The 118264-nt window shown below is 42.4% G+C and overlaps 6 protein-coding genes and 2 long non-coding RNA genes across 54 annotated transcripts in view; 3 read left to right on the top strand and 5 right to left on the bottom strand.

The window, feature by feature from the left end:
• Positions 1 to 981: 981 nt before the first annotated feature.
• Positions 982 to 27372, top strand: LOC133482789 (sodium- and chloride-dependent GABA transporter 3-like). Of its 4 annotated transcripts, XM_061783325.1 has the most exons (15): positions 983 to 1110; positions 2785 to 2962; positions 3032 to 3166; positions 7628 to 7768; positions 8297 to 8372; positions 8472 to 8604; positions 8687 to 8821; positions 8901 to 9004; positions 12371 to 12495; positions 14835 to 14947; positions 15877 to 16014; positions 17749 to 17851; positions 20887 to 20987; positions 24429 to 24599; positions 26892 to 27372. In XM_061783325.1, the coding sequence occupies exons 2-15, from the start codon at positions 2815 to 2817 to the stop codon at positions 26988 to 26990; spliced, it is 1722 nt and encodes a 573-aa protein (XP_061639309.1). In that variant the 5' UTR covers positions 983 to 1110; positions 2785 to 2814; the 3' UTR covers positions 26991 to 27372. The 4 variants fall into 4 exon arrangements, with proteins under 4 accessions (XP_061639312.1, XP_061639309.1, XP_061639310.1 ...); XM_061783326.1 differs by lacking the exon at positions 15877 to 16014; XM_061783328.1 differs by lacking the exons at positions 20887 to 20987; positions 26892 to 27372 and having other exon boundaries at positions 982 to 1110; positions 24429 to 24592.
• LOC133482798 (uncharacterized) lies at positions 14873 to 19757 on the bottom strand. Its single transcript, XR_009789954.1, has 3 exons — positions 19618 to 19757; positions 18932 to 19039; positions 14873 to 14996 (listed from the first exon to the last, which is right to left on the bottom strand). It is a non-coding gene; the product is annotated as an uncharacterized LOC133482798 (long non-coding RNA).
• Positions 27373 to 27527: 155 nt separating the features above from the next.
• Positions 27528 to 54914, bottom strand: LOC133482795 (uncharacterized). 6 transcript variants are annotated; one of them, XR_009789949.1, is made up of 10 exons: positions 54806 to 54914; positions 53278 to 54616; positions 51847 to 51895; positions 46285 to 46415; positions 36192 to 36871; positions 35917 to 36082; positions 35759 to 35834; positions 35072 to 35224; positions 30710 to 30902; positions 27528 to 27801 (listed from the first exon to the last, which is right to left on the bottom strand). It is a non-coding gene; the product is annotated as an uncharacterized LOC133482795 (long non-coding RNA). The 6 variants fall into 6 exon arrangements; XR_009789947.1 differs by lacking the exon at positions 54806 to 54914 and having other exon boundaries at positions 53278 to 54798; XR_009789952.1 differs by lacking the exon at positions 54806 to 54914 and having other exon boundaries at positions 35072 to 35221; positions 53278 to 54798.
• On the top strand, positions 30501 to 46916 carry LOC133482786 (sodium- and chloride-dependent GABA transporter 2-like). 3 transcript variants are annotated; one of them, XM_061783319.1, is made up of 14 exons: positions 30501 to 30660; positions 30733 to 30867; positions 35095 to 35235; positions 35774 to 35840; positions 35926 to 36058; positions 36162 to 36296; positions 36367 to 36470; positions 36720 to 36844; positions 39659 to 39771; positions 40618 to 40755; positions 45266 to 45368; positions 45718 to 45818; positions 46217 to 46387; positions 46531 to 46916. In XM_061783319.1, exons 1-14 carry the CDS (start codon positions 30501 to 30503, stop codon positions 46627 to 46629), a joined length of 1725 nt encoding a protein of 574 aa, XP_061639303.1. In that variant the 3' UTR covers positions 46630 to 46916. The 3 variants fall into 3 exon arrangements, with proteins under 3 accessions (XP_061639303.1, XP_061639302.1, XP_061639301.1); XM_061783318.1 differs by lacking the exons at positions 39659 to 39771; positions 40618 to 40755; positions 45266 to 45368; ... (1 more) ...; positions 46217 to 46387; positions 46531 to 46916 and adding an exon at positions 37091 to 39652 and having other exon boundaries at positions 30532 to 30660; XM_061783317.1 differs by lacking the exons at positions 30501 to 30660; positions 39659 to 39771; positions 40618 to 40755; ... (2 more) ...; positions 46217 to 46387; positions 46531 to 46916 and adding exons at positions 32826 to 33032; positions 37091 to 39652 and having other exon boundaries at positions 30731 to 30867.
• LOC133482788 (sodium- and chloride-dependent GABA transporter 2-like) lies at positions 52651 to 76215 on the top strand. 4 transcript variants are annotated; one of them, XM_061783321.1, is made up of 17 exons: positions 52651 to 52668; positions 54817 to 54922; positions 55084 to 55195; positions 56027 to 56201; positions 56271 to 56405; positions 61286 to 61426; positions 61984 to 62059; positions 62158 to 62290; positions 62373 to 62507; positions 62587 to 62690; positions 65019 to 65143; positions 67041 to 67153; positions 67637 to 67774; positions 70003 to 70105; positions 71857 to 71957; positions 73945 to 74115; positions 75666 to 76215. In XM_061783321.1, exons 4-17 carry the CDS (start codon positions 56054 to 56056, stop codon positions 75762 to 75764), a joined length of 1722 nt encoding a protein of 573 aa, XP_061639305.1. In that variant the 5' UTR covers positions 52651 to 52668; positions 54817 to 54922; positions 55084 to 55195; positions 56027 to 56053; the 3' UTR covers positions 75765 to 76215. The 4 variants fall into 4 exon arrangements, with proteins under 4 accessions (XP_061639305.1, XP_061639304.1, XP_061639306.1 ...); XM_061783320.1 differs by having other exon boundaries at positions 56023 to 56201; XM_061783322.1 differs by lacking the exons at positions 52651 to 52668; positions 55084 to 55195 and having other exon boundaries at positions 56023 to 56201.
• A 3417-nt stretch (positions 76216 to 79632) lies between these two features.
• On the bottom strand, positions 79633 to 102431 carry si:ch211-132b12.7 (uncharacterized protein LOC564531 homolog). 19 transcript variants are annotated; one of them, XR_009789939.1, is made up of 10 exons: positions 102213 to 102431; positions 95838 to 96020; positions 95442 to 95635; positions 90728 to 94001; positions 90067 to 90185; positions 88675 to 88788; positions 85380 to 85454; positions 82481 to 83547; positions 81610 to 82406; positions 79633 to 80331 (listed from the first exon to the last, which is right to left on the bottom strand). XR_009789939.1 is itself a non-coding variant. In XM_061783331.1 (5 exons), exons 2-5 carry the CDS (start codon positions 96010 to 96012, stop codon positions 90178 to 90180), a joined length of 1281 nt encoding a protein of 426 aa, XP_061639315.1. In that variant the 5' UTR covers positions 96013 to 96020; positions 102213 to 102431; the 3' UTR covers positions 88580 to 90177. The 19 variants fall into 19 exon arrangements, 1 of the variants encoding a protein (XP_061639315.1); XR_009789940.1 differs by having other exon boundaries at positions 90808 to 94001; XR_009789938.1 differs by having other exon boundaries at positions 88675 to 90185; positions 90808 to 90857; positions 91232 to 94001.
• Positions 102432 to 104242: 1811 nt separating this feature from the next.
• ccnp (cyclin P) lies at positions 104243 to 110849 on the bottom strand. Of its 15 annotated transcripts, none has more exons than XM_061783334.1 (9): positions 110694 to 110849; positions 109615 to 109772; positions 108931 to 109022; positions 108663 to 108835; positions 108196 to 108294; positions 106257 to 106412; positions 106020 to 106178; positions 104732 to 104910; positions 104243 to 104661 (listed from the first exon to the last, which is right to left on the bottom strand). In XM_061783334.1, the coding sequence occupies exons 1-9, from the start codon at positions 110742 to 110744 to the stop codon at positions 104493 to 104495; spliced, it is 1236 nt and encodes a 411-aa protein (XP_061639318.1). In that variant the 5' UTR covers positions 110745 to 110849; the 3' UTR covers positions 104243 to 104492. The 15 variants fall into 15 exon arrangements, with proteins under 15 accessions (XP_061639318.1, XP_061639320.1, XP_061639317.1 ...); XM_061783336.1 differs by having other exon boundaries at positions 108663 to 108832; XM_061783333.1 differs by having other exon boundaries at positions 108931 to 109027; positions 109620 to 109772.
• A 2849-nt stretch (positions 110850 to 113698) lies between these two features.
• The window catches only part of akt2 (v-akt murine thymoma viral oncogene homolog 2), a 35375-nt gene continuing 30809 nt past the window's right edge, over positions 113699 to 118264 (bottom strand). For both annotated transcript variants that reach the window (XM_061783329.1, XM_061783330.1), the window contains exon 14: positions 113699 to 117978. In XM_061783329.1, coding sequence (XP_061639313.1) covers positions 117899 to 117978 — 80 coding nt within the window. In that variant the 3' untranslated portion in view covers positions 113699 to 117898. The remainder of the gene's footprint in view (positions 117979 to 118264) is intronic.

The following is a 118264-nucleotide window of genomic DNA, read 5'->3' as shown; positions in this document are numbered from 1 at the left end:
GGCAATGTTTTAATGTTTGCAGGTTTTAATGTTTTACGTGATGTGTCTAATTTTAATTAGTTTTGACTAGAAATAAAATATTCTTGGTAAGATTTTGAGTTTCTGTAGGCCACGTGATTTTTTTTCTGCCCTAAACTCCAAATAATATAAAAATACCTCCCCAAAAACAAACAAACGAACAAAAAAAAAACAAACACACCATGTATGAGCACGCCCTATCTTGGTATAAGATACTTCACGGAGACATTTCATATCGCATCAGATACACTGGGCAAAAATTATTTGCTGTTCAATTAGCTAGCGATAACTCCAAGTGCCTAATTACCTTATTAGCTAATAACTACGCTACAATTACAAGCCTGTCCCAAGTCAGTGCCGACACAAAACAGAGCAATTCAAGAGGAGACATTGAACTCAACATTCAACTGTCATTTCAACTGTCATTTCATAGGTTGTGTCAGGGTTGTAAATCGGTCCGTGTCTCTTTAGGTAATTGGATATAACGTTTGGAGACAGATATTAAAAATAGAAAAACGACAAAAACATTCAAATACAGCTTGATTTTCTTACATTTTGTCTGGAACGAGTAAGGAAAAGTTGAATAACGGTTTGAGTTTTCAATTTTCATTTCTAGAACGAAAACAAAATATAGCACGGGACACACATCGAAAAATCGGCCTGTATATTTGTTTTGGATTGGCGGACGTTTTCACCGACAGCAACAGTATAGAGTGACAGAGTGGTGCCTACACATGCCAACTGTTGGAAAACACAGACGAAGAACGAGGGGGCACAATTACTAGCCTGCAGTTGTGGGAGAAAGCAAATTAGTGGTTCACAGTCAGCACTTTTGAGATGGAGATGGAACATTATATTGTCTTCATTTGACTTCCCTCCTTCCCACACCTCCAGCCTACGAATCTTATGAATTGCGCCTCCTCCTTCTTCGTCCCACTTACCCTGGAGTGTTTATAAATGCTAATTGCCACGCACCTTGTTTGCAGCATTCACCTGGGTTGCCACAAAGAGAGCAAGTCAGGTTGGGCAGATAACCTAAATGCAGTTTGGTTTGTCTTCCTTTCACCACTTCATACTGCAGGAGGAAATCAGGTAAGGAATGAAGTGAGGCAAGTGGACTTTGAAAAAATGGCATGTGTTTTTGTTTAGTTTTATATATGATGAGAAATATTTTTATGGTTGACTGTCAAAAAGTGTTGTAAAGGAAATGTAAGCTATGTATTGAAGTAAAATGTCATAATTTTTAGTAAGTGCAAATGTTGATATTTTAGTTTTGTGTTTTAGTTTTCAGTGCTGGACGATGGAATAAAATGTTGCACCAGTTCAACTCTACATTGTTACATTGATGCCAAGGGCTGTAACACTAAGGAAGACAAACTCAGTAATTTCCCCAAGTAGTGGGCTTCATTCTGTTCGATGTTCTTTCTCAATTATTGCTGTAGTTTCCATAGAAGTAGCAACATCCATCCATCCATCCATTTTCTGAGCCGCTTCTCCTCACTAGGGTCGCGGGCGTGCTGGAGCCTATCCCAGCTGTCATCGGGCAGGAGGCGGGGTACACCCTGAACTGGTTGCCAGCCAATCGCAGGGCACATACAAACAAACAACCATTCGCACTCACAGTCATGCCTACGGGCAATTTAGAGTCTCCAATTCATGCATGTTTTTGGGATGTGGGAGGAAACCGGAGTGCCCGGAGAAAACACACGCGGGCACGGGGAGAACATGCAAACTCCACACAGGCGGGGCCGGGGATTGAACCCGGGTCCTCAGAAATGTGAGGCTGACGCTCTAACCAGTCGTCCACCGTGCCGCCACAATAAAAACATTCAAAATCTAAACGCTCTGTCTACTTGAGCGAAGAGTCACTAAGTTCATGGTCTAATGTTCTTTATCCATTCAATTATTATGAAGAGATAGAAATACAAATTCAATATATAGAACTTTTGTAGTTCCCAGTTCGCTAACACTCAGAGGTGGTGCCTGAAAAAAAAAATTACTTGTATGTATGGATGTTACAATATTCAAAATATCACAATATTGCGCTATTACAAGTGCCTCGATATCACATGACAAAAACAATTGATTGCTAAGGTACATGACCTATTCAACCCCCCATACTGCTCTTATCACCAATAATGTTCCATTTGTGCTAATTAAGTCAAGTTTTTAGGTCAAGTGAAGCCGTTTGTAATGTCAAGGTAATTTTGACGCATCGTCTCCGAATTTTGGCATGTATAAGCAACTGGTGGATATTTTTAACTGAAACAGAAACTTTCAGAGAAGGGGTTACTGAGTAGGAGACAAAATGAGACGACCAAGGACATACGTTGAGAAATAATTTGGTTTTACTGTTTTATTCTTATTTAAAGTTTAAAGCTTAAGCTTAAGTTTTTTGACCAGATTTTCTTGAGGGAAAAAAAATCATACAAAAACATTCCCTTAAAAGGCCAGTGTTTCCGACAAAAAGACCTCTCCAGAACCCATCGTTCGATTTTCAAAATTCTTGCTGCGTTTTACTTAAGTTGACGTGGCCGTTCCAACCAGACTATTTTGACAGATTGTCATTTTTGGCAAATCTTGTCATGTTGCGAAAAGGAGGATTTTTTTAGCTGGATTCAAATGAATTTCATGCTGTGGAGATCAAATAAATTTCCCCTCCAAAATGATTAACTACTCTGCCAATTGCCTGTGATGTGATTTTAAGTGTGTGTGTGTGTGTGTGTGTGTGTGTGTGCGTGTGTGTGTTTGTGTGTGGCTGAAAAGAAGGTCAGCTTCACGTTGAACTTTTAGGAAATGTGGAGGAAAAAACACAGCCAACATGTGCTTAAGGAGCGAGGACACTGGGGCAGCAAGGTAGAGTTTCTTCTGGCTACTGCCGGGAACATTGTGGGCCTGGGCAATGTGTGGAGGTTTCCGTACTTGTGCTACAAAAACGGCGGCGGTAAGCAAATGTGGCGGTCAGCACTATTTCCAAACATTTTACATATTACAAAGTAAGTGTTACATTCAGGTGCATTCCTGGTGCCATATCTGGTGTTTATTGTCACGTGTGGTGTACCGCTCTTCCTTTTGGAGACCACCATTGGGCAGTACACCCAAGAGGGGGCCGTCACCTGCTGGAGGAAGATGTGCCCACTGGCTCAAGGTGCGAAACACTCCATCATGTACAAGACTGCCATTCTGAAACAAAAAACTTGAAAGAGCTCGTTCTTTCAAAAAAAGCCCACTTGTACCTCGATCCATCAGGTAGGACAGTTCAATAATTCCGTGGTCACAAAACTGTGTGTGTCACATATTACACACTGACTGAAACATAAACATAAATGTGATGTCATGTCATTGTAAGTGGGAGGCAAACATTAACAGCACGAACTCTCGAAGCCTCAATTCATCCATTTTCTTTACAGTTTATCCTCACTAGGGTCGCGGGCTGCTGGAACGAACCAGTCGGCCACCGTGCCGGGCCTCAATTCAAACAGACAAACAAACAAACAATAAATAAATCAAGTGTATTTACGGAAATATACTTTCATGGCGTAAAGCGTCAGCCTCACAGTTCTGAGGACCGGGGTTCAATCCCCAGCCCCGCCTGTGTGGAGTTTGCATGTTCTCCCCGTGCCTGCTTGGGTTTTCTCCGGGCACTGGGGTTTCTTCCCATATCCTAAAAACAAGCATGGTAGGTTAATTGACAACTCTAAATTGCCCGTAGGTGTGAATGTGAGTGCGAATGGTTGTTTGTTTGTATGTGCCCTGCGATTGGCTGGCAACCAGTTAAGGGTGTACCCTGCCTCCTGCCCGATGATAGCTGGGATAGGCTCCAGCATGCCTGCGACCCGAGTGAGGATAAGCGGCTCAGAAAATGGATGGATGGATGGATACTTTCATGGCAGTCGTGGTGGTGGGACAAAATATATTGTTAGAGCGTATTGTTATCTCTTATGATACAGTTGATAGGGGGACCACAACCCCAGTCTGCCAATCCAGAGGCACTGTCCCCGATGTCCATGCGATGTTGCAGAGGCGTGTTGGACCAGGACAGCTCCACAACATCCAGAGCCTTTAGGAACTCCGGGCAAATCTCATCCAGGAGCTTTTTAACCACCTCAGTGACCTCAACCCCAGAGATAGGAGAGCCCGCCTCAGAGACCCCAGACTCTGCTTCCTCATGGGAAGGCGTGTTGGTGGAATTGAGGAGGTTTTAGAAGTATTCTCCCCACCGCCTCATAACATCCCGCATTCCGCTTGGCCAGCTGGTACCCATGAGCTGCCTCGGGAGTCCCACAGGCCAAAAAGGCCCAATAGGACTCCTTCAGCTTGACGGCATCCCTCACCGCTGGTGTCCACCAACGGGTTCGGGGGTTGCTGCCACGACAGGCACCGACTACCTTACGGCCACAGCTCTGGTCGGACGCCTCGGCAATGGAGGCGCGGAACATGGTCCACTCGGACCCAATGTCCCCGCCTCCTCCGAAACGTGGGTGAATTTCTGCCGGAGGTGGGAGTTGAAACTCCTTCGGACAGGGGATTATGACAGACGTTCCCAGCAGATCCTCAATACGTTTCGGCCTGCCACGTCGGACCGGCATCTTCCCCCACCATTGGAGCCAACTCACCACCAGGTGGTGATCAGTTGACAGCTCCGCCCCTCTCTTCACCCGAGTGTTCAAGACATGCAGCCGCAAGTCCAATGACATGACCACAAAGTCGATCGTCGAACTGCGACCTAGAGTGTCTTGGTGCCAAGTGCACGTGTGGACACCTTTATGCTTGAACATGGTGTTCGTTATGGACAATCCGTGATGAGCACAGAAGTCCAATAACAGAACACCGCTCGGGTTCTGATCGGGCGGGGGTTGTTCCTCCCAATCACACCGTTCCAAGTCTCAATGTCATTGCTCACGTGAGCATTGAAGTCCCCCAGCAGAATTATGGAGTCCCCAGCAGGAGCGCTCTCCAGCATGCCCTCCAAGGACTCCAAAAAAGGTGGGTACTCTGAACTGCTGTTGGGTGCATAGGCACAAACAACAGTTAGGACCCATACCCCCCGCCCGAAGTTGGAGGGAGGCTACCCTCTCGTCCACCGGTGTGAACCCCAATGTGCAGGTGCCGAGCCAGGGGGCAATAAGTATACCCACACCTGCTCTGCGGCTCTCACCGTGGGCAACTCCAGAGTGAAAGAGAGTCCAACCCCTCTCAAGAGGACTGGTACCAGAACCCAAGCAGTGTGTGGAGGCGAGCCCGACCATATCTTGTCGGAACTTCTCGACCTCACACACCAGCTCAGGCTCCTTCTCTGCCAGAGAGGTGACATTCCAGGTCAAGTTTCTGTAGCCAGGGATCGAATCGGCAAGGTCCCCGCCTTCGGCCACCGCCTGGCTCACAGTGCACCTGACCCCTATGGCCCCTCCCACAAGTGGTGAGCCTACGGGAAGGGGTACCCATGTTACCCTTTCGGGGCCCCACCAGGCGCTTGCCTTTGAGTCCCACCTCCAGGCCTGGCTCCAGAGGGGGGCCCCGTTGACCCGTATCCGGGCAAGGGAAACCTATGTTCATTTATTTTGTTCGTCATAGGGGTTTTTGGAGCCGTGCTTTGTCTGGTCCCTCAACTAGGACCTTTTTGCCATGGGTGACCCTACCAGGGGCGTGACGCCTCAGACAACTTAGCTCCTAGGATCATTGGGACACACAAACCCCTCCACCACGATAAGGTGACGGCTCAAGGAGGGGTGACAATAACTGAAAATAGTCATTTATGACTTTGCAGCATTAGGAGGTCATATTTACTGACATCAAAAGCTATTTCAATTAAAAACATCATATGTCAAGTTACATTTTGACATAGGACCCCTAATTTGATAGCAGCTTCACAATTGTTACCTTCATTAAACTTGTGACTTTCTGGATAATTTCTTCTTGAATTTCTTTTGAGATGGTGCATTGTCATGCTTGAAGATGATTTTGTTAATGAAAGTACAGTTCTTCTTTTGGTAACATGGTAGAAAGTGGTCAGTCAGAAAGTCCACATACTTTTCAGAGGTCATTTTCATACCTTCAGGGACCCTAAAGGGGCCGACAAGCTCTCTCTTCAGAATGTTTTCGGCCAAATACGTGACTCCACCAGTCCGCCACCTCCTTGCTGATGTCACAGGCTTGTTGGAACATGGTGGCCTTCAACCAACCATCCAGTACTCCATCCATCTGGACCATCCAGGGTTGCATGGCACTCATCAGTGGACAATCTCATGCTTCAAGTTACAGCATACCTCTGCATCCTTTACTGCAAGGGGCATTAAAGGAGAGAGAGTCATGTTGAGGGCCCCTTTCTCCCCTGACTTCAACCATATTGAGAAGTTCAATGGATGTTCAATGATGACACAATTTAAAATATAAAATAGATCATGGCGGCACATCTGCCTCCCAATTCTGAGGACCCGGGTTCAAATCTGGCCTTCTCTGTGTGGAGTTTGCATGTTCTTCCCGTGCCTGCGTGAGTTTTCTCCGGGTCCTCCGGTTTCCTTCCACATCCCAAAAACTTGCATGGTAGGTTCATTGAAGACTCTAAATTCCTTGTCGGTGTGAATGGTTGTTGTTTATATGTTCCCTGCGATTGGCTGGCGACCAGTTTGGGATGTACCCTTCCTCTCGCCCCAAGATAGCTGGGATATTCTCCAGCACGCCTGCGACCCTCATGAGGATAAGCGGTACAGACAATGGATTACTATATCATTTCATTTCTGTCCCTCTTTATTTCTTCCCTGTGTTTTGGACACTTTTGGTCGTTTTGACATTTCCATTCATGAATGCTGTCACGCCTATTAAAACTAAGACAATCTTGAGGTGACCAAGAACAATGTGGAGGAGCACAATGATGGTAAAGAAAGCAGAAAAACTAAAAACTCATTAGAGAAAAACTAAACTCCAAATTTACTATGACCTCTACAGACAAAGTCTTTGTCATTTTAACCGTTAGTCAGGGTTAGACAACAACACTTTTCTGAAATCGTCAGTAAGAACGTCAACAATACTCACACTCTGTTTTGATTGTGAACTTGTCAATCCCCCTCCCCGAGAATCAGATCGCTCCAGAACTCCTAACAGCAGATAAATGCAATGAATTTGTTTATTTATCAGGTTCAATATTGGCACAAATCAGCAAAAGGATAAAAGGATACTACATCTGAAGCCACTCATGAAAAACTCTATTACCATGTCATAATTTGATAGTTGACCAAAAAACTGTAGAGAAAACGCTTCAGCCGCTGAAACCGTCAACGAGTTGTCTTGATTCAATACCATCTGACTTTTTCAAAGCTATTGCGAACTCTGTGCAAGCTGATTTGCAGGAAATAATCAATTGCTCACTTTTGTCAGGCGAGTTTCCAAAAGCTCTTAAAGTAGCTGCCGGTAAGCCTCTTCTAAAAAATAGTACGCTGGACGCTTCCAAGTTCGCAAGCAATAGACCCATCTCAAATCTACCTTTCATGGCCAAGTAGTCATTGTGATACTGGATATCGCATGTAACGACACAGTATTGGGAAGTCAGCATGATATCAACATTTTGATATACAGTATTGTTATGTCTTGAACCTTGAACCTCATGTGTCAGGTATCGGCTATGGCGAGCAGCTGATCCAGCTGTACAACTGCATGACCTACATCATTATTCTGTCCTGGGCCCTCTTCTACCTGGTGTTCTCCTTCAACTCCACGCTGCCCTGGAGCACCTGCGACAACTACTGGAACACAGGTGAGGTCTAGCAAACAACATAGGCGTCAGTGTTCTTTTTCTGGGCAAGGAACCCTCACCCCTCAATTTTTTTGGTAAAAATTGTATATATTTTCATGGGACAACGCTGGAATGACATTTTGCTGTACAACTTGTATGACATTGTAATTGTCCATTAATGTCTAAACCGCTGGCAAAAAAGGTGAGTACACCCCTCAGTTAAAACAGGTTAAAATATATATGTATCATCTATCCATCCGTTCATGCATATTCTATACCACTTATCCTGTTCAGGGTCACTAGCTAACTTTGGAAAAAAGGTGTACTGCACCCTGGACTGAGCGACAGTCAGTCACAGGGAACATTTAAAGACAGACAATTATTAATTCTCACATTCACACTGTCAGTGTGTGGGAACTAAACCCACGCTGTCTGCATCAAAGGCCAGCAAATATACCACTACACCATTAGTGACCTTGTATGTGTATAATATTAAATGCAAACGTATGTACTTCAGTGTGCCTCAGTGTGAACCTGTCATTCTTTTAGCAAATTGTGTTGATGTTACAATAAGGAACCACACCAACCACACCAAAGGAACCGCAGCAGCAACGGAGTTCTGGGAGTAAGGACGATATTACATTAAAATAGCATTTTTAAAAACATTCTACATTACATAAAATATGTCGTTTTTTTTGTTTGTTTGTTTTTTTACCCTGTCCAGACGTCGAGTGCTGAATATCTCAGGGGGTATTGAGGAGATTGGCAGCATCAGGTGGGAGGTGCTTCTGTGCCTCCTGGCTATGTGGGTCATTTGTTACTTCAGCATATGGAAAGGGGTCAAATCAACTGGAAAGGTGAAGTCATCAAACTGCACCAAATATATACAAAAACAAAATTTAAACACACTGACAGTCTTGTGACCCTCCTCTTGAGCAGGTGGTGTATTTTACTGCCACTTTCCCTTATGTGATGCTGCTCATCCTTTTGATCCGAGGAGTCACTCTTCCGGGAGCCAGACAAGGAGTGGAGTTCTACCTTCTGCCCGAGCTGTCGCGACTTACAGACCCTCAAGTAGGACTGTGTTACATTATACTGTACATGCACTGTACTGGAGGGCAAATACACTCAATGGCAGTGTCTTTTTAAACAGGTTTGGATGGAGGCCTGCTCACAAATCTTCTTCTCGTACAGCCTCGGTGTGGGCACCTTGACTGTACTGGGAAGTTACAACACCCACAGCAACAATTGCTACAAGTTAGAATACCCACTTTAAATCACGCACACTCACACACATTACATGTACACACATTACAAGTTAGTTACATACTCAACTGCAAACAGTGCATTGATCAAGTTGGTATTATACCTTAAATTGCAATCATATACGGTTGTGCACTCACGAGACAACGCCACCAAAATCATTTCAATCACTATTTCGACATGCTAAAAACTAGCTAATTTATTACGCTGTCGTTAATTCAAATAGTAGGTAGAATAGGGCTTGGGAACCGCTTTGCATTGTGGGTTGTGGTGGATATGTTGGATGCTAGGAGAACGTAAACAAAGGCTTTGCCATCGCTGTGTCGTAGTTGCGACGTGAAAGACATTTAAAATGCGAGAAAGACAAGGGAAGATACATAGGAAAAATTAGATCACAAAGCTGAAGATCGATATCTAGCAAAAATAAACTTTATAAATGGTTTGGATTGGTACTAAATCTTTAATATAGAGCGGAGCACCGGACCTCCAGCCTCCGTTGTGTAGGCTACGGAAGATATTTTTGTTTACATTGTGTGTCGTGTGAGTCCCAACATTTTAGAGAATTTCTTAAATGAGAAGGCTTTTGTCTCTTTTGTGCAGTTTAATGTAATTAAATTGTAAGAAGCACACTCGTCGTTCTTCTCGTTTAACAGCTGACAGCCAAGTCATTCGGCATCTCTGTGAGCTCTTAAGCAATGCTTCCCTCTTTCTTCCGCCAAGCAGGATGCATGTAAAAACTTAGTCGGTTGTTTCTTTGTGATTGTGTGAGGAGGTGCTGCACCCCCTAACACAGAAATGTCTCAACATGTTTAAATTTGGCTGGCAAAATATGACATTAAACAGAGGGAACACTGCAAAAGGGCACGTCTTGTGTTGTAAACACAAAGCACTCAATATGTCGTATATGCCCACGATAACAAAACTTTCCCAAAGCCCTATATTGATCTTTTTATATCTCACTTATCGCCAGCCGACCGCATCAAACTCTGCACTTACGCCGACCCCTTCAACCAGACAAAAAACCTTTAATACTTCACAAAAGCAAACAACTTGTTCGCAAGCTACTTTCGACACTTAAAAGTGGTTTATAATTTGTAAAAATATCAGAACACATGGCACTGACCAAAAATATCGTTTTGTGAACAAACATGAAATTGACCATATTGAGACATGAAGTTTCTACCCGACAGCAACGATACTCCTAATAAGTAAATGCCTTTTTCAGTGTTCAGACAAACTAAAAATTACATTTAATTCATTTTTTCCTCTTCTACTATTAATCAACAAATGTCAATTCCTGATCAAATGATCATGTTTATGGGCAGGGGTGCACATAAGTGGTGTGTAGGTATGTGTGTGCAAACTGAAACTATTAAAAACGCAACAAATTCAAATGTGCCATTGCGCATTTGCCGACAAAGCATTTTGCTTTTATTTTTTGGGGGGGAACAGAGAGTTAGACAGGGCTAGAGTCTTGTAGTCATTTGCAAATGACTGTTCAAACAAACAAATATTTTGCGTGAAGGTACTGTAACCAATCACTTCATGAAGTGATTTTTTTGTTCCTTTCTCAGTTCAGCTGTGCTTAACCGCAATCATGTACCCCATAAACAGCGACAGTTGCGGGCGGCGACAGTGACTGAGTGCGCAGGAGGCAGCTCTGTAGTTGGTTTACCCCAGAGGGCTGTTATTACTGTGAAACCATAAACAATTTTAATCGTTTTATCATATTACATTCTTACAAAAACACATCAAATTGATGGATAGCTAGTTTTTAAATTAGAAGTCAAGGATAATCGTTTGTTCAACTATTGTTCAAGTTACTGTCAAAAGGAGTTTAGTAAAACAAAACAAAAATGCTTTCAATATCTCAATGTTATTTTTTATTACATATGAACATTGGAAAATTTGGTACAGATTTAAGCAAGAATCATGAAAGTTGCCACACATGACTGATTGATGAACACGATTGCTTTTGCGGGCCACATAAAATGATGTGGCAGAGCAGATCTGGTCCCTGAGGCAGAAGAAGCATAATGTTGCTGAATGTCTGAAAACTGTAATCAATCGTCACCGAAATTTATATGGACATCTCTACTTATATCCACTTCAACCTCTGAAGATATCAGATTGCTAGCCCCTATATTATGGATTTTGTGCACGTCAAGCCTTTTCCTCGCCATAGGCGCTCACTATAGAGAAAAAGCTCAAAGGTCCCATACCGTACTGTTCTAGGCATAACATAGGTCAAAATGAGTCTTTGACCTGGCTAATTTTTAACATCTCTGCAGTTTGTCAATTGAATGCAAACACCAAACCTCTTGCAAAGACAGGATTTGAAATTGCCGACATTGTGACATAGTTTCGCAAATTATTATTCAAATACCTGCCCACTTCGTGGTTGCTAAACGCCCACTCATCTCAGTAAAAATGGCGAATTGACAACGCGTCTTGTGCAAAGCTTAAACTTTACAGTTTAAGAGGTTGCAGTCAAGTGAGTAGCTTTATGATATATGTTCTTATAATTAGGAAATAAAAACTGTAAAAAAAAATTACTATCATTCACATTAAAATGACATATCTACACATTAATGTTACCTATCTACACATATTGACATTACATCACTATTTCATAAACATTAACAAAAAAACATCTCTATAGTGTCCATAATTTTTTCTACATCACATGCTGACATTATGAACACAAACCACTAACTCATATTATCCGTTCTTAGTCAGGACTCCCAAATCCTTACTGGGGCAAATTCCTCTCTTCCCCAACCGTGCAGAAAATAAGAATGTCGCAAACATGAAGACCACAGCTAGCATTGACACGATTCTTTTTTTTTTTTTAATCAATAAAAAGCAGCTAGAATGGTCAGAAAAGTCACTAAATACAGCGGCAATATCTTTAAGTTGGCAACACTGACGACAAGTCGTCGCTCTTGTTAAAATAAAAGCAGCCCGTACGTTACATTCTATTTTGACTTCATAAAGGCTGCGAGAGCCGGTCAGAGTGAGGACAGGTCGGATTGGCCCATGCACCGTACTTAAAATGATAATTCTTTCGGTTGCTTGACGCCAATTAGTAAACTATAAACCAGGAATTAAATAAAAACTGCAACCCAAAATAGAACCCAATAAATATGTCATTGTGTTATGGTCCAAATTCTACATGTGTAATTCTTATTTAGCTTTATATGTGGGTCAAAAATGATCACTTTGGACAAATTTATTGAGGGCTTCGCTCAGCATGCCTCCACCTGACATTGCACTCATTCCATCTGTAGTGCAAAACTACACCCTCACACTAGTTTAAACCAGAATTGCTCAGAAAATAAGAGTGTTTGTGTGTTGCAGGGACTGTTTGTTGCTGTGTTTGCTGAACAGTTGTACCAGTGTGGTAGCTGGCTTTGCTGTCTTCTCGGTGCTGGGATTCATGGCTCACGAGCAAGGTGTCCCGGTCTCAGAAGTGGCTGAGTCAGGTAAACTTGAAATCCTCTCAAGTCTGACATTATGAAAAAGAAGAGAAAAGGTTAAAAAATGGCATCTCCTAATTAGCAACTAGCTATGTCACCCACTGAAGACAAACGCTGCCTCAAATAGACACCTCCCAAAAATGGATGCAAAGTATAATTATCTCAGTTAATAGATTGTATCATTCACAGACATTAAATTGTTAACTGCTGAACTCATTTGAACTCTTTGGCTCCCTGAGCCATGACCTTATCGTGGTGGAGGGATTTGTGTCCCACTGATCTTGGGAGCTAAGTTGTCCGGGGCTTTATGTGCTTATCAGGGTCACCCAGGGCAAACACGTCATAAGTGAGGGACTGAGACTGACACTAAGTCGTGTGTTAGTTCTTGCGCTGTGCAAGTTCTCAAGAGTGGGTAGCGGGGTACCAATGATTCTCTTGGCAGTCCTAACTGTCTGTTACAGGTTGATTTTGTCCTTCTTAGTAGCAGCACCAAACCAGACTGTGATGGATGAACACAGAATTGATTCAATGACTGCGGTATGCAGGTAGACCTCAACAGTTGATGTGGCAGGCCGTGCTTCCTCAGCAGCTGCAGGAAGTATATCCTCTGCTTTTTGAGGATGGAATTGATGTTGGCCTCCTAGATCAAGTCCTGAGAGGATATAATTCCAGGAACTTGAAGGTCTCGACGGTTGACGCAGGGCAGTTGGACGGCATGATGGGCAGCTGTGACGAAGGATGTTTCTGAAGTCCACGATCATCTCTATGGTCTTGAGCGTGTTGACCTCCAGGTTGTGTCAGCCGCACCGGAGCACCAGCCGCTCCACTTCCTGTCGATATGCAGACTTGTCGTATGTGGTACTAATAGCTTTGTGTGCAGCTGAGAGGCCTAACTCGCAATTGCGCCAGTTAACCACTGATGCAAACGAAGGGCGCTTGTTTTTAGCCAGTGGGGGAGCCATAAGTCATCCGACTTATGGCTCCAATTCATCATTGGGCTATGTTTAAGCCACACCAAAAAATCCAGAAAATTTAAGTGGTGCAAAACTGAGTAGCCTACAACATTGTACTCAGACTTTGCATACATTTTCAGCAATGATCTTCAAACGTGGATTATGTATTTAGAAACAAATCACCAAATTCACTTTAGCATATTCCAAACCCAGCTCTGCTTCTCCACCAAACCCAACGCCACTCTTCCTCCTACCTCCCTTACTGACGGCATCTCTGAACTCAAACACTGGTTCTCGTCCAACTTTCTACAACTCAAAAGTGGAATATCCCACTCATAGGCACCAAGTCCCACTCTTAGGTACCAAGTCCATGCTAGCCAAAACCTCTGAGGTTAAGGGTCTGAGTGTCATCCTCGACAACACACCCTCCTTCCAAGTACACATAAACAACATCACCCGGTCTGCATACTTTCACTTACGAAACATCAATCGCCTCTGTCCATCCCTCATCCCTCACACTGCTGTTGTCCTTATTCATAGCCTCGTCCCTTCCGACTTAGATTTTTGCTACTCTCTCCTGTTTGGTCTCCCCCACGTCGCTACAAAAACCACAGCTTCACCGGAACTGTACCACCCATATTATCACAAGGAGATCCTCTACTCACATCACTCCAGTCCAGCAACAACTACACTGGCTCCCTGTCCAATACGGCATCCATTCTAAAATACTGATCTGCACCTTCGAAGCCATCAATAACCTTGCCACGCCATATTTTGTTTGCTTGCACACATTTTCAGTAATTCTCTTCAAACATGTATAATGCATTTAGAAACATCCATCCATTTTCAACACCGCTTATCCTGCTTAGGTTCGTGGGGCTCTGGAGCCTATCCCAGCTGACTTCGGGCGAAAGGCGGACGACACCCTGAACTAGTCGCCAGTTAGTCGCAGGGCACATATAGACATAGACAACCATTCGCACCCACATTCACACTGTCACTGAGTGGGAACTGAACCCACACTGCCTGCACCAAAGTCAGGCCAAGTGTACCACTACACAATCAGTGACTGCATTCAGAAGCAAATCACCAAATTCACTTTACAGGATCTTTAGCATATTCCAAACATTAATAAATACCCATGTCTACTATTTGGAGAAATATGGTTAAAAAAACCCAAAAACATTTAAATTAATAACAAAGCAGTAAAATAGGTCTTCTTGTTGTTTGCTAGTTCATATGTATAGATACACTGGATAACATTTGAAGTGGTGGAATTACGTCATCATTGTGTGACAAGATGACGGTCCTGTCTTGGATTCATGGACTTTGATCCACTTTAGGTTATTTGAATGTTACATGTTGAAGGTGTATGTAAAATTTTGTTTCCAGGTCCAGGCTTGGCATTCGTCGCGTACCCTCAGGCGGTGGCCATGATGCCGCTGCCTCAAGTGTGGGCCGTCTGCTTCTTCCTCATGATCATCCTCTTGGGCCTGGACTCACATGTTAGACCAATAATTCCCAATCACTGTGCTGTGAGAGATCATCGGGGTGCTGTGGGATAGTATACAGTGTTACTTATTTGGTCCAATAATTATTATTTATTTCCAACAAATCATGTAGTTTTGTGCATCTATTTATAGCAGTGACAGTGACAGGCAGAACAATGAAATATCTTTTCGCAAGAAGGTAGAATTAACCTGTGTATCCACCTCTTGCCATTCATACAACAGAATAATAGCTTTGTGTTCAGCTAAACAGGCATTTCACATTAAGTACATTTGTGAGTAAATTGAGATACGGTCTGGTCATTATTTCAGTAAATTGTATTCCCCCGCTATTTGCGGGGATAGGGACCGAGCCATGCTGGGAATAGTGAAAATCTGTAATTGACGTCCCACTGCCTCCCACCCCCAAAAGGTTCATAAATGCCTATAGATGCCACAAGATGGTGGTAAAGCACAACCTTTCATTAAATGAAACTCCTCAACTAACTTCAACATATCAACATAGATCGTCGGCATCAAAATGCCAAAAGATGGCGGCCAAGCACTATTTCTGTCTAAACACAGCTCCTCACCTCACTTCAACATAATTCTTTGACACCAAGATGGCGCCAAATTATTACTTTGATAGCTATGGCCAGAGGAAACAAAAAAAACAACAACAATGAATAGGTTCACTTTTCAGCAAATAACGGAGGAAAATTCTCCCCCCAAAACCCTGCAATTAGGTAAATTTGCAAATGCAAGACCCTAAATATGCAGTTCACTGCTTATACTTTTTGTGACCTTTTTATTTGCTGGTGCGCCATGAGATTTTTCAAATTTAAAATGTGCTTTGACTCAACAAAGGTTGGTAAGCATTGTTCTAGGCATCTCTCTTTGCTTTAATTTTTCCTGGAAATGAATAAGTGGTTCTGCTCTCTCTGCAGTTTGTTGGCATTGAGGAGGTGATGACGTCTGTCTCAGACATGTTTCCCACAGTGATGCGTCGAGCGGGCCGGCGGGAATTTTTCCTTCTGCTCTTTTGCCTCACGTGTTTCTCCTTGCAGCTCGTCATGATTACTGAGGTTGAAATATTGTCTCGCGGTTGATATGAATCAGTTTGTGCTGTCAAAAGACAATTCATTTAAAGGCCATAAGTACGCTGATAGCTTATCACCACCTTTCAAAAGGTCAGGCTACCTCCCATGTACAGTATCTCACAAGAGTTAACACCTCACATTTTTGTAAATTTTTTTTATTATATCTTTTCATGGGTCACAATTGAAGGAATGACACTTTTATAAAATGTGAATTCATCATTGTACAGCTTGTATAAAGTGTAAAATAATTTCATTAATGTCTAAACCACGAGCAGCAAAACTGAGAGCAGTCATAAGTGCAAATGTCTAAATTGTGCCCACTTAGCCTTTTTCCCTCTCCAGTGTCATGTGACTGGAATTTTCCCAGGTTTCGAGGACAAATGGGGAGCAGGAGTGTTAAATTTGGTATTATGACTCTTACACTTTCATAGTGATCTCTCGAAGTTCAACCTCAAATAACTTTCTGAGGATCTGAAAAAAAAGAATTGTTGCTCGATATAAAGATGTCCCGCCCTAGGCTAGAAAAAGATTGACCCCCAGACTTCAGGCCCAATTTAGACATGTTCACTTATGCCTGGATCAGACTATAGAATTTTAGCCCGTTATTGGCCTGATTTGCTATTTTGGGGGATTTCCCAGATTGGGCCCAACATATTTAGTTAGGAACAACAAAAACTCCTCGTTTTCTGACATAATACACGACCAATGATTTGGCCATACGACTCCAAAATGAAAAGTCGAGCATGTTGGATTTTTTGGATGCCTTCCGTGGAGTGTGACATTTCAACGAGAACCCTCCGACAGTGCACCTTGACATCAACCAGTAGGATTGCGCCTTGAAACGGCGCATCGCCTCCCTTGCTCGACAATGTCAACAGCATGCACAAACAGATATTTATTGAAACTTTAGAACATGAACTGAGAACGCCGGCATAATGTTTACATTCAAATGTTAGTGCTAGCACTAACGAGCTACAAAGTGTTATGGTGCCTGCTTGCTCGCGGCATTAATAGTACATGAACATTACCTCAAGCTAACCTTGAAGAATGGACATCCCAAACCGTTTTCTCTGGAGCACCCAGGGATGACACCACACACACTATTTTTTCAAAGTTCTTTTCTCTTTTTCAACACAATACATTGCCGCAATCGGTGTTGCTGCCATTGTAACCGTTGTATCTGGTAGTGTTGACACGTTTTCCGGTGCAACCTCCCCCGACAGTGCTTGCTTTGACAGGATAAGCCCAATGATCGTGAAATACAGGATACGCTGATAATGTAATATAAGTTGTGTACTGTTGCCAATATCTGACCAAGACACAGCAAAATTTTATGGCAGTATTCTGACATAGTGCCATCGTGAGAGACCAAATTTGTCTTGTAGTCTAATCCATGCATGAGGGGTGTACTCCCTTTTGTTCCCAGAAGTTTAGCAGTTAAATGGCTGTGTGCTATTTTGAGGAGACAGTAAATTTGCATTCTTATAAAAGCTGTACACTGACTACAAAATAATTTTCAAAATGTGAGGGGTATACTGTATCGTCACTTTTGTGAGTTACAGTATATTGAGTAAAAAAAATACATTGGAAACATTATTAAGCATAACTGCACAAGTTTAGGAGATACAAAGTGTAGCTATTACAATACATTGTACTGTTTTGTCTAATATTGTGGCTAGTGAGTACAAATAATGTAATTCTCCCTGATGTCGTCCTCAGGGAGGGATGTACATCTTCCAGATTTTTGACTACTACGCTTGCAGTGGAGCCTGCATCCTCTTTCTCTGTGTGTTTGAAAGCTTGACAGTGGGCTGGATATTTGGTAGGTTGATGTGTCATGTCTTTGTCATTTTTTTGTTTTTTGCTTCATTGTGCAGTACTTGATGACTTATTGGCAAAAATAATTACAGATCTGGTCAATGATTTAATTTGATGTGTGAGTTGATCTGGTTTGTAGATAACTGAGTTTTACCTTGTTACGAGCAGTGAACATAGTGGATTTTGGCCATAGGGATGCCCCCTTATGGTCAAAGTAAATCACTGGCAAAAACTAATCAAATGAACTATGATGCAACATTTTTTTTTCTACCTTTGTGGTTTGTGTATTAATGGCTTGTGTATTAATGGTATTATACAAACCCCAATTCCAATGACGTTGGGACGTTGTGTAAAACGTTAATTAAAAACACAATACAATGATTTGCAAATACTTTTCAACCAATAGTCAATTGAATACACTACAAAGTCAAGATATTGAATGTTCAAACTGATAAACATGATCTTATATTTTTTGCAAATATTCACTCATTTTGAACTTGATGCCGTCAACATGTTCTAAAAGCTGGGACAGGGCATCTTTAGCACGCTGTTACATCACCTTTCCTATTAACAACACTCAATAACTGTTTGGAAACTGAGGATACTAAATGCTGAAGCTTTTGATGTGGAATTCTTTCCCAATCTTGCAACTTCAGTTGCTCAACAGTCTGGGGTCTTCATTGTCATATTTTGTGCTTCATAATGCACCACACATTTTCAATGGAAGACACGTCTGGACTGATGGCACGCCAGTCTAATACTCGCACTCTTTCACGACAAAGTCACGCTGGTTCAACACGTGCAAAATGTTGCTTGGCATTGTCTTTCTAAAATACGCAGGGATGTCCCTGAAAAAGACGTTACTTGGATGGATATGTTACACAATTTTCCACTTTGCGTCAGCCCATCTCAGATGAGCTCGGGCCAAAATAAACTGTGCAATTGTATATTGAGATATGTTCTTAAACTATTGGATAATATGCTCGCACGATTGGTCACAAAATGGTGAACCTCGTCCCATCCTTACTTGTGAACAACTGAACATTTCGTGAAAACTCCTTTCATACCCAATCATGACACTCACCTGTTTCCAATTAACCTGTTCAGAATCAGACTCAGAATCAGAACCATCCTTATTTGCCAAGTATGTCAAAAACCCACAAGGAATTTGTCTCCAGTAGTTGGAACCGATCTAGTAGGACAACAGACAGTCAATTGACAGAGAATACTTTTGAGACATATTGACATTTTTAAAAAACTAAACAAAAAAAACAGTCACTGAGCAATAAAAGGTTGCCAGTAATGTGGTAATGCCGGTACATTATTATTATTTTGTTTGTGTGCAAAAAGATGCAGAGTCCTCTAGCAATTCGAGCAGTTTGAAATGACTAATAGAACAATAGTCCGCTGCAATGACCATTGTGCAAAGGATGCCGAGACTTCAAGAAATGTATGCAGCTTAAAATGACTAGTAGTGCGATAATCTAGGACAATGTCGATTGTGCAAATGTTGCAGAGTCTACTCAGGCACATGACTCATTGTTGGTCAACAACAGATATGCAAATAGTGCAGCATGGTGAGACTACTGCAGTGAGTGCATGAGTAATGTATAATTGGCCTGACAGAAATGTGACAACAAACTGAAGACAAAAAAATGACAGCATGTTGCAATGGAATTGTAAGTTAACTGTTTAAGAAGTTAATGGGAAGAGGGAAGAAGCTGGTGGAGTATCTGCTTGTTTTAGTTTGGATTGTTCGGTAGCGCCTACCTGAGGGAAGAAGCTGGAAGAGCTGGTGACCGGGATGTGGAGGGTCCAAGAGGATTTTCTTAGTTCTGGCAGCGTGCAAGTCCTCAAGTGGGTAGGGGTGTACCGACAATCCTTTCAGCTGTTTTGATTGTCAGTTGCAGTTGTAGTTTGTCCTTTTTTGTAGCAGCTCCAAACTAGACTGTGATGGAAGAACACAGGACTGATTTGATGACTGCTGTGTAGAACTGCCTCAGCAGCTCCTGTGGGAGGCTGTGCTTCCTCAGAAGCTGCAGGAAGTACATCCTCTGCTGGGCCTTTTTGAGGATGGAGTTGATGTTGATCTCTGACTTCAGGTTCTGAGAGACTGTAATTCCCAGGAACCTGAAGGTCTCGACGGTTGACAGAGGGCAGTTGGACAGCATGAGGGGCAGCTGTGGCGAAGGATGCCTCCTGAAGTCCACGATCATCTCTACAGTCTTGAGCGTGTTCAGCTCCAGGTTGTGTCGACCGCACCACAGCTCCAGCCACTCCACTTCCTGTCGATACGCAGACTCGTCACCGTCTTTGATGAGGCTGATGACTATGGTGTCGTCTGCAAACCTGTGAAATATTCTCAACAGGTGTTTAGGTTACTCCTCAACTTTCCCAGTCTTTTTTTGTTCCTGTCCCAGTTTTTGGGGAATGTGTTGCAGGCATAAAATTTGAAATATTTGCAACAACAAAAACAAAAAATAAAGTTAATCAGTTTGAACATTTAATATATTTTCATTGTAGTGTATTCGGCGGCACGGTGGAAACTGGTTAGAGCGTCTGCCTCACAGTTCTGAGGACCGGGGTTCAATCCCCGGCCCCGCCTGTGTGGAGTTTGCATGTTCTCCCCGTGCCTGCATGGGTTTTCTCCGGGCACTCTGGTTTCCTCCCACATCCCAAAAACATGCATTAATTGGAGACTCTAAATTGCCCGTAGGCATGACTGTGAGTGCGAATGGTTGTTTGTTTCTATGTGCCCTGCGATTGGCTGGCAACCAGTTCAGGGTGTACCCCGCCTCCTGCCCGATGACACCTGGGATAGGCTCCAGCACGCCCGCGACCCTCGTGAGGAGAAGTGGCTCAGAAAATGGATGGATGGATGGATGCAGCGTATTCAATTGTATATAGGTTGAAATTGATTTGAAAATCATTGTATTGTTTTTAATTATGTTTTACACAATGTCCCAACCTCATTGGAATTGGAGTTTGTAGTTATTCCAATATAGGCTCATTATTATGTGCTGTTGAACATAATTGAAGGAGCTGAGCGGCTGTACGGCATCATCGCAGACATGACAGGCGAGCGTGTCAACCCGTTCTTCAAAATCTGCTGGCTCTTCGTGACGCCTTTGATTTCAGTGGTGAGTGGGAATTCTCAGTCTTGAGGTTTGAGCTGCACTACACTCATCAAACATTTCATAAGGTACACTTGAAGTCTTGAACCCATCCAATGGGTGAGTAAACCTTTGCTTTCAAGGGCCATTTTAATTTTACAACGAACAAATAGGCCAGATAATTTTTAGACGGAGGGGGGTTAAAATCCCTATGTAAAATATATAAAAGAGATTATTTTAATAACAAGTAATCATTTTCAGGATTCATTTTATTGTTACATTTTTAAAAATAATAATGTAACAATTATGTAGTGTTCTTTTAAACAATAAATGTATTTGTAAAACTGTATATTTTACAAATAGTTTTTATCTTATCTACAATAAATAAATTAACCAATTATCTAATGAGATAAATGTATACAAAATAAATATTTGATCACAAACGGATGAAAAGTAAGGGTGGGACTTGATTAAAACATTTAATCAAATGAATTAGAGGCTTTGTAATTAATGAATCTCAATGAATCACAATGTAATTGTCCTAAAAATCATCCATCCATCCATCCATTTTCTGAGCCGCTTCTCCTCACTAGGGTCGCGGGCATGCTGGAGCCTATCCCAGCTGTCATCGGGCAGGAGGCGGGGTACACCCTGAACTGGTTGCCAGCCAATCGCAGGGCACATAGAAACAAACAACCATTCGCACTCACAGTCATGCCTAGGGGCAATTTAGAGTCTCCAATTAATGCATGTTTTTGGGATGTGGGAGGAAACCGGAGTGCCCGGAGAAAACCCACGCAGGCACGGGGAGAACATGCAGGATTGAACCCCGCACCTCAGAACTGTGAGGCTGACGCTCTAACCAGTCGTCCACCGTGCCGCCTCCTAAAAATCAACATCGTTTAATTTTAAATTGATTTTTGGATGACTGAATCAAATAATTGACACAGATAGGAATATTTAGAACTCTGGAAAAAGGCATTTTATTTCATTTCAATACAAAAGAGTAGAACAACTCATAGAAAATATCTCTGGTCAAAATTAAACAGACCAGTTAAAATACCTTTTTTTTTTTTTAAAGAACAGTATTACCTTTAAATGGCTTCTGGGTGGCAATTGAAAAGCTGGATCACAGTTTTTTTTGTTTTTTAATGAAATTTGCCTTCCATCAGTCCTTGCAACGTTGTTTCATGCAATTTTCCCAGATTGGTAGCCAAGCTCTGATGTGTGCGTCAGTGTAATCGGTGGACCAGGATGTCGTGCACTGACAAAGCTTATGAGTTGTTTGGAACACAAAATGCAATTAAAATGTGTTAATTTTGTTAATTAATTAACTGGTTTTTAATTAATTAATTGCAATTAATGCATAAAGTTGGGACGTTTTGTTAAACATACATAAAAACAGAATACAATGATTTGCAAATCATGTTCAACCTATATTTAATTGAATACACTACAAAGACAAGATATTTAATGTTCAAACTGATAAACTTTATTGTTTTTATCAAATAATCATTAACTTACAATTTTATGGCTGCAACACGTTCCAAAAAAGCTGGGGCAGGTGGCAAAAAGGACTGAGAAAGTTGAGGAATGCTCATCAAACACCTGTTTGGAACATCCCACAGGTGAACAGGCTAATTAGGAACAGGTGGGTGCCGTGATTGGGTATAAAAGGAGCTTCCCTGAATTGCTCAGTCATTCACAAGCAAAGATGGGGCGAGGTTCACCTCTTTGTGAACAAGTGCGTGAGAAAATAGTCGAACAGTTTAAGGACAATGTTCCTCAACGAACAATTGCAAGGAATTTAGGTATTTCATCATCTACGGTCCATAATATCATCAAAAGGTTCAGAGAATCTAGAGAAATCACTGCATGTAAGAGACAAGGCCGAAAACCAACATTGAATGCATGTGACCTTCGATCCCTCAGGCGGCACTGTATCAAAAACCGACATCAATGTGTAAAGGATATCACCACATGGGGTCAGGAACACTTCAGAAAACCAATGTCAGTAAATACAATTCGGCGCTACATCCGTAAAACTTGAAACTCTACTTTGCAAAGCAAAAGCCATTTATCAACAACACCCAGAAACGCCGCTGGCTTCTCTGGGCCCGAGCTCATCTAAGATGGACTGATGCAAAGTGGAAAAGTGTTCTGTGGTCTGACGAGTCCACATTTCAAATTGGTTTTGGAAATTGTGGATGTCGTGTCCTCCGGCCCAAAGAGGAAAAGAACCATCCGGACTGTTATGGACGCAAAGTTCAAAAGCCAGCATCTGTGATGGTATGGGGCTGTGTTAGTGCCAATGGCATGGGTAACTTACACATCTGTGAAGGCACCATTAATGCTGCAAGGTACATACAGGTTTTGGAGAAACATATGCTGCCATCCAAGCAACATTTTTTTCATGAACGCACCTGCTTATTTCAGCAAGACAATGCCAAACCACATTCTGCACATGTTCCAACAGCGTGGCTTCATAGTAAAAGAGTCCGGGTACTAGACTGGCCTGCCTGCAGTCCAGACCTGTCTCACATTGAAAATGTGTGGCGCATTATGAAGCGTAAAATACGACAACGGAGACCCCGGACTGTTGAACAGCTGATGCTGTACATCAAGCAAGAATGGGAAAGAATTCCACCCACAAAGCTTCAACAATTAGTGTCCTCAGTTCCCAAACGTTTATTGAATGTTGTTAAAAGAAAAGGTGATGTAACACAGTGGCAAACATGACCCTGTCCCAGCTTTTTTGGAACGTGTTGCAGCCATAAAATTCTAAGTTCATGATTATTTGCTAAAAACAATAACGTTTCAGTTTGAACATTAAATATCTTGTCTTTGTAGTGTATTCAATTAAATATAGGTTGAACATGATTTTCAAATCATTGTATTCTGTTTTTATTTATATTTAACACAACATCCCAACTTCATTGGAATTGGGGTTGTCAATCCATGTATTCTAAAAAATAAGTTTAAAACATTACACACACTAGCTAGTAAATATTCAGCAACGACAAGCTAACCATCGGCTCTATTGGGCGGAATCCTGGCTGACTCACAACGGCTGTTCTTGCATCATTCAAGTTGGTATACTATCTTATCTTGCCATCATATACTGTTGCCACCAACATCAACACAACACCATCTCGAAATCATATTCAAATCAACCCCGCCGCACTTGTGACTGAATATGTGACCTTTTGAGATTAAAAACCATACATGGGTAAAGACATTTCAGGTTGACAATAGCATAATGTTAAACAGAACTGCACAGTGTAACATTGAGTTTATAACAGTTGTACGAATTATCAAAAATCAATACTTATCGGCAGTAACAGAGGGCCCCGAAATCCAATTTTGCTTTGGGGCCTATGGAGGTGTAGACCGGTTCTGCACACACAAACATCTGCGCAGGGGATGATCATATAGTATACGTAAATGGTATTTTTCCCTTTTTTCCAGGGTTCTTTTATATATTCTCTAGTTGAATACAAGCCACTGACATTCAACCGATTTTACGTGTACCCCACCTGGGCATACGTGTGGGGCTGGGCGATGGCCGTCTCCTCCATCATGCAGGTACCGGGCTGGGCCTTGTACAAGCTAAGCACCACCACCGGAACCCTCAGTCAGGTGAGGCGAGTCTATGGGCTGAAATATGTGCCACCAGGAAGTGAATTTGAATCTTTTATATTTGAATTTGAAGTGGTTGAATAATTGCATTAAAAACCCAATTTGAATAACATAATTTGAATTTGTATAGTTTAATTTGAAACATTGCATTGAAAAACTGAATCTGAATACCAGAGGTGGGAGTAAGTCACATACAGTATGTGCAAGTCACAAGCAAGTCTCAAATCATAAGCCTCAATTCTCAAGCAAGTCCCAAGCCACTGTGGGGGAAAAAAAAAAATCAAGTCAAGTCGAGTCGCCACCATATTTCAAGCAAGTCGAGTCAACTCATTACTTGATTTAAGCAAGTCGTAAGTCAAACAGTCTTGCTCCAGTCGCTCCAGTGTATTGGAGTGGTCTTAAAATATTTTTTCACAAATCATAACTTTAAAAAAGTATTCACACCTTATAAAAGTTAAATGAACAACAACTGAGATTATGATTGATTGAATTTATTGCACTGAATTGTTTTAAAGTCGTATTTCCAACTCAATTTAACTCAATCTTATTTCTGAACAAACTATGCTGTGTACTTTGTGGTGACAGCCTTGAAACTCTTACGGTTCTTAAGAGAACACAATTAAACAAAAGCCAAGACTGTTTACTGTTGGTCAAACATAATTAGATGTGTACGTAATGGGCTAAAGAAGAACAAAAGAGATTCGTAATTAAAGGTTTAATATTTGACATAAAAATGTTGCCACCCTTCAAAAAAAATACAAAATAAAAGTAATGTGAACAAAATCTGCATTGCTCCTGTGTCCTCTACTTCAATTCAATTACTCAGTCAGGTTAGTTAATTTAGAAGCACTGACTCTGGACAATTGATAAGTGTCATTAGATTAAAACTTATGTTTCATATACTGTGGTCTCAATTTTTTTAAATGCTGTGCAGACAGCTTTATCACAGAGCCAACACAACAGATGACAATTTAATGGTGACACTTCAATAAACATGTTTAGCAGTATCCATCCATCCATTTCCAACACCGCTTATCCTAGTTAGGGTCGCGGGATGCTGGAGCGTATCCCAGCTGACTCCGTGCGAAAGGCGGACTACACCCTGAACTGGTCGCCAGTCAGTCACAGGGCATGTTTAGCAGTATGAAAATTATATTCATATGTGCAGTACATGCTCACCATTTGGACTGAACTTACTAATGGTGGAACACACTTTTGTCCATGAGTTTTTTATCGTCGTGATCGTAATGCAATGTGATCCGATACAGCAGAACTATAACGGACCTGGCATCTTCGTTCCCCCCAAACATCTACAAACCTTTTTTAATCTCCACAACTGACCGCTACCAACGCTGCTTCACTTCTTCTCCATTCAGCGGTTGGCATGATATTGTCGGTGCTACTTTCCGCTCTCGCGTGCACATCGTTTTGCCTTATTATTAAATGAGAGAGAGGAACAAAAGTTTTGTCCGGTGCAATGACCATTGTGCAAAAGGCGCCGAGACTTCAAGGAGTGTATGCAGTTTAAAGTGGCTAGTAGCGCGATAATCTGGGACAATGTTGATTGTGCAAATGTTGCAGATACTCCTCAGTCAGTGTGCAAGTGGGGCTGATGCTACTCTGGCATGAGTGGCCAGTATTGGTCAACAACAGATATGCAAATAGGCAGCGTGGCGAGACTACTACAGTAAGTGCACGAGTATGTTTAATTGGCCCGACAGAAATGTGACAACAAACTCAAGACCAAAAAATGTCTCTCTATGTCTCTCCTAAATATAGTCGTATAATTTGTCCAATAAACGCGAAAGTGTTCCGCAATGAAAATTAAAAATCTATAAATTTTCACATTTAGTTGTATCATTTCAGATTCAGTTTGATAAATTCTATTACAAATTAGCTGTGACAGACATTCGGGTAATTCAGGAATAGCAATCGGAGATACAGCACACAGATCTCCTCTTTGGCCAATCAGAGCTTTCGTTTTTGACATAGGGCCTCTGAAAAATCAAACCTTCTAACCAGTCTGAACCTTTATACCACCTTTCCATAACATTTGTGTAATGTGTAATAGGAACATAGGAATGGACAGTGTATTGTAGGAATGTAAATGATTCATCTTCAGTTCCTGGTGGCACATATTTCAGCCCATACGAGTCCACAAGTGACAATACACTGAAAGAAGGAATATGTTTTCTATGAATCAAAAAGCTAATACTTGTAATTTCCTTAATGGCTTTATATAAAATGTTGGCACACTTTAATACAACAGTTTTGTTTATATCCATTTGTTAGCGTCTCCATCGCCTGTGCTGGCCCGAGCCACCTGACCGCTCGCAGACCCTAACGAGAGAGACGATGCTGCCACAGACCATTGAGGAGAATGATGCATGATTCTAACATTGCAAAGAAACACAGATGAACAGATTCAAAACTCCCATATAGAAGCAGCTCTGTACATGATTCGAAAACTACAAAGTATCCCATGTCATCAGTGTTTCCTAATCTTCATGGATCAGTTTTCTTTTGTGTGTGTGTCACGGTGCTAAAATGCTGAACAGATCATCATGCAGGAACACATTGCCCTAGCAATGGGTGTGTTTATTGTAGTAAATGAATCTCCTGAGTTATTTCTCCTTTACTCGATAAAAATACACAGAACTAGAAAAAAAGACCCACCTATAACTCCACCGTTGGAGCATTTAAATTAAATGTAGGACAAATACATGTTATAAACACACTAAGATGGTGGCCTGTGTTCTTCACTAATAAAATATATTTCCACGATATAAAGAAGACTATTGTTTTCTGTACTACACTGGATAGTTTTGCTTTCGGCACCACATTAAAAATATTTTTTTGTACAAAATACACTGACAATCGCCGTTTTACCTTACATTTATTAAAATGTCATTGCATACACAATACAGTGTAGTGCAGACAAAGCTGAAAGTAAAAGTGTGTGTGCATAAAAAGAACAAAAGGACCTTTACAATGTTTAAATTAAGACAACGAGGCAATTAGGAGTCGTGCTGAATGAATGAAATTGAGGCTCATGACGCCACGGTACCTTGTTCAAAGGCGCAGTAGTCTTTTTTTCTTTCACTGTCTATGTGCAATTTGACAGATCGCGAACAATTCTCTGAATGAGAGGGAAATCGCACTTGCTTCAAGCTGTTCGTCACTCCCAGTTGTAGTTAGTTTACTGTAAAAAAACAAAAAACAAAAAAAAAAGAATTAAATAATGAACTTCAACTACCTTCATGGTAACATACAGCAACGTGAAAAGCCAACACGTGCTAACGGAAATTAGCACCATCGTTACGGTAATTATGAGCGTTTGAACAACACAAATGGAGCAGCCTGGAGTGTTATAAGTATTAATCAGGACACTGGAAACAGTTGCATGCCTACAAGTAATTTACTGATCGTGAGAATGCACCAAATGCAACTGATTATTACATTGAGGGGGGGGGGGGGGGGGGGGGGGGCAATGGCTTTTTTCCATCCATCCATTCTCAATACTGCTTATCCTGTTCTGGGTCACTGGGTGCTGGAGCCCATCCCAGCTGACTTCGGGCGAAAGGGTGACGACACCCTGAACTGGTCGCCAGTCAATCGTAGGGCACATATGGACACAGACAACCATTTCCACTCACATTCACACCGTTACTAAGTGGGAACTGTTCCGACCCACACTGCCTGCAGCCAAATCAGTGACTTATCAACGGCTATTTTGAAGACAACCCCAAGCTGTACACAAAAACGTGTGGCACGTAAACTAATGCACTCAAATATAGAATGAGTATTATGTTAAAACATATATGTAAAATAACTCAGTGATGAAAAACAAACGAGTGGTGTTAGGAATGTGCTAATTACAAGTCTACTACAGTATAACTGGGCATGAAAACCCCAAATTATTTTAACCTGCGCAATACTACAGTGCATTTAAATACAGGCAGACCTCAGTATACCTCTGAAATCTTACAAGTATTCCAGATGGTGTCACGAAAAAACTGGAAGCATACAGCACTTTATCATCTGAAATTTGTGACCTTGTAAATAAATGTTGAAGTGTCTTTCAACGATTGGCTTCAGAAGGAGAGCATAAGGATTCTGCTGAATAAAAAAAAAAATAAAAAAAAGTAACACAGAAACGGTGGTTTCAGTCTCTTAAAGGATCTGATGATCAAGTAAGCTTCATCTCCAGGTCTGAAAGAAAACGAGCTGAGGATGAACTTGAGGAAAAGTGGGACAATGAAAAGCTATCCAAATGCTGCATGCTCTACAAGCAAATCTGGACAAACTTGAGAGACTGAATGGAAAATGAAGCAAACACAGATGCTGGAAGAAATCAAACAAAAAAGAAATTAAAAACTGATGAGGAAAAATATAAGTTCCAGCAGCTGCAAGCTGACATTGAAGTCAAAATTGTAAAGGCTCATGTGAGAGCATATACTGTAACAATTTTGATGCGTCTGGATACTGTGATGAAGCGAGTGTTACAGAGGTTCTCCTGACAGCGTTGAAAGTGTATCCAAACATTTTATTTATTTATTTTTTTTTCTAAATACATTTAGAAACATGTTTGAAGATAAGTAATGAAACAATGTGCAAAGACTGAGAACAATATGGTAATGAATTGCTGAGATAGGCCTTAAAACCTTTTCACCTTCTAAATTTTCCTGATTGTTATTTTTTATTTTTTGTTAAGAACTAGCCCCACTATATAAACACCAAGCCCCCTATACCATACAGTGGCCGTTCGGTGGAATTGCACGTCCTTGTTCCTAAATAACTTCACCCAGTTCTACCAGTAAAGTGTGCAATTGGCAATGAAACTATGGCCACAACTTGAAGAGAAAAAAAAATGCATCTTCCCTCAAGGGTAATGTGTTTTGTGTTATTTGGGCTACGTGTCTTGCCATCTGGCAGCACGCACATTGTGTTGCAAGTCAGGCTGTGAGAGCATATGCAATCTCCAGTGTTGGCAAAATTCGTTTTCTACGTAAACCAGTTCAAAGTTCAGTTCACTGTTCCAAAAATGAACAAGTTCACGTCATAGTTCAAAGGAAAGGACATTAATAACTTTGGATTCCTTGCAGCTCTGGCTGACTATATGAAGAAAATATTATATTTCATCATTTCTTATATTACAAAACAAAATACATTCAATATTGTGACAGTGTGATCATACAGTTTGAACTAAAGCATTCTGATACAAATAATAATTTTCAATCCACCCGTCCATTCTCAAACTGCTTATTCTGTTCAGGGTCACGGGGTGCTGACTTGGGGCAAAAGGGAGACTACAACTTGAAGTGGTTGCCAGTCACAGGGCACATATTGACACAGACATTCACATTCACCGTCTTGTCATTGAATCAACCGAAACCCAAAATAATGAATGAGACAGGATTTGATGCACCAAACGGGGGTCGGAACCTTTGATGTTACACCAGCAACCTCCGTTTATGGCTCGATTCTTTGTTTACCCAGAAGACATATTTTCCTGTAAACTGCAGGGGGGAGAAGCAGGCAACACTTCTGCAGGCATCCTGCTATACTGTAAAAATGTACCTCTTCAAGTTCGTATTAAAAATACACTACAGGTACAACACTGGCAATCTCTGTCACTGGAAAGGACCCGTGAGAGAAGGAAGTACAGCAAGTACCAGCTCAAAAAATACAGTACTTACAGTAGCTCTCTAAGTCACACCATCAAAACCAACATTAAAATTCAGTTGCATAGTAGGCTGCTGGAGATAATTGACCCTTCTACTCGGAACTGATTAACTGCTTGTCCAGTTGCTCATTACGTGACATGGAATTAAAACCGGACGGCCAGTGTGGTGTGTGTGTGGCCGAAAGGAAGAAAGATTTGCCTCGTGGTTTGAAGGAATGAGGAGCAAAAATTGTGGCTTAAAGCCAGGCCAAAATGCGCTTGAGGAGCGAGGACACTGGGGAAGCAAGGCGGAGTTTCTTCTGGCTGTTGCTGGGAACATTGTGGGCCTGGGCAATGTGTGGAGGTTTCCGTATTTGTGCTACAGAAACGGTGGAGGTGAGCAAACGTGCAGATCAAAGCTTGTCCCAAAAGTTGGACATATCACCATAGAGTATGTGTAACATTCAGGTGCATTCCTGGTGCCATATCTGGTGTTTCTGGTGACGTGTGGTGTTCCGCTCTTCCTTTTGGAGACCAGCATGGGCCAGCACACCCAAGAGGGGGGGATCAGCTGCTGGAGGAAGATTTGCCCCCTGGCTGAAGGTGGGCAACAATCCATCATGTATAAGCTTGCCATTCTGAAACACAAAACGGGAAGGAGCTAGAGTCCTGTCAAAAAGGAGCCACTTGCAGCTTACCTTTTTTTCCATCAGTTTGGACAGTTCAATGTTTCATTGAGGTCACACCACTGAGAGGAGTTAATGCAAGTGAAACATCACTCATTGACAAACACAAAAACATAAACACAAATGCTTTGTCATGGTTATCAGAGTAAGAAAACAATTAACATCACAAGCGCTTCCTTCAGTTTAAACAAAAAAGGAAGAGTTAACTAAATATACTGTACTTTCACGACCGAGTGGTGGTGGGGGAAAATATTGATATTTTGATTTATCATATTGTCATCTGTTATGATAGAGTACTGAGACATTAGCATCAAATATCAATATTGTGATATATTGTATTGTTATTTATTCTGCAAAAAAGTTTTATTACATCTGTATCAAAATCAATATTGTGATACATCGCATCGTTATCTGGTAAGCTACAGTATCGACAGATACGAATATTGATATTGCATAATATCGGATCACTATGTGTTATTTTACATTATCACTATAACAGCATCAAATATCAATGCTCTTTGGTCATATGTCATAAAGTTGCAATGCAGTATCAATACGTCCACTTAAAATATTGACATTTTGATTCATTATCTCATTATCTGTTTTGATACGGTACCGATTCACCAGCATCAAATATTGATAATATGATATATAGTTGGAGTGTTCTCTCTTATGATACAGTGCTGATACAAAAGCATAGAATTGCAATATTGTAATATCGGATCTTTATCTGTTATGTGGTAGGATTGATACATCTGTGTCAAATATCAATAGTGAGATATTGCATTGTTACATGTTATTATTTGGTATCAATACATCAGGCACCAAACATGATATTTCTCATAACAGTTCTCTGTTATGATGAAGCGTCTATACATCAGCATCACATGTGAATATTGTGATATGTCCTACAATTATCTGTTATGATTGTGATATGGTATTGCCACCTCACCATCAAGTCTCAGTATTGTGATATAGTGTAGCCTGAACTGTTATAATCCAATACTAACAAATCAACATCAATATCAATATTGTGATATAGCGTATTTTAGGATACACAATCAAATAGTATTAGTAACCCTCCTTCGGATCAAGAGTAGAAAGCACTGGAACATTTTATGGCCTGATCTTAAATTTGGGGGGGGGGGGGGGGGGGGGAATGTACGCAATGTTGTCATCAACATTAAAATGGAGTGTTGCATTTGACACATTTTGACAGCGATTTTTCACACACCGTTGTGAAGAGATATAATATCTGAGCATACACGATCATATCTAACCCACTGCGACCGACTGCTTAGATAGTTAGATAGTTCTGAGAGATCAGAAGTCTTACATTTTAAAACATGGTCAACAAACCAATAAAAAGTGTAGCACAGTTTTGTTTCTTGTCAAGTGCTACAGAAAGGTCGTTTACCACTTTTAGCGCAGCTAGGACAATGCTATGCCCTTTTCTGAAACCTGATTGATAAGATAGGCCTGGGTGATTATATGATCGCGTTTAGTGTGTCAGGTTGAAAGAGTCCCAAACAGATTTAAAATCATCAGATACTGGCTTGAGCCAGTTCCAGTTCAGATCACCTATTAAAACAGCTTTGTTATAATTTAGTCCAGATAGACGTTGCATCAAAGAATGCAACATACCAGTCACAGCAGATGGAAGCCTGTAGCAACCAATAACAGTTAAACTGAAATCTTGGCAAATGTCTACATTCACAGACAGTAATTCCTGCTGTTTGGGAATCGATTTAGACAAACTTAACCAAGCAATACAATCAAAAATCTCCTGCCAAGATTATATGAAGAGCCCTTCAACATCTCAACAAACTCTCATTGTATGCACACAAAAAAACATGCATTGATGAATATCCGTAGAGCATGTGCTGAGGGTGGCAAAGGCCCAGGCTTCAGCAGCAGGAAGTTCAAGCTGAGGCCAACAGAAGTCCAGGCTACAGTGGATGGAAGGCTCGGCCCAGGCTGCAGTGGTCCAGGCCAGGCTGAGGCCAGCAACGGACCAGGCTGTAGCCAGTGGAAGGCCAAGCCAGGCCAATAGAGGCTCAGGCTGTACCAGGTGGAAAGCCAGTAAGTTTTTAATTCCAAAAAAATAAACTGTTTGGAAGCTCCTTTTTAGGATTTGAGAGTAAGCCTTAGTGACCGTAATTTCTCGTGTATAATGCACCCCCCCAAAAAATAGTCAAACGTCAATAGTGCGCATTATGCATAGGTATAGGGGCAAATAGAAAAAAACTTTCACATTTTATAAATGTATGCCGCTATTTAGTGGTTATGAAAAAGCTGTACACTTTCATTCTAATATGCCACCGCCACCTAGTGGTTATAAAAAAAGGTGTAGCCTCCACTTTCATTCCAATATGACAGGGGTACATATGACTGCATATATGTACAATTGTGCTCATAAGTTTACATACCCTGGCAGAATTTGTAAAATATAGTTGTTGTTGTTTTTTTAAATATTACTGATGACTGAACAACAACCATCGTTAATTTCTTTATGGTTATGTTTTGTTTAATGATAATGCTTTACTGGAATGCTTGACCGTTTAATTTGAACCCCATTTAAATAAAATATAATAAAAGTGTTTCGCCTGGTCCTTCTTGTTTTCTTTAAAGAATTGTACCCATCTTACAAATTCTGCCTGGGTATTCAAACATATGAGTGCAACTTTGTGTTTTCTAATATACTAAATAAAAGTAGGGCTGTGAATTTCAAAATAAGAGCAAGTAAATTAAAACAAAGTTTTACATGTTTAAATAAAGTGCTTAACTTCAGAACAATTCTTTGAAAAAAAACTAACAAAATAAAGATAATACTTCATGTTTTGATCATATGGGTACAAGCAAAATCATGCATTGTAAAAATGCATTATACATAGGTAGAAGGGTTTTCCAGAATTTTGAAGTCAACTTTAGGGGTGCGTATTATACACGGGTGTGCATTATACATGAGAAATTATGTTAACTATTCACCTTCAGGCAAATTAAAAAAACAAACAACAACACACTAAATTAGCTGTTAATTCAGAGCACACTGACAAGCAGACAAACAAAGGACAGTGCTGACAGCCATCTTGAATTTTATGTCCAATTTGATATACAGTATTGTTATTCTACGACACATCAGCATATCAACATCACTGCACACAAATGCAGGTTTCCACCACAATAATAAATAAGTTGTTAAAGTAATATTATTAACTTTGTAAATGCAGTTTACTTTACCATATCTTGTATTTTATTGAGGTTGTACAGTTGTACCGAATGTTGTGGTCATATGTTGAGTATTTTATTTGCCTCACTCCCATGTTGCATTCATGTGGTGCACTTTGTTCAGCCTAACAACAAACATACATTATGTTCAACACCACAATGTACTGAACCGTGAGTATGAACTGTTAAATTGTGGCTGAAGATACAAGGTACTATTTTGCAAATGAAACAAATATTATCCATCCATTTACCTTACCGCTTACGCGGCTTGTGGGTGTGCCGGAGCCCAGCTATCTTCGGGCGAGAGGCTGGGTACACTGTGAACTGGTTGCCAGCCAATTGTAGGGCACATATAAACAAACAACAATTTGCACTCATATTCACACCTATGGACAATTTAGAGTCTTCAATTTACCTACCATGCATGTTTTGGGGATGTGAGAGGAAACCAGAGTACCCAGAGAAAAAACACACAGGCACAGGGAGAACATGCAAACTCCACACAGGTGAGGTTGGATTTGAACTCGGGTCCACAGAAATGTGAGGCAGATGTGCTAACCAGTCGTCCACCATGCGATATGATACAGTATCGATAGATCAGTATCAAATATCAATATTGTTCAATATTGTATAACGTGCTCAGTGGTCGTTCACCACGCCGCCCGAAACAGATGATAAAAAAAACAACAACTAATGTATTCCTCGTCAATTAAGCAAACAACCAAAAGACGCGACTATGAAATATGGATGGGTAGTGTGAAAAGTTGAATTGCACTAATGGGATGTGGTAATTATTTAATGTTAATGTATGATTGTTTGTTTTCAACGATGCAGCTGTCCCTCGCTGCAAGACAAATTCCTCCTTGCAGAGATGAATAAAGAAAACCTTGAACCTGAAATGTGTGATGTCCGTCAGGTATTGGCTACGGCGGGCAGCTCATCCTGTTGTACAGCTGCACGACCTACATCATTATTCTGTCCTGGGCTCTCTTCTACCTGGTGTTCTCCTTCAACTCCACGCTGCCCTGGAGCACCTGCGACAACTACTGGAATACAGGTGAAGTCCAGAACACAACATAGGCGTCAGTGCTTTTTTTGGGCAAGGACTCCTGACCCCTCACATTTCTGTAAATATTTTTTTTATGCCTTTTCATGGGATGTCACTGATGGAATGACATTTTGCTACAATTTTGCTTGTATAACAGTGTAAATTTACGGTTCCCTCAAAATAACTCAAGCTACAACCACCACTGGCAACAAAAGTGAGTACACCCCTGAGTGAAAACATAAATGTATAGTCCATCCATCCATTTTCTATAAAGTACCACTTATTATGTTCAAAGTCATGGGGAGTTGGAGCGTACCCCAGGTAACGTTTAGGCCAAAATACGGAATACACGCCAGTCAGTCACAGGGCACATAGAGAGACAGACAACCATTAACTCTCGCATTCACACTGTCAGTGAGTGGGAACTGAAACCACACTATCTGCATCAAAGTCAGGCGAATGTACCAATACGCCATTAGCCATCATGTACTGTACACACTGTATATACTTCAATGTGCCTTAGTGTGAATACCTTTTATTCTTTCAGTTGATTGTGTCGATGTTACAATAAGGAACCACAGCAAAGGAACCTCAGCAGCAACAGAATTCTGGGAGTAAGGACGATAAAACACTAAAATTGCATCTTTAAAAACTACATAAACATGATTTTTTTTGTGTGGTGTTTTTCACCCTTTCCAGACGTCGAGTGTTGAAAATCTCTGGAGGTATTGAGGAGATTGGCAGCATCAGGTGGGAGGTGCTTCTGTGCCTCCTGGCTGTGTGGGTCATTTGTTACTTCTGCATCTGGAAAGGGGTCAAATCAACTGGAAAGGTGAAGTCCATTAAACAGCACCAACTACAAAACAAAACAAACAAACAAACAAACAGAACTAGTTTAAAGGCCCTGACGATCTCGGGACCTTCCTCCCATCCAGGTGGTGTATTTTACTGCTACTTTCCCTTACGTGATGCTCCTCGTCCTTTTGATCCGGGGACTCACTCTTCCGGGAGCCAGACAAGGAGTGGAGTTCTACCTTCTGCCCGAGCTGTCGCGACTCACAGACTCTCAAGTAGGAATGTGTTGCGTGCATTGTGATGGAAGGCAAACGTACTAATGACAGCAGGTGTCTTTTTACACAGGTGTGGATGGACGCCATCTCGCAGCTCTTCTTCTCATACAGCATCGGTGTGGGCACCCTGGCTGTACTGGGTAGCTACAACACCCACAGCAACAATTGCTACAAGTAAGCGTCACAACACAGTACTACCAATATGTTACTCGAATAAATGTAACGCTTCCCAGAATGTTATAGTCCAAATTCTACTTGTGTAATTATCTGGGTTACAAATGGTCCCTTTGGACAAATTTAAGGAGGGCTTTGGTCAGCATATGCCACTAGCTGACATTGCACTCATTCCAACTGTTGCGAAGAGCTACAGCCTTTCAATAATTGGAACCCATTGCTCAGAAAATACTTGTTTGTGTGTTGCAGGGACTGCTTTTGGCTGTGTTTGCTCAACAGTTGCACCAGTGTGGTAGCTGGCTTTGCTGTCTTCTCGGTGCTGGGATTCATGGCTCATGAGCATGGCGTTACTATCGCAGATGTGGCTGAGTCAGGTAAACTTGAAATCCTCTTGAGTCTCACTGTATGAAAAAGAAGAGAAAGGATAAAAATGATGGGTGGTTATGCGCAAGCACCATTCATTTGAATTCTGACCATGGAGGGGTGTTCTGCAGATAGCACCACAAAAAGTCGCCAGATTGGTTGCTCGTTACTTTTATAGTTGCTTGAGGGTAGGGCTACACGATTATGGGCAAAATAATAGTCACGATTATTTTGATCAATATTGTAATCACGATTAGAACTCATGTGCGAAGTTCCATCCTGCTTCAAACGCTCCACCATCATCCCCAAGAAACCTGCAATTTCGGGTCTGAATGACTACAGGCCTGTCGCTTTGACATCTGTGGTCATGAAGTCCTTTGAACGTCTTGTGCTGGACCACCTCAAGAGTGTCACAGGTCCCCTGCTGGACCCCCTGCAGTTTGCCTACCAAGCGAACAGATCTGCGGATGATGCAGTCAACATGGGACTGCACTTCATCCTAGAACACCTCGACAGTGCAGGGACCTACGCGAGGATCCTGTTCGTGGACTTCAGCTCAGCGTTCAACACCATCATCCCTGAACTCCTTTCATCCAAGCTTCTCCAGCTCAGCGTCTCACCTGCCATCTGCCAGTGGATTTACAGCTTTCTGACGGGCAGGACACAGCAGGTCAGGCTGGGGGAGGCCACCTCATCCACACGCAGCATCAGCACTGGGGCGCCCCAAGGTTGTGTCCTCTCTCCGCTGCTCTTCTCTCTCTACACGAACGACTGCACCTCAGCGAACCCGACTGTCAAACTCCTGAAGTTTGCAGATGACACCACTGTCATCGGCCTCATCAAGGACGGTGACGAGTCTGCATATCGACAGGAAGCGGAGCGGCTGGAGCTGTGGTGCGGCCGACACAACCTGGAGCTGAACACGCTCAAGACTGTAGAGATGATCGTGGACTTCAGGAGGCATCCTTCGCCACAGCTGCCCCTCACGCTGTCCAGCTGCCTTGTGTCAACCGTCGAGACCTTCAAGTTCCTGGGAATTACAATCTCCCAGGACCTGAAGTGGGCGACCAACATCAACTCCGTCCTCAAAAAGGCCCAGCAGAGGATGTACTTCCTGCGGCTTCTGAGAAAGCATGGCCTGCCACCGGAGCTGCTGAGACAGTTCTACACAGCGGTCATCGAATCAGTCCTGTGTTCTTCCATCACAGTCTGGTTTGGTGCTGCTACAAAAAAGGACAAACTCCGACTGCAACGGACAATCAAAACTGCTGAAAGGATTGTCGGTACCCCCCTACCCACCCTTGAGGACTTGCACGCTGCCAGAACTAAGACAAGGGTGTGCAAAATCCTCTCGGACCCTCCCCACCCTGGTCACCAGCTCTTCCAGCTCCTTCCCTCAGGTAGGCGCTACTGATCAATGCAAACTAGAACTAGTAGACATTCCAACAGCTTCTTCCCTCTTGCAATCAACTTCTTGAACAGCTAACTTACAATTCCATTACAACAAGCTGGCAATTTTTTGACTTGAGTTCGTTGTCACATTTCTGTATTATGTATTACTCGTGCACTCACTGTAGTTGTCTCGCCGTGCTGCACTATTTGCATATAGTGGCCACTCATGCCAGAGTAGCATCTGCTCCATTTGCACACTGATTGAGGAGTATCTGTAACATTTGCACAACCATTGTCCCAGATTATCGCAGTACTCGTCACTTTAAACCGCATACACTCCTTGAAGTCTCAGTGCCCTTTGCACAATGGTCATTGCACCGGACTATTGCGATATTAGCCATTCGAACTGAGGACTCTGCATCTTTTTGCACAATTGTTGTTTGTTGTTGTTTTTTGTCAATGTCTTTATGTCTCCAAAGTGTTCTGTAAATTGACTGTCTGTTGTACTAGAGCGGCTCCAACTACCGGAGACAAATTCCTTGTGTGTTTTGGACATACTTGGCAAATAAAGATGATTCTGATTCTGATTCTGATTCTGATTCTGATGGCAGGGAAAAATATTTATTTTAATTGCACTACTTTTTAACAAACAATATGTAACTGTTTTCAGTTCAAAACAAATTTTTAGATCAGGATAAATGATAGACAATCATTTTAAAAAAAATAATGTACAACAAAAAAATTATATTTCAGCAAGGGCTAACTGAATAAATGTGCTATGACAAAGTCCTGCCAACTTAATGGAAGCAAATACTGTTAATGCATAGAAGGCAGTAACATTAGACTGTAAGCGCTCTTTTCATTTTAAAATCCTCGTCTATATAGTGAATTGCCAAGAATGGGTATGTCTCGGGCTGGCACGTTGACTGACTGGTTAGCACATCTGCCTCACAGTTCTGAAGACCGGGATTCAAATCCCGGCCTCGCCTGTGTGGAGTTTGCATGTTCTTAACAATGATTTTACTAGATTGTTGGACTTTGATCCATCCATCCATCCATCCATTTTCCATAATGCTTGTCCTCATGAAGGTTGCGTATGAGCTGGAGCCTATCTCTTCGGGTGAGAGACTCTCTGGACTGGTCGCCAGTCAATCCCAGGCCACATGAAGACAAACATCCATTCATGCTCACATTCAATCACACCTACTGTATGGGTAATTTAAAGATTTGATTAACCTAACATGCAAGATTTTAGAGTGTGGAATGTAGCCGGAGTACCCGGCAAACATGCAAACTTGCAAAGATTTTAAACCGGAAATTCAGAACTGTGAGGCAGACATGCTAACCACTACGCTACTATGTTGCCCAGACTATTGCCCGCTTCAGATAATTTGAATGGTAAATGTTGGGGGTGCATGCGGGTGTTGTTTCAGGTCCAGGCTTGGTGTTCATCGCCTACCCTCAGGCAGTGGCCATGATGCCGCTGCCTCAAGTGTGGTCAATCTGCTTCTTCGTCATGATCATCCTCCTGGGCTTGGACACACAGGTTAGAGCAGTGATTTCCAACTACTGCTGTGAGAGATCATTGGAATGCTGCGGGAAATTATCCAGTGCCACTTAATTTGGCCCAAAACTATTCATCCACTATGAATAATGTATCTTTGTTATCTATTAATGCCAGTGTCCTATTGAGGCAGGCAGAACAATTAAATGCTCTTCCACCAGATGGCAGAAGGTACAATTAATTTGTGTAGCCACCTCTTACAGAATAACAGCTTTGTTTTTTCAACTAAACAGGCCCGGATTTCACACTAAGTATATTTGTGAGTAAATTGAGAAGGGGATTATTTCATTATACAGTGTCAGTGTTTATATCGTGTTCCCATCGCTAATTGTGGGGAATAGGGTCAGAATAAATGACACCAACCCAAACAGGTTTACATTTGCATAGCGATGCCACAATTTTGGCACTACCTTTGACTAAATGAAATTCCTCAACTCACTTCACCAAAGTTCCTTGGCAGCAAAATGCCAGTAAAGCCCAATTCTGTCTAATGGAGCTCCTCAACTCACTTAAACATAGTTCCTAGCCACTAAGATGCCACAAGATGGTGTCAGAGTAATACTTTACTTTGGTCAACGCAATACAAAAAGTGTGAATAGGTGAGTTTTTGAGTAAATAATAGAGGATCGGCTCCCTCCCCATAAATCTGCAACTCGATAAATTTGCAAATGTCGAACCATTTGCGGGGCTTCACTGTATATACTTTTTGTGACCTTTTTTTAATGTATAATGCGTCTTGGCTCAACAAATGTAAGGACATATTGAGTTGGATGTTTGCTTCGCAATCCTTTTTTCCTGGATGTGACCTTATGACTCTTTACTCTGCAGTTTGTCATCATGGAGGTGGTAATGACGTCCTTCTCAGACATATTTCCCACAGTGATGCGTCGCGTGGGCAGGCGAGAAGCTTTGCTCCTGCTCTTCTGCCTCACGTGTTTCTTCTCGCAGCTCGTCATGATCACCGAGGTCGGAATATTAGCTCACACTCACGATGAAGCCATCTGTGCTGTTGAAAAACACTTCATTTAAAGGCCATAAGCATTTTTGAGAGCTTGTACAGCAGTGTAAATTAATGTCATTAATGTCTACACCACGTGCAACAAAAGTAAGTACGCCCCTAAGTGAAAATGTCCAAATTGGACCCAATTAGCCATTTTCCCTTCTCAGTGTCATGTGACTCATTAGTTTTCCCAGGTGTCAGGTATAAATAGGGAGCAGTTGTGTTAAATTTGGTGTTATCACTCGCACTCTCATACTGGAAGTTCAAGCTCATGGGGGGAAAAAAATCTCTGAGGATCTGAAAAAAGAATTGTTGCTGTACATAAAGATGGCCTGCTCTAGGCGAGAAGAAGACTGGCCCCACACTTTGGGCTCAATTTTGACATTTTCACTTTTGGGTGTATTCACTTTTGTTGCAGGCAGTTTAGGCATCATTGGTGTGTTCAGTTATTTTGAGGGGACGGTAAATTTGCCCTGTTATACAAGCTATACACTGATTACTATACACTGTAACAAAGCATCATTTCTTCAGTGCTGTCCCATGAAAATATACAATCAAATATTTACCAAAATGTGAGGGTTGTATCGTCACGGTTATGAGATTCTGTATATTGAGTGAAATAAATATAGTACACACATTGGACACTTTACTAGGCATACCTGCACAGGTTTACGAGATGCAAGCCATAAATTAATGAATTAATTATTTTTTTTAATTATAATTTTGAATTCAGGGTAACGATTGTCCTGGAATTCATAATTTGTAATTATATATTTGTATATTTTTATTCATCCATTTACATCCTTATCCTCACGAGTGTCACGGGCGAGCTGGAGCCAATCCGAGCTATCTTCGGGCGAGAGGTGGGGTACACCTTGAACCGGTCGCCACCCAATCGCAGGGCACATAGAAACAAACAACCATTCGCACTCACATTCACACCTCCGGACAATTTAGAGTCGTCAATCAACCTACCCTGCATGTTTTTGGAATGTGGGACGAAACCGGAGTGCCTGGAGAAAACCCACGCAGGCACGGTGCGAACATGCAAACTCCACACAGGTGGGGCCGGGATTTGAACCCCGGTCTCCAGAACTGTGAGGCAGATGTGCTAACCAGTCGTCCACCGTGCTGGCTATTTTTAGTCATATTTATATTAATTAATTATGACTATTACTCAAAGACCCCTAATGATGACGACAAACAATGGACTTCGTTTTCCCTTGCCCGGACGCGGGCCACCGGGGCCACCGGGGCCCCCCACTGGAGCCAGGCCTGGTGGTGGGGCTCGAAGGCGAGCGCCTGGTTGCCGGGCTTGCACCCATGGGGCCCGGCCGGGCACAGCCCGAAAGGGTAACGTGGGTCCCCCTTCCCATTGGCTCACCACCTGTGGGAGGGGCCATAGGGGTCGGGTGCAGTGTGAGCTGGGCGGTGGCCGAAGGCGGGGACCTTGGCGATCCGATCCCCGGCTACAGAAGCTGGCTCTAGGGACGTGGAATGTCACCTCTCTGGCAGGGAAGGAGCCCGAGCTGGTGTGTGAGGTCGAGAAGTTCCGACTCGATATAGTCGGACTCGCCTCCACACACACCTGGGGCTCTGGTACCAGTCCTCTCGAGAGGGGTTGGACTCTCTTCCACTCTGGAGTTGCCCATGGTGAGAGGCGCCGAGCAGGTGTGGGTATACTTATTGCCCCCCGGCTCGGCGCCTGTACGTTGGGGTTCACCCCGGTGGACGAGAGGGTAGCCTCCCTCCGCCTTCGGGTGGGGGGACGGGTCCTGACTGTTGTTTGTGCCTATGCACCAAACAGCAGTTCAGAGTACCCACCCTTTTTGGAGTCCTTGGAGGGGGTGCTGGAGAGCGCTCCCGCTGGGGACTCCATTGTTCTGTTGGGGGACTTCAATGCTCACGTGGGCAATGACAGTGAGACCTGGAAGGGCGCGATTGGGAGGAACGGCCCCCCCGATCAGAACCCAAGCGGTGTTCTGTTATTGGACTTCTGTGCTCGTCACGGATTGTCCATAACGAACACCATGTTCAAGCATAAGGGTGTCCACACGTGCACTTGGCACCAGGACACCCTAGGTCGCAGTTCGATGATCGACTTTGTGGTCGTGTCATCGGACTTGCGGCCGCATGTCTTGGACACTCGGGTGAAGAGAGCGGCGGAGCTGTCAACTGATCACCACCTGGTGGTGAGTTGGCTCCGATGGTGGGGGAAGATGCCGGTCCGACGTGGCAGGCCCAAACGTATTGTGAGGGTCTGCTGGGAACGTCTGGCAGAATCCCCTGTCAGAAGGAGTTTCAACTCCCACCTCCGACAGAACTTTGCTCATGTTCCGGGGGAGGCGGGGGACATCGAGTCCGAGTGGACCATGTTCCGCGCCTCCATTGCTGAGGCGGCCGACCGGAGCTGTGGCCGTAAGGTGGTCGGTGCCTGTCGTGGCGGCAATCCCCGAACCCGTTGGTGGACACCAACGGTGAGGGATGCCGTCAAGCTGAAGAAGGAGTCCTATCGGGCCTTTTTGGCCTGTGGGACTCCTGAGGCAGCTGATGGGTACCGGCTGGCCAAGCGGAATGCAGCTCTGGTGGTCGCTGAAGCAAAAACCCGGGCATGGGAGGAGTTCGGTGAGGCCATGGAGAAAGACTTCCGGACGGCTTCGAGGAAATTCTGGTCCACCATCCGACGTCTCAGGAGAGGAAAGCAGTGCACCACCAACACTGTGTATAGTGGGGATGGGGCGCTGCTGACCTCGACTCGGGACGTTGTGAGTCGGTGGGGAGAATACTTCGAAGACCTCCTCAATTCCACCGACATGCCTTCCCATGGGGAAGCAGAGTGTGGGTTCTCTGAGGCGGGCTCTCCTATCTCTGGGTTTGAGGTCACCGAGGTAGTTAAAAAGCTCCTCGGTGGCAGGGCCCCGGGGGTGGATGAGATTTGCCCGGAGTTCCTAAAGGCTCTGGATGTTGTGGGGCTGTCCTGGTTGACACGCCTCTGCAACATCGCGTGGACATCGGGGACAGTGCCTCTGGATTGGCAGACTGGGGTGGTGGTCCCCCTTTTTAAGAAGGGGGACCGGAGGGTGTGTTCCAACTACAGGGGGATCACACTGCTCAGCCTCCCTGGTAAGGTCTATTCAGGGGTGCTGGAGAGGAGGGTCCGTCGGGAAGTCGAATCTCAGATTCAGGAGGAGCAGTGTGGTTTTCGTCCTGGCCGTGGAACAGTGGACCAGCTCTACACCCTCGGCAGGGTCCTCGAGGGTGCATGGGAGTTCGCCCAACCAGTCTACATGTGTTTTGTGGACTTGGAGAAGGCGTTCGACCGTGTCCCTCGGGGAGTCCTGTGGAGAGTGCTTCGGGAGTATGGGGTACCGAACCCCCTGATACGGGCTGTTTGGTCCCTGTACGACCGGAGTCAGAGTTTGGTCCGCATATCCGGCAGTAAGTTGGACTCGTTCCCGGTGAGGGTTGGATTCCGCCAAGGCTGCCCTTTGTCGCCGATTCTGTTCATAACTTTTATGGACAGAATTTCTAGGCGCAGCCGAGGCGTAGAGGGGGTCCGGTTTGGTGGCCTCAGTATTGCATCTCTGCTTTTTGCAGATGATGTGGTTCTGTTGGCTTCATCAAGCCGTGACCTCCAACTCTCATTGGAGCAGTTCGCAGCCGAGTGTGAAGCGGCTGGGATGAGAATCAGCACCTCCAAATCTGAGACCATGGTCCTCAGTCGGGAAAGGGTGGCATGCCATCTCCAGGTCGGGGATAAGATCCTGCCCCAAGTGGAGGAATTCAAGTATCTTGGGGTCTTGTTCACGAGTGAGGGAAGAATGGAACGGGAGATCGACAGGCGGATCGGTGCAGCGTCTGCAGTGATGCGGACTTTGTATCGGTCCGTTGTGGTAAAGAAAGAGCTAAGCCGAAAGGCGAAGCTCTCAATTTACCGGTCGATCTTCGTTCCTACCCTCACCTATGGTCATGAGCTGTGGGTCGTGACCGAAAGAACAAGATCCTGGATACAAGCGGCCGAAATGAGTTTCCTCCGCAGGGTGTCCGGGCTCTCCCTTAGAGATAGGGTGAGAAGCTCGGTCATCCGGGAGGATCTCAGAGTAGAGCCGCTACTCCTCCGCATTGAGAGGAGCCAGATGAGGTGGCTGGGGCATCTGATTCGGATGCCTCCCGGACGCCTCCCTGGTGAGGTGTTCCGGGCATGTCCCAGCGGGAGGAGACCCCGGGGACGACCCAGGACGCGCTGGAGAGACTACATCCTTCGGCTGGCCTGGGAACGCCTCGGGATCCCCCCGGAAGAGCTGGATGAAGTGGCTGGGGAGAGGGTAGTCTGGGCGTCCCTGCTGAAGCTACTGCCCCCGCGACCCGACCCGGATAAGCGGTAGAGAATGGATGGATGGATGGATATTACTCTACATTGTACAGGAGAACCTAATACAGTGGTCATTGAATACAAATAATTGATGTCGTCCTCAGGGAGGAATGTACATCTTCCAGATTTTTGACTACTATGCTTGCAATGGAACCTGCATCCTCTTTCTCTGTGTGTTTGAAAGCTTGGCAGTGGGCTGGATATTTGGTAAGTTGGTGGGTCTTCTGTATTTTTGCCTCATTCTGTGAGCATTTATGACTTATCGACAAAAAGGATGACAGATCTGGCAAGCTTTCATCAAGGATTTTAATTTGGCGCTTGAGTCGATGTGGTTTTTAAATAACAGATTTTTTTTGCCTTGTTACGAGCAGTGAACATTGACCTTTGATCAGAGCAACTCCATCTGATGGTCAAAGTAAATCATTACTAATAACTAATCAAGTAAACACCTATCATTCACCTTCGTTCTAGGTCTGGTTCTGCTTGTTATTACTAATGGCTTGACAAGAAATATGGGCTCATTATTATGTGCTGTTGTACGTACTTGTCTGTAAAGGAGCAGAGCGGCTGCGCGGCATCATAGCGGACATGACAGGCGAGCGGGCAAGTCCGTTCTTCAAAATCTGCTGGCTTTACCTGACCCCCTTGATTTCACTGGTGAGTGGGACTTTTTGGTTTTAGCTGGATTACGCTCAGACATTTCATTAGGTACACCTGCAAAATGTAATGCAGGGGTTGGCAAACTATTTTTCTGAAGGGTCATTTGATTTTTTTTAAATAAACAAATGGGCCAGTTAATTCGTAGATAAAGGGGAGGGGGGGTTGACAAGAGGATAATGTAAACAACATTACCAAAGCTGCACAGCTGCAGAAGTGTAACACTGAGGGTATAGCGGGTATACGAACAGTCAATAATCAATATTATCGGCAGAAATCGAATTAAAAAAAAAAAATCTAATTTAGCTTAGGGTGCCATGATGGGTCCCGGCTCTGCACACACACAAACTGTGCAGGTGATAATGATATATAAATTGTATTTCTTTCTTTTTGTCCAGGGCTCCTTTATATATTCTCTAGTTGAATACCAGCCACTGACATTCAACCGCCGGTACGTGTACCCCACCTGGGCCTACTTGTTGGGCTGGATGATGGTTCTCTCCTCCATCCTGCTGGTACCGGGCTGGGCGCTGTACAAGCTGAGCACCACCACAGGAAATCTCAGTCAGGTGGGCCGAGTCCACTGCTGACACTGCACTGTGAAAGAATGACATGTTTTCTCTAAATCAAAAAGCGAATAATTTCCTCAATGGCTTTATATAAAATGTTGGCACATTTCAATACAACAGTTTTGTTTGTATCCATTTATTAGCGTCTCCATCGCCTGTGCTGGCCCACGCCGCCTGACTGCTCGCTGACCCTAAAGACAGAGACAGCGCTGCAACACATCACTGAAGGGGCTCTTGAATGATTCTCATTATGTTTCTTAACATTGAACGTATGACAATAACGTCATAAACAACTAATGTGAACTTAGAGTAAAATGGTGGCCAGTGTTCTTCACATTAATGAAAATATATTCCCACTGTATCAAGGACACAATTGTTTTCAGTCCTGTACTGGATATTTTTGCTTTATTATGATCATTTTCCTACACAGTAAACTAGCAATGGCTCTTTTACTTTACATTTATTGAAATGAAATCGTGTACACAATGCAATGTTGGCAGCACAGAAATAAAGCATATTTATGTATGGATCATGAAAATGAAAAACTGCAAACAAAAGCTGCTGCAAGACACGAAAAATTTGGGTGCTGAACTTGTGTGGTGTGATGCTGGGAGAGTGTTTTTAAAGCATCGCTGAAATTATACATGGTGTCAATTCGACAAAATCCATTATTAGCTGCAAAAGTGAAAAGGCCATTCGTAAACCACTGACTCTGAACTGTAGCAATCATCCCCCCCTTTAGACATATGGTCTAACCCACGTGTCAACCCATGTGTGTCACGATCGGCAATGCCGTAAGGGCAGATCCCAAAAAATAGACTCTAGGTCAGAGGTCCGAACAATTTTAATTAAATGGCAGAGCAGGTGATGGCGAGACATACGAAACTAAAGGAACTCACAACCAGAGAGAATCAAAAACAGATAACGCAGGGAGACACGACAAACGGTCCGTGTGGTATAATCGTATTGAGCCTAAATTTGGACAGCGGTCAGAACGGCGGCAAACACGGGGCAAAAACGAGTGAATATTCCGACGCCCACACACTGTCACGGTGCCCCCTAAAAAGGCTGATGATTACAATGCATGACAGGTGCGTCACCAATGTCCACGCCCACCCAGACACTGCAACACAAAGAAAAACAACTTGAAACACAGGGCCATGACAGTATCCCCCCCTCAAAGGACGCCTCCTGGCGGACCACCCGGCTTCTGCGGGTGGAGAGAGTGGAAGGCCCGGAGAAGGGACGGATCTAGGATCCAAGAGCGGGGAACCCAAGAACGCTCCTCAGGGCCGTAACCCTCCCAGTCGACCAAATACTGCACACCCCTGCCCCTTCTTCTGGAATCCAATAGTTCACCCACCGTGTACACTGGCTCACCATCAACCATCTGCGGAGGAGGAGGTGGAGGAGGCACCGCTGGAGGACACAGGGGGCTGGAGGAAACCGGTTTGAGCAAGGAGACATGGAATACCGGGTGAACTTTCATGGTGGGAGGGAGCCGAAGTTTAACTGCCACCGGGTTAACAACAGAGTCAATTTCGAACAGCCTGGACGTCCCTCCCCGCCTCCTCCACCTTCTTCTCAACCTCCCACTGAAGCGCTCCCACCATCCGGGTCCTAGGTAGAATGGTCTCCACAACAGGCTGAACAGCAGCCGGGCCATGCAGCCTAGACAAGGCGTCATAATGAAGTCGAAACGGGTAAGGAACAGGGCCCAACGTGCTTGACGGGGGTTGAGTCTTTTAGCAGTCCGGAGGTAAGACAGGTTCTTGTGGTCGGTGAAAACTTGATAATGTTTTCACCATAAGTGTGTAAATGAATGTCTGGTTGTGACTGTAAATTAAATAACTAGCCTAAGCGAACCAATGTTATCAGTGCCTAGTGCAGCTTCATTGCAATAAAATAAGCAAAAGAAATAGCAATGTTGAATGCAGTATGTGTGTCTGAATATCACCAGTTAAGCGTTGGTCTGACTCTGGGGCCGCCGGAAGTCAGCAAGAGGTCGGATGAACTGGGTCCCCCAGCATCGATCGCCACCATGAGAACAAAAGTTTTCTTCTTCTTCGGACAGTCTCTGATCCAATGTCTATCCAATGTCCCTTCTTTCCTCAACGGAAGCATCTTCTACACCTTCCACGTCCCCTCCCCTGTTCAACGTCTGGCCTCAACCTCCTCAAATCCGGTTCCGCGATGCTTTGTTGTCCACGAGGCCGTCGTCGAATGCATTCTACAATGTTTTTGTTCTCTCTCAAACAACTGCCTTTTTCCTTCAACCTATTTTTTAGTTGTTGTAGCTGTGTTGTACTCCGGCTCCCTGTTGCTGGGAAACCCCATTCATTTATCCACATCCCCACGCATTCCACAGACTTCCTCTCCATATTTTTCTCCCATACGAGACATAATAGGTGACCTGGACACTAATAGAAGTCATATGTGGTATATATGAAACTAATTTTCCAACTCAGCTCCCCTCTTTTGTCTCTGTTTGGCACTGCATTTGTCCACTATTCACAACTGACCTCTGATGAGCCACTGACAACGTCCCCCGCTACTGGCTGGTGTTTTGCTAAACTTTCCTCTCAATGAGTCATATTCCTCAGTCTAACTTCATTGCATGACTGACTTACAAATCCGCTTATGAAGGATTTTCTGAAACCTAAGATGTGAATTTCTAGATAATTATGAGGTTGTTTTTGTAAATATGTTATGCTGTTATATCGTTTTGATTGTTCCATTCTATTTTAGTAATTTTTGGTTACTTAGTGATTAGTAATGTTGAGTAATTTTTCTTTTATATGTGATTAATAGCAGATTGTCTTATATTATCAAAAGGGGGGAGCTGAGTTGGAAAATGTGTTTCATATATGCCACATATTACTTCTATACAAGTTTTATACAACCTTCACATATATTATTGTTCCATAGCTCTTAGTCAGCCATGTTGTGACAACGAGCTGTTTTTCGGCCATGTTATGACTGCTAGCTGTTTTTCTCAGTCTTGTTGTTTCTTTACTTGCTCTTCAGTAAGGGGTCCTCTCTTTGCAAAATATTTCTTCTTTCTTTGTAATAAAACCCCACCAAGACAAGATTGCTTCCTTACTTATTCTGTCAGAAAAGGATTTGCCAAAACATGAGCAATTCATTAAATTCCTTCTTAAAAATAATGAAAACAGCATCTCCTTAACGTTAGAACTTTCTGAGGGAGATTTATTCAGCTTTTCATCATTTGTAGGCTCAAGGTTAGACTCAGTTCCATGGTTTGGTTTAGTTTAGAACTGGTGTATTTGATAAAACATGACTCACAGATTTGACAAAATAGTCATTAAAACTACTATACATTGGCTGAAATAAGTATTTAACACGTCACCATTTTTCTCACTACACATATTTCCAAATGTGTTACTGACAGGAACATTCCACCAGATGTTGGGAACAACCCAAGTAATCCAAACATACGAAGAAGGTAGAACAAATAAGGTCATAAATTGTGTGTAATAATGTGAAATGACAGGGAAAAAGTATTGAACACTTGAAAAAGGGAGGTCCACCAATGTTGACTCAAGCAATGCCAAATGCCTTTGCTTGAAGCTGTTTATTCAGTTAAATCTGGAAGATGCTAGTGTTGCTCATGAAGCCTTAACTCAAGTGATGCCAAATGTCTTTGCTTTAAGCTGTTTATTCAGTCAAATAAACAGAACCTGTTATTCAAAACTATTGACTCTGTTTGCACAGTCATCCCCTGTGAAGTAGCTTCCTGTACTTTTTCTTTTTTTTCCACCCCATAATGTTTATTGATATTTTCAGATAGCGCCAATAAACATTACAGGAACAAGATGTAAATCTGAATAATGCTCATGATCACCACTAATTCTGACAATTATATGTGAATAACAACAAAATACTAAGGTGCGTGCACTCACACACACATACATAAATATACTGTATATACGGTATATACAGTGGGATGGTGGGAGAGTGGTTAGCACACCTGCCTCACAGTTCAAATCTTCCTGTGTGCAAGTTTTCTCCGTGCATGCGTGGGTTTTCTCAGAGTACTCCGGTTCCCTCCCACATTCCACAAACATGCATGGTGGGTTCATTGAAGACTCTAAATTGTCCGTAGTTAAAATTGAGTTAAAATTTGCTAAGAGAGAGTCAAGAGAGGTTAGTTGGGCAGCCGTGGCCTAATGGTTAAGATCATTGCCTGCCACAGTGGATGACCTGGGTTCAAGACCCCAACTGAACCATCCGCCAACATGCCCCGGACTCACGGCTGTGGTGTCCTTGAGCAAGACACTGATACCCTGAACTGCTCACCGGGCGCTTCAGCTGCCCCTTGTTCCAGTGTGTTCCACTAACAAGTGTGTGTGTTCATGGTGATGGGTCAAATGCAGAGAAAAAAATGTATGTTCATGACAATAAAGGTGATCATTCTTCTTCCTGTCTCGGAAGAAGAAACGCACAGTTAAACTAAAATGGGAGAGAGATGAGGAAAGAAGAAAGACAGATCTATTCATACAGTTATCTTGTCATTGAGAGAAAATGGAGGTTGCTCCAACCACCGAGACAGGATGACACAAGGGAAGGGAACATTCAAATGGCAACAGATTCTGCTTTAATAAATTTAATAAATTAATAAATAAATAGACTGCAACAACGTCAAACTCCCAAGACTTCAAAAGTCTTAAATGCCATAAATGCTTCAAGAACCCAATAATCGCATCCACCTTAACGGTTTGGTGGCAACGTTTAGAATCTACAGGATCTCAATTAGCTCCCAGTATGCTCGCCCCAATCTGTCATAATCCAGATTTCGAAATTAATAATATACCCCTTCATTTTAGTACGTGGGGAAAACATGGAATTAACCACCTACAACAACTATTTAACAACAATGTTTTTAGGACACATGATGAATTGTTCCAAGAATTCCAAATAACAGGCAGAAACTTTCTTCAAAACTTTCTTCTGGAGTCCCAACACTCCAGAGCAACTTCAAACTCCCGGAGTTTCACAATCAAATAGTGAAGCTTCTGCCGCAAAGTGAAGGAAATCTCTCAATATCCATCCATCCATTTTCTGAGCCACTTCTCCTCACTCGGGTCGCGGGCGTGCTGGAGCCTAGCCCAACTATCTTCGGGTGACAGGTGGGGTACACCATGAACTGGTTGCCAGCCAATCGCAGGGCACATACAAACAAACAACCATTCGGACTCACACTCATGCCTACGGGCAATTTAGAGTCTCCAATTAATGCATGTTTTTGGGATGTGGGAGGAAACCGGAGTGTCCGGAGAAAACCCACGCAGGCACGGGGAGAACATGCAAACTCCACACAGGCGGGGCTGGGGATTGAACCCGGGTCCTCAGAACTGTGAGGCTGATGCTCTAACCAGTCGTCCACCGTGCCGCGAAATCTCTCAATAGTTTATAAATTACTAAATCAATGCACTTACCAATAACCAAATGGGAAGAAGACCTTTCCATGTCCGCTGAACGTAGCTGCTGGATACAGATTTGTAATGTTTAGAATGAAAAAAAAAAATGAAAAAATCTGCATCTTATACATTATAAAGTGCTCCGTAGAACACAGTTTAGTCAGTACACTATGAAATTTTTTTTACACTATGCAAAAAACTTTGATCCATCTAATATATGCATGCAATGCACCAAAAATACCCCAGATACCTATTTTCATGGTATATGGGAATGCACACCAATTCAATCTTCTGTTTCACAAAAACTCTTACATTTGGAATTTCAGGATTCCACTTTCCCCAAAATTGTGCATACTTGGCGAATTAAAGGTCAGATGACAAAGATGTTATGGGGTCAGTTAAAATTCATATTTGCATTGTTTATATGTTATGTAATACATGCACGTAACTTCCAGTAAGTTTTCAACCACAGTTTATCTTAAAATGAGGTTTTATGACGGATATTGAGTCCTCCCCGAACATGCCCGAAGCACAAGACGGTTACTACCGCACCCTTGCGGACAGAGTAACCGCAAGGGTGCGGTTACTCTATCCACCGCAAGGGCTACCAGAAGTGACGTTGCAATTGACAAACACAGCGCGCTACACAGTATATGCAATGGCGAGCAACGTGTTGCGATATGTGGAGGAGGAGGATTTCGACGTACAGGACCACCCAACTGAACTTGTCATCGTCAAAGCGTACATGTTTGAGCCGATCAGACAGTGACGACGACGAGCAGCCAAGTAGCAGCTGTAACAGCAACAGAAAAAGAGAGTGGCCACTGGCTCAATGTGACGGTACGTCAAAAGCATGTTTTTTTTATACACTCATGGCTTGACATAATGCCACCCCAGGGTGAACATTTAAAAATCTTTGTCCTCTGACCTTTAAGCATAATTGACCTCCCTAATAAATATACACAATCATTACTTGTGGCGTTAGCTACCGCTAAGAAAACAATTCTATTAAATTGGACAACAAGCTATTAACATCAATCAGTGGCTAAATCTCATCATAGAATATATTGCGTTAGAAAAAATATCAGCATAACGAAAAAGTCAATTACATATATACGTAGATAGCTGGCCACCTTTTCTCAACATGCCAAATCTAGACTCTTGATTCCTTTGCCTGGGTAGGGTGCCATTTGACAACAACAAGACTATCTTCTTAAGTGTGAAAGTAAACTTTAGAATGTTGTATTATTTGTTGTCGAGGTTGTTGTTGTTATTTTATTATAATTCTATTTTTTATTTAATTCCCACACATTTTAGATCGCATGGTGAGAGGACACGTGCACCCCGGTGGGGTGGACGAGAGGGTAGCCTCCCTCCGCCTTCGGGTGGCAGGACGGGTCCTGACTGTTGTTTGTGCCGATGCACCAAACAGCAGTTCAGAATACCTACCTTATTTGGAGTCCTTGGAGGGGGTGCTGAAGAGCGCACCCGCTGCGGACTCCATCGTTCTGCAGGGGTACTCCAATGCTCACGTGGGCAATGTCAGTGAGACCTGAAAGGGCCTGATTGGGAGGAATGCCCCCTGATCACAACCCGAGTGGTGTTCTGTTATTGGATTTCTGTGCTCATGATGGATTGTCCATAACGAACACCATGTTCAAGCATAAGTGTGTCCACACGTGCACTTTGTACCAGGAGACCCTAGGTTGCAGTTCGATGATCGACTTTGTGGTTGTGTCATCGGACTTGCGGCCGCATGTCTTGGACACTCGGGGAAAGAGAGGGGCGGAGCTGTCAACTGATCAGCACTTGGTGGCGAGTTGGCGCCGATGGTGGGCGAAGATGCCGATCCGACCTGGCAGGCCCAAACATATTGTGAGGGTCTTCTGGGAACGTCTGAACGTTTGGGGCTGTCCTGGTTGACACGCCTCTGCAACATTGCATGGACATCGGGGACAGTGCCTCTGAATTGGCAGACTGGGGTGGTGGTCCCCCTTTATAAGACAGGGTACTGGGGGGTGTGTTCCAACTACAGGAGGATCACACTCCTCAGCCACCCTGGTAAGGTCTATTCAAGGGTGCTGGAGAGGAGGGTCCGCCGGGAAGTCGAATCTCAGATTCAGGAGGAGCAGTGTGCTTTTCGTCCTGGCTGTGGAACAGTGGACCAGCTCTACACTCTCGGCAGGGTCCTTGGTGATGCATGGGAGTATGTGGTACCGAACCCCCTGATACGGGCAGTTTGGTCCCTGTATGACCAGTGTCAGAGTTTGGTCCACATTGCTGGTAGTAAGTTGGACTCGTTTCCGGTGAGGGTTGGACTCTGCCATGGCTTCCCTTTGTCACCGATTCTGATCATTACTTTTATGGACAGAATTTCAAGGCGCAATCGAGGCGTAGAGGGGGTCCGGTTTGGTCGTCGAAGTATCTGCTTTTTGCAGATGATGTGGTTCTGTTGGCTTCATCAAGTCGTGATCTCCAACACTCACTGGAGCGGTTCGCAGCAGAGTGTGAAGTGGCTGGGATGAAAATCAGCACCTCCAAATCTGAGCCCATGGTCCTCAGTCGGAAAAGGGTGAAGTGCCCTCTCCAGATCGGGGATGAGACCCTGCCCCAAGGCGTCTTGTTCACGAGTGAGGGAAGAATGGAACAGGAGATCGACAGGCGGATCGGTGCAGTCACCGAAGTTTCACTTGCTTCAAGCTGTTTTTTGACACCATTTTGTCAGGGGAGCATTTTTTTTCCAGTTCACTGGCAATTTTTCATTTTTCAAGGGGGTGCAATTAATAGCCTGCAGTTGTGGGAGAAAGGAAATTAGTGGTTCACAGTCAGCACTTTTGAGATGGAGATGGAACATTATATTGTCTTCATTTGACTTCCCTCCTTCCCACACCTCCAGCCTACGAATCTTATGAATTGCGCCTCCTCCTTCTTCCTCCCACTTACCCTGGAGTGTTTATAAATGCTAATTGCCACGCACCTTGTTTGCAGCATTCACCTGGGTTTCCACGAAGAGAGCAAGTCAGGTTGGGCAGATGACCAAAATGCTGTTTGGTTTGTCTTCCTTTCACCACTTCATACTGCATGAGGAAATCAGGTGAGGAATGAAGAAAACAATGGCATGTGTTTATGTTTATATGACGTGAAATATTGGAGTTTTATGGTTGACTGTGTCAAGGAAATGTAAGCTATGTATTGAATTAAAATGTAGTCATTTTTAATAAGCGCAAATGTTTATATTTTTGTTTTGTGTTTTAGTTTTTAGTGTGGGACGATGGAATAAAATGTTGCACCAGTTCAACTCTACGATGTTACATTGATGCCAAGGGCTGTAACACTAAGGAAGACAAACCCATCAAAGACAAACTCAGTAATTTCCCCAAGTAGTGGGCTTCATTCTGTTCAATGTTCTTTCTCAATTATTGCTGTAGTTTCCATAGAAGTAGCAACATGACAAGTGGCCCCCAACTTTGTGGAAATTTCTAAAAAACTTCCAAAATTCTCCATATCAAATAAATTCACGAAAAAAACAATTGATTACTAAGGTACATGACCTGTTCAACCTCCCACAATGCTTTTATCACCAATAATGTTCCATATGTCAAGTGACGCCGTTTGAAATGTCAAGGTAATTTTGAAGCATCGACGTCTCGGAATTTTGGCATGTATAAGCAACTTGTGGATATTTTTAACTGAAACTTGTCAGCCTTTCTGAGAAGGGGTTACTGAGTAGCAGACGAAATGAGACGATCAAGGACATACGTTGAGAAATAATTTGGTTTTACTGTTTTAATTTTATTTAAAGTTAAAGCTAAAGTTTTTTGACTTTATACAAAATCATACAAAAGCATTCCCTCAAAAGGCCAGTGTTTCTGACACAAAGACCTCTACAGAACCCATCATCAGATTTTCTAAATTCTTGCTGCGTTTTACTTAAGATGACGTGGCTGTTCCAACCAGACTATTTTGACAGATTGTCATTTTTGGCAAATTTTGTCATGTTGCGAAAAGAATGTTTATTTTGCTGGATTTAAATATAACTCTCAAGAGATGAAGCTATGACTTACATGTTGCGGATATCAAATAAATTTCCCCTCCAAAATGATTAACTGCTCTGCCAGTTGCGTGTGATGTGACTTTAAGTGTGTGTGTGTGTGTGTGTGCGCGCGTGCATGTGTGTGTGTGTGTGGCTGAAAGGAAGGTCAGCTTCACGTTGAACTTTTAGGAAATGTCGAGGAAAAAACAAAGCCAACATGTGCTTAAGGAGCGAGGACACTGGGGCAGCAAGGTGGAGTTTCTCCTGGCTGTTGCCGGGAACATTGTGGGCCTGGGCAATGTGTGGAGGTTTCCGTACTTGTGCTACAAAAACGGCGGCGGTAAGCAAATGTGGCACTCAGCGCTATTTCCAAAAAATGTACATATTACAAAGTAAGTGTTACATTCAGGTGCATTCCTGGTGCCATATCTGGTGTTTATGCTCACGTGTGGTGTACCGCTCTTCCTTTTGGAGACCACCATTGGCCAGTACACCCAAGAGGGGGCCGTCACCTGCTGGAGGAAGATGTGCCCACTGGCTGAAGGTGCGAAACACTCCATCATGTACAAGACTGTCATTCTAAAACAAAAAACTTGAAAGCGCTAGTTCTTTCAAAAAGAGCCCACTTGTACCTTGAGCCATCAGGTAGGACAGTTCAATGCTTCCGTGAGGTCACAAAACTGTGTGTGTTGTGATATACCCATGTGACTGAAACATAAATGCGATGTCATGTCATTGTAAGTGTGAGGCAAACAACAGCACAAACAATTCAAATAAAACAAAAACATACAACAAATAAAACATATTTACGGAAAAATACTTTTATGGAAGTAGTGGTGGTGGGACAAAATATATTGTTAGATCGTTTTGTTATCTGTTATGATACAGTTGATATTGATATTGACGTTGTATTCACTGTTCAGATAAAATTCTGATATCAGTGACATGTGACATGATTGGTGAGGCACTGACTACATCACGTCAGTCACAACTCAAGATGATTTTGTTCATGAAAGCATAGAACCATGCTTTCTTTTGATACCATGGTAGAAAGTGGTCAGTCAGAAAGTCCACATACTTTTCGGACATCATTTTCATACCTTCAGGGACCCTAAAGGGGCCGACAAGCTCTCTCTCCAGAATGTTTTCGGCCAAATACGTGACTCCGCCAGTCCGCCACCTCCTTGCTGATGTCACAGCCTTGTTGGAACATGGTGGCCTTCAAGCAACCATCCAGTACTCCAGTTTTGTGGCGTTTGGCTTCATCCATTGAAGGGGAACGGAGGGGGGACGCTGGTGCTGTGTGGGGTTGCTTTTCGTATCAGGGTGCTGGGTTCCGGTGCGTGCCCTTCAGGGTGGGGGGCTGTGGGCTTGGAGCAGGGGCTCGGGTTGAGGCTTGCGCGGGTGGACCATTTGGTGTGGTGGGGCGGTCCCGGGTGACTGTACTGGTGATGCTGTATTTGGCTTTTAGCTGGGACATTGATGGATGGGGGTTGGGTTGGTTGGTTGTTTTGCCTTTTGGCTTGTGGGTTTGATGTTGGTGCTGGTTGTGGGAACCCCCGGGTTGAATGTTCATTTTGGTCAGTACTGCGGGTTGCTGGGGGGTGGATGTTCGTAGTTTAGGCACCCTTTATTTGATCCGTGCGGGGTATTTTCTTTTATTTTTTTGGCCCAGCCTCCTTTGGGAGTTGGGGTCGGGGTGGGGGTCTGGGGTCGGGGCTGAGGTCGCTCGGATTTGGGCGATGCCCGGCCCTACTTCCCCCCTCTTCTCTGTGGTCTGCCGACCGGTCGGGCCAGACCGGACCCGCAGGAGTCTAGCCTCTTACTTCACACACTCTGCACATTTTTTTGAATACCCACACTGTACATACTCTGTACATTGGGCACACTCATTTCTCGTTCAGAGTCCCCTGGGGGACTGGCACCAGTTATGGTGGGGCGGGCGCTGGCCCGGGTGCTGACACATCTGTGCTGGTTTACGGTCTGATTGCGATTTCTGATTGCCGGTCCTCCAGTTTTTAATGCGGTATACACCCGTCTGTGGGGGAGGGCTGGGGTCGGGCAGGGGAGGACACTTGTCCCGGCACTCCAGCCTGCTCTGTGGCCCACCATGCTTCTCTCCCACAGATTTTTAATGCACTACACACATTCCCATATAAACTTGGGCAGCTGGTCGGCCTGGGTAGGGGTGACGGTGGCGGGTCATTATTGCACTGTGACCATCTCGCCTCACCCCCACCAGTCTCTCCAATTTTAATGCACTACACCCCACCATACACAATCACGGTACAGGGATTATGGTTACCAGTCAGGGACGTGGTAACCGTAATAATAGGGTGGGTGGTGGGTCTTCACTTTTCTCTTGGTTGGACATTTGGGGCCCGCACCCCAGGGTCACAATTTCTTACAGGTGTTTAGACACTAAAAAAGAATCCCACCGCACCACTCGACAGTAGCACTGCCTTCCTCATTTTCCCACATTCTGTCCTATCCCTTTTCTGTCCTCTCTAACCTGGTTCTCTTGGTTAGTTATTGCATGTCCTCGGCAGGTGTCCCTCATCCAACCCTCCCGCCCCAACCCCAACCCCAATCTGCAAATAACTGTTGTAATGTTACTTGTGTTTAAATATCTAGACTGTCTCACTATTGTTCTGCTGTGGTTCTCACCCCTAGTCTCCTTGTCCACTCTGTCCCCCTGTCTGTCTCCTAAAACCCTTTTCTGTCCGGCTGCATTTTCAATAAATATCAGACTAATTTAAAAAAATGGGAGTATTTCAAACTCCCCTGTTGCACAGCAAAACTGTTCCAGCACAAAGACATCCAGCTCCATCATTTTTAAAGGCCAAGCAGCTGAACGGGACAGGTTTAAAAAAAATTAATAAATTGCCTGTAGGTGTGAATGTGAGTGGGAATGGTTGTTGTTTATATGTGCCCTGCGATTGGCTGGTGACCAGTTCGGGGTGTACCCTGCCTCTCGCCCAAAGATAGCTGGGATAGGCTCCAGCACGCCCACGATCCTAGTGAGGATAAGCGGTACAGAAAATGGATGGATGGAAATTGGATGGAACATTTCCTTCATTTCATTACCGCATCATTTCATTTTCATCCCTCTTTATTTCTTCCCTGTGTTCTGGACTGTGTTAAAATGTGTCCTGTATAGCTGAGAATTCTTTAGATTTTTTTCCATGTTATTGTCAACATGAATGTTAAATTCTCCCGTTATGACAAAATAGTTGTTGTCAGTACAAATAACTGACAGCAGTTCTGAAAAATCCTCCATAAATTTTCCATTGTATCTTGGAGGTCTTATCAAAGTGCAAAATGATATAAGGTTGAATACTGACTCGGGAAAGGTGTCAATTCTGGTCTTGTTGGATCTCAGTGCGGCTTTTGATACGGTAGATTATAATATACTGCTGAACAGGCTGGAAACATGGTTAGGACTAAATGGAACAGTCCTTAAATGGTTCAGGGCCTACCTGGAGGAAAGGAGTTATTTTGTAACCATTGGAAGTGTTCCATCTGATCGAATGGCAATGACCTATGAGGTCCCTCAAGGGTCAGTTCTTGGACCCCCCCTGTTCAGCCTGTATGCGCTACCCTTGGGTAAAATGTATCAGAACTTTAATGTTGACTGCCATAGCTATGCAAATGACACTCAGTTATATCTAGCAGTGTACCCAAATGACTACAGTTCAATTGAGATGTTGTGTCACTGTCTAAAACAGATAAATAACTGGATGAGCCAAAATGTTCTTCAATTAATCCACAACAAAACTGAGATAATTGTTTTTGGCAATAAAGAAAAGAGGATTGCTGTTAGTAAATACCTGGAGTCACTCTCTTTAAAAGCCAAAGACCAAGTCCAAAACCTTGGTGTACTTATAGATCCCGCCTTGACTTTCAACAGTCATATCAAACTAATTACTAAAACTGCCATCTACCATCGAAAGAACATATCCAGAGTCAAGGCTTGCATGTGCCAAGCAGACCAGGAGAAACCCGTCCATGCTTTTATCTCAAGTAGCCTTGACTATTGTAATGGTCTTCTGACTGGACTCCCCCAAAAGCGCATAAAACAGGTGCAGCTCATTCAGAATGCTGCAGCTCGGGTACTGACAAGAACAAAGATGTCAGAGCGTATTACTCCAATTCTAAAGTCTCTACAATGGCCCCCAGTCAGCTTTAGAACATATTTTATAGTTTTGCTACTGGTCTATAAATCACAAAATGGTTTAGGTCCTGAACATATGAAAGAAATGTTCATGGAATATAAACACAGTAGGGCTCTGAGATTTACAGACTCAGGTCAAATAGTGGAGCACAGAGTCCAAAGCAAACATGGTGAAGAAACATTGAGCGACTATGCTCCACACAAATGGAATAAGTTGCCAATAGAAGTGACGTCAGCCCTAAGTATGAATGTTTTTAAGTCCAGATTAAAAATTCTTCTTTTTTGTCATACTTTTGAGACCATTTTCACTTTTAAATGATATTACTGGGACTGTACGTTGTTTTAATTGTACTTTTAGTTTTCTCTTTGTTTTAAATGTTTATACGCAGTTTTTTTCCTTTGTTTTTAAATGGTTCTAATCATGTAAAGCAGATTGAGTTACCTTGTGTCTGAAATGCGCTATATAAATACATTTGCTTTGCTTTGTTAATCACTCATACTTATCATGTTATATGTACATTACACATCTAACAGATGTCACCTTTCCAGTGTCCCTATGGATACAAGCCTCCTCTTTTACTCGCTTTGAAAGAGGTCTCCTGCTCGTCTGCCCAGGCCTTTGCCCGCTGCCTGCCGCTGACCTTGTGATAGGTCATATAATTATCGGTTATGTTACGGTATTGCTACATAGCATCAAATATCAATCTTGTGATATAATGTAGCTTTAAATGTTGCAATCTAGTATTGATACATTAGCATAAATATCAATATTTTGATAAAGTATGTTACTATGAAGTGTCGATGAATCAGCATTAAATATCGGCTGTGGCTTGGTAAGTAGAGTAAGTCGTCCAGTGACCGAAGGGTCGCTGGTTCGAATCCTGGCTTCGACTGTCCGCAGGTCGAAGTGTCCTTGGTGTGTGTGAATGGGTTAATGTGAGGCTTTTTAAAGCACTTTGGGCACTGTGATAGTGTACATAAAGCACCATATACACTGTAAGTGCAGTCCATTTACCATCAATATCGTTACATAGCATAGAAGATACAATATCAATACATATATCATGCTCGATTGTATAATTATCTGTTCCGTTAATGTGTTGATGCATCCAAATTAAGTGTTAATTATTGCTATATTGTTATTGTGATACCGTACATCGCATGTAACGACAGTATCGGGAAGTCAGCATGAAATCAACATTCTGATATACAGTATTGTTATGTCTTGAACCTTGAACCTCGTGTGTCAGGTATCGGCTATGGCGGCCAGCTGATCCAGCTGTACAACTGCATGACCTACATCATTATTCTGTCCTGGGCTCTCTTCTACCTGGTGTTCTCCTTCAACTCCACGCTGCCCTGGAGCACCTGCGACAACTACTGGAACACAGGTGAGGTCTAGCAAACAACTTAGGCGTCAGTGTTCTTTTTTGGGGCAAGGAACACTCACCCCTCAAATATTTGTAAAAATTGTATTATATATTTTCATGGGACGACGCTTGAATGACATTTTGCTGTACAACTTGTGTAACATTGTAAATGTACGATACCCTTAAAATAACTCAACTTAGCCATTAATGTCTAATGTACACCCTTCAATTAAAACAGGTTAAAATATATATGTATCACCTATCCATCCGTTCATGCATATTCTATTCCACTTATCCTGTTCAGGGTCGCAGGGAGCGAGAACCTATCCTAGCTAACTTTGGAAAAAAGATGTACTGCACCCTGGACTGAGCGACAGTCAGTCACAGGGAACATTTAAAGACAGACAATTATTAATTCTCACATTCACACTGTCAGTGTGTGGGAACTAAACCCACGCTGTCTGCATCAAAGGCCAGCAAATATACCACTACACCATTAGTGACCTTGTATGTGTATAATATTAAATGCAAACGTATGTACTTCAGTGTGCCTCAGTGTGAACCTGTCATTCTTTTAGCAAATTGTGTTGATGTTACAATAAGGAACCACACCAACCACACCAAAGGAACCGCAGCAGCAACGGAGTTCTGGGAGTAAGGACGATATTACATTAAAATAGCATTTTTAAAAACATTCTACATTACATAAAATATCTCTGGTTTTTTTGTTTTTGTTTTTTTACCCTGTCCAGACGTCGAGTGTTGAATATCTCAGGGGGTATTGAGGAGATTGGCAGCATCAGGTGGGAGGTGCTTCTCTGCCTCCTGGCTATGTGGGTCATTTGTTACTTCAGCATATGGAAAGGGGTCAAATCAACTGGAAAGGTGAAGTCATCAAACTGTACCAAATATATAAAAAAACAAAATTTAAACAAATTGACAGTCTTGTGACCCTCCTCTTGAGCAGGTGGTGTATTTTACTGCCACTTTCCCTTATGTGATGCTGCTCATCCTTTTGATCCGAGGAGTCACTCTTCCGGGAGCCAGACAAGGAGTGGAGTTCTACCTTCTGCCCGAGCTGTCGCGACTTACAGACCCTCAAGTAGGACTGTGTTACATTATACTGTACATCCACTGTACTGGAGGGCAAATACACTCAATGGCAGTGTCTTTTTAAACAGGTTTGGATGGAGGCCTGCTCACAAATCTTCTTCTCGTACAGCCTCGGTGTGGGTGTCCTGACTGTACTAGGAAGTTACAACACCCAGAGCAACAACTGTTACAAGTTAGAATACCTACTTTACATTACACACACTCACACACATTACATGGACACACATTACAAGTTAGTTACATACTCAACTGCCACAACATTAGGTGAACTTGGACTAGCTAGAGGGATCCAATGCATAATCTGTTTTTTGGAAGATATTAATACAACAATATGTATATTATTGCGATTATACTTTGCTATGTGGTGTATAGAACGGCACTGCATCATGCTGAGAGCTGTTCCTAATATTTTGGTAACATATTTAGCCTTATTTAGAATCCGAAACACCTCTCAGTAATGATGCAGATCAGTTCTACACCACTGCAATCTACAATAAAACAGAATTTAAAAAAAAAAAAAAAAAAACAATATAAAATATAAATTATCGCTGTCGGTCAGACCCATCACATCTGCAAATCAGTACTTTTCAAGAATTAAAAAAAAAAAAAAAACACTATCCTGCATCAGTTATCAAACACTGCATTGATCAAGTTGGTAATATACCTTAAATTGCAATCATATGCGGTTGTGCACTCACATCGAAACAACACCACCAAAATCATGCTAAAAACTAGCCAATTTATTACGCTGTAATTAATTAAAATTGTAGGTAGAATAGGGCTTGGGAACCGGTTTGCATTGTGGGTTGTGGCAGATATGCTGGATGCAAGGAAAACGTAAACAACAGCTTTGCCATCGCTGTGTCGTAGTTGCGTCGTGAAAGACATTTAAAATGCGAGAAAGACAAGGGAATTTACATAGGAAAAACTAGATTACAAAGTTGAAGACCGACATCTAGCAAAAATAAACTTTATAAATGGTTTGGATTGGTATTAAATCCCTAATATAGAGCAGAGCACCGGACCGCCAGCCTCCGTTGTGTAGGCTACGGCGGATATTTTCGCTTACATTGTGTGTTGTGTTAGTCCCCGGAGCCTATCCCAGCTATCATCGGGCAGGAGGCGGGGTACACCCTGAACTGGTTGCCAGCCAATCGCAGGGCACATACAAACAACCAACCATTCACACTCACATTCACACCTACGGGCAATTTAGAGTCTCCAATTAATGCATCTTTTTGGGATGTGGGAGGAAACCGGAGTGCCCGGAGAAAACCCACACAGGCACGGGGAGAACATGCAAACTCCACATAGCAGGCTGGGGATTGAACCCCGGTCCTCAGAACTGTGAGGCTGACGCTCTAACCAGTCGTGCCGCCCCCCAACATTTTAGAGAATTTCGTAAATGAGAAGGCGTTAGTCTCTTTTGTGCCGTTTAATGTAATGAAATTGTAAGAAGCACACTTGTCGTTGTTGTGATGTTCTCGGTTAGGTTAGATTTTTTAAATTATTATTATTTTTGTCTTACAGCTGACAGCCAAACCGTTCGGCGTCTCTGTGAGCTCTTAAACAATGCTTCCCTCTTTCTTAAAAACTTAAGTCGGTTGTTTCTTTGCCATTGTGTGAGGAGGTGGTGCATCCCCTAACACAGAAATGTCTAAACATGTTTAACTCGTTCACTGAGCATGGAACCCCTAGACTCCCAGGCATTTTCGAGCAATTTCATTCATTTTTCAAGCCCCACAGAATATTGTGTACTATCCAGCCACTCTACAGTGTCCATATATTTTCCCATATTGTATGCTGACATTATGAACACAAACCACTAACTCATATTATTCTTAGTTAGGACTCCCAAATCATTACTGGGGAAAATTCCTCTCTTCCCTCAACCGTGGACAAAATAAGAATGGTGTAAACATGAAGACCACAGCTAGAATTGACGCGATTCATCTTTTTACAATAAATAAATAAATAGCAGATCGAATGTCAGAAAAGTCACTAAATACAGCGGCAATATCTCTAAGCTGGCAACACCGATGAGCAGTCGTTGCGCTTGTTCGCTTGCACTGTCGATACACGTGCACATTAAAATAAAAGCAGCGCGTACATTACATTCTATTTTGACTTCATAAAGGCTGCGAGAGCCGGTCAGAGTGAGGACAGGTCGGATTGGCCCATGCACCGTACTTAAAATGATAGTTCTTTCGGTTGCTTGACGCCAATTAGTAAACTATAAACCAGGAATTAAATAGAAACTGCAACCCAAAATAGAACCCAATAAATATGTCATTGTGTTATGGTCCAAATTCTACATGTGTAATTCTTATTTAGCTTTATATGTGGGTCAAAAATGATCACTTTGGACAAATTTATTGAGGGCTTCGCTCAGCATGCCTCCACCTGACATTGCACTCATTCCATCTGTAGTGCAAAACTACACCCTCACACTAGTTAAAACCAGAATTGCTCAGAAAATAAGAGTGTTTGTGTGTTGCAGGGACTGTTTGTTGCTGTGTTTGCTGAACAGTTGTACCAGTGTGGTAGCTGGCTTTGCTGTCTTCTCGGTGCTGGGATTCATGGCTCACGAGCAAGGTGTCCCTATGTCAGAAGTGGCTGAGTCAGGTAAACTTCCTCTCTCAATCCTCTCAAGTCTGAAACTATGAAAAAGAGAAAAGGTTCAAAAGTGGCATCTCCTAATTAGCAATCAGCTATGTCACCCACTGAAGACAAACGCCTGCCTCAAACAGACACCTCCCAAAAATGGATGCAAAGTATAATTATCTCTGTTAATAGAATTTATCGTTCACAGACATTAAATTGTTAACTGCTGAACTCATTTGAACTCTTTGGCTCCCTGAGCCATGACCTTATCGTGGTGGAGGTTATTTGTGTCCCACTGATCCTGGGAGCTAAGTTGTCCGGGGCTTTATGTGCTTATCAGGGTCACCCAGGGCAAACAGGTCCTAGGTAAGGGACCAGACAAAGCATGGTTCAGAACTACCTATGACGATGATAATAAATGGACAATGTTTTTCCTTGCCTGGATTTGGGTCACCAGGGCACCCCTTTGGGGCCAGGCTTGATGACGGGTGCCTGCTTCTTTTGGCTTCATCAAGCCGTGATCTCCAACTTTCACTGGAGCGGTTCGCAGCCGAGTGTGAAGCGGCTGGGATGAGAATCAGCACCTCCAAATCTGAGACCATGGTTCTCAGTCAGAAAAGGGTGGCGTGCCCTCTCCAGGTTGGGAATGGGATCCTGCCCCAAGTGGAGGATTTCAAGTATCTTGGGGTCTTGTTCACGAGTGAGGGAAGAATGGAACGGGAGATTGACAGACGGATCGGTGCAGCGTCTGCAGTGATGCGGACTTTATAGCGGTCTGTTGTGGTGAAGAAGGAACTAAGCCGAAAGGTGAAGCTCTCAATTTACCGATCGATCTACGTTCCTACCCTCATCTATGGTCACGAGCTGTGGATCGTGACCGAAAGAACAAGATACAAGCGGCCCAAATGAGTTTCCTCCGCAGGCTCTCCCTTAGAGATAGGGTGAGAAGCTTGGTCATCCGGGAGAGGCTCAAAGTTGAGCCGCTGCTCCTCTGCATTGAGAGGAGCCAAATAAGGTGGCTCAGGCATCTGAGTAGGATGCCTCCTGGACGCCTGGTGAGGTGTTCCGGGCACGTCCCACCGGGAGGAGACCTAGGGACTTCCCGGGACACGCTGGAGAGACTGTCTCCCGGCTGGCCACCTCGGGGTCCCCCCCGGAAGAGCTCGATGAAGTGGCTGGGTAGAGGGAAGTCTGGGCTACTGCCCCCGCGACTCAACCTCAGATAAGCGGAAGAAAATGGATGGATGGATCTTCAAACATGTATCATGCATTTAGAAACAAATCACCAAATTCACTTTACAGGGTCTTTAGCATATTCCAAACATCCATCCATCCATTTTCTGAGCCGCTTCTCCTCACGGGCGTGCTGGAGCCTATCCCAGCTGTCATCGGGCAGGAGGCGGGGTACACCCTGAACTGGTTGCCAGCCAATCGCAGGGCACATAGAAACAAACAACCATTCGCACTCACAGTCATGCCTACGGGCAATTTAGAGTCTCCAATTAATGCATGTTTTTGGGATGTGGGAGGAAACCGGAGTGCCCGGAGAAAACCCATGCAGGCACGGGGAGAACATGCAAACTCCACACAGGCGGGACCGGGGATTGAACCCGGGTCCTCAGAACTGTGAGGCTGACGCTCTAACCAGTCGTCCACCGTGCCGCTATTCCAAACATGAATAACAGAAATATGGATTTTTAAAAAAACAGTAAAATAGGTCGTCTTGTTGCACAATGATTACAGTCTTGTTCGCTAATTCATATGTATAGCTACAATGGATAACATTTGAAGTGGTGGAATGATGTCATCATTGTACGACAAGATGACGCTCCCACCTTGGATTCATGGACTTTGGACTTTCCACTTCAGGTCATTTGAACGTTACATGTTGAAGGTGTATGTAAAATTTTGTTTCCAGGTCCAGGCTTGGCATTCATCGCGTACCCTCAGGCGGTGGCCATGATGCCGCTGCCTCAACTGTGGGCCGTCTGCTTCTTCGTCATGATCATCCTCCTGGGCCTGGACACACATGTTAGACCAATAATTCCCAATCACTGTGCTGTGAGAGATCATCGGGGTGCTGTGGGATAGTATACAGTGTTACTTATTTGGTCCATAAATTATTTATTTATTTCCAACAAATCATGTAGTTTTGTTCATCTATTCATAGCAGTGACAGTGACAGGCAGAACAATGAAATATCTTTTCGCAAGAAGGTAGAATTAACCTGTGTATCCACCTCTTGCCATTCATACAACAGAATACTAGCTTTGTGTTCAGCTAAACAGGCATTTCACGTTAAGTACATTTGTGCGTAAATTGAGATACGGTCTGGTCATTATTTCAGTAAATTGTATTCCCCCGCAGGGACCGAGGCATGCTGGGAATAGTGAAAATCTGTAATTGTAATTAAAATGTGCTTTGATTCGACAAAGGTTGGGAAACATTGTTATCGACGTCTGTCTTCGCTTTCATTTTTCTGGAAATGAATAAGTGGCTCTGCTCTCTCTGCAGTTTGTCGGCATTGAGGACGTGATGACGTCTGTCTCAGACATGTTTCCCACAGTGATGCGGCGGGCAGGCAGGCGGGAAGTTTTCCTTCTGCTCTTCTGCTTCACGTGTTTCTTCTTGCAGCTCGTCATGATGACTGAGGTTGAAATATTGTCTCGCAGTCTATGTGAATCCATTTCTGCTGTCAAAAAACATTTCATTTAAAGGCCATAAGTCTGCTGATAGCTTATCACCATGTACAGTGTCTCACAAGAGTTGACCCCTCACATTTTTGTAAATATTTTATTATATCTTTTTATGGGACGACACTGAAGGAAGTACACCTTTCTAAAATGTGAAGTAATCATTTTACAGCTTGTATACCAGTGTAAATTAATGCCATTAATATCTAAACCACTAGCAGCAAAAGCGAGTACACTCATGAGTGCAAGTGTCCAAATTGTGCCCACTTAGCCTTTTTCCCTCCCCAGTGTCATGTGACTGGTTAGTTTTCCCAGGTTTCGAGTACAAATGGGGAGCAGGAGTGTTAAATTTGGTTTCATCACTCTCTATCGTATATTGGCGTTTGGATACAACTTAATTTATTTAAGTTTTAAATTCGTCGAAACAGCGACGCCTGCGTTGCTCGCGGTTTAGCGTGATTTGACGCTTAGCGTTATAAATCAAGCTATTTTGTCTCGAAAAGGGCATCACGTCCGTCACCTTTTATATGTATAAAATTTAGGAGAAAGCAACAAAAAACCTATCATTCTCATGATCTAAAGGCTGCTACATTTTATGAAATATACGAGCTCTAGATGACAGAGGCTTACTTAAATTCAAAGCACACAAAACACAACAGAGTGGAATTTCATAGAATATTGAATGAAATCTACGAGGGATCTATAGGGAAACACAAAGAGGCTAACTACAGGAAGAGCACTAATACTGGTGAAAGAAAGAAAGATGGGCGACAAACAATTTGGCCTTACGAAAGCCATACGACTCCAAAATAAAAAGTCTTGCATGTTTGATTTTTTTTTTGGAATGTGACATATTAACGAGAACCCTCTGCCAATGCACCTTGACATCGACCTGTAGGATTGCGTCTTGAAACGGCACATCGCCTCCCTTGCTCGACAATGTTAACAGCGTGCACAAACTTATATTTACTGAAACCTTAGAGCATGAACCGACAGAACGCCGGCATAATGTTCACATTCAAATGTTAGTGCTAGCACTAACTAGCTCCATAGCTTTATGGTGCCTTCTTGCTAGCGGGATTAATAGTTGTAGTTGTTAACCTTACCTGCTACGGTCACCTGACCGTGGTCGGGAGACGCCTTCTCCAGGGCCGAGGTTGTCCTCCTCGGGGTTAACTCCCTTCTCTCGTTGCACAGCTGAGCTGGGTGGTGGCAACAATAAAGGCACGGAGCACCGATTTGCTGCTTGAATGGCTTTATTAGCTCCTCTGCACATTCACCGTCAACGGGTCCTCCTCTAATCGCTACTCTTCCCCGGTCGCCGTCACTACACTTGCCACTGTACACACTCGCGCCTCGCACGCTCCTTCTTCTTCACAGCCCCGCCACACGACGCCTGCGCAGTTCCGTCTCACTCACACATCGACGCACATGCCCACACACACTGAGCTTGCTGTCACAATCACGTTGGACAATACCTGTAACATAGTTCATGAAAAATACCTCAAGCTGTCCTTGAAGAATGGACAGCCCAAACCGTTCTCTCTGGAGCACCTAGGGATGACACCACACACACATTTTTTCCTAATTTTTGTTCTTTGTTTTTTTTTTCAACACAATACATTGCCGCAATCGTTGTTGTTGCTGCCATCGTAACGGTTGTATCTGGTACCGCCTCCCCCAACAGTGCTTGATTTGACAAGATAAGCCCAATGATCGTAAAAGACAGGATTCGCTGATAATGTAATATAAGTTGTGTACTGTTGCCAATGTCTGACCAAGACACAGCAAGATTTTATGCCAGTATTCTGACATAGTGCCATCGTGAGAGACCAAATTTGTCTTGTGGTCTAATCCAGGCATTAGGGGTGTACTCACTTTTGTTGCATAAGTTTAGCAGTTTAATGGTTATGTGTTGCGCTATTTTGAGGAGACAGTAAATTTGCATGGTTATAAAAGCTGTACACTGACTGCTAAATTATTTTCAAAATGTGAGGGGTATACTGTATCGTCACTGTTGTAAGTTACTGTATATTAAGTGAAATAAATACATTGGAAACTGTATTAGGCATAACTGCACAAGTTTAGGAGATACAAGGTGTAGCTATTATAATACATTGTACTTTTGTATCTAATATTGTGGCCAGTGAGTACAAATACTGTAATTCTCCCTGATGTCATCCTCAGGGAGGGATTTACATCTTCCAGATCTTTGACTACTACGCTTGCGGTGGAGCCTGCATCCTCTTTCTCTGTGTGTTTGAAAGCTTGACAGTGGGCTGGATATTTGGTAGGTTGATGTGTCATTTCTTTGTTTTTGTTTTGCTTCATTGTGCAATACTTTATGACTTATTGGCAAAAAGGATAACAGATCTGGTAAGCTTTTGTCGAGGACTTTAATTTGACGTGTCAGTCGATGTGGTTTGTAGATAACTGATGTTTACCTCATTACGAGCAGTGAACAGTGGATTTTGGCCATAGTGATGCCCCCTTATGGTCAAAGTAAATCACTGCCAAAAACTAATCAAGTGAACAACTATGATGCAAAGAATTTTTTTCTAGGTTTGTGCTTATTATTATTAATGGCTTGACAAGTATGATACAAACCCCAATTCCAATGAAGTTGAGACGTTGTGTAAAATGTTAATTAAAAACACAATACAATGATTTGCAAATACGTTTCAACCTAAAGTCAATTGAATACACTACAAAGACAATATATTGAATGTTCAAACTGGTAAGCATGATCTTATATTTTTTGCAAATATTCACTCATTTTGAACTTGATGCCGGCAACATGTTCTAAAAGCTGGGACAGGTCATCTTTAGCACGCGGTTACATCACCTTTTCTATTAACAACACTCAATAACTGTTTGGGAACTAAATACTGAAGCTTTTTATGTGGAATTCTTTCCCAATCTTGCTTGAGGTACAACTTCAGTTGCTTAACATTCTGGGGTCTTCGTTGTCATATTTTGTGCTTCATAATGCGCCACACATTTTCAATGGAAGACAGGTCTGGACTGATGGCACACCAGTTTTCTTTTACGATGAAGTCACGCTGTTGCAACACGTGCAAAATGTTGCTTGGCATCGTCTTTCTAAAACACGCAGGGACGTCCCTGAAAAAGACATTGCTTGGGTAGCGGTATATATTGCTCCAAAACCTTGAGGTAGCTTTCAGCATTAATTGTGCCTTCGCATAAGTGCAAGTGCATAAGTGCAAGTTACCAGCCTATCTCAGATGAGCTCGGGACCAGAGAAGCTGCGGTGATTGTGGGTGTTTTTTAACTTGCATTTATAGGTGTCGCGACAAACTATGTTGACTGGCAATGGTTTGCCAAGCTGTTCGTTTGTGTTCCTGAGACCATGTGGCAATATCCTTTACACAATGACGCCGGTTTTTAATGCACCTGGGGGATCGAAGGTCACAGGCATTCAAGGTTGGTTTTTGACCTTGCCACTAACGTGCAGAGATTTCTTCATATTTCCTGAATCATTGAATGATATTATGGACTATTGATGATAAAATCCTTAAATTCAACAATTGTACATTGTGAAATGTTCTTAAGCGATTGGATTATTTGCTCACACGGTTGTTCACAAACTGGTGAACCTCATCCCATCCTTGCTTGTGAACAACTGAACATTTCGGGGAGGCTCGTTTTATCCCCAATCATGACACTCACCTGTTTCCAATTAACCTGTTCACCTGTGGAATGTTCTAAACAGGTGTTTTTTTAGCATTCCTCAACTTTCCCAGTCATTTTTTGTCCCTGTCCCAGTTTTTTTGTTGCAGGCATGAAATTCAAAATAAGAGAATATTTGCAACAACAACAAAAAAACACTGTTCATCAGTTTGAACATTACATATATTTTCATTGTAGTTTATTCAATTGTATATACTTTGAAAGTGATTTGAAAATCATTGTATTCTGTTTTTAATTTTGTTTTACACAACGTCCCAACCTCATTGGAATTGGGGTTTGTAGTCGTTACAGTATGGGCTCATTATTATGTGCTGTTGATCATAATTGAAGGAGCGGAGCGGCTGTGTGGCATCATCGCGGACATGACAGGCGAGCGTGTCAACCCGTTCTTCAAAATCTGCTGGCTCTTCGTGTCGCCTTTGATTTCAGTGGTGAGTGGGAATTCTCATTATTGAGGTTTGAGCTCTACCACACTCATCAAACATTTCATAAGGTACACTTCAAGTGTTGAACCCATCCAATGGGTGAGTGAGTAAACTTTTGCTTTCAAGGGCCATTAGAATTTTAAAACGCACAAATGGGCCAGATCATTTGTAAACGGTTGGGGAGTTAAAATCACTTTGTAAAATATATAATATAGATTATTTTAATAACAAGTAATCATTTTCAGGATTTTAAATAATAATTTAACAATTATGTGGTGCGTTTTAAACAATAAATATATATGTAAAACTGTATATTTTACTAACAGTTTTTATCTTCTCTCCAATAAATACAATAATTGAACCAATTATCTGAGATAAATGTATACAAAATAAATATTTGATCACCAATTCATAAAACGTAAGGGTGGGACTCAAATAAAACAATTAATCAATTTAATTAGAGGCTTTGTAATTAATGAATCTCCATGAATCACATTTAAATTGTCCTAAAAATCAACAGTTTTATTTTAATGGCTTTTTGGATGACTGAATCAAATAATTACAGATAAAAATATTTATAACTCTGGAAAAATGCATTTCATTTCATTTCAAAACAAAATAGTAGAACAACTAATGGAAAATATCTCTGGTCAAAATTAAACAGACCTACAGTTAAAATACCTTTTTTTAAAGAACAGTATTGCATTTAAATGGAGTCTGTGTGGCAGTGGATCACAGTTTTTTTTTTTTTTTTTTTTTTTTTAAATGAAATTTGCTTCTCATCAGTCCTTGCAATGTTGTTTCATGCAATTATTCCATGTTGGTAGCCGAGCTCTGACATGTGCGTCAGTGTCATCGGTGTACCAGGAAATTGTGCACTGACAAAGCTTCCGAGTTGTTTGGAACACAAAATGCAATTAAAATGTGTTAATTTTTAAAACTAATTAACTGGTTTGTAATTAATTAATTTCAATTAATGCATAAAGTCCCACCCTTAATATAAAGTTAATAAATTCATTTTAATAACCCATTTTAGGAAAATAAAAAAGCGACATTAATGAAACTAATATTACAGGAAATTTTCTTTTAGCACATTGGTTTATTTTTTTTGTATTTTAAAAAAACTGCAATGGCAGAGGACACTTTTACAATAAATGCAGTTTTTGGCATGTGCCAAATGTTCTGTCACCCAGGGAGGCAAGGGGGCATCAAGGAAACCCAGAACACAAAACTTAAAATTAAATAATGTAACAATAAAGTTCTTAAAGGGGAACTAAATCCAAGCGGTCAAAACTTTGTGATATTTCAAATGTGCATATCTTCTTTATCTGCTGCTGTTCATTTAAATCCTTGAAGTATTCTAAAAAATATGTTTAAAACATTACACACACTAGCTTACGTGGCAGTCATCTTTCAGTATTTGGACTCTCGCAATAGTACAAATTTGCGAGAATGTGATGTACAGTATACTTGCCAGTTCTGTCTTATTATGCAGCTTGATTTATGAAAAAAACATACGGAGTTAGTAAATATTCAGTAACGACAAGCTAACCATCGCCGCTATTGGGCGGAATCCTGGCTGACTCACAACGGCTGTTCTTGCATCATTCAAGTTGGTATACTATCTTATCTTGCCATCATATACTGTTGCCACCAACATCAACACAACACCATCTCGAAATCATATTCAAATCAACCTCTGCCGCACTTGTGACTGAATATGTGACCTTTTGAGATAAAAACCATACATGGGTAAAGACATTTCAGGTTGACAATAGCATAATGTTAAACACAACTGCACAGTGTAACATTGAGTTTATAGCAGTTATACGAATGATCAAAAATCAATATTTATCGGCAGAAACAGAGGGCCCCAAAATCCAATTTTGATTTGGGCCAAATGGGGGCATAGACCGGCTCTGCACACACAAAAAACTGCGCAGGTGGTGATGATATAGTATACGTAAATGGGATTTTTCCCTTTTTTTCCCAGGGTTCTTTTATATATTCTCTAGTTGAATACAAGCCACTGACATTCAACCGATTTTACGTGTACCCCACCTGGGCATACGTGTGGGGCTGGGCGATGGCCGTCTCCTCCATCATGCAGGTACCGGGCTGGGCCTTGTACAAGCTAAGCACCACCACCGGAACCCTCAGTCAGGTGAGGAGAGTCTATGGGCAGAAATATGTGCCACCAGGAACTGAATTTGAATCTTTTATACTTGAAGTTGAATTGCTAAAGTTGAATAATTCCATTAAAAACCCAGTTTGAATAACATAATTTGAAACATAGCATTGAATAACTGAATCTGAAAACCAGAGGTGGGAGTAGGTCACATACAGTATGTGCAAGTCTCAAGTCATAAGCCTCAAGTCTCAAGCAAGTCCCAAGTCACTGTTGGGGGAGGAAATTTTAAAAAAAATAAATAAATAAATCAAGCAAGTCAAGTCGAGTCATTACTTGGTTTAAGCAAGTCACAAGTCAAGTCATACAGTCTCCAGTCGCAACATGTATTGGAGTAGTCTTAAAATAGTTTTTCACAAATCATAACTTTAAAAAAAAGTATTCACACCTTATAAATGTTAAATGAACAACAACTGAGATTATGATTGATTGAATTCATTGCAATGTCACAATTAAACAAAAGCCAAGACTGTTTTCTGTTGGTCAAACATAATTAGATGTGTACCTAATGGGCTAAAGGAGAATGAAAGAGATTCGTAATTAAGGGAATAATACGACATTAAAATGTTGCCATCCTTCAAAAAAAAAAAATAATAATAATGTGAACAAAATCTACATTCTTCCTGTGTCCTCTACTTTAATTAAATCACTCAGTCAGGTTTGTTAATTTAGAAGCACTGACTCTGGACAATTGATAAGTGTCATTAGATTAAAACTTATGTTTCATATACTGTGGTCTCAATTTTTTTAAATGCTGTGCAGACAGCTTTATCACAGAGCCAATACCACAGATGACAATTGAATGGTGACACTTCAATAAACATGTTGAGCAGTATGAAAATTCTATTCACATGTGCAGTACATGCTCGCCATTTGGACTGTACTTACTAATGGTGGAACACACTTGTGTCAACGACTTTTTTATCGTCGTGATCGTAATGCAATGTGATCCGATACAGCAGAACTATAACGCACCTGGCATCTTCGTTGCCCGCAAACCTCTCCAAACTTTTTTTAATGTCTACAACTGACCGCTAGCAACGCCGCTTCACTTCTTCTCCATTCAGTGGTTGGCATTATATTGTAGGCAAGACAAGGCAAATTGTCTTAATTAAAATGCAGATTTCCAACTCTAACCGAGATGACTTTCAAGTCATGTAGTTCAAGTCAAAGTCAAGTCAAGTCTTTATGTGGCAAGCAAGTCGCTAGTCATAAAATTCGACTCGGGCCTCTGAAAAGTCAAATCTTCTAACCAGTCTGAACCTTTATACCACCTTTCCTTAACATTTGTGGAAGGTGTAATAGGAACATAGGAATGGACAGTGTATTGTAGGAATGTAAATGATTCATCTTCAGTTCCTGGTGGCACATATTTCAGCCCATACGAGTCCACAAGTGACAATACACTGAAAGAAGGAATATGTTTTCTATGAATCAAAAGGCTAATACGTGTAATTTCCTTAATGGCTTTATATAAAATGTTGGCACATTTTAATACAACAGTTTTGTTTATATCCATTTGTTAGCGTCTCCATCGCCTGTGCTGGCCCGAGCCACCTGACCGCTCACATACCCTAAAGAGAGAGACGATGCTGCCACAGACCATTGAGGAGAATGATGCATGATTCTAACATTGCAAAGAAACACAGATGAACAGATTCAAAACTCCCACATAGAAGCAGCTATGTACATGATTTGAAAACTACAAAGTATCGCATGTCATCAGTGTTTCCTAATCTTCATGGATCAGTTTTCTTTTGTGTGTGTGTCACGGTGCTAAAATGCTGAACAGATCATCATGCAGGAACACATTGCCCTAGCAATGGGTGTGTTTATTGTAGTAAATGAATCTCCTGAGTTATTTCTACTTTACTTTTTGTGTAATACACAGAACTCAAAAAAAAATAAGACACAAAAACGACCCCCCCTTATTGACCAGTGGGGCATTTAAATTAAATGTAGGACAAATACATGTTATTAACACACCAATGAGAATTCAGACTAAAATGGTGGCCTGTGTTCTTCACATTAATAAAATAGATTCATAGATATCAATAAATAAATAGATATAAAGGAGACTATTGTTTTGTTGTTGTTGTTTTTTTAAACCTGTCCTGTTCAGCTGCATGGCCTTTCAGAATGGTGGATTTGTTTGCCTTTGTGTTGGAACAGTTTTGCTGAGCAGTAGGAGTTTGAAATACTCCCTCTGCTTATTTTTTATTTGTTTTTTATTATTCTGATGTTTATTGAAAATGCAGCCAGACAGAAAAGCGTTTTAGGGGACAGACAGACGGATAGAGTAGACAAGGGGACTAGGGGTGAGAACCACAGCAGAACAATCGTGAGACAGTGGTGGGAAAACATTTTTTCTCACCACAGTCTGTTTATTGATCATCTCAGATAAGCAGCAGAGCACATAAACATTACAGTACCAAGATGAAAGTAATACAAGACCAAATACAATTTTAAAAAGGTACAGGACAAGTACTACAATCTGAGGAACCAAACCCCAGACAAAGAACAAGGACAAAAATGTTGCTTGTAATAACCACTTATTATGAAAATTATATATAAATAGCAGCGGCACGGTGGACGACTGGTTAGAGCGTCAGCCTCACAGTTCTGAGGTGCGGGGTTCGATCCCCGGCCCCGCCTGTGTGGAGTTTGCATGTTCTCCCCGTGCCTGCGTGGGTTTTCTCCGGGCACTCCGGTTTCCTCCCACATCCCAAAAACATGCATTAATTGGAGACTCTAAATTGCCCGTAGGTGTGAATGTGAGTGCGAATGGTTGTTTGTTTCTATGTGCCCTGCGATTGGCTGGCAACCAGTTCAGGGTGTACCCCGCCTCCTGCCCGATGATAGCTGGGATAGGCTCCTGCACTCCCACGACCCTAATGAGGAGAAGCGGCTCAGAAAATGGATGGATGGATGGATATATAAATAGCAACAACATACCTACTACCAAAACGCACACACTCACACACAAATGACCGTATTCTTTCCACTGTAGCACGGTCTCCAGTTGGCTAGCTTTAAGACATTTCATTCGGAACTCACTTCTTCTTGGATCGCTACAGACACTCGCTAGCTCCTGCAGCTAGCTTCTGCTGAATATTTATTTGAATAACTCATAACAAAACTGAGAGTACTTCATGTTTTGAGCATATGCAACTAGCAAATTAATGGTATGTGTTATACATAGGAAGAAGAGTTTTTCTGATTTTTGGGGTCGATTGTGGGGGTGTATGCATAATATACTCGAGAGAGTATTATACACGAGAAATGACGGTAAATGTAAACAACCATCTGCCAACTCGTCAAAGTCTCCAGTTTGTTGCGGCCTGCTTGTAGGCCTACGATCCATTTGGATTTATGGCTCCCTTCAGTTTGACTGAAAAGTGTACTTAACAGGAGCTGTGCCACAAAGGTATCGGATCGGATGATCCAACACCTGAGCACTTGACTTCATGGTAGGAGCAGTGGAAAAACAGCATAAAAAAAGTATTATTACCCTACCCAGAGTTACAACCCTTCGAACTTTGGAAACACTATGTACAGGAAGTCCTCCATTTACGAACGAGTTCCGTTACTACGCTGGCGACGTAACACGAATTTCACCGTTAAAAGTAAAAATTTACGGCGAAATATTTCTGTTACGGGTATTGTCCCACGTGATTGTGACAGCAAGCTCAGTGTGTGTGGAAGTGTGTGTCGATGTGTGAGTGAGACGGGACTGCGCAGGCGTCGCCTGGCGGGACTGTGAAGGAGGAAGGAGTGCGCGCCGCTGCGAGTGTGTACCGTAGCAAGTGTAGTGACGGCGACCGGGGACGAGTAGCGATTAGCGGAGGACCCGTTGACGTTGAATGTGCAGAGGAGCTAATAAAGCCATTAAAGCAGCAAATCGGTGCTTCGTGCCTTGATTGTTGCCGCCACCCAGCTCAGCTGTGCAACGAGAGAAGGGAGTTAACCCCTGCGTCTCCCGACCACGGTCAGGTTACCGTAGCGCGAAAGGTTAACACTTCGTATAAAGAAACTAAAATACATTAAAATTAAAATAAAAAGATGCTGTACTTACCATTACTGCTGAGAGTGTGAAAAAAGGGGGGCGAAAAAGGCACAGATATTCCTGCCGCACAAACACAGACAAGCACTATGCACTAGCTAAGCAGAAACACTATGTGCTGGGACAAAATGGCAGACGAGGCACGGGCGTCGTAAAGTCGAAACGTCGTAGGTCGAGTACGTCGTAACTCGAGGACTTCCTGTACTGAATTACAACATTTTTTAGATGCTAGTCATATGATTCATGCTCCTATCTAAGATATAAGAATGACTGAAATGAGATCCGTTGTAGTCTGGTCATGGACCAAGCCAAGGTCGAACCCTTAATGATCCCAAGAATAAAACTTGCAAGTGCAATAACTTTAGTCAGAATGAGTGCCATGCTAAAGGAAGAGCTTCAGACAAAAATAGAGAGAGGATGCTTTTTGGACTGACTCCCGATTTGCTCATCACATTTGTCCTCTCATGCAGATCTTACAAAAATGATGATGACTTATCCGCTGATGACTATCAATGCCTTAAGATTCTTTATTAGTCTGGGAGAAGCAGTTTCTCAATTTATCGGTGCTCAAGGGACAAACTTTGTTGGTACCAGCAATGCCTCTCAAGCAATGTGACTTCAGGGAACTTCAAGCCTTCCTGGCAGACAAACAGTGCAGGTTTGTGTTTAATGCTCCATCAGCTAGTCATGCAGGTGGCATCTTGGAGCAGCAAATACAGAACATCCACAGTGTCCTAAATGTTACTATTGCTCAGCGTGCGGAAAGATTTGATGATGCATCACTCAGAACTCTGATCTATGAAGCAATCGTGATTTTAAACCGTCCACTTAATGTTATTGGACTGAATGGTCCATTGGTACCTGAGCCCAAACCGTCTCATCATGATGAAGTCCAAGGTTGCTTTACCACCCGTAGAAACTTTCTAAGATGGGATTTGTAGGCCACAAGAATATAGCATAACAACAATAGCAGTATTTAACAGGACAATTTGGAGCAGATGGAAAAGAGTGTAACTCCTGAACCTCTCTTTGAGGAAAAAATGTCATGCTCCACGGTGAAACTAGAAATTTGATGATATTGTCATTATCAAAAGAGGACACGCCTCCAAGAAATTAGTGGCACATGGGACAAGTGGTTGAAACTACAGAGGGGTCTCATGAATTGGTTCATTGGGTCAAGCTTCAAGTTGGAGAGCGCAACTCAGCAATGGAAAAACACTTTCCCTTAAAATCCCTAATCATTGAATGGTCTATTAAAAAACTAGTGCATTTACTTGAAGGTGATTTATTTGTTTGGAAAGGTAAATTCCTGTCAAAAATAATGTTGACTGTTTATATGGTGACCCGCAGATTGACATTGTGACCAGCTGTGAAATCATACATGAGTAACTCGTTTGGTTAAGTTTGCCCTGGTTTCACCACATACCCTGGAGAATCAGAATAATCTTTATTTGCCAAGTATGACCAAAATACACACAAGGAATTTGTCTCCGGTAATTGGAGCCGCTCTAGTACGACAATTGACAGAGAACAATTTTGAGACATGAAGACATTGAGAAAAACAGTCACTGAGCAATAAAGGGTTGCTCGTTATCTGGTAATGCATTACTTTTTGTATTTTATTTTATTTTTTTGACAATTGTGCAAAAAGATGCAGAGTCCTCTAGCACTTAGAGCAGTTCGAATGAGTAATATTGCAATAGTCTGTGCAATGACCATTGTGCAAAGGGCGCCGAGACTTCAAGCGAGTAGTACGATAGTCTGGGACAATGTTGATTGTGCAAATGTTGCAGATACTCCTCTGTCAGTGTGCAAATGGAGCAGATGCTACTCTGGCATGAGTGGCCAGTATTGGTCAACAACAGATATGCAAATAGTGCAGCGTGGTGATACATACAATCAGTGCACGAGTAATATATAATTGGCTCGACAGAAATGTGACAACAAACTCAAGACAAAAAGACAAAAAATTGTAATGGAATTGTTGGTTAGGTGTTTAAGAAGTTGATTGCAAGAGGGAAGAAGCTGTTGGAATGTCTGCTTGTTCTAGTTTGCATTGATCGGTAGCGCCTACCTGAGGGAAGGAGCTGGAAGAGCTGATGATGAAGCTGTGCAACAAGCCTGCCATTCTGAAACACAAAACATGAAGGTGCTAGTTGCTTCAAAAAGGTAGGCCAGTTCAGTGTTTTAATCAGGTCACAACACTTGGAGTGTGTGATGTGAGTGACACATTACCCACTTGTTCTTCACGGCTAAGCTAATAAACACGCCCTATTACCCTTGACTGCGAAATCAAAGTCACTGGATGATCATACGGTAATTCTGTGCTAGTGCTCAAATGCTGATTTTTCTGTGGAGATTTTTTTTTTTTTTTTGACATTGTGGGCGAAGAATTTTGGTTAAAATATCTGTAACTGTCGCAACCCAATGCAGCTTTGTACAGTACACTGATTTTATGGGAGTCCAATACAAATGTAATCCCAACAGCAATCCACCCTCTTCTGTCAATTGCAGGGCACATATAGAGAAATTTATATTCACACCTACGGACAATTTAGTAGTCTTCAATTAACCTACCATGCATGTTTTGGGAATGTGGGACAAAACCGCAGAGTACCCACAGGAAACCCACGCAGGCACAGGGAGAACATGCAAACTCCACACAGGGAAAGATGGATTTGATCCCAGGTCCCCAGAACTGTGAGGCATAAGTTTTTTTGTTTTGGTTTTTTTTTGGTCCTGTTCGGCTGTTAGGTCAAGCAGAATGGAGGATCTGTATCCCTTTTATGTCGGAAGAGTTACTGTGTCACAGTGGAGTTTTTAAGCTGCCGTGGTTTCTTAGTTTTATAATGTATATTTATTGAGAATCAGAGTCGATCCGTGTTATTAGTCTATGTGCTAACCAGTCGGCCAGCTTGTATCGATAAAATGTATTGACTTTCAAAAGGAAATTGGGGGGCCATGTCTTTACCGTTATTGATCAAATTACAGCATATTAAAATGTAATGTTGATGTATAATTGCGTGTATTCATGTATGCAGCAGTCTCTAGGTCCACATACACATTCCTCCTCAAGCAGATGAATAAAGAGAATCCTGGTGTGTTTGATGGAGAACTTGCGCAAATACGGTAATGTTATGTACCGTATTTTCACGACCATAAGGCGCACCGTATTAAAAGTTGCAGTCTCAGTTACGGCCTCTATTTCTGTATTTAACACATACATAAGGTGCACCGTATTATTGGGCGCAGGCATAGTTAAACATACGCTAGCTTAAAACATACGGTAGCATACATGCACGCTAAAACATACGCTTGCATGCATGCTAGCGTATGTTTTGAAAAAGGCAGCGGGAGCAAAACTGAGTTTGGTTGTACTTTATTGAAGTATTTAACAATGTACTCACGTTATTTTTTGATCAATCCTCATCCACAAATCCATCAAAGTCCTCATCTTCTGTATCCGAAATGAACAGCTGGGCAAGTTCTCCATCTAACACGCCAGGTTCCTTCTCGTCATTGTCGGAGTCAGTCTCGTTGCCGTGCGGCTCCTCAGAAATGATGCCGGCTTTTACAAAAGCTCGAACAAGAGTGCAAGCAGACACGTTAGCCCTGAGCATCCACAATCCATTCACAAATTGTGGCGTAATTCGCCCGGCGCTGCCTCCTAGTCTTAGTAAAGCTGTGTTCGCCATCTGTCATCCATCGGTCCCACGCCGCTCGCAACTTCACTTTGAACGCCCTGTTTACACCGATGTTCAGCGGTTGGAGAGTGATGGCAAGCTCCGAGTTATTGCACTAAGTCGAATGGTGACTGTAGAGACGCTTCTCCCGGCTGTTCTTTGCTCATTAATCCATTGCTCGAGTTGGTCTTCCAACTCGGGCCACCTCGCCTTGTTTCTGCGGAAACTCAGCTTCGTATTCTTGAATGCTTCCTCCACTTGCGAACCATGGATTCGTTGATCTTGAATTCTCTCGCGGCTGCTCGATTCCCATGTTCCTCCGCGTAACTGATAGCTTGCACCTTAAACTGTGCTTTGTAAGCGTCTCTCTTCGTAGGTGCCATTTTCGGGGTCCTTAGCCATACCGGCACTATATACCTACTGGGGGCGTGCCTTTAGCGTCCTCTTTCACGCGCACCCTTCACCGTCCACATGCTGTCCTCAGTCACGTCAGCCTTTCCTCTATATAAGCAGCGTGTCGGCTGGAAAAGGCATTAGACATTAAACAGGCATCTTTAAAACATTCAACGTGACATATATCGTCGTTGTTTTTCACCTTTTCCAGACTTCGAGTCTTGAAGATCTCTGAAGGTATTGAGGAGATTGGCAGCATCAGGTGGGAGGTGCTTCTGTGCCTCCTGGCTATGTGGGTCATTTGTTACTTCTGCATCTTGAAAGGGGTCAAATCAACTGGAAAGGTGAAGTCCCTCAAACTTAATCAAACACTACAAGCATTTATTAAATGTCCTGACAGTCTTGCAACCCTCCTCTTGTCCAGGTGGTGTATTTCACAGCCACTTACCCTTATGTGATGCTCCTCATCCTTTTGATCCAGGGACTCACTCTTTCGGGAGCCATACAAGGAGTGAAGTTCTACCTTCTGCCCGAGCTGCCGCGACTTGCAGACCCTCAAGTAGGAATGTGTTGTGTGCACTGTGATGGAGGGCAAACACTTTCAAAAGCAGTGAAGCGGCGTCTTTTTACACAGGTGTGGCTGGACGCCGGCTCGCAGAATCTTCTTGTACAGCATCGGTGTGGGCACCCTGGCTGTACTGGGCAGCTACAACACTCACAGTAACTTGCTACAAGTGAGTGTAACAATAAAGCTAGGGGGGGGGGGGGGGGAACATAACAATACACACACTCAACAGACTGGCTAAACTGACGGTTTCATGTCATTGTTTTTCAGTTTCTTGATATCCATTAGCAAGCTACTGTAGCTTGCTAACTGGAGTTCATTAGAAAGTACAACCGAAACGTGAACCAGATAAATACGGAAGAGTTTTATGGTCCGAATTCAACTAATTTAGCTTCATATGTGGGTCAAAAATGGTCCCTTGGATAAACCTAGTGAGGGCTTTACTGAGCCCACCACTAGCTGACATTGCACTCATTCCAACTGTTGCGCAGAGCTACAGCCTCTCAATGATTTGAACCCATTGCTCAGAAAATACTTTTGTGTGTGTTGCAGGGAATGCTTTTGGCTGTGTTTGCTCAACAGTTGCATTGGTGTGGTCGCTGGCTTTGCTGTCTTCTCCGTGCTGGGATTCATGCCTCATGAGCAAGGCGTTCCCATCGCAGAAGTGGCTGAGTCAGGTAAACTCCAAATCCTCATAGGTTTCACTGTATGAAGAAGAGGAGAGGGAAAGAAGTGGATGTGTTTAAATATGGCAACAGCAGCTATGCGCAAGCGGCATCGACGCTGTCAAGCAGAAGCGTCGCCAATTCCGCATGGCTTCAGAGTCCTCTCAGCCGCCCGCGGTCGCTTCGTTCTGGTTTTGTTTGCTAGTCTTATGCCCAGTTGCTGGCCAATGAGGGATGAGCATTTTTAAATTTTCCAGAGGATGGATTGGCTATTCCGCCACAGTTTCAGAAAAGCCCCTGAAGGTCACAGGTCATGAGTTATGTATGAGTGTGCTCACAATGTGTGTCCGCACGTGCACGAGAAATGATTGACACCTCGTCAAACACGCCTTCTGTCGTTGATTAGTTGTTTCCCCTCGGGCGCAGTTTTCTTGCAAATCAAAATAGAGGCACAAGATGGGGACAGAGAGACTTTTTTTTCAAAGATCAACTCCTATCAAGATCAACTACTATCAGGTCATACTGACAGTTTTAATAACTATTGAAAATTGCAACGCCCCCATTAAGAGAAATAAACACCTCCTAAAAACAGATAGTGTAATTAACTTCCTCAGTTAATAGAATCTATCATTCACAGACATTAGCCAAACACATTTGATTTCTTGCTCAACAAAACAACAGCACTGATGCACATAAACAATCAAGCGTGGAGACTTACTGCTTGTTCTTAACGAGTTCCCTGCGCAGTATTAAACATGAGCTCTCATATGAAGATGCTGTCTATAACAACGATTAACGTTCCAGTTGACACGTTTGCTTCACAGTGTTGTTTATATTCCAGGCAGCTAAGCAACTTATTAAAGCCACCTCTCTCCCTGGGTCCTTCCTTTTATTTATTATTTTATTTCTCCATTAAAAAAATTGTTTTGTTTTGGCTCCAGTTTCACTTTGTTTTTTGTACTTGTACTGCTAATATTGTACATTAATCCAAAATGCAAACAAACAAAAGCTTCCCCTTATCAATAGTTGAATCAAATGAGAATCATGAGGTCAAAGGAACTGCCTGAAGAGCTCAGAGACAGAATTGTGGCAAGGCACAGATCTGGCCAAGGTTACAAAAAATTATTTGCTGGACTTAAGGTTCGTAAGAGCACAGTGGCCTCCATAATCCTTAAATGGGAGATGTTTGGGATGATCAGAACCCTTCCTAGAGCTGGCCGTCTGGCCAAACTGAGCAATTGGGGGAGAAGAGCCTTGGTGAGAGAGGTAAAGAAGAACCCAAAGATAACTGTGGCTGAGCTCCAGAAATGCAGTTGCGAGATGGGAGAAAGTTCTAGAAAGTCAACCATCACTGCAGCTCTCCACCAGTCGGGGCTTTATGGCAGAGAGCACGACGGAAGACTCTCCTCAGTGCAAGACACATGAAAGCCCGCATGGAGTTTGCTCAAAAAACGCCTGAAGGACTACAAGATGGTGAGAAATAAGATCCTATGGTCTGATGAGACCAAGATAGAAATTGTTGGCCTTAATTATAAGTGGCATGTGTGGAGAAAACCAGGCACTAAAAAAGTGAAAAATGTAAGGGGGTCTGAATACTTTCCGTACCCACTGTACATTCATGCAACATTGAGTCTTCAATGAACCTAACGCTAATGCATGGTTATGGAATGTGGGAGGAAGCCGGAGTACCTGGAAAATGAACATGCAAACTTCACACAGGAACCAAGATTCAAACACAAAAACTTAAGATTGCGAGGCAGACATGCTAAACACTTGTTATGCTGCCCATACTTTTATCAACCTCAGCTACTGTAAATTAAATGTTACAAGTGGATGTTGTTTCCGGGTGCAGGTTGGCGTTCATTGCGTACCCTCTGGCTGTGGCCATGATGCCGCTGCCTCAAGTGTGGTCAATCTGCTTCTTTGTCATGATCATCCTCCTGGGGCTGGACACAGAAGTTAGAGAAGTAATTCCCAACTACTGTGATGCGGCACATTAGTGTGGCATGAAAAATCCTCGGGTCTCCTGCTGGAAATTATTTAATGTCACTCAACTGCTTTGACTTATTTGCCACAAATGCATCTCTGTTGATCTACTGTATCTATGCCAGTGACGTATAGTGACAGGCAGAACAATGCTCTTCCACGAGTTGGAAGAATGTACACTGTACCTGTGCTAGCCACCCGTTGCCAGTCATACAACAGAATAGTAGCAACTAAAATGATTTCACAATAAGTAAATAAATAGTGACAGTAATAATAATTGTAGTAGCAATAACTAAATATTATTATGTGACAGTGTTCCCCACTCTTCATGGGAGGATAGGGACCAAGCCTTGCCAGGAATAGCAAAAAAGTAATTGTCTAAAAAAAAAAAAGGTTTGCAATTGCCTATTGATGCGGTGGTGGCATAGCGCAGTTTTTGACTAAATGAAACTCAAACTCACTTCAAAATAGTTCCTTGGCACCATGATGCCACAAAGTAATTATTTTATTGCTTTGGCCTGAGTAAATAGAGGAAACACCGGCTAAGGCTTCTTATTTCACTTTCCTTTTAGCTTGGAAGTAACCTCACACTTCTGCTCTCCGTGCAGTTTGTCAGCATGGAGGTGGCGATGACGTCATTCTCAGACATATTTCCTGCAGTGACGCGTCGCACGGGCAGGCGGGAAGCTTTCCTCCTGCTCTTCTGCATTTCTTCTTGCAGCTCGTCATGATCACCGAGGTCAGAATGTTGGCTTACACTCGCTATGAAGTGTGTACGCATGCGTGTGTGTGAGAGCGAGATTAAGATTACAGCATGGCATGTATCCCCAAGAAGCATGTTTTACAGCGACTTAAAATAGGGCTAATGTTGCCAGATGTAGTGCCAAAACAACAAGCGAAACATCTGAAACTTACCGCATGGTTTTTTCTCAAGTTAGAAGTGGGCTGAAATATCCATGTTTGGGCAGACGCAGGAATACGCTGCATCATTAAGATGTTGTTTTTTTCGACAAAAAACTTGGGCGACATTCAAACTACTCTGACAAGTACATCCATCCATCCCTTTTCTGTACTGCTTAGCCTCACTCGTGTCGCGGGCATGCTGGAGCCTATCCCAGCTATCTTCGGGTGAGAGGCGGGGTACACCCTGAACTGGTCACCAGCCAATTGCAGGGCACATATAAACAAACAAACATTTGCACTCACATTCACACCTACAGGCAATTTAGTGTCTTCAGTCAACCTACCATGCATGTTTTTGGGATGTGGGAGGAAACCGGAGTACCCGGAGAAAACCCACACAGGCACGGGGGGAGAACATGCAAACTCTACACAGGCGAGGAAGGATTTGAACCCGGGTCCTCAGAACTGTGAGGCAGATCCGCTAACTGGTCAACCACCATGGCACCCCTGACAACTTTAATTTATCCAAAATATTACTTGTGTAAATGTAGCGCGTTACTACCCACCTCTGCTTAACAATTCATTGCATAGGTGCACCTAATAATATGGCCAGTGAGAACAAATAACTGATGTCGTCCTCAGGGAGGGATGTACATTTTCCAGATTTTCGACTACTATGCTTGCAGTAGAGTCAGCATCCTCCTTCTCTGTGTGTTCGAAAGCTTGGCCATGGGTTGGATATTTGGTAAATTGATGGTTCATGTCGTTTTTGCTTCATTGTGCATGCTTTTATGACTTTATATATATTAAAAAAATAATAATTTTGTCAAGGTCTTTAATATGACGTGAGACAAGGTCATCTGCTTTTGACCAGCAATTTAGGGTTCATTGTCTTGCTCAAGAAAACTTGGACAGCAGAGAGTCTGAGCCGGGCTTCGAATAGTCAACCCTTCGATCACTGGACGAACCGCTATTGCCAACTCATCAATAGCTGGCTCACAAAAACAAAATAAAAAGCTCATGAAGAGACCACGAAATTAACTTTTTTTTTTCCAAGGCCTGACCGTGCTTCTTACGAATGGCTTCTTGACATTAGTAAGTTATAGTATTTCTCAGATGGGCTTATTATGTGCTGTTGTACATACTTCTCCATGAAGGAGCAGAGCGGCTGGGCGGCATCATAGCGGACAGGACAGGCGAGCGGGCCAGCCCGTTCTTCAAAATCTGCTGGCTTTACCTGACCCCCTTGATTTCACTCGTGAGTCGGACTTTTGTTTCTTGAGGTTTTAGGTGTAAGACGCTCATCGGAAACTTCACTATAGATACACCAACATCATCTAATGCGACCTCATCACGAGACATATATAGTGTTGCCACAGTTACCTTGAAAAAGTAACTTGGTTACTTTACTGATTACTTGATTTCAAAAGTAACTAAGTTAGAAAAAAGTAACTTTTTAGTTACTTTCAGCAGCTGCCAAATGGGAGTAATATCACTTATCCACAATACAAAAAGAGCATTAGCTTAACCGTACCCATTACTTGGTAATGTACGCTACACAGGTTACAGAATCATGTCATCAACATGAAGCAATAACTTAAATATTAGTGGAGTTGAAGCCAAATTAAATCGGCAACACAATACAGTAAGTTCCTAAACGTAAACAAGCACACTATTCTCAGTACACTGCCGATTGTGAAAGCAACTGTGTGCACACCATCACTGTGCATTGTTTAATAAACAATCTTTGCACTTTTATGATACTACACCATCACTGTGCATTGTGTAATAAAATACATATATATATAAAATACATATATATATATATATATACATATATATATATATATACATACATATATATATATATACATACATACATATATATATATACATACATATATATATATATATATATATATACATATTCATACATATATATTGCTGTAATTGACTGTAAAGCAACCAAATATTGATTTGTAATTGTTAATTGGTCCCATTACTTCTGGTCCCTTACAAAGTGGGGGGCATATATACAAACTAACTACACCGTTAACCTGATTTGGATGTAAATACCCTTAAATTAAAGCTGAAAGTCTGCAGTTAAAGCACATTATTTGTTTCATTCCAACTGGTGGTTGTGGTGGTGTTTACAGCCAAAAAGACGAGAATTGTCTCAATGTATTAATATGATTTTTTTCCCCCTCAGGGCTCTTTTATATATTCTCTATTTGAGTACAAGCCACTGACATTCAACTGCTGGTACGTGTACCCCACCTGGGCCTACGTGTTGGGCTGGACGATGGCCCTCTCCTCCATCCTGCTGGTGCATGGCTGGGCGCTGCACCACTACTGGAACACTGAGTCAGGTGAGCCAAGTGACAATGTGTTCTATGAATTCAAAAAGAGAACAATATTCTCAACTGTTCGTTGTATATAGGTTTTTGGCATATTTCAGTACACCACTGTTGTTTGTATCCATCTGTTAGCGTCTCCATCGCCTGTGCTGGCCCACACCGCCTGACTGTTCACTGACTCTAAAGACAGACACAGTGCTCCAACACATCACTGAAGAGGATCTCGAATGATTCTGAAATAGCAAAAACTACAACAGATGAACTGATCTTGAACACGCCAATAGTTACAGTTATGTACATGAAGGTATCCCACTCCATTGTTTATAAATCTTCGCAAATACATTTTACTAAAATGGCTGACACGGTTCCTCCCATTTAAAAAAAAAAATAATAATAGTAATAAAATATATATATTCCCATTATATAAAGGAAACAATTGTGCTCTGTACTACACTAGATAGTTTTGCTTTGGGCACATTACTACAATCATTTTCATACAAAATACACTGAAAATGGTTGTTTTACGTTACATTTATTAAAAAGTTGTATAAACAATTAAATGCTGGAAGTGCACAAATAATTAAAAGCATGTGTGTGCGCACGGGGGGGGGGGGGGGGGGGGGGGGGATTTAGTGTGTTTAAATTAAGTCGGACTGCCAATTAGGATTCCTGCTGAATGAAACCGCAAACAAAACTGTTGTATCAGAAGAAAAGATGGGTGTTGAACTTGTGGAGTATGATGTTTTGAAGGCATTGTTTCAATATTTGGATAGAAAGGCATGTAGGGCAATAGGTGATCTTCTCTATGACACAAAGAGATTGGTTTTCAGGGCTCAATTCTACTGCTGGTCCTCTATCCCTGTCAGTGGGACAGCTATCATCTTGCACCATTTTACTGTGCTTAGTTGTAACAGTGGCCAGGGGTTTATTTTCTCAATCGCAGGTCAAGGTGCCACAAAATAATATTAAGGCAGACTGAGCAGAACTAATAAGTCACGTAGCTTCCTGGAACACAAACTTGGACCTACAAAACATTGTGGAGCAATCACATCACAGTCGACTGGAGCGCTAATTGTGGATCCTGCCTTGCCGACATGAGTAACATTATGTTTAAATGTTTTTGTTTTTGTTTTTTTAAACAGCCCTCTGGCCGCATCGTGTGCCTCTAATTTTATTTGCAAGAAACCACCGTGCTGAGAAAAAAACTCCAATTAGAGACAGAAGGCGTGCCTCACGAGGTGTCAATCATTTATCATGCACGCACAGGCACACACAATGAGAACATCACCGTGGCTTTGTGCTGACCTTTTACCTTGGAATTTAAGAGGTTGGCTGAAACTATGGCAGACTAGTCACCTCCGGAAAATCCAAAAAATGTAACCAAAGGTGATCACAGGAGTTGCCCTTCAGAGCTGGAGGGACCTCAGGCAGCTGAGAAGATTGAGAAGCAACGGGGAGTTAGTAACATTTCTGGTAGGTTTATCACTTCATTTTGGTTTTGAATTGATTGATTCTACAGTGCCATAAAAAAAGTATTTGCTCCCTTCTCAAATGCTTATATTTTTGCAGTTTGCCCACTTTAATGTTTAAGATCATCAAAACAAATGTAAATATCTGACAAATATAACCCAATTGAACTTACAATGCAGTTTTTACATGGGGATTTCATTTATTAAGGAAAACAAATAAATTCAGTTACCTAGCCCTGTGTGAAAAAGTAATGGCCCCCTAAACCTAATAACTGGTTGGGCCATCCTCATCAGCAACAACTGAAATAAAGCGTTTTCTATAAGTAAGTTGGAATGAGTCTTTCACATCTGTGGAGATATTTTGGCCCACTCTTCCTTGCAGAATTGTTTGAATTCACCCAAAATAGGGGGTTTTTGAGCATGAACGGGCCTTTTAAGGTCATGCCACTGCATTTTAATCACATTAAAGTCTGGACTTAGGCAAGTCACTTGGAAAACATTTACTTATTTATTTATTAAGCCATTCAGAAGTTGACTTGCTGGTGTGTTTTGGCTTGTTATCCTGCTGCAGAACCCAAGCCCACCTCAGATTGAGGTCACAAACTGATGGCTGAACATTCTTCTTCCGGATTTTCTGTTGAAGAGCAGAATTCATTGTTACATCAATCACAGAAAGTTGTCCAGGTCCTGAAGGCGCTAAGCAGCCGAAGACCAATACACTACCACCACCATGTTTGACTTGGTATGATGTTGTTTTTCTGAAATACTGTGCTATATTTATGCCAGATGTAATGAGATGCACACTTTCCAAAAAGCTCAACTTTCATCTCATAAGTCCATATAATATTTTCCCAAAAGTCTTGGGAATCATTCAGATGTTTTTTTTTTTTTTTTTGCAAAAGACAAGACTTTGGTATTTTTGGTCAGCAGTGATTTTTGCCTTGGAACTCTGCCATAGATGCCTTTTTTGCCCAGTCTCTTCCTTATTGTTGTGTCATGAACACTGACCTTAAGTGAAGCAAGGAAGGCCTGCAGTTCTTCAAAAGTTCCTTTGTGGCCTACTGGATGAGTCATTGCTGTTCTCTTGGGGTAATCTTTGGAGGCCGGCCACTCCTGGGAAGGTTCACCACTGTTCAATGTTTTCCCCATGTGAAGTTAATGGCTCTCCCTATGGTTCGCTGCAATACTAAAGCTTTAGAAATGGCTTTTGTATACCTTTCCAGACTGATAGATGTCAATTACTTTATTTCTTGACTGTTCTGGAATTTCTTTGGATCCTGTCATTTTGTTGCAGCTCTTTTAGATCTTTTGACCGACTTGATTTTGTGGGGACAGATTCTGTGGTTTCTTGATTGATCAGGTCTGGAGGTAATCAGGCTTGGGTGTGATCAGTGAAAATTACCCAAAATGTGTGATTAGTCACAATTAATTCATGTTTAAACAAGGGGGGGGGGGGTAATTACTTTTTCACACAGGACCAGGTAACTTTGAATTGTTTTTTTTCCCTTAATAAATTAAATCACCATTTAAAAACAGTATTCTAAGTTCACTTAAATTGTATTTGTCCTATATTTACATTTGTTTGATGATCTTAACCAAAGTGGGGAAACTATGCAAAAATATAAGAATTTGAGAACGGGACCAATACTTTTTCACGGCACAGTACATTCCAAAACATAAAACTTTAAACTGATAACATTCAGTGATATAGTAACACTCCATCACGTTAAGTCATGCTGTCAACGTAGTAGCCGTGGCTATCGCTGACTTGTTGACAGTGCTAATGCCAGCTTAGTATTGCTAGCGCTACTATTTTGTTGGAGCCGGCTCTGCATTCTCTATGAATTTGAGAATCATGCTCGTGAACGTTACTGAGGGGCATGGCTTTGGTCTCGAGGGGAGGGAGGTAGCAGTGAAGTGAGCCTACGTTCAAATCTTGCCATCAGTTTCAACACTTCAAACTCCCCTTTAAGTAGATGTCATGACACTGGTGACTATACTTGGGTCACGTTATTTATTAGATAGGTCGCCATTATTTGAGAAAATACTGCACAGGGGAACTTGTTTATGACTCCACACTTAATTCAAATCTGAGAGATTCCCAGTAGGAATCTGTTTGGGTTAGCATTTGAGGTCAAATGGGCTCAGCAGTTAACGATTTAATTCCCGTGTGTAAGTTGTAACCTTTTTTCTCCCTGATAGGAAAAAGGAGGGATTTATTGATATTTTGAAACACGGCCTGTATTAGACTAGGGGCCACTATTAGAGGGAAATACGGTATATTGGTCTGATATATCAGCTCTCTCAGCCTTGTTTGACAGTTGGATGTGACTTGAGTTCCTCTCGTTTGTTGTCCACAGAATGATGAGTGTGATGCAACTGGAGGGGGTCCTCGGCGTACCGACATTGTGGTTACAAAGGGCATGTTGAACGAGTTCGCGCAGCAGCGTAAGCAATGGTTCTCATTCAGCACAAGGCAGCACTCTTGTTACCTCAGTAGGCCTACTTATAATTTAATTGTTTTATAATTATGGCCTAGAAGTGTTTTTCACCGAATATTTACTTTACTTTATTACTGCATTAGTGTAGGTTAGTGATTGACGATGGCGTGTTCCAACTTGTGTACAAATTCGGGCATAAACAGAGGACCCCCTATAGAGATTGACCATTGTGCTCCTAGAATTGAACATGGAGCGCAATTCTCAATGCATTAAAAAGTTAGTTTAAGTTTCTTTAAAATTGAGTTATTGTTGGCTTTTCACTAAAGGGTTGAACACACCACACACACAATCCTGAAGGGAACGCCTGGTTTTCAGGTCCAGCCTTGGACCCGAGTGTGGCTCTCTCTTCTAAGGCACTACACCTCACACTAACCAGTGGAGCTATCAGGAGGCATGAAGGCAACCTCCTCGGGGTAAGTATCACTTGACGTGAACTCTTTGTGTGGTTCTGCGCAAGCACGGTTCTGTTTCGGTGTCGAGTCTGAGCTTAGCGCGGCCTCTTTTCCAGCACCGGCCGACTGGCCAGCTGATTCCAGGTGAGACAGCGATTGTAAATACTTCAGGTTTTTCAGATCTGGGTAGCAGTTGGACTCGGCCATGGTCCTGTGCACATTCTGCCAGGCGGCACCACCGCTCAGGCCGCTACTTGTGGCCTGGCAGAGCAGCTCGGTGTGCTGGCGCAGCTCGGCGATCTCTCGTTCGGTGGTGTTGCTCTGGCCCAGGAGCTCTTTGGTGCGCAGCGTGATGTCCAGCAGGCCAGACTGGCGCAGGATCTCGGCAGTGTTGAGGAAGCGGCGGTGGCGGGTGTTGCTGCTCCTCTGAGACCCCTTGCTTGTGAGCACTGAGGTGGACGGACTGCAGGGTGCCGAATTAGGGGTTTCCTGAGTGGGACTGGAGGAGGATGTAGAGGAAGTGGACTGCTCCAAGGTGAAGACTGCCAGCTCCTGACTCCTGGACACAGGTTTGAGATCTCCTTTGTATTCTGTGCATACCCTCTTGCTCAAAATCCACGCCTCATCGCTCAAAAAGGATTTATCGGGAGGCTTTTTGCTCGGATGTGGTGCAATGCGGGGGTAGGAGTTGAGAATGGGTAAGTAGGTGGTTACTTTCTTCCCTGTGGTACTGTTCTTCAGAGAGGAGGGCTTGTGAAGCTGGAGGGTGGCGGCGGGCATAAAGCTGGGCTGCTGGAAAAGGATCATGTGGGTGCTACCGGAAGCAATGGCTTCGCTGCTGCCATTTGTCCACAGAAGCTGCCCACTTTTTTGGATGGTTTCTGGCTGGAGGAATAAAGACAACGATGACAATTAAGAGGACCAAAGGTACGGAACTAAAGAGGCAGGTACATCAGAACATCAGTTAACGAACACCCTTGTTCAGGAACAACAATTTCAGACAAATATTGATTCGTCACAGCATCCATACCAAACGCTCAGTTATGCTTTCTCTCAGACGGCATGAACGTCATTCACTGCACGTGTATATGACAAACAAAAATACACAATCAGATACGTATCAATTATGTGCCAATGCAAGTGCAGCATAAATGCGCAGGTTAGTTATACCCTCACAATATGCGCTTGACGTCATTCAAATACACCAACTGATGATTTATTCACCAAACAACACTAATAAACACATTAAAAAGCATGTACTGTAAATCTAAACTGCACTGAATGCATAGATAATTAAGCACAGTGGTGCCTTGAGATATAAGTTTAATTCATTCCGTGACCACGTTCATAACTCAAACCACTCATATCTCAAATCATATTTTCCCCTTGAAATGAATGGAAATACCATTAATTCAATCCAGCCTCACCCCGAGAAAAACTAAATTTGGGAAAATTGCACTATAATATTGTAATTTATTAAAACATAGAATGACATAATTAAATAAAATCGTAAATAAACTCTTATCTTAAAGCACCACTGTATTAGTATTCAAAGTATTCACAAAAGTCAATTGCTGTTAACGTGCTTTACATATGCATTATGTTTCATGCAAAAGTCCCAAAAATAAATCTGAGGTCCATTTTTGGTATTTTTGGTAGTCATTTTAGGGGGCTGGTTTAAAAAAATGCATACTGTTAAAAAGTGTATGAAGAGCTGCTGCTGTAACAAAATGAGTTTTTGTTACCCAGAAATTAGTAGGGTTACAATATGTTTGTTTTATAAATCTAATCCATTCCTCTTTTTCTGTTGCTCAACATTTAAATAAACTATCACATTTGATGGTTGAGTCACAGACCTTCCCATAAAGTGTTATGCTTCTCTCCCATAAATACTGGCATGAAATTGCATTTAAATGTACAAAACAGTGAAATGTATCTTGCCTGGCTGGGAGCTCAGCCCCCTAAACCTCTAATCCTAGAATCGACCCTGCAGCGGAGTAATGTGGAGGTTACCCTCATTTAAATCCAATGCAGCCCAGGCCAATTTAACGTTATGCAATGTTAAAAATTGTATTAACCATTTATTATTGTTTACTTCTGTCTCTATGTGTGTCCTGCAATTGACTGGTGGCCATTCCCGGGTGTAGTCTGCCTTTCCCCAAAGTCAGCTGGGATAGGCTCCTGCTCACCCATGACCTTGAACGGGATTAGCACAATAGAAAATAAATAGATGGATGGAAAATGTAAAAACATCCTCCTTATATTTACAATAGTAATTCAAGAGTTATCATTTATTTTTTTGTTGAAGATAAACTCAGTTTTTACCTGCTTGAGTGCTATGTTGTTGAGGATGTAGATGGGCTGAATTGTTTGGCCTCTTGGCATCCGTTTAGGATTACCAGGTTTTCCTTTCCCACCATCTTGGCTTTGGCCAGACTCCGTCACATCACCGACCTCTCTCGTCTGACGTTTATTCCGCTGCTGAGTCACATTGGTCTGGTGCCAGTCAGAGCCGTTGTCTATAATAAAGGCATTGCGAGGAAAAAGATCAACAGGATGGTGGTTTGTGAGACGTTTAGATCGCTGGTCCCAACCTCCAAAAGGGTTTAGATTTAGATGATGTACTACAGACACTGTTTGTGGAAAAGAGCCCTTGACAAACCAAGCCATGTAAACTTTCTGTATACTGTACATTCCCAACTGTGGATAACTTCAACTTACCGGAGTACCCAGAGTCTTTTTCCGAGCTGCAGCGGGAGCCAGGGTCACTGCAGTCGTCAGAGTCCTTGGTCTCTCTCATTGCCCTCAGAGTCGAGCTGTTGCTTTTGTCTTTGGCATTCTTGCTGCTTGCAGGATGAGAACTGCACTCACCCAGGCGAAGCTCCTCTTTCACCATACTAGCTTCTGATGACAAAAAAAAAAAAGACCTATTCATCCATCCCTCCATTTTCTATAGCACACATCCTCATTAGGGTCACGTGGGAGCCGGAGCCTATCCCATCTGACTTTGGGCAAGGGGTGGGGCGCAACCCTGGACTGGTCGCCCGCCAATGCCAGGGCACACCAATTCATCAGATCTATTCAAAGTGCTCACGATTATGAACTCCTGCATAAACTCTTCTTTGTTCCACCCGGTTGAAGATGTGACTGGGTTGTGGCCCTGCCTTTCACCCCTCAAAAAGCTGGAACACAACCTTTGATGAGGTTGTTTTCTTCTTTACATAGCAATAGAAATGACACCATAGGCAGCGCGTAGAGGCATAAACATTTATTTGACACTGAAATCAACCGGTGAATGCCTGTGATTACCGTGTGCCAACATCAACAGGGTGTGAAGATCATTGGTGTCAAACTCAATTACTCCACGTAAACAACTTTGAGCTGAAGTTGTGAATGTGGTTAGAGGCATGACAGAAAAAACAAAAAAGATAAAGACTTTAATGAGTTTGACCTAGGAACCAGTAAATTAAGTTTCCACATTGCCTCTTCCTTGGCATGGTTAAATCCAACCATCCATTTTCTATAGAACTGTCGCCTGTCCCATCTGATTTTGGGCGACATGTCGGGTACACACTGACTAACCATTCCCACTTCTAGTCACACATACGGACAATTCAGATTCCCCAATTAACCTAACATGCATTGAGACTGTGGGAGGAAGCCAGAATAAAACCCACGCAAGCACAGAAAGGGTATGCAAACTCAACACACGAAGGTCACAGCCGAGATTCCAATCTGAGAGCGCTCGGCTCTGAGGCAGACGTGCTAAGTGCTAACCACTAGGTCAAAGTCCTGACAAAAACAAAATGACACAAATACAGCACCTTCTGCATAATCTTTGACATACTGTTAAATAATGTGCTTTAACTCTGCATTGGATTATGCAAACTGTTAGGTCTGCAAAAGCACAGTAACCATGGCAGCTTTCACACAGGGTTATATCATGAGCATGTCCACTTACTGACAGGATGTCAACAAAAATGTTCAATGTCAGGACTTTAAAGGCTTCAACTGCCGTGCGCTTAGTGTCACGAGTTCCACTGAATAATCATTCATAGAATTAGAATTTCTTTTCACCAATCTGGACAGGTGTGTCGTGTGACATAATGGCTCAGGAGAGCATCCAGCCAGTATGCCAACATCTTTACACACAGGATATCTATACCAAAGGCTATGCAATCTGATAGAGAACGTGTCCTCAAACGTGTACTGTTTAACTTTGTTACATATTGCACAATCGAATCCATCACTTGTCATGCGCACGACAGTCACAACATTATGTACAATGTCCACCAAAATCATGATTTCTTACCGTTTTGCGCAAGGTAATACTTGAAATTGCGATGTTTGCGAAATCCCTTGAGATTTTCTGTGGCTCTGACAAAGCTGAAAATGTTCACAGGATTTGTCCACCATAGAAACCTACTGTACATGTCCTTGATTCAATATTATTATTCTAGTTTTCTGTGATTTTTGAAATAATTACGGCGATGCAATTGCTCTCAGTTTGACCCTGAAAATGAGAAGGTTCGAGCAGATACCATTGAAAAATCTGAAAATGGTTTCAGTCTCAACTAATACAAAACATCCAGGCATTTTTCTACCAAAGCGTCAATGTTTCAGTCACAAGTTTATTAATGATTTACATTGATTTCTGGGAAGAACATTTTGGCGAATTCTCTACATAAAGTGGCATAAAATCTTTCATCCTTATCTGATTCTTACAAACTAGCACTGAATTCATTCATGTAACACTCCTCTATCCATTGATATGTCTATTTTCATATAAAGGTACAGTATTTAAAAAAAGTTTGTAACATTGAGATGTACAGTATGTAGCGACCCCCCCCCCCCCCCCCCCCCCCCCCAAAAAAAAATCAAGTAGCACGTTTCATTCTCGCTAAGAAACAGACAATATGAGCGGAATCATTTTCACATTGTTGTCCCTATGAAAAGAAACAATCTGGGGGTTTAGGTAATTGTGGAGAAACTTTTGATCTGAGGTATGTGGTTCCAAGCCGCAACTATCTTGCTGAGGTTGCCTTGCCTTACCTGTAAAACTCTACATGAGAAAAGACATGCATCAGCCAAGCTATGGAGTTCAACTGCTCATTTTACGATGTTAATTTGTTAACCATATTAAAATATTAATTTATTACTATTGTGTTTACATACATGTTTTCACAAAGGGGACATTTTTCCAAGAGAAAGCATTTATTTCCCACAATATCTGTAAAGAAAAAACTATTTCTATTATTTCTGTCGACTCTGATGCAAACTAGCGCTGGAGAAAAGCTTTTTTGGTATCAGGAAAAATAAAGTAAATGATGGAAAGCGGTAAAAACAAAAAGCAAAACTTCTTTTGAATAATATAACTGTCGTGCTTTTACTATAAGCAAGTGGAAATTCGATTAAAATTGGAAATCGGATTTTGTTGACCAAAATTGCCGATTTCATTTTAAGGCCATATCATAAGCCCTGCGGCATTTTCAAGCACGTGTGATCTCGCAAGCACCTGATGCCGGCATTATGCTTCCCGGTTTCCACATTCATCGAGCGGACCGCGACATGGAATCATCGGGGAAAACAAAGGGCGGCGGGATATGCCTCTATATCAACGAAAAATGGTGTACGGACGTCACGGTGATCAGCACACACTGCAGCCCGCATTTGGAGTCGCTATTCTTAAATTGTAAACCATTCTACTCGCCACGTGAGTTCGCATCATTCATTCTCGCTGGCGTCTATATTCCGCCTCAAGCTAACACGAACGCCGCATTGCTAACGCTCGCCGATCAAGTCAACGAAATTGAAAAAAAACACCCCGACTCACCCCTCATTATTCTCGGGGACTTTAACAAAGCTAAACTCAACCACGAACTCCCTAAATACAAGCAGCACATCGACTGTCCTACCAGGGAAAATAATACTTTAGACCACTGCTACACCACGGTAAAAAACGCATACCGTGCTATACCTCGTGCAGCCTTGGGCTCGTCTGATCACTGCTTAATTCACTTAAGACCGACGTACAGGCAAGAACTTAAATGTGCGAAGCCTACAGTGAAAACAGTCAAAAAGTGGACAAATGAAGCCAAGATGGAACTTCAAAGCTGCTTAGACTGCACAGACTGGAGTGTCTTTGAAAATTCAGCTGGCAGCCTGGATGAATATACGGACACTGTCACATCCTATATCAGTTTCTGTGAAGAGGTCTGTGTTCCAACAAAATCATTTCGCACATTCAACAACAATAAGCCGTGGTTCACTGCTAAACTTAAGCAGCTTCGCCAAGCTAAGGAGGACGCATATCAGAGCGGGGACAGGGCCCTGTATAATCGAGCTAGAAACCAGCTGACCAAAGAAATTAACATTGCAAAGAGGATCTATACAGCAAAGTTGGAAAAACAGTTTAGCGCAAACGACTCTAAATCAGTCTGGCATGCATTCCAGTCGCTGACTAATTACAAGCGACGATCCCCCCAAGCTGAGAACAATAGCACACTAGCCAACGACTTGAATACCTTCTACTGCAGATTTGAAAAGGACAGTTTCACACCACACACCAACCCGGCCGCACCCGCGACCACAATCACACCTCTGACCTCTGCGTTAACCATCCATGAACAGGATGTGAGACGCATCTTCAAACAACAAAAGATTAACAAAGCGGCAGGCCCGGACCACGTGTCTCCATCCTGCCTCAAAGTCTGCGCGGACCAGCTCGCGCCAGTCTTCACTCAGATCTTCAACAGATCACTGGAAATGTGCGAAGTTCCATCCTGCTCCATTCCAACGCTCCACCATCATCCCAGTCCCCAAGAAACCTGCAATCTCGGGTCTGAATGACTACAGGCCTGTCGCTTTGACATCTGTGGTCATGAAGTCCTTTGAACGTCTTGTGCTGGACCACCTCAAGAGTGTCACAGGTCCCCTGCTGGACCCCCTGCAGTTTGCCTACCAAGCGAACAGATCTGCGGATGATGCAGTCAACATGGGACTGCACTTCATCCTACAACACCTCGACAGTGCAGGGACCTACGCGAGGATCCTGTTCGTGGACTTCAGCTCAGCGTTCAACACCATCATCCCTGAACTCCTTTCATCCAAGCTTCTCCAGCTCAGCGTCTCACCTGCCATCTGCCGGTGGATCTACAGCTTTCTGACGGGCAGGACACAGCAGGTCAGGCTGGGGGAGGCCACCTCATCCACACGCAGCATCAGCACTGGGGTGCCCCAAGGTTGTGTCCTCTCTCCGCTGCTCTTCTCTCTCTACACGAACGACTGCACCTCAGCGAACCCGACTGTCAAACTCCTGAAGTTTGCAGATGACACCACTGTCATCGGCCTCATCAAGGACGGTGACGAGTCTGCATATCGACAGGAAGCGGAGCGGCTGGAGCTGTGGTGCGGCCGACACAACCTGGAGCTGAACACGCTCAAGACTGTAGAGATGATCGTGGACTTCAGGAGGCATCCTTCGCCACAGCTGCCCCTCACGCTGTCCAGCTGCCTTGTGTCAACCGTCGAGACCTTCAAGTTCCTGGGAATTACAATCTCCCAGGACCTGAAGTGGGCGACCAACATCAACTCCGTCCTCAAAAAGGCCCAGCAGAGGATGTACTTCCTGCGGCTTCTGAGAAAGCATGGCCTGCCACCGGAGCTGCTGAGACAGTTCTACACAGCGGTCATCGAATCAGTCCTGTGTTCTTCCATCACAGTCTGGTTTGGTGCTGCTACAAAAAAGGACAAACTCCGACTGCAACGGACAATCAAAACTGCTGAAAGGATTGTCGGTACCCCCCTACCCACCCTTGAGGACTTGCACGCTGCCAGAACTAAGACAAGGGCGTGCAAAATCCTCTCGGACCCTCCCCACCCTGGTCACCAGCTCTTCCAGCTCCTTCCCTCAGGTAGGCGCTACCGATCAATGCAAACTAGAACTAGTAGACATTCCAACAGCTTCTTCCCTCTTGCAATCAACTTCTTGAACAGCTAACTTACAATTCCATTACAACAAGCTGGCAATTTTTTGACTTGAGTTCGTTGTCACATTTCTGTATTATGTATTACTCGTGCACTCACTGTAGTTGTCTCGCCGTGCTGCACTATTTGCATATAGTGGCCACTCATGCCAGAGTAGTATCTGCTCCATTTGCACACTGATTGAGGAGTATCTGTAACATTTGCACAACCATTGTCCCAGATTATCGCACTACTCGTCACTTTAAACCGCATACACTCCTTGAAGTCTCAGTGCCCTTTGCACAATGGTCATTGCACCGGACTATTGCGATATTAGCCATTCGAACTGAGGACTCTGCATCTTTTTGCACAATTGTTGTTTGTTGTTGTTTTTTGTTAATGTCTTTATGTCTCCAAAGTGTTCTGTAAATTGACTGTCTGTTGTACTAGAGCGGCTCCAACTACCGGAGACAAATTCCTTGTGTGTTTTGGACATACTTGGCAAATAAAGATGATTCTGATTCTGATTCATTTGCACACTGATTGAGGAGTATCTGTAACATTTGCACAACCATTGTCCCAGATTATCGCAGTACTCGTCACTTTAAACCGCATACACTCCTTGAAGTCTCAGTGCCCTTTGCACAATGGTCATTGCACCGGACTATTGCGTCATTAGCCATTCGAACTGAGGACTCTGCATCTTTTTGCACAATTGTTGTTTGTTGTTGTTTTTTGTCAATGTCTTTATGTCTCCAAAGTGTTCTGTAAATTGACTGTCTGTTGTACTAGAGCGGCTCCAACTACCGGAGACAAATTCCTTGTGTGTTTTGGACATACTTGGCAAATAAAGATGATTCTGATTCTGATCTCCTCCCGATTTTGGAGATTACAGGAAGTACGTGAAGCCAGCACACCACCCTCCCCCTCATATTATGTAACACCCAACTTCACAGCCGCCTCTCCGTAACACAAACACTTTCTACCGTTTTACATACAAAACTAAAAACATAATGACTTTGACATACTGTGTGTAGTGATCGAGTGCAATTGTATGTTCCTAATCGGCGGGTAATCGTGAGTGAAATACGGTAATAAAACCCCGGCGTGTCTTTAGTGTTCACAACTCACCTCCAGATGTTAAAGTTATTGCCAACAGTAACAGCCGATTCTCCCCATCGGCTCGATTATACGACACCTAGCGTCGCTGGTTTCCTCACTCTGAGCCATGTTGGAAGCATCTATCGGTATTTTAAGTAAATATTTAATGTCGGCCTATCTCTTTAAAGGCCGTGTGATAAAGACAAGTGAAACGGATTGTGATATGTCCGACGGACAAAATGCCCTGAACGCAGCGGCAGCACAGCCGGTCAATTGAAAAATAAAACTAACAGTTACAAAATAAAATGTTATGCTAAAACTAGATACATTACCTTTACAAGTACAACAAAAACAAGTAATATTAGTATTTCACTCAAAGTTACACTTACCATAAAGTTTATCCAGCAATGGCACCTCGCATGCCCTTGTTTTGAAATCCCGATTTGTACACTTTCGCAAACTTGACACAGCCTACCTGACGCCTCTACTGACGGTTAAAAAAATAAGTATAAAATTCATGATAACCGTGTTATTCGCTTGGGCCACGCCTGTCACACAAGGACAGACGCTGGCCAGCTTGGTATTGGAAGGAATGTAAGGTATTGGGCAAATGTCTAGCGCGTAACCTGTACTGAAGCCACAGCTTCGCGTCACGTTATTGTTGGACCGCCGCTACGTGAATGAGCTCAACGCTCATTGGCCCCTTAGACAACTCAGGAACAACCAATCCGAGCTTGCCTACGTCAGACGATCGTAAGTGATGTCTTTAGTTTTGTGTAGCTAAAAAAAAAAGGGGGGAAAAGGAGAAACGCTTATACACCACAACACGGGAGCCACTTACTAAATCACACACGGTTACGGTCAGAGGTGGGTACAGTAGCCAAATATTGTACTCAAGTAAGAGTACTGTTACTTTAGAATACTGTGACTCAAGTAAAAGTAAAAAGTAGTCATCCAAATATTTACTTGAGTGAGAAAGTACTCAATGAAAAAAAATACTCGAGTAACTTGAGTAACTTCTGATTTATTTTTTAAATCAGAACATGATCAAATAAAATAAAAAATATATATATATGGAAGTCGACACATATCTGCCACCATTAAAATTTTTAACTGCCCAAAAACGAACAACACGTGCATTGGGCCCTACAGAAACATTTGCTTTATTCGGTTAAATGACTTCATGAAGAAGCTGTTTGCATGTTCAACACCATTGGGATAGGACTAATTTAGCCATATCCACTGCCAAAACTACAAGAGAAACATCTGCAACTTACCGCAAGGTGTTTTCTCAAGTTTGAAGTGGGCTGAAATATCCAAGTTTGCCCAGTCACAATTTAAGAGCTGCATGATAAAGCTCTTTTTTGGGAGTCTGTAAAATAAATAGTCGCGCGGCTGTTTCGAGTCGAAGATGGAGTATATAAATAGACAGCACATGCAAGAATGAATCAATAAATGTAGCGAACGGCATGTCGATCATTGTAACGGAGTAAAAATATCAAGCCTTCACATAAGTATTCAAAAGTAAAAAGTACAGTGCATTTAAAGTACTCTGACAAGTACAGTTTATGGAAAATGTTTCAGTAAAAGCACGTTACTACCCACCTCTGGTTATGGTTTACAGTTTTGCATCAGTGGCTTTCACACATTTACTCCTGCGTTAGATAAGACAGACTTGGGTAACGTAGCCACCATGTGAACAGAACTCGGTCGTAAACAAATAACCCCCTCATAATTTAAAATAAATGAGTAGACACTGTGTGTATATATATATATATATATATATATATATATATAGTATCGGCAGCAGTGGGCTTAAAGACAATTGTGCACGGAGAATTGTACTAAATGACCTCTGCTGTGTATATCCTAAAGCTTTCACATGCATCTGCTGGCTGCACGGGGTCAGTATAAACAAGTACATGTCCGAGATGTCGTTTTAGGACCGCTGCTGCACCACAAGGCATTGCATCTAGTATTGTACAATAGCTCTTCAGCATGTCGTGAGGATATTGGTGAAGTTTGTTTGGGTACAGTGTGTGTGTTTGAGTAACAAGTCATTTGCAGCAGACACTTTATTTTTACATTAAAATTTATGACAAACAGCCCTTATCCTTTCCACAAAAAAAAGACAGACGAATATAATTTCAAATATTTTCTAAATGAGCTGCAATATTAGGTCATAAAATGGGCACGAACAGGCTAGTAACAATGTTTGCCAACATATTCACCCTTCTTCCTCCCCAGGTCAGAAGAGTCAAGTCAGGATTCAAGTGTAATCTTTGTGTAGCATTGGGACACAAGTGTCAGTCAAGTGCACACACCCAGCAGATCAGAGGTATTATTAAGACTAGGGTGTCTGCTGACGTGCATGGTTTCCGGGGAGGAGAATTTGATAAAAGTAGCACAGGTCTCTCGGGTGTGCGCTCTGGCTGCAGCGCCAGCCAGAATTTGCATTATGCTCAGCAGGACGGTCTCACTGCAAACAAAGTAAACACTGGTTAAAATGACAATGAATGCAAAGAATGTGAAAACAAACCGCAACATACCTGCCAGCGTGTATGCCAGAGGCTAGACACCAGGCGGCCTCACCCTCCGGGGTCAGGGGTTCCTGCAGGACTTGGCGGGCCAAGCAAAGCGCCGCCCCCGCCAACTGCATGGGCAGAAAGACCGCACATTGACCCTCCAGGAGAGACAACTCTAGCAGGTAGCGTGCCATCCACACCATCTGGTGGCATAGGTTCACAGTGATGACACATCTCACTTTGATACGCAGTCTTGTATAAAGTACCTGAAAGCAAGACTTTAGTACGAAAACAAGTATCTTTGCAGAAAATAAGTAGAAGTTAGTCACCTTGTCATTTCCCTATATGAAATGTACTTGCACTCAAAATTCAAAAGTATTGGAAGCAAAAGTATTTTTGGGAAAAATTGGGGCTAGCATTTGGATTGTTTATTTTAATTTTACTTTATTTCAGTGGTGTAATTAAAGATCTGCACATTGGCTAATAAGTGACGTTAGCCTGGCCATCACATAACGACGGCATGTGCTGGCTAAGACAAACTGGTGCACCCATATTAAGACTCATTACCTGCATCTCTACTCTACCCAATGCCCCTACTGCTATTAGCTATTACAAATCAATGAACAAATTCAGATTTTGTTGTTGTAACAAAGATGGTTGAGTGAAACCTCAGTTAAAGTATTTTATGAAGTAAAAGTTGCCAGAAATATGAATAATAAAGATGCATGAAAATTCTACTTAGAGTATGCAGTTTTCAAGCTGTAGCAAGATTTAAATTACACAATTTCGTCTCAATTTTCCCATCGGAAATAACTACATAGGGAGACAATGTTTTAACCAACATTAACAGTCCCAAGTATTTACAGAGGTTCACCACTGTGTAATATACCAAAAGCAGAACTACTCATGCTTGGGTTGATAACTTGCACTGACTGGGTTGGTCCATGCTAGGGTCAGTGAACGCAACCCCACCACCCAAAAAGAAAATACAAAAATTTAAATAAAATACACGACTGATCCATTGCCAGTCCTGTAGGTGGCAATAATGGCCACAATTGTCACACTCAAGCGGTTTCTCCACAACACTATCTGCTGCATGTAGCCCACTACGTCTGCCCAGGGCAAGCAGATGAATGAAAAGTTAAAGCAGTTTCGGAATCTGCACCAAAGTGCTTTTAATGGGGTGTTTCTAGTACTGTGCGCATGTTGAATTTGTGTACCTTTGCCACAATGTTGCTTACCAACTAACAAATCACAATCTGGTGATTTGACCTTGGCAGCATTATTAAAAAGGATGCACATTAACAGTCACCTGAGCACTGCAGCGGGCAATGGATGCAAGCAGCAGTAGGAAATGCAAAGGGGGACAGTAGGACAAGTTAAACCTAAGCCCAATGAGGACTTTCCTCTCCATACGCAGCAGCTGTTGCTTGGTGTAGGCATGGTCCATTAAGAAGCACAGTCCAGACACCTTTGAGGGGAGGAGGTGGTCACTGGTCAGGTTCAAATAAACTGCAGATTGAAGTTGAGGAAGCCTGAGTCAGCATACCTCAGGGAGGAGACACTCCTCTTTCTTAGCAGCCAGAAAGAGGCAGACTATGCCGAGGAGCTGCAGGTTGGCGGTGGTCACTTTGACTTGACGGAGAGAGCGGTTGAGGAGATGAATAGCCAGATAGAGCGTCTCCTCCTGGAAGTGCATCATCTCCTGATAGGCAACATGCACACACGACTTGCATGGAACATTGAGTCAGCCCAAACCAACTAAACTGTATAAAAACATACAATTTGTATTGTTTACTTCTGTGTTGTCCCTGCCTGGTGTTGATGCTTGGAGTTTTTTCCTTGCAAGTTGGGCATCTGTGTATGTCGGTTGTTTCATGTGTTCCGTTAGTGTAAACAGTCATATAGGATGCGTCACTTGAAATGTACACTGAAATGCTGTTTAGAAAATAAAAAACACTGGACCCCCACTATTGGCAGGGGATAGGGACTGGGCCGGACCGCAAATGCCAAAATTCTGCAGATAATTGACGGCTGCTACGGAATTGACAACACCACCACCCCAAAAAGTTCTTGAACAAGTGAGGCTAAACCACCATTAAGTGATTTTGGGGTTAGTCTCCCCACCAAAAAAAGAAAAACAGTTAAAAAAAAAAAAAAAAATTAAATTGGGGGGAAAAAAAACTAAATTGCAGATGGGTGAAAAGGTGCCGAACCACAAGTATGCAGGGGTCCAATGTACAGGCGTTTTAATCCAAATTGGCCTCTTAGACTTGCAGTGTAAATCCAGCCTAAATTTCTTTCAGAAATGGGGAGGAATTTATCTATTTACTGATTGTTTTTTTTCATTTGTTTTAGATATTTAATGAATTTCAGTTACAACAGAACCGTTTCTGATAAGGGGAATTTCAGCACTGTTTGACTGTCGGCACTTGTTTTTGCTGTTTCATGTTTTAGTTTTTTTTTTATTAATTTGTGACAGTGCCCTCTTGGAAATGTTATTTCAGCCATATACGTGTTCCACATATTGAGGACTGACAATAAAATGCTATCATACTAGTTGCAACTGAATCAACAGCACCTCTTTTGTTTGCAGCCGAGTAGTGCACTATTTTCCCTCAACTGCATTCACATGATTAATAATCAATTCCACACAATCTATTGAACTATTGATAAATTATGCCCATCCCAAATGTTCCGTCTGTATCAGTCAATGCGTTTCATTCATTTATACTTCAAGGACAACAGATTTTAAAACAGACGGACGGGCCAGGTCATTTGTACACAAGGAAACAGTTTAAAATGTGAACGGAAAATATTTAAAAGTTTAAAAATAAAATTGTCAAATGTTATTTACAAACCATTGAATTGTAAATAAAATCTATTTACAAATCATTGAATTGTAAATAAAATCTATTTACAAATCATTGAATTGTAAATAAAATCTATTTACAAATCATTGAATTGTAAATAAAATCTATTTACAAATCATTGAATTATTTTAATTTGATATAATTTGACAAAAAATGAAATTTGTAAAATATGTAATTTCCTTAAGAAATCATTCAACCAATTATTTAATTATAAATTAATAACATTTTAATTGATTTCTATGGGGAAAAAAAGCTAAATTAATGCAACAATTACAGGCCTCTTGATAATGTAAATGCTTGGTATGCCGGAATAAAGAACAATGTGGCTCGAGGGCCACATTTTGCCCATCCATAGAGTGCGGAAGTGTATTCCTTTTTCAAATTTCTTGTAAAAAAAGCCTCTCTTACACAGATTCCGTAATATTGGCAAAGCCGTGACAGTTATCCTCCAATGCCTTTTACACTTAACTCCGAAAAGCAGGATATTGGTGCAGCTTACACTGTAGCTCTTACTATAGAAGTACTGGGATGCAAAGCTAATAAACCATCGCAATTATAGGAAGTTAAAAACAAGAATGTTTTGACATGATTGCATTGAAAGCCGCATAGACTCACATGGACTTGAACAAGCCAGTCGACCAGGACAGCTCGAGTGGCGTCAGTGAAGTATCGTGGCAGCTCAGCGTTGGGCAAAGAGTGCCATATTTGACTTCTCTGCACACAAAAGAAAGTAAAGCCTTAATTGAGAGGAGAGGGGGGGAAAAAAGACCCGTTTATGTTTAAAAGGGACATAGAAAATTGTAATTCTTAAACCTTGGGGTATATTGATGAAAGCATGTCACAGACATGTCAAGACAGAATGGTTTTAAATTGAAAAAAAAATACATAATTCATCGAAGTTTAGCCTTAACCAGTGGTTTCCAACCTTTATGGAGTCAAGGCACATATTTTCAAAAGGCATAAATAGATGAAGATACATTTCTTGTAAAAAAATTTTTGAGCAATTACATAAAATGTAATAATTTCCCACAGCACACCTGAAGATCGCTCACGGCACACTGGTTGAAAATCACCGGCCTTACCATCATGTCCACGAACATTTCCCAGGCGAACGTACGGTCCCATATGAGGTCCAGCTTCTCGAGGGCGATCTCCACTTCATGGCGCAGCAAGCTGGGCACCAGCGCCTGGAGGCTGTGGACGCCTTGCAGGCTGCGAGGGTAAAGACACAAAGGCTCCTCCAGACATACATCTGCTACATGCAGATGGAAAGGAGGACACACAGAAAAAGAACGACATGCAAATGAAAACTTTATTCAACAACAGATTGCATCCATTTTGATTCAACACCTTTGGCAGGAATGATGCCGCCAGATGAGAACATCCATGCTTCATCATTAAACCCCACAAAGATGCCGTTGCTCATTTTGGTTGATAACAACCTGTCCTACAAACACAAAAATTTGTTTTTGTATTGAATAAGTACAGTCTTCTGTTGTATGCTATGGATTGCCTTCTTCAGTGGAAACGTACAATTCACACATCAAAATATATATATAAAAAAATCTTAATCAGAACAAAACTGTTGGGGGAAAGTATGAATCAAAAACCGTCAGGATGTGTGAAACTCCAGGATGCCCCACTAGATATCAGTTCAGCCTGCACTGAAGAATTTGTACTTTTTCCCTGTACTTCTAGAGATTATCACATACATATAGTGAGGATTTGACATTTACGTTTAATTTATTCATTTGTCATTTTACATTAGTGGGCAACATCTTTTTACACTTGCATGTGAGAATGTTACAACTGATATACACTACCTCGAGATTTGTTAATAAAAGGTAGCTTTAATTTTGTTTTGTTTTTAGCACTGAAGTGATGATTTGCTTGGAGGTTTTAAATGGCAACAGTCTGACTTAGGAACAGGTCATTTAAATTTTCTTCAGCCCTATAGGGAAAAATGCTGTGAAATTTAAACCAATCTGATGCAACATTAAGACACATAATCCGAAGACTTCTGAATTTTAGTACGTCACTGTATAGAGGGAGGGCAGCACAGGTACCCATCTGGGTTCTGGCTCCCTCTTTACAGGCACCAGCCTGGACTCAGACACATCCACTGACTGCCAGCAAACTGTGGACCCACAGGTAGTCGGCCAAGTCCTTTTGAGGGCTAGCCTCTCGTCTGCCTGTAGGATGGAAAAAAATATAACTTTGGAGACAACAAGAATCTTTTTTATAAATTGAATCAACTTATACAAATGTAGTCGGTGCTGATCCAAACAGGATTGTTTGGCCATGCTCGTTTTACTATTGAGTTTTCATAAATGATCCTGTCATGTCCATAAAAACATGACATGACTATGCTACTGTTAAATATATTCTAGAAGTTATCATTTATTTGCTTAGCATGCATTAGTATTATGGACGATTTCAGATGTCTCGCCTTCGAAAAGATGACTCAGCATCATCCGATGGAAGGGCGCCTGGACCAAGGACGTGATCGGATGTGGTCGGGTCGGGACAAGTGTTGGTCCAATATTTTGTGTTGTGTCTTATTGCTTAGAATACTATGTCTGGGAAAAACCCTCTTATTATCAAATATTATGTGTCATGTCTTATTGTTTAGAATACTATGTCTGGGAAAAACCCTCTTATTATCAAATATTTTCTTATTGCTTAGAACATTATGATTTGTAAATCCCTCCTATTTCAAATAAATGCAGGAGCGAGGGGGGGGGATTGTTTAGAGCGTGTTGAGAGGCTGTGATCTGAACAATCTCCCATACGCTCTCCTCATGAGAAAAAGAAACCAGCGTCTTCATTCCTTTTGTGTCTATTTTTTATAATGTTGGGTAAGATAAATCCAACAGCTACACTACAATATATGAAATCGACTCAGAGGGGTGGACTATTTGAAAATAAGTAACCACATGAGATGACAGGTGAGCAAAATGAAACAGCCCAAAAATAAAACCGAAAATATTTTACTCATGTTTTGGTTTTAAGAATCACATCCATAAAAATATTTTAATGGAAAATGTAGCGAGACAAATCTTCACGACGCTGGCTGAATGAGTTATATTATATATTTTCTTAACCACGCTGACCTTGTGTAAGTCCAGCAGCGGCTTGGAGTCGCAGAATCCGGTCGTGGCCATTTTCACAGCCGGAGACGGAATTCCCCACCGCGGCCCACTGCAGCTACTTACTCACGGCAGTCGACAGAGACCTGGAACACAAAGAGACGCCATGGCCCGCTTCCACTGGCGCCAATTATAAAGAAGGAACCTCAGCTGAGCCGGTCGGCAATGATTGGAGTGGTGACGTCACGAAACAGTAGTCAGATGACGACTTCTGGTTGACGGGCCGCAAAGTTTTTTTTTTTTTTTTTTTTAACTCACCTATCGGCACATTTTAAAAATTATTTTATTCACATTTATAACGTAATATTGAAGATTAAGTAAATCCATTTACATTTCTAAATATTTTTTTTACTCACATGTACATTTTTATTTTTTTAATTACGACCCACCCGTCATGCAATTCTTAATGCAACTAGTATAGGACATACACAAATATGATTTCTATACCGCTTGTCTCCAAGGTGTCTATCCCAGCTGACTTTAGGCGAGAGGCGAGGTACACCTCTGACTGGTTGCCAGACAATCCAAGGGAACATAAAGACAAGCAACCACTCACATTGAGTCATTCATTCATTTTCCTTACCGCTTATCCTCACTCAGGGATAATTTTTGGGGTCTTCAATTAACCAAACATGCATGTTTTTGGAAGGCCAGAGCTGAGACTGGAACCTGAAACCTCAGAACACTGAGGCAGACGTGCGAACCACTCAAACAACACTGTGCTGCCTACTAGTTATGCATAATATACAAACCCCAATTCCAAATGAAGTTGAGACGTTCTGAATAAGAAAAACAGAATAAGATTTGCGCATCCTTTTCAAACTATATTCAATTGACTTTACTACGAAAACAAGTTATTTAATGTTTAAACTGATGAACATTTTGTTGTTGCAAATATTCTCTCGTTTTGAATTTGATGCCAGCAACACATTCCAAAAAACCTGTGATAGGGCCGTGTTTACCACCGTGTTACATCATTTTTTATTTTAACAACACTTAATAGACATTTGGGAACTGAGGAAACTAATTATTGAAGCTTTTTAGGTGGGATTATTTCCTATTCTTCCTTGATGTACAACTTAGACATTGATTGGATGGCAGCATGTTGGTCCAAAACCTGAATGTACCTTCCAGCATTAACGGTGCGTTCACAAATGTGTAAGTTACCCATGTGCATTAACACACACCCATACCATCACAGATGCTGGTGTTTGAACTTTGTGCTGATAAAAATACAGATGGTCCTTTTCCTCTTTGGTCCAGAGGACACTACCTCCATGACTTCCAAAAACAATTCGAAATATGGAGTTATCAGACCACAGCACACTTTTCCACTTTGCGCCAGTCCACCTCAGATGAGCTCGGGCCCAGAGAAGCTGGCGGCATTTCTGGGTGTTGTTGATATATGGCTTTCGCTTTGCATGGTATAGTTTCAACTTGCATTTGCAGATATACAGTGGGGCAAAAAAGTATGAGAGAGGCCTGCAATTTACATCATAGGTATACCTCACCTATGAGAGACATGAAGAGAAAAACAAATCCAGAAAATCACATTGTCTGATCCATCCATCCACTTTCTTTACCGCTTATCCTGACTAGGGTCACGGGCTGCTGGAGCCTATCCCAGCTATCTTCAGGCGGGAGGCGGGGTACATAGAAACAAGCAACCATTCACACTCACATTCGCACCTACGGGCAATTTAGAGTCTTCAATCAACCTACCATGCATGTTTTTGGGATGTGGGAGGAAACCGGAGTGCCCAGAGAAAACTCACTCAGGCACGGGGAGAACATGCAAATTCCATACAGGTGGGGCCGGGACTTGAACCCCGGTCCCCAGAACTGTGAGGCAGATGTGCTAACCAGTCCTTCACCGTGCCGACATTGTCTGATTTTTAAAGAATTTATTAGCAAATTATGGTGGAAAATAATTATTTGGTCACTGACAAAGAAGCCAGATTTCTGGCTCTCACAGACCTGTAACTTCAAGAGGCTCCTCTGTCCTCCACTCGTTACCTGTATTAATGGCACCTGTTTGAACTCATCAGTATAAAAGACACCTGTCCACAACCTCAACTAAATACTTTTTGCCCCACTGTAGCAACAAACTGTGTTAACTAACAATGGTTTTCTGAGCCCACGTGGCAATATCCTTTACACAAGGATGCCAGTTTTTAATGCAGGGCCGTCTGAGGGATCGAAGGTCACGGGCATTCGATGTTGGTTTTCGGCCTTGCCGCTTTGGTGCAGAGATTTCTCCAGATTCTCTGAATCTTTTGACTGTATTATGGTCCGTCGATGATGAAATCCCTGAATTCCTCAAACTGTATGTTGAGAAATGTTCTTAAACTGTTAAGACTTTTTTGGCCCCCGCAGTTGTTTGAAGTGTTGAACTTTGTCCCATCCTTGCTTGTTAACAACTCAGCCTTTCGGGGATGCTCCTTTTATACCCAATCATGATACTCAGCCGTTTCCAATTATCCAGTGAAATGTTCCAAACAGGTGTTTTTTGAGCATTTCTCAACTTCCCCAGTCTTTTTTTGCCCATCTGAGCTTTTTTGGAACATGTTGCACACATCAAATTCTAAATGAGATATTTGCAAAAAACAAAAACATTCATCAGGTTGAACAATAAACAGGTTGTCTTTGTAGTGTATTCAAGTGAATATAGGTTGAAAAGGATTTGTAAATCGTATTCTTTTTTTTAATTTACATTTTACACAACATCCCAACTTTATCTGAATTGGGGTTTGTAATTACAATGAACTGGATGGCTACAATTATCACACAGCAGTTGTGGACAATTTCTTCTTTTGATGCTGTAGAAATGTTGAAATTATTTATGTCTCCTCTGTACTTGGTGACCAAGCACTTAAACATTTCATTCATTGTAATTATATATCTATGTATTAAGTTGGCCTGTACATTTAAATGGTATAAAATGTATTTTAAACACACACACACAGAGGTTGGTTCAGTAAAATTTTTACTGGCACATTATCATTGCAAATGTCATAAGGTACTCTACTGTAGCACGTTTCACCCATTACATTGTCTTGCAAATGGTGGGCCGGTACTGTCCAATACGACAATTTCCTGCCCTTAAAAAGATTGCTTGTTTTTTTTTAACTTGCTCTCTGACTCTTAACTAATTGTAATTAGCAAAAATAAAGGAAGAAAAAAAATGCAAAATAAATCTAGTTACACCAGCATCTGGTGTGACATTCGCAATTGATGATCACATTTGAATACACAAAGAAGCAAGATAAAGCTGCAAATCAAATTCTACAAAAGCTGCACACCCCCCACTCTACTTATGCTGCATTCTCCAAGTTTTTTTGTTTTGTTGGTATTTACACATTAATAGTGAGGAGGCACTTGTGCCAGCGTATGCCCTACAGAAGAGGTCCACTTGCATGTTCAGCCGTGAAGCATTGCTTTAAATTGTGGCCAGCAGCGAGGTTCAGTGTATGGCTTCACAACCAAAAACAAAACTTTCCAAAAATAATTTCAGCAGTGGCCCATTATGGCCCTGGCAGCAAACAAAGGCAAATCCACAGTGGAGTCCATCAGTGCAGTGGTTGGATGTCCAGATGGTAGCCCACTAAAATAGGCCACTAGGCTAGAGGCTGTGTGTGCCTGAGCCCGTGAGACGAGGTGCTGCAGTTGTCAACGGGAGACTCAAAGCCATTTGATCACAGCAGGGGTGGGGAACCATTTTCCGGTCAGGGGCTTTTTCATTTTAATAGTCCTCCAAGAGCCATACTCAATTTAGGAAGAATACTTTGCAAGTTGCAAGCATCAAACATTTTGCATTATTCTATATTATTGTGGGTTCTTTGTTTGGGGGCTCTTCACCAAAGTTTCTCAGAGGGTTTATTTCTTTTAAAAGTGCTCGACGGACCGGATCAAATGCTGGTCGGATATTGCCCATGGGTTGTATGTTCCCCACCCCTGGATTACGTCTTCATCTACAGGAATCCGAGGCGCCTGATGCACCCACTCCCAAACAAACAAAAAGCTTTTTTTTTCTTTCACTCAAACAATCACACCATCACTCACACAAACAATGAAAGCAAATCAACACGTCATGAGGATGCCCACTGATTTGTTCGGTTTAGGGTCCATTTCCTGTCTAGGTTCAATTATGTTTTACAAAACATGTCAGGAAATTCACCCGAAACGTGATGAGATGTGGCCTGGTAGAAAACACAAATGAAAATTAAAAAAAAAAATAAAGCAGTTTAGAACATTTTAATATATATTTTATAGAATGTATACTTAGACATGACATTTTCCAATTTTTCCTTAGAAATATATGGACAAAAGGGGTGGGTGGGTGTGCGGGGTGAACAAAACAAATAAAAAAATAACATGATAACATGACTTGATTTTCCTTTAGCAAAGCTCAAATCTTAGCCAGCATGTTCTCCAGCAATAAAGAATAAAATATGAGCACGATTTCATAAAAATCTGGCCAGAACTTGATTCGACTAAACTATACATCAGCCAAAATTAGACTCTTTTACACAGAGATCCTGCTTTTTTGCTGCATCAGAACCCTAAAAGAAGACCCGGCATTTGTCTGCACGTATCTTTACACAGTACCCAGCAAAGCGGGATATTACCTGCAACAGTGCCAGTGTCTGGTGTGATTAAAAAAGTTGTCAGACAGTAATAATTGTTTTTAGTACAACTGCAGATTTTCCTTCTACAAGGAAACACAGATGCAGTGTCACGCCTCTGATACTACGTCCGAAGGCGGAAAATTGCAATGTAGACTTACCCTCCTCCCACATTGCTGTTCATACAGAATATCAACATGGGAGAAGGATGGAAAAATACCGGTAGAAAAGGAGTTATTGATTAGTACACCGCTGTGTTTAGGCTGAAGGTTGCTTGAGCAGCTCGTGTGGCATCTCAATGATTTGAAGCTGCGTGCTCCAGGCAGATGTACAGTCCCCTCCAAAAGTATTGGAACGGCAAGGTGACTTCCTTTGTTTTTGTTGTATACCGAAGACATTTGGGTTTCGGATCGAAAGATGAATATGAGACAAAAGGTCGGAATTCCAGCTTTCATTTCATGGTATTGACATCTAGATGTGATAAACAACTCAGGACAGAGCACCATTTGATTGAAGCCACCAATTTATCAAGTAAGCAAATGTTTTGGAAATTGGAACAGACATTATTAAATTAACAAAGTGAATAACATTTAATATTTGGTGGCATAACCCTTACTTACAATAACTGCATCAAGCCTGCAACCCATTGACTTCACCGGACTCTTGTATTCATCATTTGAAATGCTTTTCCAGGTGTTTACTGCACCCTCTTTCAGTTCTTGTTTGTTTCTGTGGGTTTCTCCCTCCAATCTCCTCTTCAGGAGGTAAAATGCCTGCTCTATTGGGTTAAGGTCCAGTGATTGACTTGGCCAGTCTAAGACCTTCGAATTTTCCCCCCAATGAAGTCCTTTGTTGTGTTGGCAGTGTGTTTTGGGTCATTGTCTTGTTGCACGATGAAACTTATCCCGATTAGTTTGAATGAATTTTTCTGTAAATTGCCAGATCCCACCAAATATTAAATGTTAATAATTTTAAGTTAATTTCATCATGTCTGTTCCAATACTTTTGCTCACTTGAAAAGTGGGTGGCTTTAAACAAAAGGGGCTCTGTCCTGAGTTGTTTAACACATCTAGATGTAAATACCATGAAATAAAAGCTGGAATTCTGAACTTTTATATCATATTCATCTTTTGATCTGAAACACAAATGTCTTCAGTATACAACAATAACAAAGGCATTGACCTTGCCGTTCCAATACTTTTGGAGGGGGCTGTACGTTTAAGTGCTTGGGACACAATTTCCCAGAAATCACAAAAACAACATTCAATGTGGAATTATTTGAAATGTTAAATATCCACCAAGTCAGTCAATTGTTTTTTGGGCCACATTATAAAGATTTAACAATTTCTGTTTTTAAACCATAAGAACATTCAAAAGGCTTGCTTTAGAACAAAAGATATATAAACTTGCACTGAAATTATGAAGATAAGTGGCTAATCTGAATGAAGCCGGCAGTGAAGATGACTGATTGATGGAGGTTGAATGGCTGAGGTCGAGTTGTCTCTGACACATCGGACAAGTGGCCTTTAACTTGTCCATCTTACTGTGTTTGCGACACGCAGCTACACCGGGCCCTATGAGTGTCACACCTTGTTTTTAAATAAAAAATAAAAAAAAATAGTGATTTAAAAAGCCATGCAAGAGAAGCTACTTTTTCATAAATAACACGCTTGTTCCCTTTATAAGGCCATCACTGTGTAGTGTCCTTGCTTGCCTGTGTTCCAGCATCCATGAAAAACAGACACAAAATGGATGGTTGCAAAATACAATTGTTCGCAGGTTCTCACACACATTCATTCACACTTGAACACATGCAGTGCATACACATAAATGGCAAACTCACCCTCCCCCACATACCTCTCTCTCTCTCTCTCTCTCTCTCTTTCTCTCACACACACACACACAATTTATTTGTAACAGCAAGTTCCAGAAAGAGCACTTATTAAAAAAAAAAAAAAAAAAAAAAAAAAATCAAAAAATCAAAAATAAAATTGAAAAGCAGAAATATGGCTTTATATTTAAAACCGTAACAATCGATGAAGCTAAATTGGTCAATTATCAACCAATGTCTCTTCCAATCTTCAATTTAAAAAATTGTATCAAGAAGGCGTCTTTGCAAGATGTAGTCTATGCGTCAGGGTTGTGTGTCTACGGCTGGTAACGAGCTGGTAGTTGCTGGCATAACCTGGTTTCAAAGTGTGCCCAGTGTAATGCAGCGGAGGTCCCCCTGAGAGGATGTACAGAGATGAAGCTGCCCATCTGTCCACGCAAAACCCCGCTGAGATCCATCACTCGTAAACTCGCAGAATCACAGCCTGCACGCTCATTTTGTATATGATTCTCTGCTGGTCTGTGTGTGTATGTGTCTGTATGCTTTTTCAGTGAGTGGGGGAGAGGGGAAAGAAAGACCGGATGAAAATGTGTCTTGTGCCAGTTTGTGTGTGTGTGTCTCATTCGATTTGTCCTCAGCAGTGCAAGTGCGAACATGAGATTTGGGTTGTGTGCTAGCCTGCCTGCTTCCTGCTTGGTCAAAAGTCTGAGCCACTATTCCCGAATGCTGGCAGAGTAGGAGAACTGAGGGAAGTGTGTACGCTGATCCGAGTCCTCCGGGTCTAAACTGTCATCTGGAAACAAATGAAACAAGACAAAGCCAAAATCAAAGTTAAACTAGATAAGCCATTTCTATGTTAAGATGATATTTTGTGGTTAAGTTGTTTTGTGTGTTGAAAAGCTAAGAGGCCACAGAAGCTACAGTATATTGTAAATAAGTAATATATAGACTTTACACCAATTTGATCGGGTTGATCAGTATCGGCCGATAATTAGCATTTTATGCAGATCAGCTGATCCGCTTTAATGTCATAATTTGCCGATCCGAGCAATGATGTCATTGATAGGCTCCGCAAAAGA

The sequence above is a fragment of the Phyllopteryx taeniolatus genome, chromosome 8 (genome assembly GCF_024500385.1).
Source record: "Phyllopteryx taeniolatus isolate TA_2022b chromosome 8, UOR_Ptae_1.2, whole genome shotgun sequence".
NCBI lineage: Eukaryota > Metazoa > Chordata > Actinopteri > Syngnathiformes > Syngnathidae > Phyllopteryx > Phyllopteryx taeniolatus.
Note: the sequence above shows the minus strand (reverse complement) of the source record. Positions and strands in the feature narration are given on the sequence as shown.

Excerpts from the sequence above, each read along its gene's own strand:
- LOC133482789 (XM_061783325.1), top strand. The coding sequence starts at position 2,815 with ATGTGGAGGAAAAAACACAGCCAACATGTGCTTAAGGAGCGAGGACAC. Across the intron at positions 2,963-3,031 it reads GTGCTACAAAAACGGCGGCG|GTGCATTCCTGGTGCCATAT; the intron begins GTAAGCAAATGT and ends TGTTACATTCAG. Across the intron at positions 24,600-26,891 it reads CCACCGGAACCCTCAGTCAG|CGTCTCCATCGCCTGTGCTG; the intron begins GTGAGGCGAGTC and ends TCCATTTGTTAG.
- LOC133482786 (XM_061783317.1), top strand. The coding sequence starts at position 32,909 with ATGGAAGGCTCGGCCCAGGCTGCAGTGGTCCAGGCCAGGCTGAGGCCA. Across the intron at positions 35,236-35,773 it reads CGACAACTACTGGAATACAG|TTGATTGTGTCGATGTTACA; the intron begins GTGAAGTCCAGA and ends TTATTCTTTCAG. Across the intron at positions 36,845-37,090 it reads CGCAGATGTGGCTGAGTCAG|AACTCATGTGCGAAGTTCCA; the intron begins GTAAACTTGAAA and ends AATCACGATTAG.
- LOC133482788 (XM_061783321.1), top strand. The coding sequence starts at position 56,054 with ATGTCGAGGAAAAAACAAAGCCAACATGTGCTTAAGGAGCGAGGACAC. Across the intron at positions 67,154-67,636 it reads TCCTGGGCCTGGACACACAT|TTTGTCGGCATTGAGGACGT; the intron begins GTTAGACCAATA and ends CTCTCTCTGCAG. Across the intron at positions 71,958-73,944 it reads TGTCGCCTTTGATTTCAGTG|GGTTCTTTTATATATTCTCT; the intron begins GTGAGTGGGAAT and ends TTTTTTTCCCAG.
- si:ch211-132b12.7 (XM_061783331.1), bottom strand. The coding sequence starts at position 96,012 with ATGGTGAAAGAGGAGCTTCGCCTGGGTGAGTGCAGTTCTCATCCTGCA. Across the intron at positions 95,636-95,837 it reads AAAAGACTCTGGGTACTCCG|ACAACGGCTCTGACTGGCAC; the intron begins GTAAGTTGAAGT and ends CCTTTATTATAG. Across the intron at positions 94,002-95,441 it reads ACAACATAGCACTCAAGCAG|CCAGAAACCATCCAAAAAAG; the intron begins GTAAAAACTGAG and ends TTATTCCTCCAG.
- ccnp (XM_061783334.1), bottom strand. The coding sequence starts at position 110,744 with ATGGCCACGACCGGATTCTGCGACTCCAAGCCGCTGCTGGACTTACAC. Across the intron at positions 108,836-108,930 it reads CGGCATCATTCCTGCCAAAG|CAGATGTATGTCTGGAGGAG; the intron begins GTGTTGAATCAA and ends ATCTGCATGTAG. Across the intron at positions 104,662-104,731 it reads TCTGGCATACACGCTGGCAG|TGAGACCGTCCTGCTGAGCA; the intron begins GTATGTTGCGGT and ends CTTTGTTTGCAG.